Source organism: Pristis pectinata, chromosome 24 (genome assembly GCF_009764475.1).
Source record: "Pristis pectinata isolate sPriPec2 chromosome 24, sPriPec2.1.pri, whole genome shotgun sequence".
NCBI classification, from domain to species: Eukaryota; Metazoa; Chordata; class Chondrichthyes; order Rhinopristiformes; family Pristidae; genus Pristis; species Pristis pectinata.
Window position 1 is genome coordinate 24,465,302 of NC_067428.1, and position 144,179 is coordinate 24,609,480.

The 144,179-nt window shown below is 39.1% G+C and overlaps 1 protein-coding gene across 1 annotated transcript; it reads left to right on the plus strand.

Annotated features, from left to right (window-relative positions):
- Positions 1-9,863: 9,863 nt before the first annotated feature.
- Positions 9,864-110,934, plus strand: hcn2b (hyperpolarization activated cyclic nucleotide-gated potassium channel 2b). Its single transcript, XM_052037811.1, has 8 exons — positions 9,864-10,516; positions 24,733-25,156; positions 49,295-49,456; positions 55,519-55,737; positions 92,059-92,205; positions 94,929-95,169; positions 102,438-102,602; positions 109,470-110,934. Exons 1-8 carry the CDS (start codon positions 9,864-9,866, stop codon positions 110,396-110,398), a joined length of 2,940 nt encoding a protein of 979 aa, XP_051893771.1. The 3' UTR covers positions 110,399-110,934.
- Positions 110,935-144,179: the final 33,245 nt, after the last annotated feature.

Consider the following 144,179-nt stretch of genomic DNA (forward strand, 5'->3'; position numbering starts at 1 on the left):
AAATCCGCAGGTTCCTTCAGGAGTCCAAGAATGAGTTGAAAACAACTTAGTGCTTCACAAAGTTTTATTGGAAAACAGTCACAGAGCACACGGCACTAGCTTTACTACTGGGACATGAGCTGAGACAAAAGGAACTGAAGGTGAGCTAGGGCCAGGGGGGGAAGAGAGCAAGAGAGTGGTTAACAAAAAAATGACACCTTTTATACTTGAGATAAGAGGTACTCCTTAGTTAACAATAGTCCAATCAGGAAACCTATTGGATACCTGTGGCCAAACCAACCAGTGAAAAAACACATATTCACCTGATGGACGAACCAATAAGCTAGGAAACGGCCATTCCTTGTGCAGCCACTTGAGGTGTATTAAACACTATACATGTTAAAAACTAATTAAAACAGTCGAATCCAACACACCTATGATGCAAATCAGATAACCTCAGATTGTACAAGACCTGAGCCAGTAATGCTAACTAAGCAGAGGGGAGAGTGTAAGACGGTTGTTACAGCATCTAAGACACCCCAATGGGCAGAACAGACTTCAGAATGACTTGATGTAGATCTGAGGCTTTTTCTCACAAAAATTGTTTTAAAATATTAATCAGTAACTAATTATAACAAAACATGTAATAGTAACCTCTCTCTGTTTTAAATTTCTATCTATGTAGTGTTAAATCCTGGGTGTAACATGTGCTATAGCGTTACATGTAAAGTAAAATCTCTTCAGAAATCACATACCTAAAGTATCAGAGATCAATGGGGTAAAACTTGTGGTTGACTCAGATCATCGTGCATCTATTAAATTAGAACGACAGAATCATTCCAGTTTAATAGATAGAAAATTGAAACACTGGCACCACCTCATATCTCAGCTGAAATAGATTTATTCAGACTGATCCACCACCCAGCTCTCTGTGGCCTTGTAGATCGTCCAGATGTTTTTAAATTGTGGTGAAGTTTTCTGCCTCCACCAACCTTTCAGGATTTGAGCTCCAGACTCCCCGGGCTCTTTGGACAAAAATAATTCTGTAAACTACTTTAAATCTATTCCTGTATGTTCATCTTTACCATTCTGACTCTCCAGGGATCCAAGCAGTCTTTCCAGGTGAAGCAGTGATTCACTTGCACTTCTTTCAACTTAGTGTATTGTATTTGGTGCTCACAACATGGTTTCCTTTTTGTTGGAGAAATTAAATGCAGATTGGATGATTTCTTTGCAGAATACCTGTGTTCATTCTGCAGAAGTGATCCACAGCTTTGGTTGTCTGCATCTTTAATTGTCCATCCCACTCCCACTTTAACCCAGTGACCTCCTGCACAGTTACACTGAAGTCCAATGCAAGCTAGAGACACAACAGCTCATCTTCTGCCTGGGCACGTTGTAGCCTTTTGGACTCGATCTCAAACTCTTCAACTTCTGGTAACTCATTCTTTCTTCTTGTCTGCCTTCAGAACTGGCCATTTCTGCCTATAATCATTTTGGCTCAGTTTTTCTTTTTCTATTAGAACAGACCAGCCCACTCCCTTGCTAGTAACATCACATTACACATACAAAGAAACATGATGTGCTTCTAACTGTTACATTAACTGCTCTTTAATTCATTTGGTCTCACCCTGACAGAGATATTAACTTTGTTCTTTCTGTCCTTCTCTGCTATGGAAAACTAATTTATTTTCTCTCCTTCCTCATTTTTATGAAGAGTCTGGAATCTGAAACAGTAATTGCTTCTCTTTCCACAGATGCTGCCCAATTTCTGACAGTTTCTGATTTAATTTTAGATTTCTCGCATCTGCAGTTTTTGGATGGTCATTAAATCCCAGCCAACCCCCTGGTTGTTGACCTCTCTGCTCTGGAAAGTGGGTCTTTCCATTCACTATATTTTGATATCTCTTAATTTTACCTAGTTCAATTAGATATTCATTAGAACTCCTCTGTTTCTAAAATAAAACAAAACAAGCAACCTGACCAATCTTCTCACATAACTAAAATTCTCCAGCTGTGGAAACATCCTTTGGACTCTGTCTATGGATGTTACATCCTCCTGCAACATTGTGACCTGGAATGTACACAGTACTCTAGCTACGTCCTGACTAACAGGTGGAGTCACAGTCCTTCTATCAGCAAATAGTGCACATGCATTGGCCCCATCCATTCCTCCTTTCCATATCTTTCCGTATCCTGCTATTTATTGAGGGATTCCTTAGCTCTGTTTGCCCTCCCCAAATGCTCTATCTTGCCTTACTCTGGACTGAATTTTATTTGTCAGTACTCCATCTGAAATATATCTGAGTTATAAATTACAAATGGATCGAAAAGTGGAAAGATAAACCAACAAGAAATGAGTAATCAGTGAGCATAACAAAACCAAAAAATCAAATATGTGATAACAACATTTACCACATTTTGACCAGTTAATTTGCTCAATAGTTTCTTCATACTGCACACTTTTTCTTCCTTCAGGTGAAAATTCAGACAGCTACAAATAACATTTCCAGAACAATAAATATACAGTATTACTGAGCTCACACAATAAATAGAATGCACAATATTTCCCACACTCAGGCCATGGCTGAATGGCCAAAGCTTAGGAATTAATTTGGCAATTTCATTGAGGCCTAGGCTCTGGAGATGTCCAGCCTCTGTAAACAAATTCCTTTTGTGTGTGTGTTGGTGGGTTTGTGTTTATGCTACACTCCTGTCACTCCCTGAGTCCAGATTAGAAGGCAATAAATACATCTCTAGAAAATATGTGCTGCTTTGAACTTATTTTGATGCAGCTTAGTTAAAGTCGATGATTGCAGGAAAGGATGAAGACTACAGTGGCAGGTCACCTGGGCAATTTTAATCTCGCAAGTCTACCTCACTTCAGCCTGACATGCAAAGTTAAAATTCCCTGAGAGAATGTACCAAATAGGAAAATTACTCCAAATAGAAGATGAAGTAAACAGTATGTTGTTATGCCTTTCAACAATGGTCGATTGTGAATGAATTAATGAATTAAGACTAGTTTCCATGGACAAGGCAAGAAATATAGTGATAACTTGGACTTCACCCTCCCAATCTTACCTTCTCCAGAGAGTTTCAATTTGGGAAGACTGTAATTCGACCTTCTGGAAGCAACATTGTGATGAGGGACTGGTAGTTTTCACAAAGAATGGAAGGAAAATCTTAGAATGTCATGTCTAATTCTGTTTTCATATCCTTGATAGGCTTGAGAGAAATCAGCACTGTTCATTAATCAAGATTATGGAATGGCTGTCTTGTCTAGTTATTATAGTACAGCAAGCCTCATAGTTTTATTTTCTTTTCATGCTGATTATGATATATTAAACACCTATTTTATTGATAAATGTAATTGTACCATCAATCTTAAATCTGCAAACTTGGTAACTTCCAGAAAATACATGAGGTGTAAAATTTCTGTTGCTATGTAGCAAAATATAAAATGTTATATTAGTTGAGTTACAGTTTCAAAAATGTAAATGTAATATTACAAATAAGGTAGCTCCAATCTATGGGATGTTGTTGGTATTAAATATTTACTGATTTGCCAACATAGTAATAATAGCTGCACTTTACAAAATAATCCAATGTCTGCTATGATGTGAAGCATTTTGATAATGGGTCTAGCTGCTTCATAGATTCAGCTATCATCTCTGTCAAACACCTCTCTTCCCATTGCCGGTCAGCATTTGATGTCTCACTTCATCAAATGCATCCTGGAAGATGTGCTGTAAAATATATAGCCATAGAGTTGTACAGCATGGAAACAGACCCTTCAGCCCACCTTGTCTGTGTTGGCCATCATATCTAATCCCATTTTCCATCATTTTCTGCCATGGTTGTGAGAGTACCCATCTCCACCACTCTCTCAGGCAGTGCTTTTCAGATTTCAAACACAATCTGAGTGAAAAACAATCTGCTCTAAATCTCCTATCCCTCATTGTATACTTATGCCCTCTGGTTATAGATTAACAAGCTTTCAAATTTTAGATGTACAGTCATTGTATATTGAGTAATTATGTTCAGGGAGAATGCCAAACTAGAATTTTGATTTGGTCAACACTAAATATATGGATTAATTTGATGTTTTTCTATTAGACTGGCAGCTCTGATTTGGAAGAACTTAAGTAGAGTAGACCTGCTTCTCCATAATGCTGGCACATACTTTGAGTTACTGCTGTTACAGAAAATAAAATTAATGTTTTGAAAACAGGTACAGTGAAGCATTCTCAATATTTGTTTTATTTGTTTCAATGCAAAATCTAACAATCAACAGCAATACTCCAGTAAAGACTAGACCTGTGACACATGACTGATTTTGTGTCAAAGGCCCAGACAATTTCACTGGAAATGTTGTTTCTTTTTGGCCCTGCCACTGGGTGGCAGAGTGCATGGTTGTGCAAAGATCTACTCAAGTACATACGGCGAGCACTAGACCATTCTCCCTCTCTGACATATATTGAGAACCTCCAAACTCCACCCACCTTCCATGGCTTCATACCATTTAATTTCCCTGACTTGCAAAAATCTCTCGACCTCAGATTTAAAATTAGAAATTGAGCTAGCATCTACTTTTTTATGTGGCAGAAAACACAATTATCTCAGGAATAAGGAGTAAATTCTAGAGGTGTATGGGCCTATTTTGTTGCTCATCACTGATCAGGGAATGAGAGAAACACAAGGGAGGTAAATTGACTGCTTAAGTCTTGAAATGACCAAGGTGAGTCACAGGCAGAAGGACACTGTAGGGCAATTTGGGGAGATGGTTGTTGTAGTGGTCACACTAAGCAGGCGTGAGCATCCAGGTATAATGGTGTGGTGTAATCATCGCTGTGGTCTCAGCTTTGTGTCAGATAACTGCACAGGTGCTTATTTAGAGGTGCTGCAGTTCTGACACTTGAATCTGCAGATGGCATCGAAGTGCGACAGGTAGATGAGGTCACAGAGATGTAGAGGAGAGAACCATGGAAGAATCTGAAAATCAAGGTGAGATTTTTGAAATCAGGACATTGTCAGTTAGACAGCACAGATATGATAAGCAAATGGGTGAACTTGCATGGTAAACTATATAATTGGTGTCTATAGTTTATGATGCCACTAAAATGGTGCCTTTGAGAGATGTGCTTTGATATGTTAAGGTTTCTGGTATGATTGTGTTTGCAGCAGCAGCAATGAATGTTTGAGGACTGAAGCAGTGTGATTATTCTTGGTCTCTGGGGTTTGATTTGAATGGGAACTGGAAAGCATTGGGTGCCTGTCTACCTGCAGTACACTTGGTTGGAGTGGGAATGAGTTGATCTATGTCTGCAGATTTTTAAAAAAAAATTGAGGTTGATTATATAACTAAAGGGACTTTGTGTGGTTCTGAGATTGATAGACCATGAGTAGAGTTTACACAGCTGCAACAAAATTTAACACAGTGGGTGCTTGGGCTATATTCTCATATAAATGATATTTGTTAGATCGGTCCTGCTTCAGAAATGCAACCCAAATCTACATCTTTGCTATCTTGTATGTAAGATCATAGCAAATAAAAGTTATCATTTGTTATAATTAGTTTGAATATAATGTAATTGGATGATATTAACATTCTCCACAGAAAGGAAATCACCACCAATCACTGTCCAGTCTAGCATACCTGTAACTAGGGACCCAAGCCATTGGTTGATGCTTAATACCTTTTAAGGTGACCTTAAAAACCACTAAGATACCTAAACAATGACTATTCAAGAAGGTGGGGATAATATTTTTCCTGATGACAGTGTTAGGGAAGAAGTGTAGGCTGGTGTACCCCACTTTGTGGGAATAACAGAATAAAAGGCCCTCGTTAAGAAATATAACTAGTCGGAACTGGCTATCAGGTTGGATTATAATATTAATGTTTGTTTAAATACAGCTGTGGAAGAGCACACTGTTTAGGGATTCATTGGAGTTGGGTGTCACCATTAAATTCCAAACAGATTTGAAAAACTTTTGGTGAAGAACTGCAAGGTATTGAGTATAATGTGGTTTGTGTTTGAACTCTGCAGGCAGCCTTATGGATTTCAATGGCCTCTACACTCCTGCTTTCCTATCACAGGGACATTGTTTCTTTGTAAGACATAATTAGTATATTAAGTACTTACAGAAAAGTGATTTGGATTTCCAAAGCACTGTTTGCACTCAGTGAGAATGTTTATTTGTTGCATTAATATTGACCATACATAGTAAAACATTATTCACAAGCTAATTGTTTGTAAGATAAGTAAACTGAGGGACAGAACAGTGAAATAAACATTACATGAAAAAATGATTTAACAGCTGAATTTCATATCAAACACATTGGACCAAGGTGATTAAGTACACTAAAGTACAGTGAACCTAATCAAACAAGCTTTTCTATAAAAAGGACTATCTTAGTCCTTTGTTCCATAAAACCTGTTCCGTGAGACCCACTTCTACACTGTTTGCCATTCAATCAATTAGAGAAGCCTAAATTACTTTTAACTAGAAATGAGTGCGGGAGAAATGAATGGAGGAAAAGATTAATGTTCATTCAAAAGGATTGCTACCCAGCAATGCATAATCGAGTTAAACTTGCTGCTGAGTGGATAACCCATTATAATAGCCTTATCTCCTAGTATTAAAATGCTTTTTGTACATGCATGTCGTCCTTCTAATCTGCTAGCAAGCTGCCTAACTAAACTTCATTGGAAACTTCTAATATGAAAGGGGGAACAGAGCATATATTCAAATATTATCAAAGCTATCTAGGAAATGATGGATAATTCTAAACATTGTGAAGTATAAGGTTCATTAGCACAGTAGAAATGCTATAGGACGAGTAGCTGGGACCATTGATCTGAAGACACATATTCAACTCCCACCAAGGAAGCTGGGGAATTTAAATTCAAGTAATTAAATGAACTTGAAATAAAAAATCCAGTATTAGTAATAGTTCAATCTGGTTGAAATCCTTCAGGGAAATCCTTCAGGGAAGGAAATCTGCCATCCTTATCTAGTCTAGCCTATATGTAATTCCAAGCACACCAATTTGGTTGACTCTTAATTGCCTCCTCTTTTAGGGATGAACAATAAATGAAGGGGTAACCAGCAATATTCACATTCTGTGAATAAATAAATAGTTTATAATGTACATTACAATTTGAATAAATGAGCAATTAAGAACAGTGGACCAGATATTTGCAATTTGATTATAGATTCATTGACATAAAAGGCATTAAGGAGACACTGTGCATTTGAACTTCATGTAACTTATTTGCATTAACTAAATGAGTGACATCATTTTGAACCCTTGACTAAATGATCAGTTATATTCCACAATGGCTTAAAATGAACTTGACTTGAGACAATGCCAAATGCATGGAATATAGGAATATTTTTAGCAGATGGCCATTGCTATTTTTGTTTCACTGATTCAGACATTCTGCCTGATATTTTCAATTTAAGTTATCCTGGCATCTTCCAAACTGTCAGGATTGGTGCTCATTAGTATTTGCTCTAATGCACTTCCATCATTGGAAGAGGACTGCAATGATTTCACCTGTCCCCCAACATTAAAGAAACATAGGGAGTGTGTGTTGGGTGGTGGTGGTGGGGGTGGGGGTGGGGGTGGGTTGTAATTATTTTCTAAAGAAGTCAACTTTTCCCATTTAGAAAAGTATGCCATAATCACCATCTAGTTAACTCACCTGCAGTTGGAAACATGTAGTTTGTCTATTCTTGCTTAAGAATTTTACAGATTGTTATTTTCCTTGCAAATTTACTCGGTATATATTTGGAAGTTAGAAGTAATAAACACAAGAAATTTGGTTACCAAATATATAATAAGCAAATAGAATTCTAACATTTTCTTGGAAGCTAATACTCCATTAAATTTTTAAAAAATGCAGAATTTAAACAATATAAGACAGAAATATTGTCAGGAAAGTGAGGTTACTTCAATAAGATTCAATCAGGTTGAACTAGTATGAGGGAAGTGGGGCTGATGTCCTGGATTTTTGAGGAGAGTCCGAAAGGATGGTATAAGAACAATGCTGTACATCCAAAATGTGAAGCTTGTTAAACAGTATTCCTCTTTCATGTATATTGCAATGGAGGATTTTCTCTGGAAAAACACAGTATGTATGTAAAATATGACTCTATGGCAATGCACGATGCCAGCAGTGACCAAACAACAAATGACAATTGGTGAATTTATCCAAGATACCCAATTCTGGGCATTGTTGTTTATATATAAACAATTTTACTTTAGTGTTATTGGTGTACTTAAACTAAAAAAAATCTTCATGGTATACTATGTTAAAATTGTCACTCATTTTGATTTTATTCAAAATAATATTTGAATTTTACAGAGCATGCTTTATTCTGCAACATATGGATTTATTCCTTTAAAAATAATTTCAACTTGAATTGTAAGGAATATTATTTATATAAGTCGACAGATGACGTAACTGTATTGGTTCTGAATCTAGAGTGGGTTTAACCTTACCTGGATATAGCAATGTACCATTTACATAATTACAAAAATAGTAATCAAACAGGTTACACTTTTAATTTGACGTTTGTGGAAAAGCACTGCAACGCTTCTAATTTCTAAAATCCAGTATGTCATATAATAAACTGCTTAGATATTCTGGTTCAAACTATTCATCTGGCTTCCAAACAAAACATTAAAACGAGGCATATTTGCTTATTGTGAGTCCAATAGACCATATGGCCTTGTAGAATTTATTCAGTAAGCAACCCGAATTGAAGCTAGAAAGTACAGAATAAACACAGTAAAAGTGAGAAAGTAAGACCGACTGTTTTGTTTTGGCAAGTCAACGAATGGGATAAGCGTTGTGTCTCTGATGACTGTGAACCTGTACCAGGTACAACGTAGCCTGCTGTATCGCCACCAAGGAGACCGTGGCCTGGGTGAGTGTGGAGAGTCCATGCAATGCATACGAACAGGACTGGGCTCTATCACCCACAGAAACGTGAAGCAAACACTTTTTTTAGAAATGACTATGTGTTTGGATAATGTTAATCCTTAAAGTAGACTGCTGGACGATTTCAGAAACATTTATTTCTAGACCAGCAGCAACCGAGAGAGGATCCAGTCAGCAGCAATGTTTTTGCTCACTGTCAGCGCTGCTCCCCACTGATTCCTTTGTAACTTTAGACATCGATCAAGTTTTTACTTACGCGTCCTCCGCCCCTCAAGTCCCATGAAGACGCTGTAAAAATCACAACTGTTCCCAGCAGTTGCAGTCAAATGAAAAAAAACTCCGATACCCTGCTTCTGTTTACTGCACATGGATTAGATTTCAAGGCAACCCTAATATTGCTATTCCAGGTGCAGAATCCCGTATAGAGCTTCTGGGCGACGACTTGATACGTCGCGGGCGCACCTTCTCCCGCCGGGGCCCAATCTATGCATTAATTTCGTACATGTATCTAAGCAACACGGGGTAACTGAAACCCATTCCCTTTGTGAAATGCGGCCAGACGCTTGATGGCGCTAAATAAGCACAGTCATTTCTTTATAAAATATTCCCCTCTCACAAGGTAATCCCAAATTCCCCTTCGCAAAGTATTGCAGGCAATTTGCGTACCAAGGAACATCTCCCAAGATTGTCACCGCCCCGGAACAAAATGTCAATGAATTTTCCCGTCTAACTTTAGACGGGCATCTTCAGGTGGACAGGGGCAGGGTCGTGGGAGTCTCCTAAGATGTAGCTTGGTGGGTTGGTTCACCTTCTCGAACAGAAGAGACGAGGACACTATGTCCCTAGCTCCATGCGCCGCTTAAGCAAAAATGTCACGTACAGCCAGCCCATAAGACGTCAAAGCATACCTCTCCAACCGTATCAGCATCCATGGACAAATTGCGTCCTACGATGCGAAGAAGGCTGTACAGCCTACCACAGCATATAGGTCCCAAATCGAGCATCATGGACGAGGAGGATGATAACGAGGAGGATACTCGCAGCAAAAGCATTAAGATGAAGGCAATGTCGTTGCCCCCAGGAGGGGGAGGCGGCCGAGGACATAATAATAATGACAGTAAGCAAGGGGAGCCGAACCAGGGAGAGGTAGAAACAGCCGTGAACATGAAATGCAACACGAACGGGGATTGCAGGATGACCCAAGGAAGTCAGTCTTCCATCAACAGGGGCGAGGAGAAGAAGCCCGAGATGGAAGGAGGGGATTCCTCCCAGAACGAAGATAAGAAAGAAACCAAAGTGGCTTTCTCTGCCACACCGAGCAGGAAATCGTCCCAGCTTCAGCAGCAGGAGAGGAATTCCGTGAGCTTCCTGAAATCGGAAGGCGCCGAGCAGATCCTGGCCGAGGATGGGGAGCAGAGCGGCAGTCAGGCCAGCTTCATGCAGAGGCAGTTCGGGGCCATGCTTCAGCCGGGGGTTAACAAGTTTTCCCTGCGAATGTTTGGCAGCCAGAAGGCTGTGGAAAGGGAACAGGAGAGAGTGAAATCGGCTGGAGCATGGATTATCCATCCTTACAGTGACTTTCGGTGAGTACTGCAGTAGGAGGCTCTACCCTCAGACATTAAACGTCATGCATACACATTGTATTAGCTTGTATACATTTGTACACAAACTACCCCTCAGGCATTAAACGTGATGCATACACATTGTATTAGCTTGTATACATTTGTACACAAACTACCCCTCAGGCATTAAACGTGATGCACACTTTTACCTGCTTGCGTATAATTGTACATAATGACTGCCTGCAACACCATCACCAATTGTGTGCCGGTTGCCACCTGCAATGTTGAAGGTCGATTTACAGTAACCTGTTCAGTTTAGATGCCTGTTAGCAGACATTCCCAAATTAAAATTGCAAGTGAGTTAGCAAACCATCCCTTTTTTAAAAAAAATAAAATGCCGGTCACAAATGCGGGCAGCCCCTTCAATTTGCGTAGCGGATCCCTTTTGCACAGGGTCGGAGAGTGTGTGTGCTTTTAAAGTGAATCAGATTTCAGCTGTGTGAGAGGCGCCGCACAACTGCAGTGGATGAGAAACTGTCCTCTGTTCCGGAGAAGTGCTATTTGTCGCTTCTGCCGAGCTAAACGGCGCAGGTGGTCCCGGCGATAGAAAGACGGCTGACTTAACTTCTCGGGGGCCAATAATTGGCGAAATAGATCACACACGGGCTCGGGGCATTGCTGCATCTGTAACACAGTTTCCTTGAGGCGTATTTATACCGGTTAATAAATGCCTACAGAGGTTAGTCTTGTGCAGACCTAGTGCATTGCTTAATGGAATTAATTATTTCTCTGAAGGGATGTTCCCTTTATTACTTGGGGCAAGGTACTGTAGTACAATGTGTAAAGGTGACCCGAGAATTTATTTTTGGCATTGATGCATTTCCGAGGCTTCTATGTCCTTGGGCCGTGTGGCGGCTGGCGGCAGTGTTACCACATCATCACGCCCCTTGAGTAGACAAGGCACTTTATCATCAGCATCTCCGGGGATGCGAGAGGATGGAGTAACGGAGTGGCATGTGTTTGTCTCTTCGGGGAGGGTGGCGGGGAGTAAGATGCCTTCTGCTGTCACCACTGCAGGCAATTTTGCTTCTTTTTAAAAAAAAAACTTTGAGTGTTTACAGTCCTGGGTACTGCAACCGGCTCCTCCCCAATGGGAAGCACATCTTCTACCAGCTGATGGACCTAGCCTGGAGTTATACTGTAACTCATACCGAAGGCCCTTTATCTCATGTCTTTGAAATTATAACCGTACCTCTTTCATTGCAAAAAAAAACACACATCTGTTAATTTTCACGCATCCAGATTTGTTCTGGTAGATACAACTCCACAAGCTTAAGTAGTATTGCCCATCCCTCACTCAGTGTGATGATACATTTCCCTTCTATCGCCTCAGGGATATAAATGAAGAACATTTGTGCTTATTTGAATAAAGCAACAAATTACTATTCATCTTTCATTGATGCAATTCTTGGCATAGTTCAACTCTCATTCTTGTTGACTTATTTACTTAATAGTTGCCCCAATGAAACAAGGGTTGAAGTCAATAAGGTGGTTGATGATTTCATACAATGTCAGCAAAACTTCCTTCAATTTAACTGTCATTGCTCGGGTATTTAGCTCCACAAGTGCTACCAAAGTGTGGTACAAGCCAAATAGTGGATTTGTAACCAGTGAATTACTAATATCCACAATAATAATACTCAGCTTACAGATAACTCGGCAAATATTTGGATATTTTCTATAAACCATCCTTCTTAGCACCCAGACATACTGTACATAGCAGACAATCGTTGCTGCAATGCTTGTTTACAATTGTGAGAATTATTGAATCATCTTCACACCCCATAGCCATATTGCACACGATATTGCAATTCCACTAAAGTCAGTTTCTTTTTTTCTTATCTTACTTTCACTTTCTATTAATAATTTCTATCATCCAATTTATCAGAAGCAAGGAGCTTTAACTAGTTTCCTATCCATGCAGACTGTATGGAATAAAGGTCTGTGAATTATGCCTTTAACAAAATGTCTATTTCCATATTTTGAAAATGGGCTATTTATTTTGTTTCTCACTTTCAGAAAACTTTATTTGAATTATGCCTTTAGAAATTATTTGGATGTGTTTCATTTGTTATTTGTTTTACAGCTTTGATTTGCACAGTCTGCCATTCTCCCATTTGGATCCACCCAGTAACTAATTTTTTAAGGCTTGAAATAGAGGTTGAAAAAAGTTGGATTTGTGGTCATTTTTGATTGAAAAGATCTTGCAGTAGGGGAATACAAGCATGATTACAGTGGATTGAAGGGGGTGGGACAGCTAATTATAATGGATATTGACATGGATTTTATCTCTTTTAGAAAATTTTATCGATTGAGATATGCATTCCATATGTTTGTGTTTATTCTAATATGAAACAACACCAATTAAATATGAATTGTTTTTTGCCATTCTATCTTGAAAACAATGGGTGCAGGGAATATTCTTGTATACTGTGGGTTATGTAATGTGATTGTGTGTGTGTGTGTGTGAGAGAGAGAGAGAGAGAGAGAGAGAGAGAGGGAGAGAGAGAGGGGGGGGGGGTGGTGGGGGGAGAGATATACTAGTCCCAGCATCTGATGCAGCTAAATGCATGTTTGGACTCGAGTGAGGTCCCAATGGAATTGTTGCCACCATGTTTGACAATGACATATTGCAATTTGCAGCAGTGGGAATATTTTACCAAAGGCTCTGAAAAATAATAACTGCTGAGTGTTTGGTGCAGAAGATGAGTAATAAATAGCAGCATGGGCATCCTATGTAGTAAAGTTTATTGTGATGTTGCTTTTCACATAATTACATTAATTTTGCCTATTAAGCATTTATGAATCAAAACTGAATGTAAATCTATTACATGTTCCAGACCACATGCTGCCTAAAGGAATCCCTGAACAAGAACAAAATTGTTTAATAAATAATCAGTGACATTAATATATCAATCACTGGCTTGTATGTTCATTTGTTCTATAGAAATGTGGTGGAGGCCTTGCATGATTAAATTATGCAAGTGATAATCTGTGTTATACAGATAGCTCAGTTATAAAACAGACATTCATTCAGAAGCAGGGATGAATAAGATAAAGAATTGCTTTCATCTTAATGCCAAGGATCTCTATACTTTGATTTTAAAAAATAATTCTGTAGCAATTCCAAATTCAGAGAGTTTCCCAGGAGTTTCAACAAATGTATTATTAGGTATCTTATTATTAGTAGCAGTTGTTTCCATGATATCAGTAATGAGTATTGGCAATTTTATGCTGGAATATTGGGCTGAAGTAATTAAAGAATGAAGTATAGCTTCCTTCCTTTCTTCTATTCCAGCATAAAGCAAAGTGCATGTTTAGCAATTTAGTATCCTAGCAGTCAACAAATGACAGTTCAGTAATCTATTAATTCTTGCCAGCTCACCCAGCTAGATAATTCCATGTATTTTGTTAGTAATTAAATACTTCATTTTTAAGGGCTGAACAATGAATGTCTTTAACTTGATTTTAAAGAGATATTAATTGTGACTGCAATACACTCAATGAACTAAAATGTTTCACTAGAGTCTAAATTTGCATTCAGTGGCATCAGTATTTTTCTCTCTCTCACACACACTCACATTACATAGCTCTTAATATTTATACAACTAATTTGGTATTAGGAAATTCATCAACAATGTGTAATATTCCCTAATTAAAAGCCCTATGGTGGTCATGCCATATTAGGTATCTAACTCATACAGTTTTCTCTGGTGACTGAGTTCCCAATCTCAGGGATTACAGACATTATGCTATTGCAAAGTGAATTGTTAAATTTAAGCAGACAGCTAATTTGACTGGTGAGTCCAAGCACAGAGCCATCTAGAGCATAAGGTGAGTAAGGCCCAGCAAGTGTGAGATGCTGGAAATCAGTTGATTCTTTCAGTAATGTATTTTTGTTTGCATTGTGTCAAGAACTTTTCCCTTTTACTGTTTAGGAAATGTTTACTGTTCACCTAGAAAACTATTATATAAGGTAGGGGTGGATAAGGGAACATTTTTAAACTAACTTGTCTTTTCACATCTATACAAGCATGTACAGTATTATATGCAGGCCTGCTAATCTATATTTCATGCAGCTGGTAAAATTCTTCAATCACAATTGCTTCTCAACAAAATGACAATGTTATTTTCTATGCAGAGATTAAATCACGTATATAAATTATAATAGCACCGATTTAATGTTTGAATATTGTGGATAATGTGTGGTAAATATTCATACAAGGTCTCTTCTCTCAATATGAGCTATCATGAGCAAATACAAATATTTTAATGGTTGGTTGAGAATTGCTTGCCCTGTGGCTACAGACCAGTACTTTGAAAAAAGGCTAATACAAGCAAAATCATTATGATTTCTTTTAAAATATGCATATTTTACAGAGTTTGCACAAACCAGCAGAACCTGTGAGCAAATTGTGCCATGGGTATGGATATGATTTGGATATTGGTACAGATTTACAACAAATGCTCGAGTCACAATATCTGGAGGTGAAGTTTGGAAATTGGTCCTTCATCTCACCGGCCGGATTCAATCCAGTTCTAACTGACAGAATGAGTGACGCGTCTGTCCAGGCCCCATGTGCAATAACATTTCTAGCTGATCTGTAATCACAACATGAAAGTATTAATTCAACAGTAAATAGCAATGTAGTTCAAGTGGTACAAAAGTTTAAATAAAACTGAAAAGTACCATATTCCACAGAACTAACTTTGTTCACCTTGACAAACGGGAAGTTCACAAAATATGCATTAAATCTCCCCCCCCCCAATTCTCACAATTTCTCCCCTCTCCTGGTAGGAGAAAAAACACTTCTCTCCATTCACACAGATTTTTTGTTTGCTTTATTTACAGTTTCAACAATTACTCTCCCATAGGAACAAGTACTGCATTTCCCACAGTAAGACAAAAAAATTAGAAAAAAACAACAAATAATTTATTTTTCCCCAATATTGTTTCACATTGAAATAATCTTGAGGAATTTTGGCATTGCAAATTCTAGCAAGTTATGAGAGTGAGGCATTGGGAATGAGTTATAGCCTTGCCCTCAGTATTTTGTTGGATTCGTTCACAAGTCTCACGACAGGGATTGTCCAGGGAATAGTCTCATCTGCCTGGGGAGTTTGGAGGCTTCCGAGTCACTCTCCAGGTGGAGTTATTTTCAAGAGCACAATCTGGAGCCTGCTCCTCAGGGGAGTGGTTTGTCCACACGCCAAGAGACATGCTCCCAATCCATCCCACCGCTCACCCCCTCCCACCTGCTTTCCTTCCCACTTCAACGGGATTTTCACTGCACTTTAAATGTCAATACGAATCCCGTCTATTTAGTAATAGGGGCTGCAGCCAACATCCATAAAATTGAACAATTCTATTGACAGGTCAACATTTTTACATGATTTTTTTTCCAGGATTCCCATTACTTGTTGTGCCCTTGACCTTATGCACAGCAGCAGTACCTGAGAATTTAGGCAGTGCATTGACTGCAGAAAGTTGATTACAAGAACTTAACTAAAGACTTTATAAGATAGAATGTCAGTGCGGTTGCACACAGCTCAGTAGCACAACAACCTAGAAGTCTGAAATCTTGTATGTTTGGTTTAGCATAAAGATGAGCACCACACTTTTAGTTTTTCTAACACCCCCCAGCAGGCTCTCCATTGTCCAAAGGGACGTAATTTTAATTCCCCCATTGAAAATTGATGAGTTTTTTTTCCCAGATCTGTTTTTGAGGTAGAATCATAGAGTCAGAGAGTACTACCGCACAGAAACAGGCCCTTCAGCCCATCTAGTCCATGCCGACCTGATCTTCTGCCTAGTCCCATCTACCTGCACCTGGACCATATCCCTCCAAACCCCTCTCATCCATGTCCCTATCCAAACTCCTCTTAAATGTTACAGTTGAACCCGCATCTACCACTTCTGCCGGCAGCTCGTTCCACACTTGCACCACCCTCTGAGTGAAGAAGTTTCCCCTCGGATTCCCCTTAAATATTTCACCTTTCACCCTAAACCTATGACCTCTGGTTCTAGTCTCACCCAACCTGAGGGGAAAAAGCCTGCATGCATTCACACTATCTATACCCCTCATAATTTTGTGGACCTCCATAAGATCTCCTCTCATTCTCCTGCACTCCAGGGAATAAAGTCCTAATCTATTCAACCTTTCCCTATAACTCGGGCCCTCAAGTCACAGCAACATCCTTGTAAGTTTTCTCTGCACTCTTTCAAGATTATTGATATCTTTCCTGTAGGTAGGTGACCAGAACTGCACACAATACTCTAAATTCAGTCTCACCAACATCTTGTACAACTTCAACATAACATCTCAACTCCTGTACTCAATGCCCTGATTTATGAAGGCCAAAGTACCAAAAGCTCTCTTTACGACCCTATCTACCTGTGATGCCACTTTCATGGATCTGTATTCCCAGGTCCCTTTTTTCTACTGCTCACCTCAGAGCCCTACCATTCACTGTGTAAGTCTTACCCTGGTTTGTCCTCCCAAAGTGCATCACCTCACACTTTTCTGCATTAAATTCCATCTGCTATTTTTCAGCTCATTTTCCTAGCTGGTCAAGATCGCACTGCAAGCTTTGATAGCCCTCCTCGCTGTCCACTACACCCCCAACCTTGGTGTCAATCTGCAAATTTTCTTATCCAGTTTACCACATTATCATCTAAATCGTTAATACAGATGATCAACGACAATGGACCCAGCACCAATCCCTGCGGCATACCATTAGTCTCAGGCCTTCAATCAGAGAGACAACCATTTATTACCACTCCCTGGCTTCTCCCACTAAGACAATGTTGAATCCAATTGGGTACTTCATCCTGATTGCCAAGTGACTTAACCTTCTGGACCAGCCTGCTATGTGGGACTTTGTTGAAAGCCTTGTTAAAGGCCATGTAGATAATGTCCACCGCCTTTCCTTCATCACCCTTCTTAGTAACCTCCTTGAAAAACTCTATAAAATTGGTTAGACATGACCTGCTATGCACAAAGCCATGTTGACTATCCCTAATCAGGCCCTGTCTATCCAAATAGTTATATATCCTGTCCCTTACAATACCTTCCAATAATTTACCTATGACTAACATCAGGCTCACCAGCCTATAATTTCCCGGCTTATTCTTAGAGCCTTTCTTGAACAACGGAACAATATTAGCCATCCTCCTGTCATCCGGCATCTCACCTGTGGCTAAAGACAATTTAAATATCTCTGCCAGGGCCCCTGCAATTTTTGCAGGACCCCTCCCATAAGGTCCGAGGGGACACCTCGTCAGGCCCTGGGGATTCATCTGCCCTAATTCACCCCAAGACAGCCAGCACCTCCTCCTTCATAATCTGGATATGGTCCATGACCTCACTACTCTTTTGCCTCAGTTCTATAGTCTCTGTGTCTGTCTCCAGAGTAAATACGGATGCAAAAATTCATTTAAGATCTCCCTCATCTCTTTCGGCTCCGTGCATAGATGACCACACTGATCTTCAAGAGGACCAGTTTTGTCCCTTGCTTAGTAATAGATTAATTCTAAACCTTTCCTATCAATGTACCTGTCTAAATGTCTTTTAATCATTGTAATTGTATCCACCTCTATAGCTTCCTCTGGCAGCTTGTTCCATACACCCACCACCCTCTCTGTGATAAAGTTCCCTTCAGGTCCCTTTTAATTCTTTCCCATCTTACCTTAAATCTATATCCTCTAGTTTTAGACTCCCCAACCTTCTTGTGGAATGGGAAAAAAATTCCTTATTAATCTAATTTTGACTAAAATTCAAAGAAAAACATGATTGTCTGACATCATCAGTCAATGCTTCAACACTTTTGACATGGGGGGAAATCTGCGCATTTGCCTTTTAAACTCCCTTTAAATTTGTCAAATGTAGCCACTCCAATATGTAACATTGGTTGGGAAACTACAAAGGCAGAAAATCTGAAAAATTGTAAACTTATTATCTGGGATGAATGTACAATGACTCACGATGTAGCTGTTGAAGCATTAGATCAAATGTTACAAGATCTTAGGCACAGCAGTCAAATAAAGGGAGTTGTTCCTTTAGTGCTGATTGGAGGCTTTCATCAAGTGCTACCAGTAATTCCATGAGGTACTAAAGCAGATGAATTGAACATTTGTATCAAAGCATCATATATTTGGGAAAATGTTAAACGAATATGCTTGAAAAGTAATATGTGAGTGCATTTGGCATTTTATCTATTTGTGATGAAGTTTGCTTCAAATTTACTCAAATTAGGACATGGGGAAATTAAACAGGAGTGACCTTGATGAAAAGCTTGGGCTGAATTGTTACATCACTTTATGACCTGACACCTGTTTTCCCAAATGTCACTCAACACTGTTTGAATTATCAATGGTTGAGTGAAAGAGCAATTTCAGCACCAAAAGATGATGTACTGGAAGTCACGAATAAAGACCTTCTTTTAATGCTTCCCGGACAACCTGTACAATATAAATCTATTGACAGTGCAGCAGACATTGATGAGGCTGCACATTTTCCTGCTGAATTTTTAAACTCCCTGTCACCACCTGGTGTGCCATCACATTATTTTGAACTAAAAGAAGAGCTCCAATCATGCTACTCAGGAATTTGGATCCACCAATACTATGCAAGATTATCAGTTCAGAAATTACTACCATTTGTAATTGAGATTGCAATAACAATTGGTAATGCTGTTGGGAAAGATGCCTTCATTCCTTGGATACCAATTTTTCCACCTGGTCTACCTTTTTTTAATTCAAGTGACTTAATTTCCCTGTTCAACTTAGTTTTGATAATGAGCATTAACAAGGTGCAAGGATAATCACTAGAAGTTTTTGGCCTTAACTTCAAAACTCAGAACTAATCCCATGATCATCTATATGTTGGGTACTCCAGAGTTGGAGATAAAAAGAATCTACACATTTTTATACCAAATTCAAAAGAAATGTAGTGTATTCTGAAGCACTTCAACATTGAAATCAAGGAAATGTACACATTGTGCATAGGTACATATCTACTTAAAGAGTCCTATATTAAATGTAATTTTGTATACATATTTATTTTAAGTGTGTGCATTTTGATTGGTAATTTTAGTTAAACCATCTAATTTTAACCCCCATTATATTATTCATGGAATGATTATGTATTTAAATTAGACTTTATTTAATTTATAACCCAGTTGCATAGAAGTAAATGCAAACATCATGATCGCCAGCAATAATAATTTGGACAACACTGGGCATAGCAACTGGTATTTGAATAAATTTTAATATTGGACTACACCTCAAAGCATTGATGCCTCGACATTATACGGTTATTGACTGTTGTACACATTTGTTGCATATCTGTATTATGCAGAATATGATCGAATCTATGCAGTCAGACCGATAGTCTTATATTTTCTATGGTTTGTATGCAGTAAAAATGCCCATGGAACAGTAAAGATATTCACTGCTCCTTGCTATGTTTAATCAGTTATTTTAGGATTGATGGTTAGGCAGAGCGAGCGACATTCATCACATGGGATCCAGCTGTTCGAGATGGAAGCCCCCGACTGACACACCAGGCAATTTACGGCTCAGAACGAGAAGCATTACCTTCCTCTGTCTAAGGTGCAGGTATTTTATGCTCTTTAGAAGGAAGCCTGCAGATGTCCTTCTAGTCTGGCCCTTCTAACGTGAGCTTTACCCGCAGTCCATCTCTCCTTGTGGCGACCTTGCGGACAAGGAGACACCGTCACATGATCCACTGAAGCTGGAATACATTGATGACCTTAAATCGATGGTGTCAGCCACAACCTGTTAGAGATTCATTGCCACTTTGACACCAGTGATAACAGGAGTAGTTCTTCTTCGTTACAGCATTATGTCTGCATTTTTCATAATCATTAAGATTATTTTCTTCTATATCTCATTACCACACTTCTGATTGCGAACAGAATAAAAACCCGACTATTGCGTGTACTTTTCCATGAATTAATTGAAGCGCTTCACCAAAGTCACGTCTTTTTCCTTTCCCGCCACGCCCCTTTCATTTACTTTCTTTTGTTCAGTTCCTTTCTATCTAGTATTCAGCTCATTCATAATTTAAAGAATTTTGTGAGCTAAATCAATCAAAATTGAATAAAGAACAAAATAATATAAAAATATCTAAACTTGGGCATACAAAACACGATTTAACTGACAATTTGAATCAATGGACTTGGAGCAATAATATTTTGCATCCTCTTGTCTTTCTATTTGGATTGAACTGACCCTGTCTTGATTTGCCCCTTTTCAATTTGGTTAAATGACCCACTTCTCCATTATTTTAAGATTAAGATACATCCCTTTATTAGTCATATGTACATCGAAACACACAGTGAAATCCACCTTTGTGTAGAGTGTTCTGGGGGCAGCCCGCAAGTGTCGCCACGCTTCCTGAGCCAACATAGCATGCCCACAACTTCCTTACCTGTACATCTTTGGAATGTGGGAGGAAACCGGAGCACCCGGAGGAAACCCACGCAGACAGGGGGAGAACGTACAAACTCCTCACAGACAGCGGCCGGAATTGAACCTGAGTCGCTGGCGCTGTAATAACGTTACACTAACCACTACACTACTGTGCCTGCATTTCTCATTAATCTTTCCCTATTTTTATTGTGTATTATCTGTCTCTTTTATTTTTTGTTTCTCTGCCACATCACCACTTTGATGTTCATGCCAGATATTTTGCATGGTTGTAAATTACAAAGTATTTCAGATTTCACACTGAAGCAATAAGGTCAGCAGAGATTGGCGGTGAAATCACCCAAACTGTATCCAGAAATCATCTTTCGGAGGTAATTTCAAATGATGCTAACTTCCCAGTGGTTGTAGTTTGACTGTCCTTGGTGAAATATGAAGTGTAGACAACTCTCAGATGGTTAATTCTTGAAATTAACTTATATTACATTAATTTCAGTCAAGAGCCTACAGGAGAGTTGACTCTTTGCCACATTTAAGTCTATCACTTGAGCGAGCAGAACCCTGCATATTATACATGGAAGAATATTCAATGCATACATTTCCCTAATGATGTGGAATCACCAGTATAATTTTGGTTATTTCTCTCCTTAGAAAAGTTTGTATCTATAGTATAAGAGTAGTATTTATGCCCTTTCTAATTTATATTAGAGAACTTCTGGGTCAGCTTTGAGAACTTACTGACTACTCTCCATTATTCTGGCTAAACCCTCACACTATAACGTTCTCCAGTATTCTAGCCTTATACTATTCCCCAAATCCTATTTTCTTGTTCCTGTTCTTGTTGTACTTTTTTGTACTTTCAAATGCCATTCTTCTAAGATGCCATGCATTCTTTTTCTTGTATTGTGTTTTAGAGTTCTGGGAGCCCCAACATGTTATTGACATTATTGGGATTCAATATATGCCAACAATATTAATTGATTTTTAGCATGACTTTTAAGGTAGTGTCACTGCTATACAAATCAATGGATCACCATCTTTCCTGTGCAAGTCAGGTGATTCAGTTAAGGGAAGTCAGACGTCATATGTTATCAGGCCCAGACATTACTGAGGTCAAATTATATATACCAATGTTAGTTTAATCATATATTATAAACGTTATTGGCTTGGTATATGTTGCAAAAGAGCCTTGCCATATTAAACCCTTTTATGCTAATACTCTGGGTCTTTTAGGTGTTTTAGATAAGTTCACATTTCTAATAAACTACTTTTATGTGACCTGACTTGTATACTGAGCTGTGCATTTTAACTTTGTTAAAAATTGTTGGGTGCATGAAATTCTAACCAATCACTTGTCTTACATGGCCTTCACATGAATAAAACCTCAAGGTAGACTTCACAATGAGAAACTCAATGGGTGACACACAATCTACTGACAGGCACTGCTGAATCTTTCATTTCATTTTTAAAAAAATAATTTTCAATAAGGAAAAATCAGTAGCACATCAAGTGTATGCAAGTGGGCAGGCACAGTAGTGTAGCGGTTAGCGTAACACTATTACAATACCAGCAACCTGGGTTCAATTCTGGCTGCTGTCTGTAAGGAGTTTTTACGTTCTCCCTGTGTCTGCGTGGGTTTCCTCCGGGTGCTCCAGTTTCCTCCCACATTCCAAAGACGTACTGGTTAGGAAGTTGTGGGTATGCTATGTCGGCGCCAGAAGCGTGGCGACACTTGAGAGCTGCCCCAGAACACTCTACACAAAGATGCATTTCACTGTGTGTTTCTATGTACACGTGACTAATAAAGCTATCTTAAGGTATTTTGTTCATACTAATACTTTCTCACATTTTTTACTTTATTTATTCAAGAATAATCTTACAAGCACTTGAGGGAAACTAGTAAGCTTGACTAGTAGGAGATAAAATATGTCATCTAAATTTTATTTTCTGTTGAAACAATGCAATACATATAAACTGCTTAAGGAAGTATAGACTGTAATGTTTAATTAATGAAAAATACTTGGTGCAACAAGGAGATGAACAATTAGGCCAGAATTTAAGGTATTGATAGTCATTAAAGAAAATTGTTTACATGAGCAGACTTAGCAGTAAAGTGGATAAGAAAGATTTCGACAGATATGGGCCAAAAGCAGGGAAATGGGACTAGCTCACTTAGGCAACTTGGTCACATGAATGAGTTGGGCTGAAGGGCCTGTTTTCTGTGTTGTGTAGCTCTAAGTATCTCACAAAAATGTGTGAATTTAGGTTTTCAATAAACTATTGACAAAATAAACTGAAGAGAATAAATATTATTTCACAGATATAGGCACAGTTTTATCTGTAGGACTGGTGTTAATGTAGTAACACGACCTTGCAGGTAATTGTTCATCTGGATTGACAATTTAATTTATAGTTCACAAGGTCCTTTTTTCTTGGGAAAGGCCACGTATGCCACTCTAACTGGGTATTTGTATTAAAGCAACAAATTAACTTTCTAAAACAGAATCATGTTTTGAAAATGATGTTCTGGATTTATTGCATTCAGTCTATTATAATTATTTTATGCCAGTTTCCCTTATCACGGCAGATGCAATTGCACCACTAACTTATACAGAATAATCTTTTGCACCTAATGATGTACCTCAATTCTCTTTGTGATAGTGGTTTAGAATTGCTGATTATATGTCATCTGGAATGTGCGCACTCCTTGCCACTTCTCATTTCACAGCAAAGAGTTCTGTACAAAATGGTTGCTCCCACAATACCTGTAACCTGTACTTCAAAATGATAATGGAAGGTAATTCAGAGAGACACAGTGAAGGGGACACATTTCTCTTCTTAAGATTTAGGAACATGGTCCAAATGATCTGACATTGCTGATCAATGTTGTTTCTCACCTATATAAATGACTAGAATGCATAAAGGTGTTGTGAGATTTTGTAGTCAAAATGGAGACTTTACAGAAGGAATGAGATTTGATGTATGATTATAAGGGACAAGTAGTAAATGAGATTTAATACCAGCAATGCAAATATCCCATTTGGAACAAAAAGTGAGCATCATAAGTCCAAAAAGGTTATGGTGAAGTTTAATAATGAAATGCACAGACCTCATTTAAAATATGGTGCACAATTCTTTCACTACAGTCTGTAAGGGATGTGTCCTTGAGAAAGGGTAGCGAGGAGTGACGAGATGATTTCAAAATGGAATATTAGAGAAGCTTGACCTTAACAGTTCAGAGAGAAGATGGTTAAAGTGACATCTCATGTGGTTCTTAAAATATTAAATGACAAAAACAAGTTAGATCAAATATTATTCTGTCAGTCAGGCCAATAGAACATGAGAATAGAATTTAAAATAAGAGGAAGGGAAATTAAACAATGACCTCAGGATAAGACACATTTATTTTAAGAGTAATACATTTTGGAACGATCTACCAAGTAAATTAATGGGCTTAAAGTGGTAATCATACTTCATACAACTTAGACTTATGTATTTGAAATACCAAAAAGATGGGCATTGAACTTGATTTTTAATGATATAGTGGATTTATAGATTACCTAAAATATGGTTATTATCATTGAACTTTTTTTTACCTTTAATTAACAAGATTTAATGATTCTCAAAGGAATATTTACAAATTCTCTATTCCTAACATTCAGATTTTAAAAGGATACATGGTTTGATTTTTTAAGACTTTTAATTATGTTATTATCTCTCTTTGCAGGTTTTACTGGGATTTCACAATGTTGTTGTTTATGGTTGGAAATCTCATAATTATCCCAGTAGGAATCACTTTTTTCAAGGAAGAAACCACAACTCCTTGGATTATCTTTAATGTCGTGTCTGACACTTTCTTCCTTATGGATTTAGTCTTAAACTTCAGGACTGGAATTGTTATAGAAGATAACACTGAGATCATACTGGATCCACAGAAAATTAAGAAGACATATTTAAAAAGTTGGTTTATTGTAGACTTTATCTCCTCAATTCCCGTGGATTATATATTTTTGATAGTAGAAAAAGGAATCGATTCAGAAGTTTATAAAACTGCCAGAGCTCTACGGATTGTACGTTTTACAAAAATTCTCAGCCTTTTACGATTACTGAGACTCTCAAGGCTGATTAGGTATATCCACCAATGGGAAGAGGTAAGACTTCTTTCAAGTGAATTCTCTTTGCTCATTTTTTCCAGTTTTGATACATAACTACAGCTGTAGTAACTTAAACTCGATGTGATGGAAATTCAACATTACAGACCTTTCGCTACAGACATTAAATGAATGCAGGTTGCAGCAGTGGGGAAACCTAATCTACATAAGTGCTCAGCCCTTGACTGCATTTTGGTGGGGCATTTTGTTAGACAACACTGATGACTGCCTGAAATGACTGTGACGTGAATATGTTCATACAATTATTTAGAAATATGCATGTTTTTTTGACATGTGTGACCTAATGAATACAATATACATAAAAAAAAAGCAAATACTGAAATGATTTTTTGGCATTTGTGACTTAATGAATACAAAGTTAGTGACATAAAAAGAGCAAATACTAAAATATTCAGCAGGTTAATGTGGAAAGAGAAGCAAAATTAATGTTTCATGTTGATGAACTTTCATCAGAATCAGGAAAAGCTATAGATAACGAAGTTTTAAGATGCAAACAAATGGATGGAAGGGGAGAAGAGAACAAGTGGAAAGGCCTATAATGGAGTGGGAGGCAGGAGGGTTTAAGTTAAAAGGCAAAAGGGAGTGGTAATATATGAACTAAGGAAATAAATGGTTATTGCTTACAAGGCTATTGCTTTCAGTCCACTCTAGAAGTATGAGCACATGATGTAGGCTATCAACTTTGTGGAGCGTTGCATAGTTGGAGATGTCATCTTTTAAATTATAGTGAGAAATTTCTTCCATCTCAAATGGGTAGAAAAGATTCTGTCATAATTCAGAGCAGAGCAGGAGAAGTCTTCTTGTGAACTGGGAAGTACTTACTGTGAAACCACTCTCAATAACTAAAATGATCATGTTGTCTCTTCAGTGCTTTTTGTGAGACTTTTCTGCGCACACTTTTGCTGCTGTTTTCTACATTACAAAAGTGACAATATTTAAAGAAATATATGCAATATTTCTTTTAAAACAATTTGTGATTTTACGATTATGAAAAGTGCTATATAAATGAGTTTCTTTATTTCAATAATTGCTTATATTTGTGCCATGCACACTTTCCTTTTTCACCTCTATATTATATGCTCATAGATATTTCCTAATCAATGCAGTATTTCCGAATCTAGCAGTATCTGGCACTATAGCCAGGCAAGGAGCAATACATGAAGCAAACTAATAAAAACATGAAGTCAACTTTAGAATTTTGTTTAAACAAATATTTGTGCTCATAATGTAGAATTTTTCATTATTATTTATAATTCATTTCAATATTTGTAATTTACTCTGTCAACTAGTAACAAAAGCATTCTAATTTTTACACATAACCCTCATTTCTGTGTGAAAGTAATTTTATTTCCTTAAGTATGTTTTTGCTTAAGATCAACATAGATTTCCTTGAAAAAGGAAAAAGACTCAAATGAGGATCTTCTGAGCAATATCACTATATATTGGTAGTCCTCCATTTGGTTTGTTGTACTCATGGCAATGCATGGATTTTACCAGCTACAAATCTTTTTTTTTTAAGTTACTCGTGAATTTTATGCTTGAGCTCTAGGTTACATATGGAGTTGTTTAGGCAGCTGGTAGAATACTGGCACAATGTGTGAAGTTATGTTTGTTTCATGTTCCCAGTGCCACAAATTCTAGTTCTAAACTAAGCTTAAAGGTGAAGAGGATCATTAAGGGTTAGCAAATTTTAAGTATAGTTGCATGGAAGATCAGGGAATGAGTCACATGGGACTCCAGAGGAAGAAGGCTGGGATTATAGATGTAATGAAACAAACCTGCAAAGCACTTTAAAAACAATAAGGATTAAAATATGTAAAATGCATCCTATATTGCTCAGATAGAACAGGAAAATCAGGACTGAATAGAATATTTAAAATTAAAGCATTGCAGATTCTGGAAATCAATATAAAAATAGAAAATAGCTGTTCAAGCAGCATCTGTGTAGTTGGAAATAGGTGACAATTCAGGCTGATGTGCAAGGCCACTGACTTATAAAGCTGAAAACATTGTGACAGTATTTATAACAACTTCTGGAATTATTTACTTCCAAACAGGATTTACAGAATAATATAACTTTTACAAAGCAATAATTAACCCATCATCTCCTGAAAGAAATAAGCACTTTGTGCACTTTCCCTAATTTATTCTCATATTCTGTGTTGTTTTTATACTTCACACAGTCATATTGTTGCAACATAGAGCTCTTAGTTATTGTTTTAAGTTGCATCCTTTCAATTCCCTTAGCAGATTCCTGTAACCTCTCAGACAATGCCATTAGCCTTTGAATTCCAATACTAAAAGCAGATTTTAAATTTTAACCTATGTTATTACTGTCATAGTGTCCTAGAGTTAACAGGCCAAAGGGCCTGTTTCTGGCATGGAAGCAAGCCCTCTGGCTCAGCTCGTCCGTCCAACCATGTTGTCTACCTGAGCTAGTCCTATTTGCCCGCATTTGGCCCATGTGCCTCTGAACCTTTCCTATCCATGTACCTGTCTAAATGTCTTTTAAACAACGTAATTGTACCTGCCTCTATTACTGTCTCTGTGCTAAAAAGTTGCTCCTCAGGTCACTTTTAAATCTTTCCTCACTCACCTTAAACTTATAACCTCTAGTTTTAGACTCCCCTACCCTGGGAAACAGACTGTGACCATTCACCTATCTGTGCTCCTCATGATTTTATATACGGTCACCTCTCAGCCTCCTACGCTCCAGAGCAAAAATTCCCAGCCCATCCAGCCTCTCCTTATAACTCAAGCTCTGCAGTCCCGGTAACATCTTCGTGAATCTTTTCTGCACCCCTTCCAGCTTAATGACATCCTTCTTATAGTTGGGAAGCCAGAACTGAGCACAACACTCCAAGTGTGATCTCACCAATGACTTGTACATAAAATATAAAATATTATCACATGAGTTCAAATTTCCTGATCATAACTAAAGTCTTACTGAAAATGTAGCCCTTAGTTTGGTGTATTTACTGCTCTTCACTCATTTGACTATTTAGGATATCTAAGATATAAAAGTAGAAATCACTTTCATTGGTATCACTATAGAATTCCATTTGCATCTAATTCCTCTTTGTGCTATAGCAAGGACAGACTGACTTGGCCTGTATTCCTCTATTCCCCTCCTGTTCATGTGTCTGTCTAAATCCCTCTTAAATGTTGCTATCATATCTGCTTCTATCATCTTCCCTGGCAGCATGTTCCAGGCACCTAACATTCTCTGTATATAAAAAAAAATTGCCTCACAAATCTCCTATAAACTTACTGCTTTTACCTTAAACATATGCCTTCTAGTATTTGACATTTCCACCCTGGGAAGAAAGCTCTGACTATCTACCCTATCTATGCCCCTCATAATTTTATATACTTCTATCATGTCAGTCCTCAGCCTCTGACACCCTAGAGAAAACAATCCAAGTTTGTCCAACTTCTACTTATAGCTAATGCTTTCCAATTCAGGCAACATCCTGGTGAACCTCTTCTACACTCTCTGTAAAGCCTCCACCACCTTCCTGTAGTGTGCAATCAGAACTGCACACAGTACTCCGAATGAGACATAACCGAAGTTTTATACAGTTGCATTATGACCACGTGACATTTCTAATGTCCAGCCAATGAAGGCGAGCATGTCATAAGCCTCCTTTACCACCTTATCCACTTGTGTTGCCACTTTCAGGCAGCTATGGATCTGCACCCCAACATCTCTCTGTACATCAGTGCTCCTAAGGGCCCTGTCATTTACTTTCTCCTTTCTTCGTGCATTTGAATCTCACTTGGCTGGATTCAACTTAATCTTCGATTTCTCCAGGCAAATTTCCATCTGATCTATATCCAGCTGTATCCTTGACAATATGCCTCACTATCCACAACACCACCAAACCTTCTGCAAACTTACTATCAAACTACTTACATTTTCATTTAGATCACTTACATATATCACAAACAACTGAGGTTGCAGCACTGATCCTTGTGGAACACCTAGCAGTACACAATGCACACCTGGATGTCACTTCCATGACTTTCATTGCAGGTGTGAAGCCTACAAATATCACGGGGCACTCAGACAGAAGCAGGCTTTCCCAGCACACATGAGGCTGTCAGATTGTCAAACTCTCTTCTACCTTTCATAATTGATAGACAGAGCCTGCTTTCACCTTCTCGATCTAAGCTGGATTCAGAGCCAGATATCAAGGTGAAAAGACATTGTGAAAACTCACTGAAGCTACAGCTGGATCCACTGCCCAGAATTATGTGTACTTACTGGACAAGATGTGGAGGGTCTACCTCACTGGCCCTCTACACTTTTGAATCTTGTGATGTGGCATATATGACAACTGGGTTACAAGTGGCCCCTAAAATGCCCCTAGCAGTCCCAGACAGAAGGCAAAACCAGGATGGACCTTAGCTTTCTGTCAAACCTGACATTGCCTTTAACAATTTTTAAACACCTCTGACATTTAGAGACATTTAAAAATGAGGAACATTGAAGATTTTTTTTAGAAATCATAAGATTATAAAATGTGTATTATAAACATACAAAGTACCTAGAAAAGTAAGTTACTTTCACCTTTAAAAGGCTTCAGTTTTAGAAGAAAATTTGAATTATGTGAACACAATGAATTAGTAAGCTCAGCTGGTTAGCACTTTTGTTTCCGAGTCAGAAGGTTGTTATTTCAAGTCCTACTCCAGAGACGTGAACAGAAGCATCAAGGTTGATTGTACAGGTCTGGACTGAGAACCTGATGCACTGGCAAAAGTAGTTCATTTCAGATGAGCCATTAAGCTGAAGAGATTGGAGAAAAGGAGAGGGGAGCTTCTACCTAGTGTTCTGCCCAATACTTCCCCCTTAAACAATATCAATGTATGTCGCTTGGGCATGATTACATAGTTGTTTGTGGGAGCTTGCTTTGTGCAAATGAGTTGCTGTGCTTCCTCTATTGTATCAGGGACTAAGTTCTTTATTGGCTATGAAGTAATTTGCAATGTCTTGATAAAGATGTGAAAAGCACTATAAAAATGTAAGCATTTTTTCTGAATATATTTGGACCAAATTTTGTTGGCCAACACCAGTGGTTCCAAATGGATCTGCCAGCATTTAGCTGTTTAAATAACATTAATTTTTGGACTTCCAAAAGCATTGCCAAAGTAAGATATTTTGGAATTACTGATTGATGTGGGTTGCCAAACCTGTCACTCCAATGGTACAGCTCAGAATTCCCCAGCATTACACTTGGAAGACTGCCTCTCTGATCCCGTGCCTGTTTGGACCCAATGCAGGATCCAAGACTCCAAGATTTCAATGGGCATTGTAGGCCTTAGGTTAGTAGGCAGAGGGAAAAGAAAGAGACACAAGAGACCGCAGATGCTGGAAATCTGGAGCAACACACAAAGGAGCTGGAGGAACTTAGCGGGTCAGGCAGCATCTATGGAGGGAAACAGATAGTCGACATTTCATGTTGAAACCCTTCATAAGGATTGGTGAAGGGTCTCAACCCAAAACGTCAATTGTCCATTTCCCACCAAAGGGAAAAGAAAGTTATTATTTAAATAATTACTTTGCTATAGTTTAATGTTTTTAATTACTTATATTGCTTTTGGATGTTTTAAAATAATTTCCAGAAATATAATATCTTGTAATTTTTTTCAAATTATTTACTTCAATTTTAATAGCTTTAAATGTCTCTGAATGGCAGAGACATATAAAAATTATTAAGGATCACTCAGAGCTTTTCCAATGCCAAAGTTGGGAATGGGACTTTGCTGCTTCAGATCAGAAAGGTTGTTTTTCAAGAATGGAAAAAGCACCCTCAAAATCTGGCCCGTTGTCTCTTTAATGCCTACAAAAATTTGAAAAGAGTTGAAGAAACATGTCCTGTAGTGGGAAACATCAGTCACAGTACAATTGTTGACAATTATACTTCTTCATCTATAAACACAGAAAATAAAATGAAAGATTGATTATCCATAGCAAGTTAATTTCCTCATATTCTCACTGTGCTTTATTGAGTTGCAATATAGAAGGTCATCAATTGTCTTATTTTTCATTATAGGTTAAAATAGTAGATGGCATTTAGACATTAAAGTGTTCATTTTGTAAAATGCAGAAGATTTAGGTGGGGGGGGGATGGAGAAAATATTGGTAAAACCACCTGGTGATTTTTTTCATAAGAAACCTGTATTAATAACAGTCCTCAAGTGGTTTGATCTAAACATGGCATAACGCACATCATTGTGTGGAAAATGGATATTTAAGTAATTATGACTATTATTTACAGAAATGCTGGAATATTTTGTTTTGCACTTGGTAAATACGTATTGTGAGATCTGTTCACCTGAGACAACTCTAACAGGTGGATGATCCTATCAGGTTGCCTGGGACAATGTGCAGTGGGACTTCAGCAGATGGTGCCAAGTTCCAGGAGGATCATTGAGCATCCTGACACTTCCACATGAGTACAACAGTGTTGGAGAGGGATCACCAGATCTCTTTCTACTCCTTCATCTACCTCCTTTCTGCCCTGGTGTTGGTAGTGGTATTGTGCTACAGTAAGAGTCTAGACCTTCAGTTTTATTCCTTAACTAAACAAAAAATAACAATTAGGAATAGACATCATGGCATTTTAAGTTTGCTCCATCATTAAATAAAATCATAACTGATCCTATGCTTCAAATCCATTTTCTCACCCATTTCCCAGATGCCTTGATTTCCTTATCTTCCACTGAGCACTCATTACCTGCTAGGGCAGAACACTGGAGAAATATTATAGACGTATATGGTTGATCCCTAATATTAGGCAATGAGTGTAGGAATCAAGGAAGCAATCTCTCAGCACCTAGCCTGTTTATCCTAGTCTTATTGGAAAAGTGGCCTATTTCAATGCAGCTGTACCTATTTCTGATTGACATTAGTAACTGATTTCACATCAGATGAAGCTCTCCAGAAATGTACGAGGCAATCAATGTGGATAGGCCTGACCATGGTTTAATTGTTTTCTAATAAGCACAACTCAGAAGCTTGGCTAAGTACTTCACTACTGATAACTTCAATAACCTATAGATACTAGTAAGTTGTCATTCAATTTATTGTCTATGTGGAGCTAGCCAAACTCAGCCAGAGAGCACAGAGGCCTAGAAGTGGCCTCAGTGAGTTTGGGTTTGAGAGTTGTTATGGAAAACATAATGTCAGAGATGGACCACTTGTATAATTGCAAATTTATCAGTGATAATTATTACACTTCAAATTAAATTATATTGACTGGACTTCTGGGAATTGCAAATTGCAGGAATTGCAAAGTCTGTTTTTAATTGTACTTAATATATAATGTCCTTTAATTAGGATTTTGCATCCAATACCTTCACAACTATTTTCAACTGAAGAGCACTATTTATTTTAGTCAAACCTATGAGTTTGATATTTTTCTAAACACTACTTTCCCCAAAAATGTATTTAAAAGGAAACCATAGATTTGGATATCTTAGATAGTAGTACTTTAATGACTACTGATAGAAATCTGGGGATGCAAATAATGACAAAGTTTTACAATTGTTTTCTCTTATGCGAATTGGTAATCACTTTGAGTAGTGTGTGGAGTGAGGAAGTATATTTATTATTCATTACGTCTTCCATTGACTTAAATGATAATGGGTAAATTTTTCCATAGCTCTGAGCCAGAGTGGAAGTCAGTGAGGTGGGTGAAAGTTTTATTGCCAGCATACATTCTACTGCAACAATGAAACCAAATACTGAGCATGGAAAAGGTTGGGCATGTTAATGCATTGCATGAGAAACATCCCTCCAGCATGGATATGTTGTGCAAAGAATTATAAAGAGCTATTCAACCCATCTTGTCAGTATTGAGTCTTTTTCTAAGGAAGAATTTCTTCTGCTTTTCTGTCCTAAATTACTTCTGATATTTGTCTCAAGATTTGGTCAAACTCTTTGATTCTTTTGGAAGATTTTGGAGAATGGAATGAAGGCATTAGTTGAAGAGATTTTACTTCTAGAGGTATTTTATGTTTGATTCTACCAACTTTATTGAGATGGCTTGGGGCCATGGACTAAATTGTTACTCCAAAGAGCAGGGGTAATAGACTCATTTAGTCAATCATTGGGTAGTTAAGGCTACTGATACTCACCAGAAACGTAGCCACAGAATTTATTATTTTACTCATTTAATGAATGTTGGGTTCACAAACAAAGCCAGCATTTATTGCCTTTCCTGCCCTTGAAAAGGTGGTGTTGAGGTGAGTTTTTGAATCATTGCAGCCAATGTATTAAAGGTGTTCCCCTGGTGCTGTTAATTAGGGAGTTGGCTGTTGGACATTTGACTCCTGAAGCTGTGAAGAAATGGTAAATATTTTGAAATCCAGAATCCATCCCAAGTCCTATCCTGGAATGGAGAACCAGAAGTGATTCACTTCCAGTCTTTGGATAAGATGCTAAATCAAAGTTCCATCTGCCCTACCTGGTGGATGTATTAGATCTTATGGTTTTATTGGAAAAATAACGGGGAATTCACCTGTCATTTTGGTAAACCATTTATCCCTCAATCAAAATTGGATTGTTCATCTGATGGTTGTTTGTGGGAGTCTGCTGGATGCAATTTGGTTGTCATGTTTGCCTACAATGCAAGGGACTACATTTCAAGGTAATTCATTTTCTGTAAGATCTTTTGGAATATCCCAAGTTGGGAAAGGCTTCATTTAAGTACAAATTGTTTTTTTTTCCAATTACATTATCATCTATATAAGAAAAAAATAAATTAGTTAGATAATGCAGATAAATGAAAAAAAAGGGTTTTAATAACAAATGCCAGTTATCTAGTTTTACCAAATAGCAATAATATTTATTGACAAACTCTACATTTATTTTTGGACAAGTTTGTTTGCCGGTAAGATGAACCTAATTTTTCTGCTGAATGAAATATCTGGATTATATTCAGTTGTTTGAATCACTCCAATCAGGCCACAATGCAGCAAGCATTGTCGGTTTGCAAGGCAAGCTTTACACTGTACCTCGGTACAAGTGACAATAATAAGTCAATACCAATACCAAATGCTGTCATTAAAGTCATGCTATTCTATGTGTTCGTGTCAAAGGTAGTCCATCCCTCCTTATCCTTTCTTGATTTGTCTGTAGCCTTTGGCATAGTTGACCACACACCATCCTCCTCAAATGCCACTCCATCATCATCCAACTGGATGGACCCTGTCATAACAAGAGAATTATCTGCAATGGCTTCTCTTTCTACATAAAAGATCCCAAGGATCTATTCTTGGTCACCAATTTCACATCCACATGTTGTCACTCAGTAATGTCAACTGAAAGCATTTTAGCTTCTGATGGCATCCAGATCTACTTCACCACTTGGGCTTTCTAAAGTCTCCAAATTGTCAATCTGTTTGTCCATCAACACACACTGGACAAGTAAAAATTTCCTCCAATTATGTATCAGGAAAACCTAAACTATTGGACAGATGGGCCTCAATCTGGTCCAAAACCCATGTGCACCTGGTGATTTACCTGCCGCTGCACCTACCGTTTGCAGCTCTGCAATCTCAATGGACCTCAAGGCAAGGTTGCTGCAGCCATCGCAGGGAGGAGAGTGGAGTGATACACCTCAGGCAATACATCCCAGGACCCCATTCATCACCTTTTTGACAGCTTGCTTTTGTCAAAGGCATTTTAACTTTTTTTTAAATGTCTGGGATAATAACAGCAGTTCATATAGATTTAGGTAATTTTACAATATTTTGATACTTTAAAGGAGTTTTTTTAAAGTAAAGATGTTTAAAATTTTCACCATTGTTTCAAATCCCTCTGTATTTTTGCTCTCATCTCTAGCTATATGATCATCTAAGGTTTCTGCATTCCTTCTAGTCTCCAGGTTACCGCTGAATTTAATTCCTCCACTATTGGCACCTGTCCTATCAGCTCTTAATCCATGAAGCTCTGGAATTCCTTAACCTTATCATCTTTCTACCCCTCTCTCCTCCTTTTGTGCTGTGCTTAAAACCTTTCCACTGGGCCAAACATTTGGTCATTTGCCTTAGTACCAATATATATAGGTTGGTGCCATATTTTATTTATAAGACTCCAGTGAAGCATTTTGCTATGTTTGATACATCAAAGGCAGTGCATAAGTGCAAGCTGTAATTCTGTTGACCAATGCTTTCAGTCACAATCAGGGTTCTGTTCTATATCACATTTTGTTGTGTATTTATCAGTGTATTGTCCTGCTTTTCCAATGTTGGTTGCTGTCAGGATCAGATCTAGGAGTTCACTGCTAACCAGTAATTGTGATCTCATCTAGTTGTCTGAGCAAAATAAATCATTCAAGATTTCTTACTCAAGATAGCAAACCAGGGAAGAAAATATTTAATTTTTTGTTAAATTTTGTGAACATATTATAAAGGCTGTAGAAAGACTAGAACATAAGATGAACTCTGAAATATTATAAATAAATATTAATAAATGTTTAAAAATTATAAAATCCATTATATTTTGAAATATCTATGTACAGAAGTACATATACAAAATATTAATTTCATCAGCCCAGTGAGTGCGCAAAGCAACAAACAGCTTGTAATGCCACCAATAACTCATTTACACCTTGCAATAATATAATATTTTCAGAACAATTTACAGAAAACCAGTTCAGAAATACCTGAAGCTCTCAGCATTGCAACTATTTTTTCTTGATTGCAGTGGTGATGGTTTCAAAACAACTGTACTGCGAATGTACTATGATTGTGGTAGACTGTACCTTTTGATTTCCACTTTGAACAATTCATGCACAGAAATCCCAAAGTTGCTATCTCGTAGTTTCACCATTATAGCAATTGCAAATTGCAGGTCACTTCAGTCACAATGTTTTAGTAATTTTGTGTGCTACTGTCCACCACATACTACTCATGTGCCAACAGAGATTTCTTGGAATGTAAATAAGTATTAGACATATAACTTGGCAACTTGGGTATTCATGAATTCCCCTTTAATTTAACATATTTATCTGTCTTAGGATTTCACGTAGTAAGTCCTTGCTCTAATAATAAATATTTTTACAGAACTATATCTAAGGGATCTAGCTTGGTGAGGACATTACCTTGAATGAAAATAGAGGTGACTAAATGAGTGAAAAAGATTAAGAGAAATCAATAAATTTGTCTTTTATTGTCAATAAACTCAAGGAGAAAGCAGAACTCCCTCCTCAGCGTTGCAGTATACTCATGTTCTAGAGTGGGGCTTGCACTCACTTTTGGCTCTGAAACCAAACCAAGGGTGATACTTCAGTACAAGCCATGCACATTCACAGCTGACATAATTACTAACGTATGTCAGACACTGGGGTGGCAGGAATGAAGAGAGTGTATAGTCTGATTCCTTGCCAGCTCCCTGTGTGCCTAGTTTACTTATGCTGTAGTGTGGAAATAAAAATAATATATTTGCTTTTACAAAGTGAACTTCTCACATCAGTATGAGCAAATCCCATTTTCTGATGATACTTTGATTGTGTCATTTTCAAATAGGGTAATTTTATGATAACAAAATAAATTATTCTTCTAAACACAGGGCCTAATTATGGTTTTCATTTTCCACTGTGTGTAATATTTGTCACTATACAGACTGTGGATGAGAACTATCCAAGTCCAGACAAGCTAGATGGTAAAATAAATAATATAAAGGACCTTGTAGTCACTACTTCTAAAGCAGTTTAGCTAAAGGCATTGTTTGGTGGAGGTACAAAGGAAATATTTAAGGTACCTTGACACTGAGACCAGTCAAGTGCATGAGCTCAATCAGTCTGTCTGCCAAGCCCAGGTCTTACCAATGACTATCTGGAGAGCTGGCAATAGAAACTTCTGCCACAGAAACCATAGACCAAAAGTGCAAATTGAAGGATAGAACAAGATACACTTTCTTAATCAATTCATCAAGTGGATATATCCCTTGTAGGTTCTTGATGCAATGTGTGCAGAGTAATGTGGGAGAGACACAGAACAATCGAGTCTTTCTGATTTATTTGAGGCAGCACATGTGTGCACAGTGAAACATGATTAGATACATCATTCAGTGATGTCACACATTGACAGATGCTACAACGTAGGCCTTTCTTTCGTGTCTTCTTCTTCATGCTGTTGAAGGCAGATATAAATTCCTTTCTTTGAATGTTCCAGTTATTTGTTGCAGAGCGAGTCCTAATTTTATTATCTCGGTGATATTGACTCATTACCTTCTACATGGGTAGCCTACTCTCCATCCATTTCTTCTTTTGTTAAATTCTCTCTGTGGAAGAGCACTCTCTCTCTTATCCAGGCAGCATTACTTCTTTTTCTCTTGATTGTTTGAATCCCTCTTGGTCATCCAATGACACTGCTTCTAGTCCAACTTTTTTCACTCCAAGTGATTATCACAAGCAGCTTATTTTGGTTGTCATTCATTTCCTTTTTTCTGCTCTGGAGTTAAAGCCCTCCTGGTAGTAAGTGTTGGTAAGAAGATCACTATTATCAGGTTCTTGTTGGGGTCAATGGGTATTGGTTGCTGATGCAGTATTGATTTACGCTTGGCTAATTATTTGGTTTGTCTTTGCAGATCCACCTTAATTTTCCTGACCATTCTTCCATCATAGTTAATGGTGGCCCTTGGGTACTTGAATTTCCCTCTTTGTTTTTGTGATATGTTTGTGATCTGTATATACAGTGGACCTCCAATGTAAGGTGAATCATTAAGTAACTGAACAAAAGAGATAAAGAGTAACAGAAGGGGGAAAGATAGCATCTTAAGCAAACCACCAACATAATAATTTATTCAGTGAGACATAAAACAGGAAGAAATGTACTAGGAGAGAAGAACTATATCTGTACCAGGTTCTTCCTGTATCATTTGCATTTGTTAGCTTTTTATTATCTTGTGTCATGTTTAGGCTTCTGCAGTGGCATAGATGCCATCGGACAAGCTGTGTGTAAGAACATGGTTACATACAGTACATAGTTAACATGAATAAGCAGACCTAAGCCAATTATTTTTTTTGGTTAATTTTTGGTTTGATTCTTCTGTGCACTTCCTCCCTCTAGACCTCTCCATTCCTGTACACACATCGGTAACTTCCTTCACTGTACTCACCATGGGTTTGTTTGGCCTTAGGTTTGCCATCCAAAATTCCACTGCTGTGTTCAAACTTGTACTGAGTACGTTGATCTCTGTGGACTCCTGATTAAGTAACGGTTCAGTTTTAAAGCCATCAACCTTGTTTGCAACCCCCTCCATTATCTTGCCATTCCCACTTTCCAGCACTATAACACCCTCACTCCTCAAATTCTGGCTTAGTGACCATTCCCAAAATTAACCTACAGCAGCATTAATAGCCATGCCCAATGTCCTCTCCTCTGGAAGTTCCCTCTATCTGTACCACCACTCTCCTCTATTGACACTTCTTAAAACTTACCTCTTTGACAAAGCACTTTGTTCTTTTGTCCTAATATCTCCTTATGTGGCTCTTCGTCAATGCTTAATAACTCTCCTCTGAAGAGTTTTGGGATGCTTTGCCAAAGTAGCCATGTTATATAAGAGGATATTGTTATTGTAAGGTGAGACATTGGTTCTGTATATTTCCTTCATGGCAATATTGGGTAAACCACTGCAATATTTAAGTTGTACCAGGATCATCAGAAACCATGTGGCCCTATGATCTTGGACTGTCTGTAAATGGGAAATCGGTTAATTACATTTAGTTTTTATTTTTTGAACTGAGAAACTACACTAAAGCAGTTATATTTCTGGTTAATCTCAGGGTTAGCTTCCCAATTATAAAATGCTTGTCCCCCCTGCTGGAAGATTTCCTCTGTACCATGCATGACAAAATTGTAAATTCATTCTTTATGAAAGCAACAGACAGAGGAACCTTGGGTGTCTGTTCTTGTATAGCAACTAATTTTAAATGACGAGCCAAGTACCAAACTGTCACACTGAGTTATGGTTACAATACAGTTCAGAATTTTCATGAAACATATTGGTCTAGAAATTTGTTTGTGTCCTGTAAATATGCATTAAAGAATTGCTGCTGTCATTAGAAAATGTATTTGTGCATGTCACAATTTTCCCCTTATTCCCTTCTCTAAGATATTGGACACGGTTGATAATTTGAACTAAGATAGTAATTTCTCTTCCTTTAAATAAATAAAGCATATTATCTAAATGGTGAGAGATTGCAGAGTTCTGACATACAGTGGAGTCTAGGTTTCTTGGTAAATGATTCACAAAGGCTAGTATGCAGGTACGAAATTTAAAATGAGGAGAATTATTGTGTAGAGCGAGGAGAATGGAATGGAAAATTGGGGAGTCTGGTCTTCATTTAGATAGGACATTAGTGACACAACATCTGGACTACATTCTCCTTATTTGAGGAAAGGTGTAATGCATTGGAAGCAGTTCAAAGAAGGGTTGCCAGACTGATACTTGGAATGGGTCACCATATGAGGAAAGGTTGGATGGTCTTGCGTTATATGTGCTGGAGTTATAAGAGTGGGAGAGCAATTGATTGAATCCAATAAGATCCCAAGGGATCTTGACAGGTTAGATGTGGAAAAAAAAATGTTCCCTTTTCTGAGAAATCCAAAAAACTGGTATTACTGCTTAAAAGTGAGGGATCACCCATTAAAAATGGAGGTGAAGTGAAACTGTTTCTGTCAGAGTGTGGTGGAAGTAGAGTCTTTAAATATTTTTAAGGCAGAATTAGATTGATTCTTGATGAATTGATCGATTGATTGATTGATGAATTGATCCTTGATGATCAAGGGGTGAATGGTTACCAGCTATAGCCGGGAATACAGAGCTGAGTTACAACCAGATCTGGCAGAATTTTATTGAATGGCGGAGCAGGTTTGAAGGGTCAAGTAACTGACTCCTTTCCTTCAAGGAGGCTGCAGCTGGCACATTCCACACTAAAACACTATTGTAACACAGAGAGTAGTTAGACATATTGTACAATCATTAGACAGTGACAGACTTAAACCAACAATTATTGCTCACGGATAGTATTACATCCATTACATGATTGGGTTTGAATAAGTCCTTTCATCTGTGGACCTTTCCAGTAGGAGGAGGCTTGGTGGCGGAGGTAAGGCTCAGGGACTGGGCAATGAATAGAGGGTTTCGTAACAATTACTTGGACGGAGTTGGTGTGTGTGCCCGTTGTTGGGAATCAGTGGGGCATTTGGCAAAAATGACAAGTCAGACATTGCCTTCTCTGGGAGGTGTTGAGGGTCATTGGTTATGAATGGGTGTTGGATTTCTGAGGGTGGCCTGTTCAAGTGCCAGATCCAGGTGGAGGTGAGGGAGGGTGGAAATCTGGTGAGGGTCATAAATTCAGGATGTGGGAGGGATAATGACCCAGGGAACAGGTGGCCTGAGTAAACAAATTATTTAAAGGAAATCTTATCCAGCTGACTTCCCATGGTCAACCTGGCACCTGGTCAGGAAGGTCTCCTTTTTGTGTTGAAAACTTGCATCGACGTGAGTGATCTGCAGACTGTGCAGGCCATGGATTTGCTGCCAAAATTTTAAGTTTGATATGCTTGCATTATGTTGCACTGTGTCCATTTATGGTCTTCTGTGCTCTGATGATAGTATAGTGGTTATGTTCCTAGACTAGCAGCCAGAATTCTGGATTATTGACCCAGAGATATGAGTTGAAATCCCACCATGGCATCTGGGGAATGAAACATTCAAATAATTAAATAACTCTGGAATTTAAAGGAGGGCAAAAGCTAACTTCAGTAGTGTTAGCCATGAAACTACCAGTTTGTGGTAAATTCAATAATGATCTCAGGGAAGAAAATCTGTCATTCTCTGAAAAGGTGCCTGGTCAATGTGTGTCTCCAGGTTGACTCTTAGCCACCTCCTTTCGTCAGGAGTATTTGGGGATGGGCAATAAATTCTGGCATTGCCAGTGATGTTCATGAGAACAAGTAAATAAAGTCGGATGCATGGCTGGAATAAAAATTATGCACAGTGAGCCCCCAGTTTTAATTACCTTTCTAGGGCAGATCTTTCATCCCATCACCAGCACTAATGTCATGACTTACTAGAGTGTCCCTTTGGAAATCACAGTTTCCAGCGCTAGTGTAAACAATGATTAATGGTGGCATCTTGCGGTCACCTACACCTGCTCTGTAGACTTCTCAAGGACTCCAACAGTACAGTGTGATCTTCCGCAGATTCTCCAGCTTTCAAGCTGGGAAATCTCCCCACCAAGACTGTACCAGCTTAAATGTGAAAATAACATTGCAGTCCCCATACAAGTGAAGGACAGACATTGGCTCCTGGAGAAAGGTTAGTAGTTATGTTTTTAGTATTTTTTTAAGTTACTTTAATTGAGGTTAATTGATTTTTAGTTCATGTGTGTGCTTTATTTCCTTTTCAAATATAAAGTATTTTTAAAATATTTAAATTTTGTGACTTTTTTTTACATTACTTTTACTAAATGTGTGTGAAATTCTCTAACGTTCCCAAACATTCTGTAGATCTGAGCATACTTACAGCTTTGACAGCATCTGATACTGTCAAAGTTAGCACATTTTCAACAGTGACAACATGCAATGCCCTTTCAGTAGATTTGGCCTTCAGGTAATACTGAAGTTTGCAATGATTGATCCACAACCAAAGCCATTGTTGGGATATCACTGCCTCAATCAAAATATTGTCCCACTTTGGATGCGCGAGAATTTCTAAGCCTTTGTTTCCTTTTCAACCAGTCTTCTGTAATTACATTAACTTATTTTCTGAGTGACACGTCACCTCCCGTAGGCATTGCCTGACAGCTGACTGACAGCAGCAGTGAGCTGAGCTCCAAACCCACATCCTATCATTCACCAATTCTCCCGAGACTTCAGTCTCTGTAACACCATCTGCATCAGGTTCTTTTCACTCACCAATCCTGCTGAGAGTCTTCCCCACACTCGCATTATCTCTGCATTTAACATCTCCAGTACTGCTCTCAGGGGGTGTGCCGTGAATAAAATGCAATGTTTTTATAAAAATGATGCAAGTAAACAATAGTCATTTTTTAACCATTATAGTGATTCATTGACAAGTTTACACTTGTGTCTAGCAGTGTTATTGTGAGCTCTTGTACCTTAGTTGTTGAGATCAATTTTTTCATATTTATAAGGAAAATGCTTTTGTCTTTGTACTCAAAAGTGGCTGGTATGTTTTGTATTGATCCAGTAAAATTATACCTTTATATTGTTATAATTGATGTAATCAGTGTGATGTGATCTTGATTCTGTGAACCTGGGTGTGATTGTTGTTGCTGGGGAATGGATGACGTGACAGGAAGCATTTTACATTGAACACAGATGGTTGGATACAGAATTTCCATCAAACCCATTGCCAATGTTCCTTGTTGTTAGTAACTATTTACTTGATGGTTGTCATTTATCGTCTCGGATGCTGCAGAAATCGTACACATCCTTTACGTGAACTTTGCACTGATTTAAGAAATCACACGTAAAGTTCATTCTTAGCTACCCTGAAATAACACTGTACAATTTTCATTAATATTTTAACAAAGGGATTAAACTTGTTTAAAATAATTATGTTTAAGCTTCTCATAAAATAGTACACAAATTAATTTCAAAAGGTTCCATTCATCATTTAAATGCTAATATAAGTTGAGTTGTATCGAAAATGTCATGGCCAGTTATGGGATTGGCCAAGCAAGGAGCTATTTTTCTATTTATTTACTTCTCAGGATTTGAGCAGTATGCCAAGGCCAGCATTTATTGTCCTTAGTAATGGAGAGCTGCCTTCTTCAACTGCTGCAGTCCTTCTGGTGAAATTAGTCCCATTGTTCTGTTGGGTAGGAAGTTCTATGGTTAAACTCATTGACAATGAAGGAAAGGTGATATACTTCCAACTCAAGATGGTGTGTGACTTGGAGGTGCTGGTGTTTCCATTTGCCTTCTACCTTTGTCCTTCTCGTTGGTAGAGGTGCAGGTTTGGGAGTAGCTTGGGTGAGTAACTGCATACATTTTGAGGATGACATGCACTGCAGCCACTGTGTGTCAGTAATGGAGGGAATGAATGTTCAGGATGGTTGATGGGTGCCAGTCAAGAAAGCAGTTTTGTCCTAGATGGTGTTGGGCTTCTTGAGTATTGTTGGAGCTGTACTTCCAGGTTGCTTTATCTATTAGCAACACTCAATAACAAGAGGTGACCTTCAGCTTTTTCTTTCTGTAGGTTGGATTTAAAGCAGTGACCTAGAAATTACTACCGCTGCAAACATTTATTTTCAGCTGTATTTGGGTCAGTGAATAAGACCATAAATTTGCAGATTCCATTGGCTTCAGATCAGCTTCACCCCTTAGGTAAATTCCAGATGTTAGCCAGTGATTTACTCATTCACACAAATGTGCAAAACTTTTATTTCTAACCCAAACAGGAAAATAATGAGTTGGTGGATGCAAAAGATCCAAGGCATTATTGAAGAAGAGCACGAGCTGTTCTAGCCAATATTTATCTTTCACAAACTCAACTTAAGTAATGTTTTCACCTCTCATAAAGGGATACTTTACCATTATTCTATTAACTTATTTTTGTCAACATGAAAAGCGGTATTAATCTGAGCCATTGTTGCTGCTGGTTGGATGTTGGGCTGAATCTTGGTGGCTGTACTCAATGGGACCTGCCAGGGTTCAGTCATTTGAATAGAATCAAAAAAACGGATCCAATGGCAGATTCCAATGGCAGAGCTTGGTCCCACTGGGATGGCTCTGCATAATCCTCTCTTTGATCCTATGCCAGATTGGAATGGGTATTGGATGGGAGACCCCCATTCCTTTTCATCTAGATTCTTTGGCCTGGTGAATGAGGAAGGTAACACTTTTAAAATTTATTTTGTTTTAGTTAAATGTTCTTAATAATTTCTAAGCATATTACTGTATTTCAATGATCTTTACTTATTAACATTTTTTGATGTGATATTTAGTTTTTAATTAATTACGCCAATTATACTGGTATTTAAGTGTCTCCAAATATCAGCATTCAGAGACATAAGAACATAGGAGCAGTAGTAGGCCACTTGGCCCCTCAAACCTGCCCTGCCATTCAATATGATCATGGCTCATCTGCCCTAGGCCTCATTTCTTCTTCTGTGCCTTTTCGCCACAGCCCTCAATTCTTTGACCTTCCAAAAATTTATCTATTTCTTTAAATATGCACAATGATCCAGCCTCCATAATCCTCTGCAGAACAGAATTCCAGAGGTTCACTACCCTCTATGAGAAAAAGTTCCTGCCTACATCAGGTTTAAATGACCGCCCTGTAACCTTGTAACTATGTCCCCTTCTTCGACATTCTCCCATTAGTGGAAATATCTTGACATCCACTTTGTTATCCCCCCTAAGGATCTTATATGTTTCAATAAATCACCCTTCATTCTTCTAAACTCCAAAGACTATAGATATAAATTCTTCAGCCACTCTTAATCAGACAACACTCTTATCCCAGGAATTAACTTAATGAATCTCTTAAAAAATATTGAAATGGAAATAAGTGATTAAAAAAATGTTGCTAATAAAAATAAATAGAAAATTAATTAAGACACATAAAAGACTTGGAAATAATAAAAACATTAAGCATTAAACATAAATAAAATATATTTTTCAGAAGTTTACTTACCATACTCTTAGCTTCCTAATCTCCTGACCTACAATCATTAATACTGGTGGCATCTTCAATCATACGCCAGTCTGACCAGGGGCAGGATCTGAGTATGATGCTAGGGAATTCTGTAAAGACTAGGCCCCGCTGTTGAATGCCACATGAAGTACAGATGCAGAGTATAGTAAGACATCTGTCATCATCTGTCACCCAGTAAGTCTGAGCTTTCTGCATTCACCCTTGTTTGTATAATAACATAAGGACCATGAGCAGTCTTAGACCAATCAGCTTGATCAGTCATTTTATAGGATCATGGTTGATCTTTTATCCCAATACTACTTTCCTGACTAACTCCATATCCCTTGATTCCCGTAATATAGAAGAATCTATTGGTCTCTGTCTTGAATATACTGAGTGACTGAGCCTCCACAATCCTCTTGGATAGGGAATTGCCAAGATTCACCACCCACTGCATAAAATTTCTTCTCTTCTCGGTCCAAATGGCTGACCTCTTATTTTGAGACTGTGACCCATAGTTCTAGGAACCTCATCCAAGGGAAATATCATTCCTACATTCACATTGTCAAGCCCAATAAAAAAATTATATATTTCAATAAAATAACCCCTCTTTCTTCTTGGCTTTGGAGAGTACAGGCCTCATCTGGTTATTTGGCAATCCCCCCCCATCCCAGGAATCAATCTGGTGAATCGTTGTCACACTTCTTTTGTCACAACCTGGTCAACCTTCACTGCATTTGCAAGCACATCCTTCCTTGGGCATGGAGAACAGATCTGTACACAGTATTCCAGCTATGGCCCAATCTAATTCCAGTGACCTTGCACTCAAATCCTCTTGCATTAAAGTTCATGCCAACATGCCTCCCTAATTGTTTGCTGTACCTGCACGTTAACTTTCAGTGATTCATGTAGAAGGACACCCAGATCCTTCTGAACACTCATGCTTTTTAATCTTTCATGTTTAATACAGGTTTTCTGTTTTTCTACCAAAATGAATGACTTCAATTTTTCCAAACTATATTCCATCTATCATGACTCGACCATTCATTTAATCTGTGTCTCCTCTGACACCTCCCTGCACCTTCCTCCCATCTCTCTTTGTATCATCATCAAACTTGATCCTTGCATCCAAATCATTGATATAGATTTTTAACACATGTCCCATGTCCAACAACTGCAGCACCCTATTAGTTGTGACCTTCCATCCTGAAAGTTACCAATTTATTGCTTCTCACTGGTCTCTGTCCATTAACCAATTCTCAATCCATGCTGGTATATTACCCTGCAATCCCAAGTACAATTATTTTGTTTAAAAATCTTGTGGAATAGCATGTGATTCCTTGACTAATTGAAGTTTCAGTGGCTGAATGCCAATTGTTTCAATGAGTGCTGTCAATTCCAGCTAGAGATTTGCCTTATCTCTTTACACCCTTTAAGAAAATAATGTTTTCTATCTCTGATATTTGCTGTTATAAAACATTCAATGCTCTAACAGTTCTCACTAAAGAAACAGCAATGTATAACTAACGTTGAAAAATATCAAGTCTGGAAAACAATTTTTTGAAACAATTTTAACTAGACCTGTAAGGCTGTACAAGGAGGTAGGCGACTGAGAATGATTTACTCCACCTTTATCTCCATTCCGGAGGAAGGATATAGTTTCCTTGGAAACACTGTAGTGTAAGTTCTCTAGATCGATTCTTAGGATGAGAGGATTATACTGTGAGAAGAGATTGAGTAAAATTGGCTGTACTTAGTGGATTTTTTAAAAAATGGGAGCAGGTCTAAAAAGGATTGTCAGTGGATGCTGAGAGGCTGTTTTCTCTGGATGAAGGGTAGAGAATTTGGTTTCAATATAATGGTGTTTTATTAAGAACATAGAACATTGAACATAGAACAGGACAGCACCGGAAGAGGCCCTTCAGCCCATGATGCTTGTGTCGACCATGATACAAAATTAAATTAATCCCATTTGCTCCCTGCTGTTCATGTGTCCGTGTCAGTGCCTCTTAAACATTGCAGCTATATTTGCTTCCATCTCTTCCCCTGCCTCTCGCTCCCTCCCTCCCAGGCAGCATGTTCCAGGCACCTCCCACTCTCTGTGTGAAAGAACCTGTCTCATAAATCTCCTTTAAACTTTCCCCCTCTCACCTTAAAGCTACGCACACTAGTATTTCCACTCTGGGGGAAAAACACTCTGACTATCAACCCTATCTCAGAATCAGAATCTATGCCCCTCATAAATTTATAAACTTCTATCAAGTCTCCCCTCAGCCTCCAGAGAAGACAATCCAAGTTTGTCCAACCTCTCCTTGTAGCTAATACTCTTTAATCCAGGCAATAACTGTGATGAAGAGAGATTTCCTTGAGTAGAAGGTTTGGATTGTTATTCTTTAGAAGTTTCCTTCCCAGAGGCCCGTGATGCCTAGCCATTGAGCATAGTCACCACTCTTTCATTTTTCCTCATAGCATAGAAGGAAACCATTTGGCCCATCGATTCTAGACCTGTGTTTAGAAATCAAACCTTCCATCACTAAGGGGATCATATTGCTAAGGAAGGATTAGGTAGCAAAGTGAATGAAATACAGAATCAGCCGTGGTCTTAATAAACGGTGGAGCAGGCTTGAGAGTGTGTGTATGGGCTTCTCCTGTCTTTCCTTCCCATGTTTTCATGCTTGTACTAATCCTTCAGCAGTTCCATTCCACTGGCCACACTATTTCAGTGTGCAAATGAAGGTGAAGTGAACCTGATTACAACTTTCAAGATGCTGGCGGAACTCAGTGGGTCAGGCAGCATCTACAGAGGGAAATGGACATTCAACATTTTGGGTTGAGACCCTTCATCTGGACTGTCCATATAGCAGTCTAGGTGAAGGGTCTTGACCTGAAATGTCAACTGCCCATTTCCCTCCGTGGATGCTGCCTGACCCACTGAGTTCCTCCTGCATCTTTTGCGTCGCTCCAGATTCCACCATCTGCAGTCTCCTGTTTCTCCTGATTACAACTTTGATGGAAAGCTGAGCAGCAAGAGTATGCCAATTTTAGAAGGTGATCCTACAAATGAGTCCTCAAGAGGAAGTTTTTAAAATGATATTTGAGGTGATGAGAAATGGCCATTGCTATGCTGGACTTCCCTCCCATTTTCTTCACCCCTATTCCTACATCACACCGACCTTCCTACCAGCTAACTAAGCCTCCAGTTTGCCTGATGTTGTTCCTACCCAGATCTTTCAATAAGGTGCCTGCTGCCTACTGGTGGCTTGTGTTGAGGTGAGATTATGTTGGTTAGTATGGGAAATGATGTATCTATTAATAATTAAAACCAATAAAAAGGGTCACTGAATTCCATCCAAGATCAAGTAATAAATCCTTGGCTGGTTTGGACTATGTTTTCAAGGTACCAGAAAATATAGATCCTCCCATTTAATTCCTGGACTGGTTATTTTTCCTAATTTGAATATTGTACTCTGAATAACAACTGTCCCTCATGTGGCACTCTCTGTTCCAATGTATGTAGTTGCTGCATGAAATAAGCACATTGATTAATTTTATTTGCAATCTGATGTAACTGTGTGATTTTAAAATTGAAGCAGTCATTTGCATGGCTTTTTTTAAATGATACTGATATATAAAAAATATATCATAGTAAGAGATTTGGTGGAAGTCATTAGAGGAAAAAATGGATACTAATTAAACTGCAGAGCAAACTGATGCAAATAAGCAATTTACATGGATAGCTACATTTAATTAAAATTCAGGTAATACAAGTAATAACCAGGGAAAATGCAATACGTAAGAGTCTACTAGTCTACTAAAGTTAAGCAAGATGTCTGTATGGATCTTCATGTGTTGTTTATCTAGATCTATCGATCTATTGATCGTTCGATCTAGTGATTTGAATTTGAACTAAAGAAGTTTAACCAATTGCATTCTTGTCCATGCTTAAGACATTTGGAGACGGTATTTTATAACAATTTAGAATTATGATTGCAATAAATTTAATAGATTAATGTTGGTTCTGCATCAGTCCTAAATCATAGATTAGAAAGGACTTTCTTAAGTTGCAATTAGAAGCATGCTATAGATTTATTGACTAACGTTACTTCACTCCATTCATGTAACATTATCAAATGATTGTGCACAGCATCTGCAAGGCTTTTTATTTTGTGTAATGTTCAGGAATCTGACTTTGTTGAAATCAGTAAATGCTTATGATTATTTCCATGAATAGAGCGCCTATTAATTTAAGTAGATAAACAATTGCAGGGCTCTGATGATAATTGCCAGTTCTTAATTTTAGTTAGTTTATGGATGTCAGTTGTGCAAATTTTCACATTTGCGTTCTACTTTCCAACTATTTCTCATGACAAAATGGTATGGAAGTTGAAAGCAAAGACCGTAATTATAACTACGCTTTTTTCTCTTGCCAAAAGATCTTCCACATGACTTATGACCTTGCCAGTGCAGTGATGAGAATATTTAATCTTATTGGAATGATGCTTCTCCTGTGCCACTGGGATGGATGCCTGCAGTTTCTTGTGCCATTGCTTCAAGACTTTCCAAATGATTGCTGGGTGTCTTTAAATAATATGGTGGTAAGTACAAAATTAGCATCCTTTAATATAAGGCATCATTTTTGTAATCTTGGATTTATTATTGTCACCAACACTTTTGTTCCTTGTTATTTCTTTCGTGTATTTAGACATTACACAAATATAGCTACATTTTTTTTTGCTTTTCTGTTGTTCCAATTTTGGTGGCCACATGCAAGGACTTGAGAAAGTAAAATCTTCTTGCACCAAAGTTGATTGTTAAGGAATTTTGTATAAAATCATGAGGGGCATAGATAGGGTCAACGCACACAGTCTTTTTCCCAGGGTTGGGGAATCAAGAACTAGAGGGTATACGTTTAAGGTGAGGGAGAGAGATATAATAGGAACCTGAGGGGCAGCTTTTTCAGCCAGAGGGTGGTCAGTATATGGAGTGAGTTGCAAAAGGAAATGTAGAGGCAGGTACATTAACAACATTTAAAAGGTACTTGGACAGGTACATGGATAGGAAGGGTATAGAGTGATATGGGCCAAACATGGGCAAATGGGACTAGCTTAGATGAGAATATTGGTTGGCACGGACCAATTGGGTCAAAGAGCCGGTTTCCATGCTGTATGATTCTATCACTCTATGACTGCAACAGTTATGGTTAGTACATAACGATGTATTAGCCCTAGTCCAAGGGATGTGGTGATGGGGGGGTGGGGGGGGGGAGCACAAATTTATGATTTTGAAGCAAAATACAGGAAATATTTTAGGAAGTATTAGATAGTTTCTTCGGGAAGAAACCAGGAAACTGAATCCATGTGACTCATGGAGAGGAACGTTGACACTGAAACAAGGACCTGTCTTGGGTCTGACATCTTCTATACTTTCTATTGTTAGAAACAGCTGAAATACATTTAAGTTATTTCTAAAAATTGAAATAATTCAAAGGATTTTTTTAAGAAGTTAAAGAAGTAAGTTTATTTAAACCTCATTAAGCATGTAAATTAATTAAAATATTAATATTATTGAAATAAAAGAAAATAACACAATCATTTACCTTCACTTGTCTATTATCTGAAGATCGGTGACCCCATTCAGGTGAATGTGGTCACACAAATTACACCATCCATAGCCAGTGTAAAGCTGAAGGGCCAGATTGTATCTAGCCCCTCAACCCAGTGTGTTATGGAACCATCCCAGCCTCATTGCTGAGTCTAGGTGTGCAGCTGGAGGTTGGATGCACCAGTTTGTACTTAAGAGCTGTACTGCGCAGCTGTGGAAGTACTGAACACACTGACATGTGCTCTGCAGCTAGTAACCAGCAGTACAATCAGTTTCTGGGGTTGAGAGGGAAAAATAAATCTGCCATGATCGAATGGCAGACTTGAAGGGCCGAATGGCCTAATTCTGCTCTGATGTCTTATGGTCTCTCATCACTCTACCTGATTGCAATAACACATTTCACCTCTATCATATGTATGTAACTCTTTTTCTGTCGATCTTAATAGTTGAGAAAATATTTTTGCTCTATTTCTCGTGCAGACTTTTGTCTTTCAACGGTCTTTCATTTAGAATGTGTTCTCTCCACCTAAAAGAAAATATCACCTTAAAAAGCAGATCAGTTTGCTTGTACCTTGTGACTTGAAAAACTGCAGTGATTAGACTGCAATTATATTCAATATTTTCTTTAGAGCTTATTTTACAAAATCTAATAAGAAAAGAACTCCTCCTTACCCATGCTGAGAAGATGAGGATACTTAGCTCATCATAATTAAAGTAATTGAATCTGATCTTATGCCCTATTGGCAGCTCAGACTTTATGTAACGTAGCATTAAAAATAAATTTGTCTCTTCTGGCTTGGGCACAGTGGTCAGAAAGGACTCCTTCTGAGCTCTAAATACCAGGATTCCCAACATCAGTAGTTCTCTCTGCTCTATTTTGCTCTTATTTAAGAACACTATTATTTGCCATAATGAAGATGTTCTCATGGAGATAATTAAAAATGGGAGATAATTGGTCATTTCTAAATTTTGGCTTGCATCTGTCATAGAGTCCTAGAGAGATATCATTGAAACAGGTCCTTGTGCCACTGTGTCTGCACCAACCATCAACCATCCGCTTACACCTACCTACATTGGCCTGACCACAAGAATGAAGCCAAGTACAACAAAATAATGATGAAATCAGAAGGGCTGTGGTTGGAGGTTTCTTTCCAGCAATGCTGAAAATGATGGCAGATGACTTTCAACCTCATTCGCATCATTACTGTAGAGAAATAAAGGACTGCAGATGCTGCAATCTGAATGAAAAACACGGTGATGCTGGAGGAACTCAGCAGGCCAGGCAGCATCCGTGGAGAAAAGCAGCAGGCGGTCAACGTTTCAGGTCAGGACCCTTCTTCGGTACTCAAGAAGAGTCCTGACTCGAAACGTTGACCACCTGCTTTTCTCCACGGATGTAGCCTGGACTGCTGAGTTCCTCCAGCATCATCGTGTTTTACACCCATCATTGCTGTGGCTGTTGAAAATGAAAATTATTCACTCCACAGAAATGTTGCATTATATTGATTTCCAACCTGCCTTTTTAGAATAATGCATGAATTAAATGTGCTGAAAAGATGTTTGTGGCACATATCAACAATCTTCCCAAGATGCTATCAATATGCCGCTCAATCTCATTTCCTGTTTGAAAATTCTTTCAGAGGATATTTTTTTAAAGACTGCAGCTTGAATAATTCTATCCGTGTAACTAACGTGGTCTGCTTTAGCTTACAATGCTCACACAATTTGGTGAAAATGCAGCATGACATAAGTTAATTACAATTGTACCTTTTCCGCTTTCCAGTAATGAATTTAACTGAAATCAGCCCTATTGCATAAAATGCTGTGTAGTTCATACTTTAGAATTTTTAAGTTGCCATTAAAACTGCACATTGAAGAACATAGTTCACAGAGCATCAACTGTGAGGCTAACTAAAATTCTTTTATTCTTTTCACTTATTTTACTCTCTCTGAATACTTCTCACACAAAGTTCTTCTGAAATTTCATCAAAACTATTGGCACCTGATTCAATTAAACCTTGGAGCTGTTTACATCAAGCAGGATTTTAAAAGACATTTTCAACTTGGATCAAAAATTAAATAAAGGCCCATACTTTGCAGTCAATGGTGCTTTCTGCTGACTTTAGAGAAAGCTACTCACAAAGATCTATCAATCTCTGTGCTGTGATCTATGCTTTTCTGATGCTCAATACTGGTTCAAATGGATCTCTGGTATTCAGAGTCAGTGATTCCTTCAGACTGATTAAGCAGCTTGTCACATTGAAGAATTCTCAGAAACTAGGATAAAGAATGCACAATTTTTAAGTAATACTTTAAACATGTTGCAAAAACAAAGATTAGAACATAAGATATAGGAGCAAATTAGGCCATTCAGTCCAACGAGTCTGCTCTGCCATTCAATCATGGCTGATTTTTTTAACCGCATTCTCCTGCCTCCTCCCCATAATTTTTAACCCCTTTACCAATCAAGAACTTATCAATCTCTGTATACCCAATGACTTGGCCTCACAGACCTCCGTGGTAACAAATTCCACGGATTCACCACCCTCTGGCTGAAGAAATTCCTCCTCATCTTAGTTGTAAAGGGATGCCCCTTTATACTGAGGCTGTGCCCTGGGATCCTAGACTCTCTAACTAATGGAAACATCCTTTCCATGTCCACCCTATCCAGGCCTTTCAGTATCCAGTAGGTTTCAATGAGATCTCCCCTCATCCTTCTGAACTCGATCGAGTACATGACCGGAGACATGCAGGTATCCAACAGAATAGGCAGAGACAGAAATATGATAAAACTATAAAATAAGAGCATTTATTCTTCTGAAATCCACTGTATTTTGAAATATTTATCCAAGGAAATTATAATACGCATATGTAAAATTAGTTTATTTGGGAACAAAAACTTTGGTAATCAGTAATTGTCACTCAGTATACCCTTAAAATACTAATTTGGACTCCATACTATAAAGTACAGTATTTTCATGATATGTTACAGGGAGGATAAACTGTGTATACTTGTCATGTTAGATCATTTTCTTCCTTATAGAAGGCAGTTGAAACCATATCCTGTGAAGGAGCAGGGCAACTCTGAGAGCTGCCTTTAGATTTCTACATTTAATTGGTCATGTGTATAATCTAGAAGTTGTTACCCGTTTCACATTGTATCAGCAACACTGAGAACTTTTTCCACTTTTCTCATCATTAAAGTTGTGAAATCCAGGCCATTAAGTCATTGTAAACTCTTTAGGGTTAAAGCTTTAAAGAGCTTAACTTCCAATAAGTTTGAATAATTCATAATATCACATTACCCAAGCATCTTAAAAAAAGCTAAGGTACCCCAGGTCATTGCTAAAAAAGCCTGTGCTCAGATATAATGAAATATGTAGGCACAAGAGATTCTGCAGATGCTGGAATCTGGAGCAACACACACAAAATGCTAGAGGAATGAATGCTGATAATGAAAATGTGATAATGAAATATGTGATGTCCTTTGCGATTTATTCCTGCATTTAATGTACAATGTAATTGTAAGTTGTTGATTAAATGGTTTTAATTTTTCTGAGAAACTACTAGAAGTAAAAATTAATTAACTGCTTCAGATTAAACCTTGAGTGCCTCAAATTACACCTTGAGTGCCTCAAATTATCAAAAGGTCCAGGTAATGTCAGAAGTTTTGGTCTTGATGTCAGGGGATCATGATGCTAAAGTTTGGTATGTTGGAAAGGGTTAATGTCAAATGCCGGTGATGGCTCCAGGAGGAAGCCTAAGACAAGTGGGCAAAAATCCAAGTTTCGTAGTGGGAATGTCAGCAGCAGCAGCTGGATGACCTGAGGCCTAAGGAGGCTGGTGGCAAAATGTTAGAGTTCAAGGATTGAGGGAAGGTTCAGTAAATGTGGACAACCTGACGTTTCATGAATAGGCAGTGAAGGGTGTAGGAAGGCAAGATGGATGGTTGCCCTTGAACCAACAGAGACTACACATGGCAAACTCAAGAATGGGTTGATGTTTGCATCAGGAAGTGGGACAGGTTCTGGCCAAGTCATTGAAGACTTCAAGACAACTGAAAGTATAATTGTAATCATGCACAAAGTATAGCTTAAGGTAATCTTCTCAGTAGGAAAGGATGGAAATTTTGTGCTGTGACTTTTTTGTAACCACTGCCATTAAATGTAAAATGTTTAACCTTTGATGGATGGGAATGTATTGCATTATATGTTTATTCTAAAATGTGAATGCATTAATTTACAAAATAAATGCTCTTTGTTTTCTTATACCTATATATATGATGTCCCTTTTTAATATTTACTTGGTCCTCTCACCCGTCTGAGCTCTCTCTTGCTGTTCACCCTTTCTCAACTGCCCCTTGCCTTGAACATAATTTCCTGTTAGGTGTAATCTCCTCTTTATACACAATCACACCCAGTGAAATTATTTCAATATGTCAGGTCAAATGGCAATGATATTTTCATAATTGGCTGGCTTAGGCATAGACTCATAGTGTTATACAGCACAGAAATAGATCCTTTGGCTCAACTTGTCCATGCCGACTAAATTGCCTACCTGAGCTAGTCCCATTTCCCTGCATTCAGCCCAGATGCCTCTAAACCTTTCCCATCCACGTACCTGTCTAAATGTCTTTTAAACATTGAATTTGTACCCGCCTCTACCTCTTCCCCTGGCAGCTCATTGCACAATCCCACCACCCTCTGTCAAAAAGTTGACCCTCAGGTACCCTTTAAATCTTTCCACTCTCACCTTAAATCCATGCCACCTAGTCTTAGACTCCTCCACCCTGGTAAAAAGACCATCCACTTTATCTATGCCCCTCGTGGTTTTATATACCTCTATAAGATCACCCGTCAGCTTCCTACTCTCCAGGAAAAATGCCCCAGTCTATCTAGTGTCTCCTCATAACTGAAGCCCTCCTGATTTCAAATGTTCTGATATTCAAATGTCAAAAGTTCAAAGGCAGAGGCGTGACAGGAAAAAAAATGTAATTAATGTATATTTTCAAAAACTTTTTTTGATTGTCCATTTTCTTTATTTTTTTCCTCAACAGAATGATTCCTGGAGTGAGCTCTATTCCTTTGCGCTGTTCAAAGCAATGAGCCACATGCTCTGCATAGGGTATGGCCGTCAAGCTCCAGAAAGCATGTCTGACATCTGGCTAACAATGCTCAGCATGATAGTGGGTGCCACCTGCTACGCCATGTTTATTGGTCACGCGACTGCACTGATCCAGTCCTTGGATTCATCGCGTCGTCAGTACCAAGAAAAGGTAGGATAATTATACAAATGAGTTCAACTGGTGGTAATGTCTGTTTAATATTGTACGTGGTACAGCATAACATACAATAAAGGTGGAGACTGAGTTTTGTCCTTGAGGAAGTTTATTTTCTTTAAGCCTGCTGAGTGCACATGCCATAGCACTTAGAGAGATCAACCAAAATGACATCTGCCAAAGATGAAAACAATGACACAAGATAATCCTTCAAAGCACTATGGTCCCTGCTAGCTTGGAGGGGAACAACTATCAACTGTATGCATTCAATATAATATATATTTTTGAAATGAATTATGTGTGTTTTACAGTCTACTAGAAGTTGAGAACAGTATTATTCTTGATGAAAGTGTCAATTATCACACATTTTCATTGGTGTGCAATAAGGTTATGCCACTGTCTTCTATTAAACTCACTTTACCAATGTATCTTGTATAAACAATGTCCTGTACTTTTGAAGGTTATTTGAATGATAACTTAGTATTTGAGTGGTGCAGTGGTGTAGCCGTTAGTGCTGCTGTCTGACTGCTCCAGGGAACTGAGTTTTATCTTGACCTTGGTGGGCTGTATGTAAGGAGTTTGCACATTCACTCCGTGATCACAAAGGCTCCCTCCATCTTCCACTCACATCCCAAGATCGTGGCGACTGTAAATTGCCTGTTAATAAGTTGCTGGGCAACAGAGGGAAAGGGGGAAATTGGACTGATGGGATTGCTCTACTGGGAGCTGGCATAGACTAGATGGGCTGAATGACTTTCCATGTCATAATAAGTAAGTAAGTAAGTAAATAGTGGTGTATATGGTTTGTCAGCAGGAAGATCCTGCCTGACATTGATTCTGTCCAGGAAGTGGCATCCAAAGTAAACCTTCACAATGTAAGGAGCATCTTGGTTTTCATGTAACCTTGCGTGCATTTCTGCATGAAAACCAGTCCCATTGCAAGACTTAACTTGACAATGGATGTGAAATTGATTGAAAATTGGACAGGTGCTACTTGGTGACCATGTTATTATGGAAAAGAGGAAGCACTGAAAGGATTTTCTTTTATACTCGTATCTTGAATTGAGAGGGGAACAATTAAACCTCAAGGGGTGGCTTACAAAATTATCTGGGTAAAATATATAAGTGATAGATAAAATGAAATTCAGGGATGTGTAGATTATTTCCCTAGGGTGAAATGGTAATGTGTCAAAGCATGATTAGTATTGACACTGATATGGTGAATGTGAGGGAAATTAGTATTAGCCCATCTAACAGAGAAAATTGAATATTTAACTATGAGGCAGTGTGAGTGGACTACAAGTCAGGGGAATTTTGGAATTACAAGGTGGGTCACAAGAAGGGTCGTCAGCCAAGTGAAGTCTGACTGATCTACATTAGGGATTAACTAAAGTTGACAGAGTTGCATTCTTGAGCATTCAGTAGGCATTTTATTAACTGGGAAGTCTGCATTCAGAATCTTGCATTTATTTCTGGACACTGAGACCAAATAGAGGCATTCAGGTCATGGAAATAATGGAGAGAAAACCCACTGGACTGACCTTTTGAGGACTCAATTATGATGAATAAGAGAGAAATATAGACAAGTCAGTCTTTCAAACAAAGAGAAAGGTCATCGATATAAAATGGCATATTCATATTACACTGTTAGCAATGTTGCAAACTGGTTTATGTGTCCTTCTGATGCTAAAGATGTTGTGAAAATCTGGAGCCAGAATGTGGACTGAGCGTAGACCAAGTCAGCAGAGCTCCCTCTAGGGTATAATAACCCAGTAATTTCAGTTTGACACCATGGTCATTGAGTACTACAGCACAGAAACAGGACCTTCAGCCCATCTAGTCCATGCTGACCTGATCTGCTGCCTAGTTCCATCTACCTGCACCTGGACCATATCCCTTCAAAATCCTCCCATTCATGTCCCTGTCCAAACCTCTCTTAAATGTCACAATTGAACCAGCATCTACCAGTTCTGCTGGCAGCTCGTTCCACACTCGCACCACCCTCTGAGTGAAAAGGTTTCCCCTCAGATTCCCCTTATATATTTCAGCTTTCATCCTAAACCTATGTCCTCTAGTTCTAGTCTCACCCAACCTGAGGTGAAAAAGCCTGCATGCATTCACCCTATCTATACCCCTTGTAATTTTGTATGCCTCTATAAGATCCCTCATTCTCCTGTGCTCCAGGGAATAAAGTCCTAACCTATTCAACCTTTCCCTATAACTCAAGTCCTCATGTGAACCACTTGAAATGTAAATCTGTTGTGACCTGTAACTAGGTGTGAAATATGAGCAGAGATTCCTTTGGAAGACTTGGGCACTTTTTAAACTAAATAAAGTTAATTTACATCACCACCTATGGGCATTAAGCAGGGCAGCGGGAGGGGTGGAAAGGGGCTGTTACATATATATAATGTAGGCAACTGTCTCTTACGCCTGTCCACTGGGGTTGGTCTGGACCTTTGTGCGGTAAAGCAGGGTTCGTACAGCAACACACACCAGAACTCTTCTAAAATGTATCAAAACTGAGCAAGTTCCTCAAATAAAATAACATAAATACAAACTCAACAAATTTGTGAAGTTTGAGCATTGGCAAAATAAAATGCTTTGATCAGGGTAAAGTTTGAGCTTGTCATCATTCTGAAAGGTTGGTGAGTGGCTTTTACTCCAACGGCAATTCTGATATTTACCATTTTCAGGAACTGCTGAGGAAGAATCAGATGGTGGTATGTGTTCTCAAGCTTTTGTATCTTCTGCCCAATGGAAGGGGGGAGAAGAGAGAATGACTGGGGTGGGAGGGGTCCTTGAGTATGCTGGCTGCTTTCCCAAGGCAGTGGGAAGTATAGACAGAAGCCATGGAGGGGAGGCTGGTTTGTGTGATAGACTGGACTGTGTTCACAACTCTCTGCAGTTTCTTGCGGTCCTGAGTAGAGCAGTTGCCATAGCAAGCTGTGATGCATCCGGGTACGATGCTTTCTATGGTGCATCTGCAAAAATTGGTGAGGGTCATTGGGAACATGCTGAATTTCCTTAGCCTTCTAAGGAATTAGAGGCACTGGTGTGCTTTCTTTGCCATAGTGTCTATCTGGTGTGTGTGTGTGTGTGTGTGTGTGTGTGTGTGTGTGTGTGTGTGTGTGTGTGTGTGTGTGTGTGTGTGTGTGTGTGTTTGTTGATTTCAATATTGTTCTTGACTGTGATTCCTTCTATGACCACATGACATAGGGAGAGTTATGGGGTTCTTTTTTAAAAAAACTTTCACAACACAACAAAAGGTTTCCATTGGCCCAGTTGTAATAAAAGGCAATTAGGCCACTGGACTATTATTGGATGTTGAAAACTTAAAAACTTATCCAGGAATTTCTGTGAAGGATTATCAGGAGAGATGCTAAGATACTGCTTTCTTACACTGGAGCACCCACAACAAGGAGGCATGGTCTCATGATATGAGGTCAGATATTTAGTCTGGAATTGATGAGAAATTGCTTTATTCAGAATCTGGAATTCTCCTCCTCGGAGGACTATGGATGGTTAGTCACTGAGTATATTCAAGACTTTGATTGATAGATTTTCAGTAGGAGGATATGGTGATGGGATGCTAAAATGGATGGTTCAACCATGATCTCATTAAATGGGAGAACAGACTCCATGAATCCTGCTGGTATTTCTTATGTTCTTATTAAATCTGTCATCAGGAGAGGAGAGCCAAAAAATAGAGAAAGAGATAATGTGAAGGGAAGCTTAATTCAATTCTTTTTCAAAGTCAGAGTTTCAAAGTTGCTGAATCACCATCTGAAATGAAAAGATTACCCAGCATATCTTTTCTAACTGAGACTATTTGATTCACCAGGTGTCATTGCATCTGCCCTTCACATGGCTGCAATGAGAACTCCACTCTCTTGTATGGTCCAGAAGTTTAATTGTACTTTGAAGCTGTGTATGTCCGCCAAGAAGCACTGTAAACAGCTGAACTTAACTCACAATCACATTTCAGTTAATTCAATAAAATGCACTAGAACAAATCTCCAAAAATAATTACATTTTGGTTCTATTTTTTTTAAATGGATGTCACCCAGCTGAATTTAATATTGACTTTCTTCTTGGCAGAGAAGAGATGGATGTAATGAATTTCTTTATTTAATATGGCATTTATAGAATGCATAAATAAATTAAATTAGTTTTATGTTTGTACTGTAGTTGGATAATAAGGTAGCTTTCAGTACTGTCACTGATCAAGGAGGTCCTCAAAGAGTTTCTATGGAATCCCCGAGGTTATTAAACCTCTGTTTTTCAGTACTGAATTGCTAAAGTGTCAAGTTTAGCTCAGTGGTGATGCATTTGGATCCTGTTCCGGAGATCTGAGCAAATAGTGTTTCAGTACTGAGGATGCTGCACTGTTCGAATTGCTCTCTTTTGGATGAGGCAGTCATCTGTGGTCTAGACTGCTATGTCAGCTGAATGGAAAAGATCCTACTGTACCAGCTGTAGAATAACTGGGTTGATGCCTTGACCAACCAACATCACTGAAGTGATTTATCTGCTCACTTCCTATTTGTTGAAATTTGATGGATTGCTGCTTTGTTTTATATTTGTAAGAAGATGCTTCCTTGGCTGTGAATTGTCTGGATGATCTCAAGTCCTTTAAAAATCCAGCTTCTTATTTGGTTTGAGTCTTTTTGAAAATAGGATGGTGTCCTCAGAAATATAGCACTGTTTAGAGAGATTTTCCACAAACCAATGTTTCAGGAATTAATGTTACAAACAACTCATAATGGATAAATTTCAGCAGTGAGGAATTCATCTTATTCAGGGACGCTGCAGTTGTTGCACAAAATCACATCCAGGTTTTCTAATTCTTAAGACATGATGCAACTGTAATGTGATTTTCCAGTACTGATTGATTAGATTTGTTCTAGGATTATCTTTTACCATCTAGACTACACAAATTAGTCTGAACAGAATAGCTGCAGAATGACTTTGTTGCATAATCTTGCAATGCCTCTCAGAGCCACTGGATTTGCATAAAAGTGAAGGGGCTGCATCATGCTGGACCAGACCCACTGCCTGGAGTCACTACCCGCTGTCCCTATACAACACACCAAGGTCAGTTGCAGGTGGTCTCTCTTGATGGCCCTTTGCAACCTAAAGTCCAGTGGGAAGGTGTGGGCAGTGAGTGAATAACAGGGTGAGGTTTTGTGGGCAGAGCAGAGGCTCCACCCTTGAAATACCCCCTTCAGAAGGCAAAACCAGGGCTACAGCCTTGCCTCCTGTCAAAGCTGCTACTGACTTTAAATGTTTCTGATTTAGAATTAAAATTGAGACAAATAATTAAATAAAAATAACTGAACTACAAAGTTAAAGTAAGATAAGATATCTTTATTAGTCACATGTACATCGAAACACACAGTGAAATGCATCTTTTGCATGGACTGTGCTGGGGCAGCCTGCAGCTAATTAAAAAACATAAATAATTAAACATTAAAGCAAAGTAATTTATTTAAAAATAATTAACTTAAATTTCTCTATGCCTCCTCATGTGGGCCCAACCAACACCCCCCCTCCCACCCTCCCCCCCCCCCACCCCCCGTCACCCTCCTGAAATCAATTGGATCTGAGATTCCAAGATTGCCTCCTTGGAAAATGTCTCAACTAATAAGAAGCTCCATTTTTATTGTTCCCTAGATCATCCAAAGCACCTTACAGTGAATAAAGTACTTTTTGAAATATAGGGTAAGGTAGCCATCATCTTCCACACAGCAAAATTTGGCAAACAGCAAGTGATTGAGAGGTGATTTGCCCCCTTGTAATGTTGGGGAATACCAGTACGACTCTCACTAGACTTCAGCATCAGAACAAATTTACAGACTTGGCTTTTAGGATTTCTTGTTAAGTCCTGTGCTCACAGACTGTGGAGGTCTATGGCTTACTTCAGTTTGTCTGATAGAACACTAACTGTTCTGTTCTAGAACTGCTGACCACAGTCAACACAATTTGGCCCACGGAATGAGATAACAACAGTGGAGCAGACCAGGAGATCATAGTCTATAAAAATCCTCCTCAAGAGCAAACTAAGTTTTCTAAACTTATACATTATAAATAGAGTCCGACTATAGACACAGGAAGGAATCTCCTTGAAGTACTTGAGGATTATTTTGAACATTGTACTCTAATACTTCATGGAAACCACAGTTTTGTATCTGCCACCTAGTTGTAAATCCTAGGAACGTTGTTCTGGAGAACACAACTTCAGGTTAGGAAGTGGAAAGATGACTGGAATATCTAATCATGCCTGATTGGTATCTGCAGAAACTTATATCTATTAAATGTCAATAGGATGTACTTTATTGGTTAAATAGCAGCTGTGGGTGTAGTTAGCAATTGGTGCTAGAGAATGGAATGGTGGAAATGATTGTGAATTGCTTCAGCACTGGAGGAACATGCATATTAATGAGTTTGATTTTGCTTTGATTGACAAGTAGTGCTGAATGGCCTGATTCTGTCTCATTAAATTTGATGGAAAGTAACACCAACCACTATCCAATATAATCTGCTCTTTCACTTCAGAAGCCAAAGTCTGGTTCAAACATCCATTTAAATTATGGAGTCTGAGTAACTTATATTTCTGATAGTGGTTATAGAGGGAGAAAAGGTGCTATACAAAATTAGCAAGCTGTGCAGTTATGTTGTGGGTACTTTTAATATTAAGATGTACTTCAATGCAATCCCCACAATATAAATATGCTATATCAATACTGATTATTGTTAGCTTCAAAGATTAAACCAATAGTAATCTTTTGTCTTTATTCTGTTAAAACTAACAAAATTAAGGAAATGATTGATTACAATAATGCCAACTAAAGTTAAAATTGTACACTTTCTATTGTGTTGTGTCATATTTTGGATAATATATGGATTCTGCATGAAAATATATGTTGTGCATGTGAAGTGTGCCTCATGCTATTTGCATAGCTATTTATTTCATGGGGGTCCCAGAGATGTGTAGCATAGTGGCTTGGAGGATTCACATGGCATTAGTTTACATAGAGTTATAGAGCAATACAGCATGGATACAGACCCTTCGGCCCATTGAGTCCATGCTGACCACAGTGCCCAAAACCTGACATATGTCTCAGGTTTCTAGTACCAACAGATTTAGTGATCTAATATAGGATTATTGAGGCACCTTGGCCTCCAAATTTGAACATGTAAAAATAAATGAAATATGTAAACACAACAGGACTGAGTTTAAAACAAAAATGAACAGGTTGGGAAATCTATCAGCTGAAACAGCATCTATGGAAAGAGAAACGAGATTAACCGTTCAGGTCGATAACGTTTTATCAGAGATGTTAACTTTGTTTCTCTTTCCACAGATGCTAGGTGATATGTTGAATACTTCCAACATTTTCTATTTTATTTCCAGCAGTATTTTCCTTTGGGGCTGAGTGCCTTCAGTATCAAGGATTAGATAGCATGGCTGGCCACAGGCAGACTTTGAGATAATGCTTAGATGAACCATTGTCTCAGACTACAGTGGACTATCAATTTGCCAGCCTGCAGGTTAACCATGTGATATTTCAAAAGCCCATACTGTCAGTTTCAAAAGCTTATGCTTCCAGGCTTAAAAGCCTGCCTCCAGAGAATGCCGTGAGAGTACAAGAGGAGTATATTAATTACAATAAGAGCACAGTAATGGAGCATTAGCAATAGTAGGAGTACAGCAAGAGTGTATTGAAAAGTGATTAAACTTTTCATGCTTATTGAAGCTTATTTACACAGTAGTTGTATACCTAGGGAGTCATATAAAACCCTTTTAACCAAAATCATCAGTTTTGACCTCTGTGTTTGAGAAGCAAGAGCTCCTCTCCATCGCACTGAAAAAGGAGTTGGCTGTATTAGGGAATATTATCTCTAGACTGCCGGGACATTACTGTATTCCAGTAAACCACAAGGAACCTGGTACAGTGATGATCCTCTTGCTACTTAAGACAGTGGAAATCACAGCCAGTCTCTCCTCAATAATTGCAAAAGGTGACAATTTTGCTTGCATGGCTTTCCAAAATTAAACCAAGCATAAAACATGAAATACAAGAATATGGACCTTCTCTGGTCAAGTATTTTATGAATGGGAGAGGGTCTTTAATTCAAACCAGAGTAAAAAGTTCTGAATATTAAAGTAAAAGAAATTTGACCAATTCAAATAATGTTTGATACCAGTTGCAATCTGATCTTAACAAGGATATGTCAAGCATTTAGTTAGAAAGGGCAAAGTAGCAAATTTAACCAAACTGACAATTTAAGGAATGAAAACAGAAAATTTTAGAAATACTCAGCAGTGAAGAGGAAAGCAGAGTTAGTATATCAGGTCAATGAGCCTTCATCAACTCTCGAGAAGGTTAAAAAGTAAACATTTCGATGTTGAAGGGGTGGGGGTGGAATGAACAAAGGAGGTCCATGAGAGGGTGGAGAACAAGGGAGATTGAATGAAACGAGCGGTGGGATTCTGGCTGAGAGAAGGTGATGAGAACCTAAGAATTCTGCCACCAGCAGATTTTTTATTTGAAAGGGAAAGTGACAAAATGAACCCTGGAGGAACTCAGACTTGATTGAAGTGTAAACTGCCCAGGATTTGAAGAGTCTGTATTTGATGTCTTATCACATTTGGCCAAGTGGGGATAAAATTAAAAGTGGATCCCATCGAATCTAGCACTGAATTACATAACTTGTTTAGCATTTGGCTTGTGAGCTCAAAGACATTTTGTCTACAATGCTCAGAATTGAATTCAGAATGTAAATGTGGTCTTGTTCAGAATTGAACACTGTCAAAATCTTGCTGATCTATTTACTTTCAGCCAATGCATAATTTAGTAACAGTGTTTTGTGTGGATTGAGTACATTGTGAGCATAGTAATGGCTGCCCATGAGGTTTGTTCAGTTATATGGTGTAAACAAAGAATTTTGATAATGACTGACCAGTTAGTTGGGAATGGTTTATGTCATAATCAGAACCCTGAATTGTAGTGTAGTGGTTAGTATAATGCTATTACAGCGCCAATGACCTGGGTTCAATCCCGGCCACTGTCTGTAAGAAGTTTGTATGTTCTCCCCATGTGTCTGCATGGGTTTCCTCCGGGTGCTCCGGTTTCCTCCCACATTCCAAAGACGTATGGGTTAGGAAGTTGTGGGCGTGCTATGTTGGTGCCGGAAGCATGGCAACACTTGCGGGCTGCTCCCAGAACACTCTACGCAAAAGAAGCATTTCACTGTGTGTTTTGATGTACGTGTAACTAATAAAGAAATCTTATCTTCTCTCTGAGAATGGCTTCCTTTGACATAATTTAGAGCCTTATATCCCTTTGAATTAATTGTGGGTTACTTCTGGTTGCACATTTTAGTAGCAATATCACAGCTATTGGTACCCTTCTGTGAAAGTCATTGTTTTCCAATGACAAAGTGCTGGCAAGAGGTACCAACACAAAAAGCTACCGTCAGCAGAAAAAAGGTCTAAAGTACCATGGAAATGACAACAACATCAATAACAGCAGAAAAGAAGGGCAATTCTGATGATCTAATCTAATTTGAACCTTTCCAGATAATAGTCAGAAGCTGTTCTTTCACTGTTGTCACACTTTGTGATGTCGTTTGAGCTCCTTGTTGAGTGCTCCCTCCATGCTAAACTAGAACTCCAGCAATGTATGAGGAATTGCTTCCAACGAATTGACATAGATCCCCAAGAAAGCAAACTTCTTAAGATCTTTTCTGAGATAAAGGACTATGTGAAGCAAAACAGTTAAATGGACAATCCATTAGCATGAAGCTTTGTCAGTTCTAAATTTGTAGGTAATTCCTGCTTTGTTTCACGAATTGCAGCCCAGAATATAATTAGTAACCATGGAAGTTCATTAACTACCGAAGTTGTTGTGAGTTGCGAAGGCTTAGAGTCTATAGTCAAGGGGAACATAGAACAGTACAGCACAGGAACAGGCCCTTTGGCTCACAATGTGTGCCAAACAAATTACATCAGTAATAAAATGCCCAACTAAACTAATCCCTTCTGCCTACACAATGTCCATATCCGACCATTTCCCTCACATTCATGTGCATATCTAAGAGCTCCTTGAAGGCCCTTATCTTATTTGCCTCCACCACCACCCCAGGCAGCACATTCCAGGCACCCACCACTCTCTGTGTAAAAAAAACTTTGCCCCACACATCTCCTTTGAACTTTCCCCCTCTCACCTTAAATGCATGCCCACTAGTATTAGACATTTCAACCCTGGGGAAAAGCCATGTTTCCCCCTCAGCATTTTTGATTGATGTATTCATTGGATTTTTAGCATTCTGCGTGTGAATGTTGGTGTCAGCTTTTAAGTTGTGTGAAAGGTAAAGTGAGGATACAAAGGAGATTCAGCTGGATGTTGCCTGGAATGGAGTATTTCAGAGTCAGGAGAAACTGGATAGGTTGGGTTTTGGTTTCCTTGGAGTGCAGGAGACTGAGGTGGAACCTGATAGAGATGCATAATATTATTGGGGGTATAGATCAGGCAGATGGTAGGAAACTTTTCCACATAGCAAGGATGTCTAAAATTAAAAGGATAGGTTTAGAGTAAGGGGTAAGAGGTTTAGAGGGAATCTGAGGAAAATATTTTTTCACCCACAACGTGGTTGGAATCTGGAACATACTGCATGAGGGGAAGGCAGGTACTCTTACACCATTTAAGAAGTCTCTACAGGAGCACTTGAATTGCCAAGGCATTGAAATTTATAGACCAAGTGCTGGTCAATGGGATTAGTATAGATGGGTGCTTGATAGTCAACATGGGAATGGTGAGCTGTAAGGTCTGTTTCTGTGCTGCATGACTCTAATGACTCTAAAAATGTATCGTATTTGGAATTTTATTTACTTCACTAAGACTAAGTGTTTCCATAGGACTAGAGTTAGGGATGTCCCTGAACATCCCCTTTAGAGACTCAGTGTAACCAGCTGCAATACTGGCAAAATGTTTGTCTCTAAGTCATATGCTTCTCCCACTTCAGAGGTGTAAACACAAAAAACTAGACTGACAATGCAATGTCTAAGGGCGTAGGAAAATAAGAAATGGGAGCAAGAGTAGGCTGCCTGGCTCTTCAAGCCTACTCCATTCACTAAGGTCATGGCTGACCTGCTGCATCAGTGCCATTGTTCACCGCTATCCCCACAATTTTCAATTCCCTTAAAGTCTAGAAATCTATCGATCTGTGTTTCTACGAACACTGCAATTGAGCCTTCCGAGCCCTACAAAGATTCACCACCTGCTACGTGAAAAAATATCTCCTCCTGTCAGTCTTCTACATCCAATTGAAAGAGGAATCAAGAGCCTCGATTTAACATCTCGCTCAAACACCGCACCTCTGGAGAGGGAAGTAGTTCCATCCATTTGATTCTAGTCCTACTCTTAAACTAATTTGGCTTATCCAAGAATACAAGAACACAAGAAAGTAGGAGCAGGAGTAGGCTATCAGACCCCTCAAGCCTGCCCCACCATTTAATATGGTCATGGCTGATCTGTGCTGACCTCAAGTCCTCTTCTGTGCCATTTCTCCATACTCCTCTATTCCTTGATCTATCAGATACTTATCCACCTCCACTTTAATACTTCTAAAGATCCCACTTCCAATATCTACCAGAGCAGAGAATTCCAGAGATTAACCAGCCTCTGCAAGAAGAAATTTCTATGTAACTCTGTTTTAAATGACCAGCCCCTTAATGTGATTAAGCTAAGGTCTATTGCTTCTTCTCTGAGTTCTTTGATTGATAGATAGAATTTCATATTCAGTTTGAGGGTGAGAAACTTGGGTCTGAAGCTACTATCTTAAACTTAAGTAACAGCATTTACAATGGCTAACACAGACTGTGAAAATAGGTTAAAGGATAAAATGGTAGATCAACCATGGCAGACATTCAAGTCTTAGCAAAGGTATATTCCGGTGAGAAAAAAAGGCTCTGTGAAGAATGCACTATCGATTGCTAAAGAAGTTAAAGATTGTAATCCATCAAAAGAATATGAAAGAATATAATATTGTGAAGATTAGTGGTAAACCAGAGGATTGGGAAGTTTTAGAAGACTAAAAAAAATTAAAAAGAGGGAGAAGATAGAATATGAGTAAGCTAGTAAATAATATAAAACCAGATAGTACGAGCTTCTGCAGGTAAGTAAGGAAGAGGCTAGCTGAAGTAAATCTTGGCCATAGAGGATGAGACTGTGGAATTAACAATGGGAAAAAGAAAAATGACACATTCTAACTAATTGTTTTGGATTGGTCTCTAGTGTAGAAAACACGAAAAACATCCCATTAACAATAGAATAATCAAGGGGATATAGAAAGGGATGAAATTAACTTAATCACCACAAAATGGGACCAAGTAATGGAGCCAAAGGTCAACAAATCTCATAGATCTGATAACCTCCAATGTAGGGTGTTAAAGCAGAGAGGCACTGGAATAATTTACCCAAAATTTCCTGGATTCTGGAGAGGACCCAGAGGACAAGAAAACAATAAATATATTGCCACTATTCAAGAAAGGACAGACCCAAAAAGCATGGAACTATTGGAAAAATGCAGGAATCCATTACCAAGAAGGAACCAGCAGAACAGTTAGTAAATCATAAAACAATCAAGCAGAGTCAACATGGTTTTATGAATAGAATGTTGTGTTTGATAAAATTGCTAGAGTTCTTTGAAGATGTATCAAACAAGGTGGAGAAAGCAGAACTAGTATATCTGTATTTTACTTCTGGATGGTTTTGGATTAGGTGCCATAAAAAGGCTACAGCACAAGATAAGAGCATACAGGGTTGGAAGGAATCTATTGGCCTGGATGGGGACGTGGCCAACTAATAGGAAACAACTGGGAAAATGGGTCATTTTTGACAATCAGTAACAACAGGGTGCCACATGGATTACTGCTGGAACTATTTATAACCTACATTGGTAACTTGGATGAAGAAGCCAAGTGTACTTCAGCCAAAATTGTTGATGATACAAAAATAGGTGGGTTAGTAAGTCATGAGAACACAAAGAGCCTGCAAAGGGAAATCAATAGATTAAGGGAATAGTCAAAAACTGGCAGATGGAGTCTAATTTGGGGAAACATGAAGTTATTCATTTTGGAAGGAAGAATAAGAAAATAAATTAATATTTAGATGGAGTGAGATGTTTTGGTACAGAAGGATCTGGGGTCATAGTGCATGAAACTCAAAAATATACCATGCAAGTAACCCGGCAGGCTAATGAAATGTTGGCCTTCATTGCATAAAAGCAGGGAAAGTACGATGCAAATTTACAGGGCTCGGGTGAGGTGAAACCTGGAGGATGGTGCGCAGTTTTATTCTTCATACTTAAAGTAGAATGTATTTACATTGAAGGCAATGTGGTGAATCTTCACTTGTTTGATTCCTGGGGTGAAGGGGTTGACGGATGTAGAACGGTTGAGCAAGTTGGCCCTGTACTCATTGGATAAAAGGAAATAAAGAGATGATTTTATTGAAATATGTAAGATTCTGAGTGGGATTGACAGAGTAGATACTGAGAGGTTGTTTCCTCTGTTGGGCTTATCTAGAACTGGGGAACATTTTTTACAATGAGGGATCACCAATTTAAGATGATGAGGAGGAATTTCTACTCTCAAATGATTATAAATCCCTAGAATTTTCCACCCAGTGAACTGTAGAGGCTAATGCATTGAATATATTTGTAGTGGTGGTTGACAGACATTTACATTACAAGGAGGTACCAAGATATGGGGAGAGAGCAGGAAAATGGTGCTGAGCCCGTTTGGATAATCCATGATGGAGGAGCAGGCTCAAAGGGCTGATTGGTCGACGTCTGCTTCTGTTTCTTATGTTCTTATGAGACTTCCAATCTGCAAATACGTTTTTTCCCTGGAAATCACAATTAAACATGGGAGTCATTTTAAATTGATACTGGCTGGTTTCATGATTGAATGGGACCAGTCCTACTTGGTTCTGCTCCAAGGGAAAAAATATTCCATGTAACGGCCTCACTGGATCAAACCAAAATCAAGGTGGAGGGGAATTTTGAACCCTGTTAACTGGTGGGTCTAGGTTGAATGAGATTTAAAATTGTAAAATCTCGAAACTTACTCCAATTTTCTTATTTCTAGGATTAACAGAGGTAGGATGGAGAAGTGAGCAATTAATATACTCCCACAAGATGAATTGGGCATTTAAATAGTATCAGGAGAGTGTACACTTCTTATTTTCTTTTGATGAAGCCTGACAACCAAGGTGAGGCAAGGATGCTGCATGGAAAAGATAAATATTATTGTAGTACTGCGTATGAACTAGGAGGAATAGAATTGCTTTCCCTACATCCATTCACTTACCACTTTCCCATTGCACCCTCAAAAATCCAGATCCAAATCTACATGTCTTCATTACGCCCAGAGCAGGTTCTTTGCTCTTGAGCTATTGCCTCTTGTGGTGTATTAACCAAGGTGGCTATCGGTTGGTTTTCAGGTATGGAACTTGGCGGGGTATGAAAATGATACATGCTCTGGACTCCATTAAGAATAGAGAAATACTGACTCTTGGTTCCATTCACAACTCCTCACACTACATGGAAAACCTACTCCTGTCAAGACACAGCCCATGTTCTTCCCTTCACTGCTTAGGCAATGTGAAACTGCATGTATTCAGAACTAGCTGTAACTTCCCAGAGAGGCTATAAGGAATCCAATATGTTGCTTCACTCCTCTTCTGTGGAGATTTAGTATTTGGCTTAGGAGAATTCTTATCTCATTTAACATCTGATACATATTTGACCGCTATATTTTCTTTCAGTATTCTTTGCTAGTAAAATTTGTATTAAATAAATTCTTGAAACATTTCTGAGATTATTCTGCTTGTAATGTGAAATTGAGACCTGGTATGATTGATGGATCGCATCCAATTTGTGTTCACTTTCATTGTTGGCTTTTATTAATATGTGGTTTGAATAGAGAAGAACATAAAATAATCCCTGCAATGAGCTTCAGAGAAGCTGTGATTAACTGCTTCGGTCTCATCACTGCCTTACTGCTGCTGTATTTTTCTTCAAAGTTTAGCAGGAGATGAGCGATATGGAAATTTTAGTGACTAACTGTATGAGTCAAATAACCCTTGGGTAAATTGTTGTATGTTTCAGGTAGTGCATTTGGCTATATTTATTTAAGCTGACAAAACTTTATATTTGGGCAGATTGTTTTTTATTGCTAATATAGCTCATTCATGAACTGCTTCTGAAATAGTTTCTGCAGGATGAATACATAAAACACCCAATAGTATCTCAAGGCATAGAGACTAAGTAAGCATACTTGTAAGTGCTTGAAGTATCTATATATTCATGGACATCAATTTGCTTTCGATTGGTCCTCTGCAATGATCGTATCACCTCAGGGTTTTCATTTGAAAGAAAATGCAATTCAAAATGAAGATTCATCCAAGAAAAAACTCATTATTGAAAAAGTCTTAATTTTTTCATGACCTTAACAGGTTTCAACACACACAGACTTACAGTGACATGTATAGGGTTTTGGGTGCTATTTATAAGCAGCCTAGCTGATGATGCACAATATAGTAATTGATTTCTCCAACTACATTCAATTTTACCTCCCTCAGCAGCCTTGCTGCTGGGGATCCTAAATTAACATAATTGATAGAAAATTAAAGTTTATAGAGTTATCGAGTTGCCAGGGAACTGAAACTCCTTTTATAGGGTTTTACTTATCAATTGATGAACTTGTGTGTAGTGAATAAGAAGTGAGTTTGAAGGATGCATGTTGGTCAGGATATCCTTTCTCTTCATTATTCAATTTAACCACTGGGACGGCAAGTTAAGAATTTGTTTAACTATTTGAGAATCCAACTCAATAATGACAAGGTCAGCCTGTGCTTCACTTTACTTTCCATTATCCTGCCAAATTGGAATTTCTTCCCTTATTTGAATGTAGGCAGATCTTCCAATGTAGTGGTTCCTTGGGTCTGTGCTAGAGAGAGAGCCCAGATCTTGCACATAAGTGGAATATGGGTGCCAGTTTGTCAATAGATATGTACCCCTGTGCAAAATTATTTGACAGAGCAAGGTGTGCAGAAATATTATTTATTTCACATAAGTATATAATTATCAATAATGTAGCATTGACAACTGTTCAGCGTTTGAAATTTGAGTGGTTTTAAGAATGAAGAATGTTTTATTTTAATTACCCTTATAGATTGTGGTTCATTAAATTCAATGCTAGTTAGCACCAGTTCAGCTGACATGGGACTACTGATATAAGTCAGTAGCTGCATATGCGGTAATGTTGAACCTAAGTGCCTAGAAGGGAAAGATAGGTTAATATTTTCGGCTGAAGTCCTTTGTCTGGTTTTTATGGAAGGCTTTCTAATCTGTCAGACCTTGAGTGCACATTTTCAATCTTTTCCATTTGATTACTTCCAAATTCAAAAATGTTGGATTTTGCTTTTTGATTTTACAAGTAGACACACCAGCTGGGAACTACTAGCTGGGAAATACTGGCTCAATGGCACTGTGTACCCAAATGAAAGACTTCTACTTATATCAAACCTTGCATAGTCTGAGGTTATCCAAAACCACTTTAGAACCACTGTTTGATGTGCACAGTAATCTCATTTTAAAACAGCAATCAATTTGTCCTTATCAAGTTCCCACAAACAGGGATGTTATAACAACCGGATAATCTGTTTCAGTGATGTTAATTAGAGAATAAATATCAGTGATGCATAACTCTTCCATCCTTTTTCAAAATGCTATCATATAATTTTCTGCACTCCTCTAAGAGATCAGATGCGGCTTCAGTCTAACATCTCATCCAACAGGCAGTACTTCCGGTTTTGGTGCATTCCCTCAGTCAGACAGTGGAATGTTGGCTTAGTCTTTAAGTCTCTGGACTGGGACTATAGCTAAGAACTCAGAGATGAGCCTAATAAAATTGAGAGACTGCAAACACCTAAGGTATTGCTAATGCTTTTGGCATTAGCATTCAGAGTTCAAGAACCATTTTTGGATAATTTTTTTTGGAATTCATGGAGATCATAGGTTTTGGGGACTGGGCAGGAGAATTGAGTTGATGTCAAAAATCAGATCAGCTATTATCTTTTTGAATGGCTGAGGCAGGTACAAGAGTTTCCATCTGGACTCACCAGAGCCACTGTATAACACAATTTCTTTTGATCTGCTGACTGTTTCCAGCACATTCTGTACTTCTGCTCTCAGCTGGACTCAGCACTGAAGATGAATTTTAGAAATGAGGCTATCATGGGAATGCATTGTATTAAAAGCCTTCCCCTCCAAACCTAATATTTAATGCTAACCAAACCATAAAATTGTTCTTCAATTCTGTTAGATCTGGTAGAAAGCATGGTGCTTTCAGCATGTGTGAAATTATGAGCATACTCCATCACTTCTCTTGGAATCACTGTTGAAGCCATGATTTTTGCAAGGTGCTGAGCTTTCTAAATCTACCTCGTCATGGCTCTTGCACCTTATTTGTCTACCTGCACTGCATTTTCTCTGTAACTTTAACACTATATTCTACATTCTGTTATTGTTTTTCCCCAATACTATGTTTGGAATGATCTGTCTGGATGGCATGCAAAATGAAGTTTTTCACTGTATCTCAGTTCATATGACAATAATAAACCAATTATCAATTAATTGGTTTAAATTTTCAATGTGTAACCTAGTCAATTATGCTGTGTGTATTCTCTGCCTCTGAAATGATCACACTCATTAGTTCTGCTCAAGAGACTGCAGAGCCTTTCTTTGGCCATCTGGCTTTGTGACAATAAACAATCTGCTGGAGGAACTAAGCAGGCCGAGCAGCATCTGTGAGAGGAAAGGAATTGTTGATGTTTTGAGTCGAAACCCTGCATCAGGACTGAGAGTGGAGAAGTGAGATGGCCAGTATAAAGAGGAGAGGGGGAATGGTGAGAAAGGAGTCTGAGGTGATTGGTAGACTGAGGAGGGATGGGGGATGATAGGTAGGTAGGGGAGGAGAGTGGGGTGGAGTTGGGATGAAGTGGCAGGTGACTGATAGATGGAGGCAGACAAAAAGCCAGAGGCAGATGGCTTTGTGACATACCAATGCAAATCATTCAGTGTCATTGGACTTTCAGATACAGGCTATATTATCTGCCTTTTTATTAAATATTTTCACCAACTACAGTAATCTGTATAATTCATTAATCTCAATTCTGCTGAACAAATTTAAACATTCAGCAAATCAGTTGTGCCTTCATTGGCAGATTACTCAGTTTATTTGGAGAAATAACCTGCAGCAGAGAACAGTTCCATCCCATCCAGTTCATCTATTTCTGTAGTGTATAAGACACTGACCTTCCTCAGGCATGAGTTGGATTAATTTCCCCCCATTATCAACTAAACAAATTTCTCATTCTCACACCTGTATCCATTAACCCTGGCTAAAAATAAAGGGAATCACACCATTTTACAGCTTCATGAAAAATGAAATAAAAGTAACTACCAAGAAGAGAGCTTCAATTTACAGACAAGGCTGAAATCACCAGTTTCACTAATATTACTGAACTGTGAAGGGTTATTAAATCTTATTATTCTATCTTAAAAGGATTTGATGATTGAAAGACATTTGTCTACTGTATCAAGCAATTGGATGTTGTTTGAAACTAATATTTTAGCTTTTCAACAGTACACAGAGGCAAATAATTTAAATCTAGTGCCAAAAAAATCAAAAAGACTGATGAATTGTTGGTCTAAACCATAAGTGGGTTGAATGAAAAGGGGAGGAAGAGAGCTGTGGTCAGACTTCATCAGGAGTATTGTCAGATTTGGGTACTATACCTCAGTTGGATGTATTAGTCCTCAGTGAAAGGACTTTACAGAATTATCTTGGAGCAAAGTGGGTTAAATTATGAGTTCAGGGTGAATATGCTTGGCTTGTTTCTCCTCTAGTATAGAATACTGAAAGGTGATCTGACCAAGGTTTAAGAATGATTAAAGGATTTGATAAAGTCCATAAGGATTGATTATTAAACATTCTTATGCAGTTACCTCTGTTTCTCTCTCCACAGATGCTGCTTGATCTGCTGAGTGTTTCCAGCACATTCTGTATTTATAAGTGACTTCCTCTAGTGGGTGAATGGAGGACTAAAGGAAGGAAAATTAGAGAGAGCCCATTAGAAGGGAAATCAGGAAACACTCTTACAGTAAATCTAGAACCCCCAGTTAATGTTTGATCATTTGGGACTGAGATAGATATTTTTTGTTGGGTAAAGCTTTTAAAGGATATAAAACCAAGTCAGTAAATAACGGAAATATGTGAATCATTTATGAGATAATTGATTGACAGAGAAATCTCAAGAGGTAGGAACATCTACTCTTGCTCCAAGGCATCAACTGCAACTGAGTTGGTAGCATTCTTACTTCACTTGAGTGGTGAATTTTGAGGATTCAAATCCCAGTATAGAAGTTTTTAAGCACAATAATTTAGGCTGAGGTTCCATTCTCAGAATGTTGTCTTTTAGACTGTGGCTGCAACTTCACCCTTGAATGGATGTAAAAGATCCCAAAATTCTACTTTATCAAACTGGAGACTTTAGATAAGTGAATATTATATTCACTTATCTGATTATTATGTTGCTGACCATGGGAGCTTGCCATGCTTAAACTGACTGCCACGTCTCTCCACAGATGCTGTCTGACCTGCTGAGCACTAAAATTAACTTCTGTTTTTAATTCAGATTTCTAGCAACTGCTGTATTTTGCTTTTGTATTATCTTAATTTACTTTGTCTCATGACAACGCCTAATCTCCAAAAGTATATCACTGATTCAGAATTACTTTGTATGTGGCCTTGTTGATGTGGTCATGTCCTAGAGTGGTATCATTTGAGGTAGGCTAACCAAAGGTTCATGGAAGATTTGCCAGTACAAATCTTACCTTGGAGTATTTTTGCAGCTTCACAGCTGAGTGCAATTGTTTCCCATCACCTTTGATTCCCACAGAATTTTGCACCATGTTGTTCCTCCAGCTCCCCACCCAAATGTCTGTTTGTCATGCATAAGTCTGGGTGACATGCAAGTAGCTTTGATACTTCAGAATATTTTGTAGCCAAGCCACTCCTGCTCCCAGCATTGCCTCCCTACAGAAGCCCTCAGATAATAAACAGGAAGGCTATCAGTTGACCTTGACCTTCTCTACTCTGACAATTTATGGCCATTTTATAAGATAGAAGGACTTGATTGCTTCTTAATTCTCAGGGGATTCCAAAGTGGGCTGCAGGCAACTAAAATTCTTTCTGAAGTGCTGTTGTGATGTAAGGAATGCGGTGGCACATTTGTGCATTGTAAGGTCCCACAAAAAGCAACATGCCAATGAAAAGATAATCATGACTGATGGGTAGTGTTAGGTGAGGCACATGTATTGGACAGTGGGGGAGAACACCCTTGCTCTTCTCCAAAGTAGTGCTGTGAGATCTTTTATCCATGTCAATAATGGTGGATAGAGTCTTTGTTTAACATCTCATCTGAAAAACAGTAGCTCCAAAAATACAGAATTCCCTCAGTATCTTGCTGAAGTCTCAACCTGAATTATGTGTTCAAATCTCAGGGATGGTGTTTAAGATTGCAACCTTTGAGAGCAGTGATCTACCACTGAGCCATGACTGACACATAATTGAAGAATTCTAGCTGTGTTTTATCTTATTGTTTCCACTGTTAAGGCTTCAATCTGTGGCTCACATCCTGTTTATTTTCAGGCTGCTCTCCATGTGCTGACAAGAGATACAATATTTGATTTCTACACAGAATACAGTGCACTACTGAGTAGTGAAGAAGAATAAGTACAAATAGTACACTTGAGCCTTTACCATTATGGATCCCTGTTCTTTCTTGCAATAATGTAATATACTTTTCCTTTTAAAATAATTGTTCTCTTTGTTTTCTTAAAACATGTAACTTGAATGATCTATTTTAAAATTTAAACTCTATTACTAATTATCATGCCTCTTAAAACATCATTCATGACATCACTCAAGTGGAAAGATGTTACCACTATTGAATAGACATGGACATGATCATCCATCTCTGTGAAGAATTCTTGTGTTGGTGATATGAAATCTGTTACCCCAGGTGTTATAGAAGTTACATTTGACATAGCTGGTTTTGTTGTCGATGGTGTTGTTGCCAAAACCTTCTGTTTTATCAGTTCTAGTGTAAGCCTGAGATGGATTCCATTCCATCTTATCCGTTGGCCCATGTTATTCTCACTATTTTAAGACCTTGGAGTAACAGAATTATCAATAATGCTAGCTGAGTTCCATGCTTTCATTACTGGATCCTGTACATGCACTGTTGTCCTCTCAATTACTTAACAATTTTGCAATGGTTTGCTGTAGGTGTTAGCTTTCCTTTAACTTGTGGATGAGTCAGTCATTATCTTATAACTTCTTGATTTTTAGCTTGGCAAAGTTTATTTCTTCTGCCATATTTAGGACCTTGGCTGGTGATTTCAAGTCAGTCTTCAGAGACATAGAAAGGAGATGTAGCAAATAGTGGAAATAATAAGATGCAACACAGCTAGAATTCTGCAATTATGTGTCAGTCATGGCTCAGTGGTAGGTCAAGGGCTAGGTCTTCCATTGTCTCTCTGCATTTGAAAAGGGTTCTCTTGATTGTTTGGACATGTCTCAATGAAACTGTGATCCCTGGATAGCGTGGTGACTAGTTCACAATGGTGACTGTGTTTTGCTCTGCAAACTCTCTAACTTCTCTAGAGGAGAATCCATTATCACACCCGTTTCTCAGGAACCCTTGGTTCTGCAAACATGATTTAAACTGCTGTGGCACTCAAGCCTTTTATCCTTCCGACAAGTGGGAACATGGAACAGTAGTCTAAAACTCTGACATTTTTAGTTTTGTATGAACAAGCCAGTTCCTCTGGATGCCATGAACGAGGGTTACCTCAATAATCATCTCTTTTTGTGTGTATTTCTGGCTTGCACTGCTTTGTAACATCAATGGCTGATCTAGTTGTCAGCTTGCACCTCCCTACATGAGTGACCATCATGTATCTTCCAGAATAATTTTCATCTTGGACCTTCTGGATCCAGGCAGCAATGCACCAATGACATCATCTTCTCTGATTGATCCTTATTTCTGGCTACAGGAAATGCTGGAAATACTCAGCAGGTCAGGCTGCATCTGTGGGAAGAGAAACAGAGTCAACGTTTCAGGTTGGAGATGAAGGGTTTTCGATCTGGAACGGTGACTCTGTTTCTTTCCCCACAGATGTGGCCTGACCTGCCGAGTATTTCCAGCATTTTCTGTTTTTGTTTTAGATTTCCAGCATCTGCAGGTTTTTTTGACTTTCTCTAATTTCTGGCTGTTTGTTTCAGGCCATCGTTGACTCAGATAACATTTGTAACTCCTTATTTTTGTCAGTTTGTTCTCTGATATAACTCCGCTTTGTTAGAATAGTAGTTACGAGGTAATGTATCTTCACATCTGGACCTCTCATCTCCTAAGGCAACAGACAATATAGTACATCTGCCAGAACCATTTCCTTTCCTGGTTTGTATTTCAAAATAAAATCATAACTCTGAAGTCTCTGGAGTAACTTTCATAGTCTTACAGGCAATTGGTTTCTCTTTTAGATTTGTCCAAGGAGTCAGTGATCACTTTCTAGTTTGAAATTCCTTCTGTAGATACAGGTGTAAAACTTTTTACATCCTTTCACAACAGATAGTTTTTTTTCTATGTTGGCACATCTTGTTTCTACCAATGTGAGTGCTTCAGATGCCGTCAGCTTGCAATCTTACAGTAAGGCTCCTTCCAGTTTTTAATACCTGTTGTTTTTCTTTTTATGAGCTCATGAGGTTGTGCACACCTCCTGCACTGCCTTTTTGTAGCCTGGTTTTCATTCTTTTGTTTTTCTTATCCATCTGCATTAACCCTGCTTCCTTTCCCAAGACTGATCTGGGGAATGGCTGTCTGAACAGCCATTGTCTTCATTGGGTCTTCCTGTATACTGACTGACAGTCTGTTCCCAGTCAAAGCTTTCTGGTTGCACATGAGAGTTGTACAACCTGCTGAGTTCCTCTAGTAGATTATTTGTTGCTCCAAAGTTTTTTGATTATCTGAGTATGCTGAATCTCACTAAGCTTTTATCTATTTCCTTAAATTTGCATTTACTGGCTCTTACTTAGACTTGTAAAGAAATAATCAAGAGGCTCACTTGCTTCTGGTCTTAGTCTCTGAATCTGTGGATTTCGTATCTGTGGATTTGCTAATTTTATTTTAGTATGAAGTCTACTAATTTCTTTGAAGATGTTGTCAGGATCATTACACAATTATTTCTCAGCTGTGGAAAAGATCCATCCCTTTCTCTTCCATCAACCAAAAGATGTAACTGGCCTTCTCTTCATCACTCGTGCCTTCCAGGAAACTGCTGAGTATCAGTTTACCTGTTAGCTTGAACTTTGCAAGCTCCTCCAAGATGTCTTTGGCCTCCTAGTTCATCAGAGGCTGGAACTGTGTTGTCATTGCAGCATCTTTCATGTACTCAGCACAAGCTATCACCACAGATTTGTGTTGATTTATTTTCTAGCTTCATATTAAGTTTTCACAGCATCCATATGGTAAGGAAATTTATTCAGTAGACCATTGCTACTAGATTATGTTTTATTGTTGCCAAAGTTTCATTTCCAAATTACAGTGAAGACTCAGATCTGTGTCCTACATGCTATTTATTTTCAGATTACAGGTCCCATTACTGCCTAGGGGTACAATGTGTGATTTCTATAAAGAACATAATGCACCATTGAGTAACATGGTATAATACATACAAATGATATACATCTGCCGATAATGGTATAAATCCCCATTCATTCTTGTAATAATATAACAATTTTGTGTACGGGCAGTCTCCGGGTTACAACAAGGTTCCCTTCCTGAGATCTGTTCGTAACCTGAATTTTTCATAAGTCGGAAATGAGCAAAAACTATGCGTGGGAGAGGATCACAGAAACAGCTGTGACAGGAGAGTGAGCAGGTGTGGGAAGAGTGGCCGCCAGCCGGCCTCACTGACTCAGTGAGTGAGCGAGTGAGTCTCCTCAGTGGACCCAGCTCTGCTCGGCTTGACCCAGCTCCTGATTGTTGTGGCTTGGGGGAAGGTTGGGAGAGAAGGCACGCAGAAATGCCCCATTCCCACCCAGCAAAAACGTCTGCAGCCTTGCAGTAGCTGGCAAAGCCATCCCCTTCCTCCCCGCTGGTCTCCTAAATGCTTGTTCGGATGTACGAGGGTCCATAAGTTGGACGTTAATAACCCGGGGAGGGGCTGTATTGTGATTAGCTAACCCACAAATTTACGTTGTAGTCTGGTACTTTCTGGCCATTGTGTACCAGTGCACATCACTTCATGTCTTTACACAATAAGCCGAAGGTGACTTCATATATGTTTAACTGGTTGCTCTTGTAGGATCTTAGTGGGTCTGAATTGTAAAACACACCATCGACAATTCCAGTCACGTGCACAGAATGCTTCCACATACAATGGTACTCAACTGAAACTGTTTGCAATTTTATTCCAGTGAATTTAACCCTGATTGAAGAGGTGCATAGTCCAATGCATCACACATATTAAAATATTCAATGTTGCTGGGACTAACATTTTGTGTTAAGTGAATTTGGTTTACAACTGAGACACTGAAAATAGCAGCTGTTCCTGCAATAGAAACACATTACTTAAATTATTGCTAAATATGTTAAAATAAAAAAATGATTAGTTGATGCTTTTGTCCTGATTCACCTTGATTTATTATTTACCATGTCCTTGCCCAATAAGATGTGTGTTATAAACTTGTATTATGGATGACTACAGAACAATTCCTTAACTGATGTGGTCAGCTGCATAGAATTTCCAGCATTTTGTGTTTTTATTTTAAATTTTTGTTATCTGCAGTTTATTTTTATATTTTCAATTCCTTAACCTTTACCTGCCTTTTTAGGCCATTGAACAAAGCTTGCATGTCTGTGTTTCTGTTGTTGAAGTAGATCTAATTCTGTATTGAATCAGTTGGATGATGGTGTAGCAGTTAAGTTACTAGACTAGTAATCCAAAGACCTGGACTACCAGTTAAGAGACCTGAGTTCAAATCCCATCACAGTAACTGTGGAATGTAAATTCCATCATTAATATGGAATTTGGCAGAAGGAGCTACTAGTCTTAGTAATGACAACCATAAAAACTATCACACAGTCATAAAAAATCCATTAATGTCCTTCGGGGAGAAAATCTGTCATCTAAACCTGATCTGGCCTACGTGTGACTCCATGCTAACCCATGTGATTGATTCTTAAGATGTTGCCTGGCAAGCCATTCAGTTGTACCAGTGCCACTGTGATTAAATAAAGAAGGAATTAAACTGGATGGACATCTGGCCGCAACCTGGACATCAAATTTGGACGTGGACATTCTCTCCCAGCTCAGTTGACTCTGCAAAGTTCTTCTTGCAAGCTTCCAAAGGCTGGTGTCCAGTTTCACAGATAAGTGAAGCAACAGCCTGACATCCTCAAGTGTCATATCTTGGAGACAATGTACAATTTCTCCATCACAATCCCTGGGTACGTCTTGTCCCACTGGCAGGACAGACCCATCTGAGGTGGCAGTATAGTGGTATACAGCCAGGTGGAAGTAGTCTTTGGGGTCCTCAACAGTAGCTCCAGACTCCATGAAGTCTCATGGCAGCATGTCAAGTGTGGACAAGGAAATCTCCTCCTGATTACCATCTATCGTCCTCCCACAGCTAATTAATCAGTGCAGCTCCATATTGAATGACATTTGGAAGAAAGACCAAATGTAGCAAGGGCACAGAATGCACTCTGTGTGGGGGACTTCAATGTCCATCACCGAGAATGACTTGGTAGCATCATCAGTGATCCAGCTGGCTGAGTCCTAAAGCATGTTAGTATTAAAGGAAGGGCTGAAGCTTTTGCAACAAGGTTCATTTAGAAGGTCTTCATCATCACACAAGTCAGTCTCAAGGCAATTCAATTCATTCCATATGAAATCAAGAAGAGAGAATTGGATATGGAAAAGGCTATGCGACTAGACAACAGACTATAATCCTGAAGACCTGTGCTCCAGAACTAACTGTGCCATGTGCAAAGCTATTCCAATGCAAATACAATACTGGCATCTTGACAATGTGGAAACTCGCCCAGGTATGTTCCATTAACATAAAGCATGATAAATCCAACCTGTCTACTCTCAGTCATAAGTGATGGAAGCTGTTGTTGACATTGCTTTCAAATGGCAATTACTCACCAATAACCTACTCCATAATGCCCAGTTTTGGTTTCCTCTGGACCATTCATTTCCAGACCGCATTCACATCCTTGAGCCAATAAGAGCTGAGTTCCAGAGGTGAGGTGAGAGTGACTGCCCTTGACATTTGACTGGGTGAGGTATCAATGCACCCTGTTATAACTGAAATCAATGACCGTAAAGGGGAAAACACTCCAAAAGCTGGAGTCATATCTCACACAAAGGAAGATGGTTGTGGTTGTTGAAGTCCAAACATCCTAGCCCCAGGACATCACTGCAGGAGTTCCTCAGGTAGTGTTCTAGGCTCAACTATTCTCAGCTGCAGCTTCAATGATCTTCCTTCCATTATAAGGTCAGAAGTAGAGATGTTCACTGATAATTGCACAATTTTCAATTCCATTTGTATCTTCTCAGCAAATGAAGCTGCTCATGCATGCTTGCAGCAAGATCTAGACAATATTCAGGCAAGGGCTGATAAATGGCAAATAACATTCTCAACAAAGGAGTCCCAGGAAATGACCGTCTCCAACAAGAGAAAGTCTAACCACCTACCCTTAACATTCAATGGGATTACCATCCATCATGAATATCCTGAGGTCATTATTGATTAGAAATTCAACTGGAAAAGCTACCTAAGTACCATAGCTACAAGAGCAGGTCAGAGGCTGGGTATCCTGCAGCAAATGAATTAACCTGACACTCCATGGCCTTTCCACCATCTGCAAGGCAGGAACATGATGGAATGCTCTCCATTTGTCTGTCTGAATGCATGGCCAATTCTCAAGAATCTCAACAGCATCCAGGACAAAGCAGCCTATTTGACTGGCGCTCCATCAACCTCCCTGAATATTCATTCCCTTTACCACTGATGCACAGTAGCTGCAGTGTGTACCATCTACAAAACGTACAGCAATTACTCACCCAAGCTACCTTGACGTGACTAAACCATGACCTCTATCAAGAAGGACAAGGGTTCCAGATACGTGCAAATACCACCACCTGTAGATTCTCTCCATGTTACTTGGAAATATATCACCAAGTCTTGGTCTTTGCCGGCTTTCTATCATGGAACACCGTGCCCAATGACACCGAGGGAGTACCAGTACCAGAAAGATTTCAGGAGTTCAGTGATGTCCAGAAATGAAGAAAAAGGAAAAAAAATCTAAATGGTAAATACAACTGTTATAATAGATTTTTTTCTCTGTACTATTTGCATTGCAGAATTTATTTGACACTTGATGGAGAGCAGATTATAAACTCAAATATAATAAATTGTTGTAGATGATGTTGATAGGTGAAGAAGAATATTTATTAGGATTGCTTCCAAAGTGACAGCAGCTTTTTGAACAAGCTAACAAATTTTGATTGATATTCTTAAAACTGGTACAATATCTCTACAAACGTTATACATCCTGAGCCAAATGTTAGTGGTAAGATAGCAGCATGTTAACATGAACATTGCAAATAGCTCTTAAAGTTCAGGGGTTTAAAGAATTCATACTGAGTCAAATCCAGGTGGCTCACTTCATTTTGGAAGTGGCTGATGAGCTGGTGATGAAATGCCACGCATCTGATCTGCCACTCCACTGCTGGACTCACCACTGAGCCCAGAAGAACACTGACAAGCTAAGGAGGGTGAATATGCATAATACCCAGTCCCTCAGCTCAATTATAGGGCTGACTGGTGTTTATATTGCACCCCCCCAATCATTTAATGGGGTCACTGACCCTGTACAGAAAACTAAGTGTTGTACTTTATGTTAATATATTTTTTATTTTGCAAAATTTTATTGTACTTTCTATTTACTCCATTTTTAATTAAATTACATTTTTTGTGGTTATTTAGACCTATTTCAACTGAATAATGTCTCTGTCAAAGACAAATAAAAATAGTTAGAAAGGCTTTGATAGCGATGAGCCATCAAGGTGATTCAATCTGGGGCTTCAGCAATAGGCTGTCTGAGGCTTAGTTGTCATCCAGGAGCTTGCTCTGCCTCCCAAGATGATTCTCAGATACAGAGGGTCAATTTGCTTGGCTCTCCACATACATCTGATATGGAAAGGTGGGGACTGTGGGAGGTGAGTCCCAGCACAAGGCTGGATCAAGCACCATCATTTTATTTACTTAACACTGATTCCCCATCTCTTTGACCTCTTTGCCTCCTCGTTGTTTGTAGACCTAGTGGACTTGAATGATTAACTAACCATTAAACTTGCCTCAAAAAGGTATGGAGTCATAATTAACCATTTGTACCTTAGATGGTAGAGGCATCACTTCAGTCAGAATATTGGAGGTTCAAGTCCCATTTGGAGGGTCTAGAACCTCCAACTTTCTGAATGAAGTGACAGCTTAGAGCCACGAGATGCCCTGTTCCAGAATGAATGTGGTCCATAATTGTATTGTTCTAACAGCCAAATGAAAATTCAAAATATTAAACATCAATTAATCTGAGCACTTGCGAAAATGTGTAATAGGGCTTCCAATTTTGTCTTTATGGACTAACTGTGACTGTGACTTTTAGGTATTTCTCTCATGTATGCTAGCAGACAGTTTATGTGTTTCTGGGCTTGTTTATTGAGCTGGAATGAATGCAATGCAGAAAATAACCATCTATTTACCGTTAAAAGCACAAACTATAAATCAGGAGAAATCTTATTTAAAGCTATTTTTACTTTCAGCTATCTCTGTACCCAAGACAGTAGTGATTTATTTTTGCCTATAAATTGAACAATGTCATTGCTTCCATCTATCAATTTGAGGTGGATGCTCCTCAGGGACCAGATGTTCCATTCCACTCTGGCAGCCTGTATACAGAAGGATGGTCCTCTGCAACCAGGAAAAGTGGCTGTGATTTTCCCCCTCTTTGATTTCCTGCCTAGGATTTTCTATGTTAAACTCCCAAAAATCCTAATCTCTCCAATCTGCTTGTCCTTGTTCACTGAATCAAACCAGTTCTGATCAGACCCTGCATATACCACAGGGAGGATTATAAATCTCCATTGTTTTACTTTGGAGTATAATCTTTTCACCTAACACCATGGAGCAAAATTAATGGAGAGTGTGAATAAAATTAATTCAGCATGATGATAAAAGTTCAATTCTTATTTTTGGTTATTTACCCAACATTCAGATCGTGAATATTATTTAAATTTTCTACAGAATTGCTGGCAGGGGGAGCACAACTCAGCCCATGATAAATATTTGCAATTGCTTAAAACCAGAAACAGAATAAATAAAGAAATGTGCATTTAAATGGTCCCTTATGCGACTTCAAGACAAAAGCAAAATACTGCAGATGCAGGACATCTGAAATAAAAAGAGAAAGTGCTGGAAATATTCAGGAGGGCATGCAGCATCCGTGCAGAGAGTTAATGTTTCAGGTTGAAGATCTTCCATCAGGACTGATCTGTTCCAATGAAAAGTCATTGATCTGAAACATTAACCTTATTTGTCTCTCCACAGATGATGCCAGGTCCGCTGGACATTTCTAGCATTTTCTCTTTTTATTTATGACTTCCAGACATCCAAAAGCATGTTACATTCAGCAAAGTACTTTTAGTCACTATTGTATTGAAAGAAAATGTGGCAGTCAATTGAACACAGCAAAATCTGACAAAGAGTAATTTCTAAGACCAGATAATCTGTTTTAATAATCATTGTTGGAGATAACATTAGTCAGAACACTGTGAATAATTCCTCTGCTGTCAATGATGAACAAGCAATTAAAATATTCATCTCTATGGGCTAAACTAGATTCTTTCTCGTGGGTCCAGGAAGAAAAGGATGATCCCAGGGCTCACTGGGCCCATTTTGTACCATTTACTTTTAAAATACCTTGTAGGCAGAACCGGTATTTATCACAATCTTGTGCGTTGTTAGTTTTACAAGCAGCTACTATACACAAAATTGACCCTGACTTTTAGGCAGCCTTTTGATTCCAACTGTTGTGCGGTATATAGTCTGAATTTGAGGCTTGCTTATTTCAGCAACCTTGCCAGATAGTTTTATAGAAAAGGCTTGCTTCTGAAATATTGCAGCTTCTGACATAGCTGTTATTCCTGTTATTAGCAACTTTGAATTTTTTTTTGTTACTCTCAATGTAATTTTACTTTTGTTGGTGTCTGATTGCATTTCATATCAGTTTTATGCGCACAAAGGATATCTTTGTATAAAGTATTTTTTGACAAAATAATGAAAACAACATCTATTTATTGAACAATAATGCCATCTTGGAAACTAATGTTATCATCCGTAATGAAAAGCCAGAGCTGCTGCCAACACATGGAAAGAGTAAAACAGTGCCAGGCAATGTGACAGAAGTGAAGCTTCAACATATGACTGAATATTGTGCCAAGAACAAGTCAGAGGATCCAACACTCCCCTTGCCAGTAATTACAGTAGATTGCAATACTGGTTCTGAGTAATTCCTAATGTAGAGCAATATATTAGGGAGGGGTGGGCAGGAATATGTTATGACCAGTTTTCTAGTCCAAAACTATGGGCCAGATTGAGCTGCCTGTGGGAACTGCTGGCATTCTGCTGTTTGCAGGTAAGTACATCTTGGCTGATGCATGTCTGCTGTAAGCCTGCGAAAAGCTGAGTGATAAATGCCAGTGCATCTGTCACTCCTTTCTGTTGCTGGTTTCCATGTGGGGTCCGACTGCAAAGCCTGGAGCTGAGATAGGATTGGAATCCTTGTGTATTTGAATTGGATTTCCTGAGCTGGTTGTTAGTCAGGAAACAATAAATTCAGTAATTTATATTTTTATTGATTTTTCATTATGTTACTGTTTTTAATTATTTAATATGTTTTTCATAATTCTTTAAAAATTGGATAATTGTTAAATGTTTAAATATTTGTAACAATTTTAATTGGTGCTAATTGTCTCCCTATATCAGAGCCTTGACAACTTTGAGACAGGTCATGGCCTGTCCCCAACTTTGCCTCCTGCTAAAGGCTTTTGGGGAAAGGAAAAGGTCATGTGATATTGAATTAAAGCCAAACATAGTCGGTAGCTCGAAGTCCAAGGTTTAGAAAGAAAGAGGCTGGAAGCAGGTATAGAGAACAGCAAGATTAATGGGAAATGAGGATATTCTGATGGAGACATCTGTGGCTGGCCCGGCAGAATGTGAAGAAGTTGAGAACATGGAAGACTGACTGTCAGTATAGTTAAAAAGTATTTACAACTCCTCACCTTCAGAGCTTAGGCTGGGAGTTTTAATATTTTCAATCCTGAATGAACTACAGCACAGTGGTGGAGCTGGTAGTACTGATGTCTCACAGCTGCAGTGATCCAGGTTCAATTCTGACCTCAAGTGTTGTCTGTGTGGAGTTTACGCATTCTCTCTGTGAGTTTCCTCCGGGTGCTCTGGCTTCCTCCCATATCCCAAAAATGTATGGGTTAGTAGGTTAATTGGCTATTGTAATTTGTCTGTAGGGTCAAATTGAGTGCAGTGATAGTGGCAGAAAATGGGGGAGTTGATGGGAATGCAGGGAGATTAAAATGGGATTAGTATAGGACTAGTGCAAATGGATTCTTGATGATCAGTGTGGACTTGGTAGGCTGAAGGGCCTGTTTCTGTGCTGTATGAGTCCATGGATACATGACTCTATAACTCTTTCACTCTACCCATAGCTTTCCATTACCTTCTGCAACTTCACCAATTGTTTATTCAACATGCACATTTGCATGAAGCAACAGCTTCCAACATAGAATCGACAGGCTGAATGGCTTCCTTCTGACTGAATGCCCTAAGTTTTTATGATTCCATGATTCCAGCAAACTTTTGGTTACTGATAGGCCTCATCATTTTCCAAATGCAGTTTTCTTAAAATTAGTCAGTATTGAAAGAAAATTATTTTTGATAATGTTCTGTGATGTATTCTTCTGCATCTAGAATTGCAGTAGAAATTAATCCTCAATTCACAGGGCCTCTAAGATAATCCAAAAGAGTGGACTCCCACTTGCTCTCATATTCAGCATCAGACATTCCTACCATGTCTCTGCTCTTTCTCCCCAGCCTCAGTTCCCAAAGAGTTTGGCCTTTGGCATACCTTGGCTAGTCCTATACTCTGTCCCCTGGTGCATTGTGCCCCAGAAATAAGCTGCTATTCTCCTATTCCCTACCAAGATGTTTATTCCTAATCTTTGCTACCTCCCTCCTTGGGGACCAAATTTCTCTGTCGCCATGCAGTTGGGTAACACTGTCTTCAATATGCAGAATAGCCTTGATCGATTAAGGAAAAGCGTGCTTGATTAAGACCTCAGACCCGGCACAAAACTTGTGGTTTACCAGGCAGCAATAATCCCAGTACTCGTATATATCTGGAAATCTGGACATCTCAATTAAGCTGGTTATTTTGTCCTGGATGGTGTTGAGATTCTTGACTGTTGTTGGTGCTGAACTCATCCAGGCATGTGAATGGTATTTTGGAACACTCCTTGTAGAAGATAGAAAAGCCTTGTGGTATCAGGAGCTGAGTCATTTGCTGCAGGGTATCCAGCTTCTGACCTGCTCTTGGTCTCATGGTGTTTATGTGGTCAATCCCATTGAGTTTCTGGTTAGTGGTGACCCCCAGGATGTTGTTGGTGGGTTTGCAGCAGTGGTAATGCCATTGAATATCAAAGGTAGGTGATTAGACTCTCCCTTGTTGCAGATGGTTATGGCACTTTTGTGATGTGCATGTTCTTGCCACTTATCAGCCCATGCCTGAATGCTGGCCAAGTCTTGCTGTGTGCATTAGTCAACAATGTTACAGTTATGACTGTTTTTGAGGAAGTCAAATAATCCCTTGATCTTTGTAACAAATGGAAATATGACTTTATTGTAATATTGCAGCATCCAAGCAAACTGTTTAGTCCACCCTTGATATTTATTGTTGCCTGGAGCAGTGGTTCTGATTCCAAGTGCCTTCTGTTGTCATAACCCATTTATTCCCCTTTCTACAGTATTTATTGTTTACTAACCTACTCTTAATTACTCTTGGGAGTTTGTTATAGTTTTTGGACATTTTTATATGTCTGCGACTATGAAAAGTATTCAGTGCTTTGACACGTTTAACAGCTCTGGCTGAGCTGTGGGCATGGCTTTGCTGGAACTGTAATTACAATTTGTGGGCAGGGCCTGATCTGACCATGCCCACAAAATGGAATTATACTGCCGGTGGTCTGCCCATACACAGCTTCTCAACACAAACCTTAGAGCTGTCTCTGGGCTGCAATTTCGAGATTGGAGAACCATGCAAGGTAAGTATAGACATTGTTCAGCAGAAACTTAAAGCATTATCACCGATTGGAAAAACTCTGGACTCAAAAGGTCTGTGGGACAAATGTTGCCTTTGTGTTATTTAGTGCTGAACCTGGCCTGGTTCTTGGTGTCCTGCCCAAATAGGAACATGTGGTCATGCTAATAAGAAATAGGAACAAGAATAGACCATGCAGCCCCTCGAACCTGCTCTGCCATTCAGCATCATTGCCGATCTAATCTTGGCCTCAGCCCTACTCCATCTCATGCCTTTAGTTTTATCTGCTCTGATGACAACAGGCTGAATTTATCAGGGTCAAATAATGGGCACATTATTATGCAAACACAGAAGACTCTTTAATGTCATGGGGAAATTAACCAGGATTGGTGACCAGATCCTTTGTATTATTTCAAATGCTTTCTGGATTGGCCTCATTATTTTTGTGTGAAGAACATACCTGACAATAGATTTGTTTCAGTGAAGTTTAATTAGCATAAAAATAGCACTGTGATTTACCCATCTCAAAGAGCCACACCAAAGACTTGGTTCTAACAAGATTCCTTCTTATAATATGGTAAATAGATACTGACATTTTGGGAAAGACAGAACAAACAAATGCACACTATTAACACCTCAAATTGAACCAGAACTAATCTTAACATGCAAGCTAATTAATATAAATTGAAAGTAAATTTTAAATTTCCTGCCTGCCATAAGATGGATTTCTTCAGCCAGAGGGTGGTGAATCTGTGGAATTCGTTGCCACAGAGGGTTGTGGAGGCCAAGTCATTGGGTGTATTTAAGGCAGAGATTCATAGGTTCTGGATTGGTAATGGAATTGAAGATTACGGGGAGAAGGCAGGAGAATGAGGTTTAAAAAAAATCAGCCATGATTGAATGGCAGAGCAGGGCTGAATGGTTTAACTCTGCTCTAATATCTTATAGTCTTATGAAATTTTGCTGTTCCTGAAACTTAGATTTTGCAAAGTTTAGAAAATATACCCTTCAGCTGAAACCATGGAAGAATGAAATGTTTGGTAGAGATGACCAATATTGAATTTGTGACACAAGACACTATATTTCTGTAAATAGTCCTTCATTTAACAAGAATTGAGCTTAATGATTAGAATAATCATAGAGTACAGAATAATCATAGAAACTCTAGAATACAGTCCATTTTTCTCATCTTCGTTGACTTGTGGTGTGTACATTGTGATTAGAACCATTATTCCAGCTGACATGGTGGGTTGGAAAACCCTCAGTGGAAGAACTATTAAAATTTTAAATGTCTGGAGCTGGTGGTAGAGCAAGATCTCTCACTGCTGGCATGGACTAGGAATGTTGCATTTTGTGCCGGTGTCAATTATTTTATGAGATTATTAGAATATAGCACTATTATCCTATTGGCAACATCCTGTCACCAATGGAAAACTGTAACAAAGATAAGAAATACCAGTACATAATTAGGACGGTTAAGAGGGGTCACAAAAAAATCACTGGCAGACAGGATTAAGATAAATCCAAAATCATTCTGTAAGTATATTAAGTGAAAAAGTAGGGACCATTTTGGACAACATGGGCTAACTATGCGTGGAGCCAGAAGATGTGGGTGAGCCCCAAATGAATACTTTTCATTGGTATTCACAGAAGAAACAGACTTTGTAGTTGAAGAATTCAGTGAAGGAGTAGGTGAAAGTTTAGTGCAGGTTTCCATAAATAAAGAGGAGGTACTCGTGGGCTTAAAGGTGGATAAATCCCCAGGACTGAGTAGGATTTATCCCAGGCTGCTATGGGATGCAAGGGAAGAGATTTCTGTGGCTCTGGCTGAGTTTTTAAATCTTTGGTGGACACAAGTAAGGCACCAGATGACTGGAGGACAGCAAATGTGGTCCCCCTTTTCAAGAAAGGCAACAGAAAACAGCCTAGTAACTATATACCTGTGAGCCTAACATCAATGGTGGAGAATATACTGGAAAAATTTCTGAGGGAGAAGATTAATGATCACTTGGAAAGGCAAGGACTAATCAGAGATAGCCAACATGGCTTTGTCAAGGGCAGATTCTGTCTGACCAATTTGATCGAATTTTTTAAAGACGTAAAACAACGTATCGATGAGGGCAGGGTAGTAGATGTAAATTATCCGGACTTTACTAAAGCCTTTGACCAGGTCCCACATGAGAGACTGGTTGAAAAAGTTAAGACCCATGGGATCCAGTGCATGTTGGCAAACTGGATCCAAAATTGCCTTGGTAATAGGAGACAGAGGGTGATGGTATTTGGACATCAGTTTGAACATAAAGTTTTAAATATTGTAATTTATAACAGAATCATGTAAAATAAAATCAAGTTTATAGATGCAGAATACACAGAGGTGAATAATGAACTACTAATCTAAATGCTTAATTGTAAATGTGTTCACAATATTCTAATCTTTATATGGTAACTCACAACGTGCATTAGAGTATTATAGTTTGCCATTAATATTGAATGGTGACCTAGATTTAAATTCTCCAAGGTATTATCAAGTAAATTGCTTAGTATATACTTGTTAACTGCAAATCATTTTTGTCATAAGATCATCTTTGTTTCTTGTTTGATACATGCCTTTCCCCAGTAAGAGTATCTTGTGCTCAATAATTTTACACTCCCAGTTAGCACTATTTTCTGCTTGACTGAAACTATGCTGTATCCAATGACAGGCTTTCTTTCTGTACAGTACAAGCAAGTGGAGCAGTACATGTCTTTTCACAAGTTACCTGCTGACTTCCGGCAAAAGATTCATGACTATTATGAACATCGATACCAGGGGAAAATGTTTGATGAAGATAACATACTGGGGGAGCTAAATGAACCACTCAGAGAAGTAAGTTGAAATTTATAAGCACCAGCATGTCATATGTTTTGATTTTTGTTAACCATTTAAATGATTGTTAAGTATTGGGGCGGCACGGTAGCGTAGCGGTTAGCGCGACACTATTACAGCGCCAGCGATCAGGGTTTGATTCCCGTCGCTGTCTGTAAGGAGTTTGTACGTTCTCCCATGTCTGTGTGCATTTCCTCCGGGTGCTCCAGTTTCCTCCCACATTGCAAAGACGTACGGGTAGGTTAATTTGGGTTTAAAATGGGCGGCGCAGACTTGTTGGGCCGGAAGGGCCTGTTACCACGCTGTAAATAAAATTTTTTAAAAATTTAAGAAGTACTTTAGTATGTTAGGTATGTAGTATATTCAACTGAATAACGCATTAAACTCCTGCAAGGTAAATCTGCAAATAAATTTGGAGAGAAATTCATCCATACCAGGTGTTTGTATGAGGCAGTGCTGACGGAAGTGCTCTTGTGACAATTTAGCAAGACCTCACGCTGACTTTCCCTGGGGTGCCCTGCTCTGTGTACACTCCCACAGTGTGGTACTCTTTTCACCCGACCTGGAAGGCTGAAGGGTTGAGTCAGCCCTGTTAGTTTCTGAGTAATATCAACCAATTAAGCTAGCCAACATGCAATTATAACGTGAGGACAAAATAGAATTTTTTCTTTAAAAAAAAAGATAATAAGCACAATAAGTGGTGAAGATTTGTAATTACTGGAAGGCAGAAAATGGTGGAAGTGCACAAAAGAGTGATCAACATTCTAAAGAGGAAGAAATGTTAACGTACCTGGTCAATGTTGTGCATGCATCTGAATGCTTGTTATTTCACTGTCCATTTCCGCCACTGTTTTTAACTGAGATTTCAGTAGTATAACAGGCTGAACATTGAAATTAAGTTGCATTTTGTTGAAAAGGTTTTCAAATGCTTTCATGTGAAATATTTAGAAAATTAACCTCAATAAAATCCCAGGAGCAATAACTTGAGTAAATCCTATTTGGATGTGGTTATTAAGGAGATTAAAATAAAAAGGTGAGGATATACCGTACAGGATTATACATCACTTCTGTTACTTAGAATGCTATTTAAATTAGGAGTGAAAATATACAGGGATGTTCACAGATTAAACTCCAAAACATTGAAATTAGGTAATCAAAGTGTGCCGCTGCTGTGTGGTTCAATGAGTGGTTATGCTGCCAAATCATCAAATAAAGGACTTGACGAGGTTTTGCCCGAGCAATTTCCTTCAGGCAAGTGTCTGATCTCTACTTGATCAATATGGCGGAAATGGAAGGTGGGATTTTAACTGAGTCTGAGCCCCAGAATTTTCTGCCCAGGACTCTCAAGAAAACCCACCTGATTTTTTTTTAATGGAAATCAGCTCCTGGATATCCGTGAGCTTTAATGTACAGATTCTCCCTGGCTAAATACAAAATGGGCAATGTGCTTAAAAAATATTAAGTATTAGGAATTCTGAGCACTTCTAACTGTCAGCACTACCTCATACAAAACCCTGATATAGATGAATTTTTCTCTAAACTTGTTTGCAGATTGATTTCATAGGAGTTTCATGCATTATTCAGTTGAACGACCTGACATATTACAGTAGTTCGGAGACACCTCCCTTCCCCCCTCCCGCCCCACCTTTGGCCACAGGAAGGCAGAAAATGGTGGCCCCCCCATCCTTTTTCTTTCCCCTCCCCCACCCATGAACTGCCCATCTATTCTCCACCTCCTTCCCTTTTTTCCATGGACTACTACCCTCTCCTACCAGATTCCTTCTTCTTCAGCCCTTTGCCTCTTCTATCTATCACCTCTCAGCTTCTTATATCACTCCCTTTCATCCCCCCCTCCCCCACCCACCTACCTTCCTTCCCCCTCTCACCTGAGGTCACCTATCACCTGGACTCACCTATCACCCGCCTGTGTGTGCTCCTCCCCTCCCCCCACCTTCTTATTCTGGCTTCTGCCCTCTTCCTTTCCAGTCCTGATGAAGGGTCTCGGCCCGAAATGTTGACTGTTTTTTTCCCTCCATAGATGCTGCCTGACTTGCTGAGTTCCTCCAGTATTTTGTGCATATTATAGTAGTTGATCTCGCCTCTCCACTCTCAGTCCTGATGCAGGGTTTTGACCCAAAATGTAAACAATTCCTTTCCTCCCACAGATACTGCTCAACCCATTGAGTTCTTAGCTGCCCCCAGAACACTCTACACAAAAGATGCATTTCACTGTGTTTCGATGTACATGTGACTAATAAAGATATCTTACCTTATCTTACCTTATAGTAGTTAACCATCATTTAAATAGTTAACAAAAATTAAAGCAGATAACGTGCTGTTGCTTAAATATTATACTAAGCACATATGATAAAATGCATAAAATTAAAAATTAGAAAAAAATTGATGACTGTAATTGCATTGAACTACCGACCTGATTAAAACAAGATGGATTGTAGCTCTAATCTTTAGACTTCTGTCTAGCAATCTGTTCACTAGCATAGTTCTCTCTAAGACAACTGTGGACTAATCAGGGTGGTTGCCAGATGTGAAGTTGGCACCACCTCAGGGAAAACTTTGCTCATTAACTAGAAAATGAGCTAAAGAATATATTTTGCTGCTGAGGCAAATCTCCACGCCGTTGTCAAGCAGAGGTCTTTTTGTGTAATTGTTCTGAAGCTGAAAGCAGAAAGACTCACTTGCCCTTTTCTTATTTTCAAATGCAGGAAATAGTGAACTTCAACTGCAGGAAACTGGTGGCCTCTATGCCGCTCTTTGCCAACGCAGATCCGATTTTTGTGACAGCAATGCTGACCAAATTGAAGTTTGAAGTGTTCCAGCCCGGAGATTACATAATCCGCGAGGGGACGATTGGAAAAAAGATGTACTTTATCCAACATGGGGTGGTCAGTGTCCACACAAAGGGCAACAAGGAAATGAAATTGTCAGATGGTTCATATTTTGGAGGTCGGTATCTAACTTCAAACCAAGTTCATTCAAGAGCTGTTAAATGTGTCCTTTGCCACTGGAGAGATGACATTGTTCACATTCTGGTGCAGGCAGTTTTCCAGCATTGGTTAGTTATTATATTATTCAACAATTCATCCAGATTTGCATCACTTCCACTGTGTCATCTCACCCACAATTATGCAAATTTGGGTAAATTAAAGCAAGCCTATTATCTGTAGATAAGCAGAAATTATCATTATCTAACAGAAAAGCATGAATTTCCTTTGTCTAGAAAATAGGACAATCAGATCATTCAATTAGCACCTCTTTGAAGTATTATCTCCCCAGAACAAAATATACCATCCAGGAACAATTTAGCAGGTAACAAGCGACTCATGTAATGGTTTCTTTGTCCCTTGTCAATAGCAACAATAGCGATCATTAAAACTTGTTAAACAACAATAGGTTAGATCAGCACTGCTTAGGTAAAAGGAAAGTATGGCCGAGGTTTGCTTTCCACAGTGACAACGAAATTCTACCTTTTAGGTTTTCTTTTATTGATTCTTTTACTAATAGTACAAGGCCAAATAGGGATGTTTTTGGCCTGGTCACCTTTGAACAACTGATCATGCCAAGTCTGGCAAAATGCAATCGACAAATATTAAATGGTGAGACGACATTGGCACATATAGAGATCAGTGACTTGACAATGACAGCAATTAAACATTTTCAATGTAATTAAAGTGAACATTGTTGTTTATAAATGTGGTTGTGAGCTAAATATTTGATTGGATCACTATCATACAGCAAATTGACATAATTGAAAGGGATTTGAATAAGTCGATAAGCTAAATAAGTGCAGATGGAATTCAGTATCAATGAATATGAAGTAGTGGACAAAAAGGAAATGGACAAGAAGACACCTGGACCAAACAATAAACTGCTGGAGGAACTCAATGGGTGGAATTGGTTTATTATTGCTGCATGTAGTGAGGTACAGTGAAAAACTCGTTTTGCATACCATTCATACAGATCAATTCATTACACAGTGCATTGAGGGAGTACAAGGTAAAGCAATAACAGAATGCAGAATGAAGTGTAACAGCTGCAGAGAAAATCGTATAACAGTGGGATAGAAGCTGTCCTTGAGCCTAGTGGTACGTGCTTTCAGGCTTTTTTATCTTCTGCCTGATAGGAGAAGGGAGAAGAGAGAATGTCCGGGGTAGGTGGTGTCTTTGATTATGCTGGCTGCTTTACCGAGGCAGTGAGAAGTATAGCCCAAGGAGGGGAGGCTGGTTTCCGTGATGTGCTGAGCTGTGTCCACAACTCTCTGCAGTTTCTTGCGGTCACGGGCAGGGCAGTTGCCATACCAAGCCGTGATGCATCTAGGTAGGATGCTTTCTATGGTGCATTAATAAAAATTGGTGTGGGTCGATGAAGACATGCCAAATAAGTAGAGGCGCTAGTGAGCTTTCTTGGCTGTGGCATCTATGTGATTGCACCAGGACAGGCTATTGGTGATATTCAATCCTAGGAACTTGAAGGTCTCAACCCTCACGACCTCAGCATTGTTGATGTGCACCAGCCCCCTTCCTGAAGTCAATGACCAGCTCTTTTGTTTTGCTGACATTGAGGGACAGGTTGTTGTCATGACACCATGTCACTAAGCTCTCTATCTCCTTCCTGTACTCACACTCATTGTTATTTGAGATACAGGCCACGATGGTGGTATCATCTGTGAACTTGTAGATGGAGTTAGAGCAGAATCTGATCATGCAGTCATGAGTGTATAGGGAGTAGAGTGGGGGGCTGAGAACGCATCCCTGTGGGTCACCAGTGTCGAGAATAAATGTGGTGGATGTGTTGCTGCCTATCCTTACTGATTGCGGTCTGTTGGTCAGGAAGTCAAGGATCCATTTGCAAAGGGAGGTGTTGAGTCCCAGGTCTTGGCGTTTGGTGATGAGTTTGCTTGGAATTATAGTATTGAAGATGGAGCTGTAGTCAATAAATAATAGTCTAATGTAGGTGTCTTTACTGTCCAGATGCTCCAGAGATGAGTGTAGGGCCAGGGAGATGACATCTTCCATAGACCTGTTTCAGCAGTAGGCAAATTGCAGTGGGTCAAGGTTGTCTGGGAGCTTGGAGTTAATGCGTGCCATGACCAGCCCCTTGAAGCACTTCATGATGGTGGACATCAGAGCCACTGGGCGGTAGTCATTAACGCAAGTTACCTTGTTTTTCTTAGGTACCGGGATGATAGTGGTCTTCTTAAAGCAGGTGGGAACATCAGATTGAATAAGGGAGAGGTTAAAACTATCTGCAAATACCCCGCCAGCTCATCTGCACAGGATCTAAGGACACAGCCAGGGACACCATCCAGACCAGAGGCTTTCTGCAGGTTCACTCTCCGGAAGGCTGATCTTATGTCCCCAATGGTGGCTATGGGTTCAAGTGCATCGGAGGCTGTCGGGCTACCAATCCTCTTCTGTTCAAAGTGTGCATAGAATGCATTAAGCTCATCAGGAAGGGATGAGCTGTTGTCGACGATGCTGCCCAACTTCGTTTTGTAGCCCGTTATAGGATGTAAGCCCTGCCACAACTGACGGCTGGTCTGGGACTCAGATTTGAACTGGTATTTCCTCTTGGCATCTCTGATAGCTTTGTGGAGGTTCTATCTCAATTTCTTGTATAGCTCAGAGTCACCTGATTTGAATGCTGCAAGACTTCAGTAGGGAGTGGATCTCCCGGTTCATCCATGGTTTCCAGTTTGGGAACACCTGGATTGTCCCCTTTGGTACACAGTCCTCCACACACTTGCTGATAAAATCCGTGATGGTGGTGGCATACTCATCTAGGCTGGCAGCTGAGTCTTTGAACATGGACCAGTCTATCAACTCAAAGCAGTCATGTGGAAGCTCATCTATTTCCTCAGACCGGCACTGGGTCAAGCAACATTGGTGGAGGCAAAGGAATAGTTGACATTTTTGGGTCATGACCCTGCCTCAGAGCCAAAACGTCAACCAACCCTTTCCCTTCACAGGTGCTGCTTGACCCGCTGAGTTCCTCCAGCAGTTTGTTTTTGCTCCAGATCCCAGCATCCTCAGTCTCTTGTGTCTCAGAATACATACATCTGTTGCTTTTAGAGGAAAACAATGGGATCATTAGCCTTTTATCTCTGAAAGTTAATGTAAATCGATTGCCAAGCAATTTAATTGAGCGCTACAGTACATCTGGACTACTGAGTATAGTTTGAATAAATTATTAAGCAAGAAGGAGAAGCTTTACTGCTGCAACCTTCACATCATAAATAAAGCTTACACTTTTGGAGGAGGATATTAGTTGGACAGTGTGTAGACCAGATTATACTGATCTTACTGCTCAGCTTAATTCTGGCTGATGCTTAACCATATTTCTATGCCTCCTTGACATTTTATGCCCTCAACTACAAACACATTTTGGTTTGGGGGTGGGGAGTGAAAATATTTTTGGTCCATTCCAGCTGTTCTTCAGAATTGATTTTAATCTTATATAATTTCTGTTTGAGTTTTTTTTTAATACAGCAATGATAAGTCCTATATTAATTTGTTGTTTAAGAATTTTTTGCTTCAATTGAGGACTAGTTCCCTTTTAAGCTTTGACAGAGACAAGAAGGCCCTTGTGACTCCAGACGCTTGAAGCTAATTTTGTCCAAAGTGCTCTCAAAATAACTGTTGATTCAATGTTAACAGCCTGTAAGTGCTGACTCTGATGAAAACATCACCAAAAATAAATTTAATCTGTAAGGGCAAAATAGATCATAAAGCTAATTAACATGACACATTAACAGCTCTGTACACGATCACTGTGGAGTAAAAAAACATTTCTGAAAACACTCACTTCTGGTTAGGACATGCTGGGCCCTAAAATTGACAGCCTGACAAAAATAGGAACAAGATTGTGAAAGGCAATTAAATCACATCCATTGATTGCAAAGGAGTAGCAAGCAAGCTGTATGTTTCTCATTCATTTCAATGATTCTTACATCGAGCCACTACTAACCTCATTGGTTAGCAGGGATCAGAAGAAGACCAATATCATGTGTGGCTATCTCTGGTTCAAGCTAAACCGCATCTTTTATAAGGGAGGTGCATTGTGGCTGGGAATTATGCTGGAAGTAAATCTGACCTGGAGAACAGGCACAACATGGATTTGAGCATGTTCCAGAGTTTTTGAATGCTGCATTGGAAGCCATGATGGTAGACACTGATTGCAGGAATGGTGCTCTGTGTCATTTGGACATTGATTGACATCACAGTCTGACTGTAATCACAGTCTGACTGTTCTGCATAATTCCTCAGGACTTGTATTAACCTGATACCCTGTGCAACTCAGCTCACAACTGTTCGAGCAATCCAGGCTCAATCCTAACCTGGTATCCTTATGGAGTTTGCATGTTCTCCTTGTGACCATGTGGGTTTTCCTGGGTACTCTGGTTTTCCCTTATTCAAAAGGCATTATTTGGTTAGTGTAAGTTACCCCTAGTGTAGGTTGGTGGTAGGAGAATCAGGATAGAGTTGATGACACGTGAGAGAGAATTGGTTACAGGGAAAATAAGAGGGGGAATAGGATTGAATGGGATTGTGCTGGGCATAGACTTAATGGGCTGAATGGCCACATTCTGTAAAGAAGGAAATATAATAGTGGAGCAGTGTAACTAGATGCTACCCACTTTCACTGTACTTTGTGTTCTTGCCTACAATATGGCTTGCAAATAATATATCTCATTTATCCTTGTCTTGTATCTCGTAACAAGCTGTCTGAAGGAAAATCACCACTGCAAATCCAAAGGATGAAATTAGACCATTGCACCTTCAGTTCCAAATACCAATAGTTATTGAAGAGTAAAGAATTGTTGGCTTGCTAGGTTAGACTTGCAGACCAATTATTTGTCTAAAATCTTATAAACTTCCTTCCAAGCCAGATAATGAGAGAGCAGAAGTGTAATGTAATATCACCAGTTAATAAATTTCCTCCATTTAAACAGTATTCATTATTGCTTTTAAGGTAATTTATCTAGCAGTTGAATCAAAAAGCTGATTTTAATGTTATGCAATATAAATTTGATTTTATCCAAAGTAAATCATGTTAGTGTTCATTTCCAGATGAAAAAGCAACAACTCCCAAACTGGACCAGGCACATCTGGTTGTGATTCACATTCAACATTTTCTCTGCTTCAGATGTGCACTTATTGAAGGCAATTGAGGTGCAAAGCATATTTCAACCCCTTGCAAAATATATCAGAGCTCTTAAGTCCAGCAAGCAGCTCTATCATTGACATGGAGTCATTTTGCACAGGAACAGGGCCTTCAACCCACCAAGTCCATGCTGACCTTCAAGCACCCATTTTTACACTAGTCCTACCTAACCCATTTTATTCCCCCCACATTTCCATCAACTCTCCCCAGATTCCACTAGGTGCAATTTACAGTGGCTAATTTACCTACCAGTCTACGCATGTTTGGGATGTGGGAGGCAACTGGAGCACCAGGGGGAAACCTATGCAGTCGTAAGGAGAATGTGCAAACTCTTCTCAGATAGCACCACCAGTCAGGATTGAACCAAGGTCACTGGAGCTATGAGGCAGCAGCACTACTAGCTGTGCCACTGTGGTTTAAAAGTGACTGGAAAACAAGGAGTGTTGTATTCTTCATTTAGGCACCATATAAAGGGTCACCCTGTTGACACCAAACACTTCGGAAAACATATCCATTACTCACTGGAGAATGCTCAGACACACTCCAATGTACTTTGTCTCTGTTCAATCTAACAACAAGTGCTTTTTAGAGAATAAACAGCATTCTCAATAATGTTGTCCTTGGTTCAGATATCATCCCACAAGCAGCACAGAGTGGGGTTAGGTTTGTGGCAGGTGACTGGGAAGATGGCTAACAATGCAGATTAATGCATAGAAATGTGAAGACCTGCAACCTTTCTCTTCCCCCATGGCATTGTGTGTGTCGCTGGTGTCTGCTGGCCATGGGGATCGTGCCTTTAGGGGGCTAATGATTTTCTCTGAATACCAATAGCAAAATGGCAGAAGATTACAGTGATATTTCTCCCACTGAGTCCCACACAGGTCATAATTCAATATATCTTTTATTGCACTCTTTTTTTTAACCAATCTTGTGATTTATGGAGGGGGACCTGATTAGCCATTGAAGTTACACCTAGTGGCTCCAGATTCCAGCATCTGCAGAATCTCTTGTGTCTCCAAGTTACACCCAGTGATGTTTTAGAAGTTGCAGTCCAGCTTCTAGGCAATGATATATTACTTTTTGTTGTTAAGAACTACACTTTTTTCTAGCTAGCGTCATAATTTTGGTACCATTTCCAGGACATGGCTCACAATGACCCAGATCAGTTAGATTTTAATATTGTACATGTTTTTCTTCTCACCATCATAGTTTAATGATTTTTGATTTTTTTTACATCAACATAGTTGTAAAACTACTGTATCAAAGTTTGAGAAATGTGTGAGCTTGCTGGTATATGGAAGTAATTTCTCAAAGGATTAACACTCTGCTCCTTTGAATTTCTTTGAGCATTTGAGAAGAAATAAAATGAAACAACCTCGTATAAAATTTTCTTTTCCATGTCTACTGCTGCTGAGTAAAAGAGCATCAAATGATCACTTCACAAGGTTGAAAGATCTTGCTGAATAGTATATTTTCAGATCACTATTTAGACCATGAGTTTGTTTAAAAAAATATGCTTTGGAACAAACATTAGACCCATTACTTGTGAGAGTTTGTTACTGATGATTTAGGAGGGAACAAAATTATAATTACAGTGCCTAGAAATTGATCCCTGGTTGGTAACTTTAAACAAGCTGTATAATGGAGTTAATGTTCTGCTTTCGATGCTATTACTTAAAGTGTATAGAGCCACTGACCACTAATGATTGCAAAGCTGAATCCACTTTATATCAAGACAGTGTAATGTGGAGAAGATGCCATTTGAAGTTGCTTTCTCTCATTAGATCAAGGTGGGAATAATACAGAGATAAACCATGCTGTATTGAATGGAGCTGCAGACCTGAGAGGTTGAATGGCCTAATCCCCTTCTTCGTTCCCCCCCCCCAAAAAAAATCACATAATCAGCAGTAATCAATGGCTAGTGAAAGGCAACTCTGCAGTTATGAACAAAAATGGTGCTGTAACATTTTCATCACATGGAATAAGGCAGCAACTAGGTTATGGTTGCGTCCCTAAGCTACAACTGTGCTCAATTCTTTTCTAATTTGCAGAAATCTGTTTGTTGACAAGAGGCAGGCGAACTGCCAGTGTACGGGCTGATACCTATTGTCGTTTGTATTCTCTCTCGGTGGATCATTTTAATGAGGTGTTAGAAGAATACCCAATGATGCGACGAGCCTTTGAGACTGTTGCCATCGATAGACTGGATAGAATAGGTATGATATGAAATCCTTGTGTCTGTTCAATGTCTCCTTCCTAATCTTCTAAAAATAATTACCCATGAAGGTATCGACTTTGATTTTACATTGTGGTAAAAAGAAAATCGTCATTTGGTTTTATTGGATATACTGTATATTTCCAACTCTGCCCTTTAACATTCTTTGTATCCTAGCAACAGATAGTCTTGTCATAGAAAAAATTATATTTCTTTACAAAGAAGTAATCTTCTTACATCACATCATCTTTCAATAAATTATTACATAATAAATTAAATTTTCTATACCATTGAGTATTATTCTGTGTGATGGAAGTAGCATGCAATTACTTTACAAATGAATGTTTCCATATTTATTATGATATAAATTACTGATGAAGTGAAACTAATTTTCATTACATATGAGACTGCATAGGACAGTGTTGGAAATTAAATAGTTATATTCAATGTTTAGCCAAAAGGTAGATTTTGGATTTCTAGTCCACTTGATTACTATTTTACTCTCTGGATCTCTCACTTCTAACAGTGAAGAATGAATTGTTAACTAGACAAAATTATTACTTTGCAGTGGAAGGTGATTTTATTTGGCATGTATTTCACATTTATTTAAATGAATCAAATTGCACATAAAATATTTCTACTTTGTACTTAATGGACAAAATGATGGTGCTTTTGTGGATGAAATCATGCTTTCTTATATTTGTCTATCGATGACTTAATAAGATGATGTTGGCTTGGTTCAGATTTAGCATTCCAGACACACTCCAGAACAATTCATGCTAATGAGGACAAGTGAGAGTGCTTTGCCAGAGTTCCAACTTTTGGGATGAGATGTTACCAATAACCCATTAAAAGAAGAGTTGAATTCTTTCCTCAAGAATTCTTCCCTGAATCGACATTCCTCCCTCAAGTGAAAATAGATTAACTGGGCAATTATAATTTGGGGGACCTTGTTGTATACAGGTTGATTCTACATAACAATGACAATTGCACTTCAATATTTATTTTGTAGCTGATGTAATTTGTACATCATGTACATATCAAGCCAGGTCAACCCCAAGTTCTTTTGCTGAAGCAACATCCTTCTCCATGTCGCCCTGTGCTTGGTTATCCTTAATGACCTGAGCCTTGATTAATCTAATATGAGATTGAGTTGCTTTGCATTGTAGGTGACTTGTTAGGCACTGTGACCTGTTGGCACCCCTGCACCCATCAGGTATGGACAGCTTTTAGCTCTTCTTTGACAAATCTTGCTTTTAGTCCTGCTGGGCCTCTTCTTCAACTGGGTGTTTGTATAGATGTTGTCAACCCAGCCATGGAATGACCTGTACTGGTTTATAGCATCAGACAGCAGAAACTGATGAGACATGAAGATAAGGAAGACCCTGTAAATACTGACATTTTAGGCTGTGCACTAATGCATGGCTAGAATAGAAAAGAATTTTATATGTATTTACAAATATAATTGCTGTTATTATATAGCATGATTTCAAACTGACATTTAATCTAATAGTACCTCGTAGAATACTTGCTACTTTATTGGATTGATGATAGTCGGTATAATCCATTCTGCAATTGGCTCCGTTTCCTTTTTAACATGACCAGTTGCATGTTCTTCGACTTTTATAAAGATGTTCCAAGAGATATTTCCAAGGCTTTTTTTATATCTAAACTTCTGTGTATTTATAATAAAAATATTTGTTTTTGTATATTACCTGCACCAGGTACTCTTCATAAAATGGAATGATTCAGCACAAAAAATTATCCAATTTGTTTACTAATTATGGAGTGTTGTTATTTACTTGTTTAACTTGCTAACCCTCTAACCTTTTAGAATGTTTGAATTTGTACACATTGGCATAATTTTCTCTCCCATCAGATATTGTTGTAATTAATGATAATTTGCTGCTTTTCTGTCATGTTGGGAAAAGTATACTTCAATGAAATGAAAAAGGATGTGGGTTTAAATACGTTCATGCCTGTTAGACTGCTGTGAAGGCAAAGCCAGTGCCTAGCAACTGTATTGAGCATGGAACCATTTAATCACTGTGGAGACTATCCACAGGTTCTGATGCCCACAATCATATTGATTTACTTAACCCTGCACTGAGTTCATGCTCCCAAGAGCAACTTGCAAAACAACAAACAAATTAAGATTTGGAGTGTTCCTTACTTATAATCAGCAGCCAGTGTTTTGTTCCTTTACATATTTCTGTATTTCACTATTATTTTCTTTTGCATTTATGAAATCTACTGAAACAATTTGGAAAATGAATTTGTTGATCTATTTATCAAATAGAGGACAACAATTATCTTTTAGTGTAACACAATACTGCAGCAGTTTTAAGGGGCTTGCTCATTATTGCTCACTTTCACATAGTCAATCCCACTCTAAGCACCTTGCAAATTTTTTTAAATTAATGGTTCCTTTTTGAACCAGTTGATTTCTTTCAATTTGAAGTTTCCATTTTTATTACATTTAATTGCCATGTATAGCAATTTATAAAATTTTAAAACATTTTATAAAATTTTAGCATCGACAATGCACTAAATATTGGAGTTTATATTTGAGTTTAAATAATAGCATAATTTAAGGTATGGAATAAATATGTTTGAAATAAAAACTTGTAAGAAATCCCATTTAAGGCAATGAGCAGAGAGGTTACCTTTATTATTGTCATGGCGACCTCCTTCCATCCTTAGGGAAGGGCTGTAAGAACCAATCATTCTCCAGGTCAGTGGGCCATCTAGATGGCATTTCCAGATCAGATAGTCTTGGTCTGTGGCTACATTTTGGGCAAGGAGTAAGATTTATTCCTGAATATCAACAGAATGCTTGATACCTAGGAACATAAGAAATAGAATCAGGAGTAAGCTATTCAGCCCATCAGGCCTGTTCTGTACGATCTTTTACTTCAGTGCCACTTTCCTGCACTAACCACGTATCCCTTGGTTCTCTTAGTAGCTAAACGACTATCATCTCTATCTTGAATATACTCAGTAAATGAGTCTCCACAGGGAAGAGAATTCCAACGTTTCTCTATCTTCTGCATGGAAAAAGATCTTCTTATCTTCCTCTTAAATGGCAGACCCTTACTTTGAGATTGTGACCCCCGGTTCTATGAACCCCAGGCAGAGGAAAAACCAATGTTGCATCTCTCTCGTCAAGCCCTTATGAATTTTGTATATTTCAGTGATACTTAAAATGAAGCAAAAAACATTTACAATTTATACCACTCTGCTTCTATATTTTTCATCAGCAGGAAAGTGAAAATCATTTAAAGGGGTTTTGAATAAATACCTTCAGCTGTAGAGAAACCAATAGCTTATATAATTCTTCTTTAGAATTTTGTACCCTAATGTTATATTTTTCCCAGAAAAATTGTCATAATTTCCTTCAGTTTTCTAATACTGTTGACATGTTATAATGTAAGAGTGGCTTATATTGTGGTCTTGAAGGTTTAATTCAGGGTACCTCTAACTGATTGACAATATCCTCCCAAAATATTGATTAATGGTGAAAGAGGAGAGAACTGTGTCAGGATATATAGAAAATTGGGCAAATGTCAATCATCTCAGAAAAACATTGGGCAGAGATGTCTCTGTGATTCTGAATGGTAGGATAAAGTGCTTCAATTGTCAGCAAGATGAGCTGTCAATCCCTTCATGTTATCCAAATCAGGTGCCAAGCAGTGAGTATTAACACTTCCCTATGTGGAACTGACAGGGGAGAACATAAAATAATTATTAGTATAAGGTTAGGCAGAAAGATAAAACATGACCACATTTACCAATGTACTTAAATACCTTCACACTTTCGCTGTGGTTCTGAATTTATATAAAAATGAACATCATACTTAATGGGGCCAAGAAATTCTATCATGAAGCATAATGTTCATGTGCATTATGTGAAAGGATTTCATTGAAAAACCATGTACATCAACCATCACAAAGTTTGCCTATTTCAACCTGAGTCTCCTGTGCCTACAATCCACTGACATGCAAAGGCTCCTGGACTGTTAATGGGTCCACTGAGCCTTAATGTCCTCAGAAAAAGAACACCAATTAGTCCCAGTTAAGCTGACAACAAAAACAATTGGATTGTCGTAAAAATCCATCTAGTTCACTAATGTCCCTCAAGGAGGAAATCTGCCATCATTATCCCAAGTTGGTTTATATGTGACTCCGGACCCATCCCATGTGGCTGTCTTTTAAATGTCCTACAAAGTGGCCTAGCAAGCCACTAAGGTGTGCCATTACCACTACATTTAAAGAAAGAATAAAACTGGATGGACCTCCTGGCCTTAACTAAAGTTCCACATTTGGACACACCAAAGTTTCTGTCAGCTCAGTCGACCTTACAAAATCCTCCTCACGAATATTTGGGGACTGATGTCTAAAATGGGAACACTGTCTCACAAATTAGTCAAATGACAGCCGAGATAATCATACTCGCAGAATAATACTCTACAGTGGGCCAGATTCCCCCATCATAATCCCTGGGTGTATCTTAATCCACCAGTAGGACAAACCTACCAGGGGTGATGGCACTGTGATATGCAGGTGGGAGGGAGTAGCCCTTGGAGTCTCAAACATTGACTCCAGGCTTCGTGATTGTTTATGGCATCAGTCAAACATGGGTAAGGAAAACACCTCCTGATTATTGCCTTCTGCCCTATCACAGCTGATGAATCAGTGCTGTTCCATATTGAACAACACTTGGAAGAAGCAGAGAAGGCACAGAATATACTCTGTGTAAGGGACTTCAAAGTCCGTCGCTAAGACTGACTTGATAGCACCATCATTGACTGAGATGACTAAGTTCTGAAGGACATTTATATGTCCAGACCTGGTCTGCAGCAGGGATAAACCTAAAAGCATATTTCCAGAGTGATATAAATCAACAGAACAGAACATTGCTAAGCCAGAAATGTTTTGTTCAAACTATTCATCTACCTTCTATGATCTTTATGCAACAACACATAGATTAATAATGACTGTAAAATAAAAATTAGTTATGCCACAGATTTTTCACCTTGAAACTTTGGGTGAAAATTTTAATGCTCATGTTTTTATCAGTCTCACTGGGAGTTGTCAAGGGATGGTGAGTGTAAATAAAGTCAAGGCAGGATCTGATTGAATGGTGGAAGACGTTTGGGAGCTGAATGTCCTATTAAAATATATCACGCTGCTACAACAGAGCTAACCTATGGAAGTTGGGGTGGAATATATTGCCGCAAAACATCATGTTGTAAGCAAATTGGGAGTGTGTGGTGGAGCTTCTCAATCTCTTGGTTTCCCCTAACTTCATAAAGTTCGCATAAAAATAAATTCAATGGGAAAGTTATTTTTAAAAGAACTATATTTGTCAGAAGCCCCAGCAAAGTGAGGGAGACAGTATTTTTTTATGTCAAGTCATGGAAGAAAGAGCATTGGGGTTGATTATAACTTACCATAAACTCCTTTTACCTCAGTTGGAGCAAGGGGAGGGAATGGGAGGGGGTTTGACATTTCAGTAGCCATTTCAAAATGCAAGGCCCAGCTTTTGCAATGTTCAGCTAGGCTGGAAAATGGACAGAGATCTGCTTGAAACAGGAAAAGGGCAATTGGAGACCTATGCCAGTTATAGGACCAAATGCAATCTCCAGATAAGAGTGGCAAAAAGGTATGCTTCCCAGATGATGCACAGTCTAATTCTGACCTACTAACCTTTAAATGGAGACTTCCATGAAAAGATCCCAGAATCTTGCAGTGGCTGGTAAGATTTTGGGGGCCAGCAAGGTTCCGGCTAGCCCCTTGCAATTCATAAACTTCCATGGTGTACCTTTCTAATTTTTATTAATCTACTTTTGTTCAGCTCTCCTATAGAGCTGGGCAACTACTTCTCCAACACAAATCTACCTAACCACAGGGCTGTAAGGAGGTGAATGCGGATAGTATTCCCAAACTATGATGGGCAGTCCATACCTTAAAAAGGTACAGAGGGATACCTGTCACTGGTAGACTCTGAAAAGAAAAATAATGCAGATGCTGGAAATCTGAAATAAAACAAAAAATGCTGGAAATACTCATCAGGTCAGACTGCATCTATAAAAAGAGAAACAAAGTTAACATGTTAGGTCAAAGGCCCTTCATGAGGACTGACAAAGAATCAGATCTCATTGACCTAAAACATCTCTCTATCCATGGATACAGCCCGACCTGCTGACTATTCACAGCATTGTATCAGACACTGGCTGCTGCTGGCATGGTGGTTAATTTCAGTGGATATTGAAAAGCAACCCATCCCTCAGCACCTCCCAAACTCTTCCCCCCAAATGCATTTCCCAGGGCTCTACCTAAATGCTCTGGTATTTACTGCATTGTTTAGTTCAATTTAAATAAAACCAGTGAGAAGTTCTTGAGCTTAGCTGGTGTCAGTTGTGACTCAGCTGGTGGTTCACTCTTTACTTTGAGTCAGAAGGTCATGGGTTCAACTCCCACTCCAGACTCATGTCCATAATTTTCTGGGCTGGCTTCAGTCTATCACTGATGGAATATGCCGTGTTATTGTCCAGATAACATGTCCAATCAAGGCTCTCTCTGCTTTTCCTGGTAGATACGAATAATCCCAAGGGACTACTCTTAAAAGAAGAGCAAGGGAGTTATCTCCTGTACCATAGTCAATGTTCCTCAATCAGATTATCTAATCACTATTTCACTGCTCTTTCAGGCAACTCTCTGGGTGCACTTTGGCTATTACATTACAACTTTGGCAGTAGATGGAGCTCAATGTGTTATTTAGAAGGGGCTATATCACTGCAAGCTGTTTATTCAATACTTAATCTCATCAGACTGTTCTAAAATGTAGTTTCTTATTTCTCCATAGGAAAGAAAAACTCTCTTTTGCTGCACAAAGTCCAGCATGATTTAAACTCTGGTGTCTTCAACAACCGCGAGAATGAGATTATACAGGAGATTGTGAAGTATGATAGAGAGATGGTTCAGCAAGTGGAACTTCAAAGGCCTCTCGCCATGTCTCACACTCCTCCATTTCATGGAGGGCCCATGTTCAATTCTCAAGGTCAACTTACTAACAATTCGGCAATTGCTACTCTCCAGCAGGCTGTAGCTATGAGCTTCTGTCCTCCATCTACAGGGCTTTTCATTGGGTCTGTAGGTGTGCAATCACCCAGGACAGTTAGACGGTTGCAGCCTGTTCAGAGTGCAGCAAGCCCACTTTCAGTGTCCCCTGGTCAACAGCCGCAGACACAGCAACAAGTGGCTTCTATTTCACCATGTCCTTATCCTTCTGCTGTCTCCAGTCCTCCAAACCAAAGTCCATTAACAAATCGAACTTTCCAATATGGATCACAGATACAATCAGGCTCACAGCTATCACTAACACAGCAAACAGCACCCAGCCCAACTCAACGTCCTGCTGCTCATAAGAGTACACAAGCGTTGCACACAGGCAGTTTATCTCAAGAGGCAAGACCGCTGTCAGCTTCGCAACCCTCACTGCCTCATAATATTTCCCAGACAATAACCTCAAGTCCACCGCAATCAACCAGAGAATCAACATCATCAATGGGAGGTCAGATATCTGTGCAACCAACCACAGGAGGTCTCCAAGGATCAGTCCGAGGACCCGTCCCACCAAGAATGGCCCTGACCCACCAAATGTCCACAGGTGCAATATTCCAACCGTCGGGGATGGCCGGTGCACAACAGGACTCCAGTGTTCCCAAGAAAGATTCGGTTGTATGTGTTACAGATACGGACACAGGCAAATCAAGGCTTTCGTCCAACTTGTGATATTTGAGGCACCATGCTTTTTTAGTGGTAAATAAGAGGTTTATAGTTCAAGAAGAATTCAAAGGTAGTTGTGTGATCCAGAAAAGAATTGCTGCTGGTTACTGCACATACTAAACTAATTGCACACTCCACACCTTACTCCTATCATATAGAAACTCCAAGTTTGTGCAAGTATTTCACAGTCAACTATATGACAAATGAATATGTACATAAGCTCAGAGTTCTTTGATATAGTTTCTAGCTTTCATTTCTTTGAACAATTTGTCTGTGTTAGATGTATTAGTGTTTTTTTTTCAGAAAAAAGTCTTATTATGGTATTTGGTGTCACAGTGTTGCTAACTTATGTACTGTTGTAAAATTAGGCATCAGTAGTTACCCCGATACATTTTAATGTCTTAGGTAATTGTTGCTGCACCATAAAGCAGCAAAACAGACAGACTTTTTTTGAGATGTCTATGCTAGAAAACATTTTTTTAATTTTAATATTAAAAAAAGGAGTTATGGCTTTCCTTGTACGATGTAGCAGAAACAGTCAATATTGGCAATCTACTGGTGCACCGCAGGCGATAGGAAATTAAATCAACTATTAAGTTTCTGTTGGTACTTTTGAATATATCTAGTACTTTGAGTTGATGGATTCCTACATAAGTAAAATAAAAGCCTGATGTTACTGTAAATGGAAATGATTAAATATGTATATTATTAGGACCAAAAGCAGTTCAAAGTGAAACTGCATGGAAAATTGCACTGGTGGATTTTGAATAGCAGAATGCACTCAATAAGTAACAGATATTTTCCTTATTGAATTAGTGCATGGTGTAATGACATCACCCAACAGTCCATTCAGGTTCAAGCAGTTGTTTGGTATAAAAGTGGCAGAATGAACAAGTTATAATAATAACTTGATATATTCCTTTTCTTGAACATGCAATAGTAACAACTGAACAAGTTAGTTGAGTCATCCATTTTGTATATATGGTGAAATGGCACACCTCACTGCAATAAGAGTGTTGACTTAGTTCATAAATACTTCCCATGAAGCTTGTTACTAACATAACAACATTCGTACAACATTAGTCGCTGTTCTAAACATTTAAATGCAGAGCACAATTGTAACCATGGAGACCTGATATTTCAAATATCCCAGCAACCATTTAAAGCTGTTGGAAGACATATAGTTGTGTTGGTTTACCTCTTTGAGATGATGTAAGGTCCACAGCTGCTTGTTCAATTATTTCCTTTGCCAAAATAAACATCATGATAGTTAATCCATAAAAGATTACAACTAGGCAAACTTATAATTTTGAGCTGTATTTCGATTCAAAAGATTTGCATTTAGAGATCTAGTTGCGGTCCATTACATTCTTATAATGAGTGCATAACATGGTGGAAATACTTAATAAACTGGAACAATACTTTAATACTTGAAAAACTCATGAAGTTCAAAGTCAAATGACTTTAATAGAAGAGAAACAATTTCTTTCTAATGATAACACCATGAAACTAAAACTTTTTGGGAAGTATTTAGATATTTCTGGTTTCTGATTGAGTTAATATTCTGAGAAATTGTAGCTTATAATCTTACTGTGCTATTTATGGCCTTTACTAAGAATGTAGCTGTATTTTTTATCAAAACAATCATATTAGCTTTTCTCTCACAACTAAGGAGCCTATAATCATTGCAGCCATATCTTTAGTGTAGAAAGAAAATGTAACTGGTAGGTATTTTTATTGAATGTATAAATAAAATTTGGCAAAGGTTGCCCAATGCCTGAAAGTGAAAAATAAGCTTCAATCATCATTCGTTCTTTAGATTAGCGGATTGTTGGTAGCATAAATAGATTTTTAGCAGCCTTTATGCAATAAATGTGAAAGTTTAGATTTATTTTCTGGTGCTTCTCTATAGTACTGGAAAAAGTCACTTTTACAGATTGTCCAGTAAAGTCATTATGGTACTGCCCTCAGTAATCTATAATGTTTTGCCAGCTGTAAGGTTATTAATTATAAACTGTATTATACTTAAAATAGAATGCCATTCATTCATGGCTCTCAACAACATGGTCTGGCTTGAGATGAAACCTTAAGAAATTAATGTTAAATCAATAGGCAGCTAATGTGTGTGACATGAAAGAGTGTATGATGTTTCATTGTGAATAATGAAAGGGATCCCAATGTATAGGTTTAAAGTTGTACATTTTGTTGTAGTTATTCATACTTTGTGTGAAAAATAGTTCAATTAATCAAGGCTTCAACTTGCGGTGAAATTAATGTGAATTCTTGTGATGAAAATTCTGAATGAAATAGCACACCATTATTACTGAATTTACAATTTCTAATATTTGTAAATTAGCCAGTGATATTTGCAGAAGTAATGAGCATTCATTTCAAGATTTTACGCAATATGACTTTGGATTCTATCATTAACAAATTCAAAAATCATAAAATAAAGATAAGAATGATTTCCAAGTTAAAGTAAATTAAATTCTTTTGTATAATGATTCGAATTATATATTCACCAGTTTGATTTGTTTTACTAGAAATAGGTTTTATACACGTGAAAATTAATATATCATTGGCAATCTTATTCAAGCTTATAATGCCAAAACCAAAAATCATTTTATTTATACCCAGAATATTGAATTCTTGACTGCACAAGTGAATGATCGCCACAAAAGAGTAATAATGACAGCACCTGCTTTACTTTAGTCATAGTCCGCATGCTGAAATTTTCTTCGAAACTACAGACCATGAGTATCAACAACTGCTAACTCACTGAACGTTTCTATTTAAATTTTAAAATGCGTTCATTTTTATTTACTGTATGAGTGATTAGATCCTTTGAGGTGCAAATACTCCAAAACTGGTGACTTCATTTTTGATTTTGCTTTAGAGATTCTAATCTTAATTTGATGCAGTTAAATCTGCTTTTATGCAAATATGTCAAAAGCAAATTCCTTACCTGACTAAATAGCAAATGGATGTTAATATTGTGTTAATTGTTTCATGAGGGGCAAGCTTTTTAATCACCTGTTGCAACTACTTAGCCTTACACTGCTCGTCCATATATAGCACCATATATGTACTTCAGGTACATAAGATGATAGAGATTTTATTAAATGTTTAAGTTGGCAATCTATCTTCTGTGACAAATCTTGTTTTTTTTCTGCGGGTTTTATATCTAAAATTGTGCTTTCTCTGTGTGCTCTGTGAGTTACTGATTTGTAGTTGTGCCGCACTCAACATTAAAGCCTGCTCAGGAGTTGCACTGACATTCAATAAACTTAATTCTCTCACTCTCACAGAGAAGGATGCAAGTCTGGACATTGTAAGATTTGCATTTTCGTTATTGAATGCGTGTACTGAATAGAATGTATTTTCTTGCACTCATTATGTTGGCCATACAGGTGTCCAATATTATATATACTATGTCAAGTAGTTAGCTGTCTGTAACATAAATGTAAGGAAGTTTGAAAGCGTTTGCTTATCTGTGTTAAACAATGCCTAAAATCTAACAATGCACCTGTAGTTCTTTAGTGCTCTATGTTTAAATTGTAAGATATTGTATAAACTTACGGTCCTTTGGTTCCAGTAAATTACATCCTTTATTCAGAGTTCTCCAATCTTTGGAAGAAAATAAAAAAAAGAATGATTTATTTTTCTCACATTTTTCTGCACATAAAATGTCAGGCGTTCATCTTTTCAATGTTAAGTTTCTCTTTCATTTCTATGGACGAAGTTAGTGCCTAGCAGAATCAGAATTGGGACAAAAAGTGCATCAGAACCTCATGTGTGAAAGCTTATTTAATGAATCTGTTGTAAACTATTGTTAGTGACATAGATGTATCGAATGTGAATGTAGTTTGCAGAAAAGATGTCTCATCTTTCGAAGACTGTGTTTTATGTTTCCAAGGAGATGTATTGAATCATTTGCAGGTCCTTACTTAACAGAATCTCAAATCGAGGCAGAAGTGCTGGAAGTACTCAGCAAGTTAAGCAGCACAATGTTAAAGTTTCACTCTCCACGGATACTGCCTGACCTGCTGTGTATCTCCAGGTTCTATTTTTAGTTCAGATTTCCTGCCTCTACAGTATTTTGTTAATGAGAAGTCAACCTAGGCTACACTTCTAAGTGGTGACTCTTTTAATTGTTTAGATTTGTTTGTCATTACAGAATTTGATCCAATGTTTGTATGCATGTTTTATTCCTTGAATTGTGATAGATGGAAGCATATTTTCCATAAGTGCACAAAGTTTGGAATGTTGTCCTTTTCAGCCATGTCATTGTCATTAATACGAATCCAAAAGAGCTGTGGTCCTAATACCAAACCTCTGAGTCATAACAGTACATGTTCCTTCCAGTCAGTCTATTCGTCAATAATACATCCATGTTGCCTTTAATCTCAAGTGTTATCCAAAACGATGGACCAAACAGGCTTCTCCCATTCCTGACAATATTATTATGCCATTGTTGTGGTGCCAGCAAGATCTTGGAATCTGGAATGACCTAGCACACAGAGCTATTCCTTACGTTCTACAGCACAGTAACAGCTGAGTTGACATGTTGCTTGTAGACTATGGAATCAAAGCTGCTGATACACAAGGACCTGTAGCTTAAAGCAACAACTTCCATTCCGAAACTGCCTTAGTAATGATTCTAGTTTAAAAAGACATCTCAGGAGTCTTAGGAGCAGAATAGTGAATTTTCAGCCTTCTAATGTTGTAAGTCTTACATACGTAGCACAATTGTTTATAGGATAACTTTGTTTCTTTTTGACTGCATAGAGCATGGCATTGCAGCAGAGATCATTAACAGAAAACTGATAGGGCCAGTCCATATTTTATAAATCAACACTAATGCCTGCTGATTGTGCAAAGGCATTGACAGTAAATTGCAGTAATACATTCAATCCATATTGTCCTCCCAGCTGAAGGGGTAAAAACAATGTGAAAATCTTTATACAAGGGAAAAATACAATTATTAAACAAGATGCTTTAAAATAATGTTGCTTCAGCCCGTAGTTCATTATATGGCTATAGTTCTGGAGATATATAACACCTTCATACCCAGCATTTAACTGATTTGATTCTAATGTATCTTATTGTTCAGATAAAAAATGTTAATTTCCATATTTTTAATTGGAGTATAATATGTACACAAACATGTGAAGCAATCTTCAGCATATAAAGTAATAGGTGGATGTGTTGGAATTCTGATCTAATGCAATAAAGGCTTGCATCTAATTACCATTCTACATGACCTCAGGACAGCCATTAGCATTGTGCAGTCCATTAAGTACTTTTGAAGTGTATTCACTGTTGTAATATACGAAATATGGTAACCAATTTGGACACAGCTCCCACAAATAGCAATATGATAACATATAAATAATCTTTTAGAACCTAAACTACAAAAGCTTTCCTGGAAATAAGTATGATAGTAAAGCAAACTGTTATGAAATATGCATACAACTCTGGGTCAAAGTTTAGCTCCTGAATTGTTTTATCATCATACATGATAACGCAGTTTTTCTAAAGAACTTACCAATTGTTTATTGTACCTGTATCACAAACACTTGCATTCATAAAGATGTGGATATTTCCCTTAAGGTCTTTGTGTTTACATATGTTATGTATGTTGTTTGAGTGAAATAACTATATCATCTCTCTCCATAAATGCTTGGCTCTATACGTTGGCACAGATTCCTGCTGCTGATTGGTTTGTGCCTGAAGTATGTCAATGGTGTTACAATTATAATAGTACTGGATTAAACCACTCATTAAAAGCCCGTTGAGAATTCCAAAGAAAAATAAAGTGTAACAATGTGCACTGGTTTATTAGTATTCAATTTTTCCAGCTCATTTTTAACATGCAATTCCTTTTCTTCACTAGGTGTCTTCTGCCATGAATTTATGTGATGGCAGACACCACGATATTAGCACGCAAACAGCTTGAAGTAAATGAATGCGGTAATCCCAGATATGGTGATTATATCTAGCTAGAGAGTATGTGAGCATGTGTGAATGCACTTATCACCCATAAAAGGTTTAACCCAACAGTATGATTAGCAAAATGGAGACACAAGACTGTAGATCCTGGAATCTGGAGCAACAAACAATCCGCTGGAGGAACTCAGCGGGTCGAGCAGCATCTGTGGAGGGAAAAGAAATGTCGACGCAGGGTTTTGACCTGAAATTTCGACAATTACTTTCCCCCCACAGATGCTGCTCGACCCACTGATTTCCTCCAGCAGATTGTTTGTTGCAGTATGAGTACCAATTTGATTTTATCAAAGAAAACTTCCCTACCAAGAATTCAAGTATTTTTCATCCCTATCCAATATAAAGATATCAGCTTCGATATTTGTCATTGGTGCAGATGTGCAGCATCTCATCCCTGCATGAAGTGCCAGTGACAATTTGGACTGGTACTAGAAAATGTAGTTGTGCCCAGGTCCCAAGGCATCAGCTGCCACTTCATGGGCCCTACACACTTGCACCAGTGCATTGTGACATTGCAGAGAATGTGAAGGAAAATGCTGGGAAAGTTTGGAAGTGAGGACAAATCCAGGGAGTCATGTGGGAGGGGAATGGATCATCAGAGGATCAGAGCCAGGGAGGGGAGTGGGGGTGTGTGGGAGTGAGAGGGGATTGGGCCCTGGAAGGGGAGAATAGGGGACTGGTGGATTTGGAAGCTGGAAGGGAATTGGGGTCGAGTGAGAGGACTGGAAGGGGGGAATTGTGGCCTAGAAGGAGAGTGGCTAGTGCATGAGGATTGAGGCCAGAAAAGAGAGGTTCAGAACACAGGAGGGGTTGCCTGAGCTTTGTGGTTTGGGGTGTGGGTAAAGCAGGGTGGTGGATGGTGGAAAGCTCAAGGAGAGAATGTAAGCAAATCAATGGGGTCTACCTGAGTGAGATATATCATGTGGACAAATGTCCTGCCCATGCTTAAAAGGAGCATTGCACAGGGAATGACACTATTAGGTGTGTCTGGTTTGGAAAGTGCATCATCTGCACAGGTATAATTTGTAACCAGAGTCATCAGCTGAATGTTTGGAGTGGTGTGATTCAGCCTAGAAATCATTGTGATTGTATTTCTTTCCAGAAAAGCAATGATTCCAGGTATGTATCAGTGAAAAGCTCCAAGACCGGTCATCCAGTTTTATAGTCATAGGCCCTGTTGGCCCATCGTCTCCACGTCAACCATCAAGAATTCATCCATATTAATCCCATTTATCGGCTCTTGGTCCATAGGATTCTATGGTTTTGTAATCCAAATTTCTAGGCCATTGTTCCCTCCCCACATATCCAACCTCTAACTCACACACTTATCCTATTTTCCTGAAGGTGGTGGTTCATATTCGGACAGAGCTTTGGGGGAGGAAATGACTTGTCAGCTTTTCATTTTATGAGTCAGCTTTTGGTGGTCCACTCATTCATGGTCTGCATCGCTTGGGTCAGAGCCCAATCACCTGCATTGGCACTTTCTAAATAGTACTTAGAACTCTCATTGATTCATAGCCCAGCTCCTGTTCCCACCAACAACATGAGAACTTTCACAAGAGTAAATTGGAAGGAGCTCCTTCTACTTTTCTGGATAGTTGGTAACAAAGGAACTCAGATTAGGGTTCTGATGAAAGGTTATCAGTCCGAGACTTTTAACTCCCTATAGATGCTGCCTGAATATCTCCACATTTTACTGGTTTTATTTCAAGTGTAACATAAGTGACAGAAATTGAGAGGGTCAACTTGCACAGAGTACAGGACAGGTATTTTCCAGTAAGAAGGAAGGACAAGGATGGCAAGGTAAGAGAACCTTGGATGTTGAGAGAGGTGGTGAATTTAGTCAAGAAGAAAAAGGAAAAGTATGTGAAGTTTAGGAAGCTAGGGTCAAACAGAGCACTTAAGGATTATAAAGAAGCCAGAGAGGAACTCAAGAAGGGAACTAGAAAAGCCAGGAGGGGTCATGAAAAGTCCTCGGCAAGTAGGATTAAAGAGAATCCCAAGGCATTCCATACATACATCAAGAGCAAGAGGATAACTAGGGAGAGGATAGGACCACTCAAGGATAAAGGAGGGAACATGTGCTTGGAAGCAGAGCATGTGGTTGAGGTCCTTAATGAGTACTTTGCATCAGTATTTACCAAGGAGAAGGATGTGGAGGATAGGGAGATCAGTGTGGAGCGTGCTAATATGCCGGGGCATTTTGAGATAAAGGAGGAGGTAGTGTTGGGTCTCTTAAAGAGCATTAAGGTGGATAAGTCCCCTGGGCCTGATGGGATATACCCCAAGTTATTGAGAGAGGAAAGAGATGAGATTGCTGGGGCCTTGACCAATATCTTTGTGTCCTCTCTAGCCACAGGCAAGGTCCCAGAGGACTGGTGAGTAGCTAATATTGTTCCCTTATTCAAGAAGGGAAACAGGGATAATCCTGGTAACTATAGACCTATGAATCTCATGTCAGTGGTAGGGAAGTTACTGGAGAGGATTCTTAGAGATAGGATTTATGAGCATTTGGAAAACCATAGCCTAACTAGGGACAGTCAGCGTGGCTTTGTGCAGGGCAAGTCGTGCCTCACTAACTTGATTGTGTTTTTTAACGAGGTGACAAGGGTGATTGATGAAGGTAGAGCTGTGGATGTTGTCTACATGGATTTTAGTAAGGCGTTTAACAAGGTCCCTCATGGGAAGCTCATTCAAAAGATTAAGATGCATGGGATACATGGTGAATTGGCTGTTTGGATTCAGAACTAGCTTGTCCGTCAAAGACAGAGGGTAGTGATCGATGGACTTGTTCTAGCTGGAGGTCTGTGACTAGTGGTGTTCCTCAGGGATCTGTAATGGGACCTCTGCTGTTTGTGATGTATATAAATGACCTGGGTGAAAATGTACATGGATGTGTTAGTAAGTTTGCAGATGATATGGAGATTGGTGGCATTGTGGATAGTGTAGAAGACTGGCAAAGATACAGTGGGATATAGATCAGTTGCAGATACTGTATAGGCAGAGAAATGGCAGATGGAGTTCAACCTGCCAAATGTGAAGTGTTGTACTTTGGGAGATCAAATGTAAAGAGACATTACACTGTTAATGACAAGACCCTCAACAGTGTTGATGAGCAGAGGGATCTTGGGGTCCAAGTTCATATCTCCCTGAAAGTGGCTACACAGGTTGATAGGGCGGTAAAGAAGGCATATGGCATGCTTGCTTTCATTAGTCAAGGCATTGAGTTCAAGAGTCAGGAAGTTATGCTGCAACTTTATAAAACTTTAGTTAGGCCGCTTCTGGAGTATTGCATTCAGTTCTGGTCGCCCCATTATAGGAAGGGTGTCGAGGCTTTAGGGAGGGTTCAGAAGAGGTTTGCCAAGATGCTGCCTGGATTCAAGGGCATGTGCTAAGAGGATAGGTTGGCCAAACTTGGGTTGATCTTTCTGGAGCAGTGTAGGGTGAGGGGAGAACTGATAGAGGTTTTTAAGATTATGAGAGGCATAGATAGAGTAGACAGCCAGTATCTTTTCCCCAGGTTTGAAATGTCTAACATCAGGGGGCATGCCTTTAAGGTGAAAGGAGGAAAGTTCAAAGGAGATGTGCAGGGCAAGTTTTTTTTTACACAGAGTGGTGGGTGCCTGGAATACACTGCCTGGGGTGGTGGTGGAGGCAAATATGATAGGGGCCTTCAAGAAGCTCTTAGATAGGCACATGAATGTGAGGGAAATGGTAGGATGTGGACATTGTGTAGGCAGAAGGGATTAGTATAGTTGGGCATTCTATTACTAATGTAATTGTGCTGGTACAACATTGTGGGCTGAAGGGCCTGTTCCTGTGCTGTACTGTTCTATGTTCTATGTCTATTAGAGGAGAAATAAGGAGAATTCTTTTTAAGAGGCACATTGATATAACTTTGTATTGTATGATTTCGAATGCTTTGCCTGAAAGCAGGAATGGAAGAAGATTCAATTTGATTTTTCGTAAAATTAAATTTTCAATTTCAACAAAAATATTATAGAATATTTGTACTATTAGTTTTTGTGGCAACAGGCAATAATTAGCACTTTTTACAGTCAATGCAGTCTGATTCTTACAGAATATATTCCCTTTGCTTTAAAACCATGCCACCTAAGCAATGTCCTTTCATACATTGTGTAGTCTGGAGGTTAATTGCTCAGGAAGCATCATAAAGTAGCATCCCCCATAGGTTAGAGGTATGTAAGATTATGAGAGGCATTGATAGGGTAGATCTGTTTTTTCCATGGTAGATTTATCAAAACCGAAATGGCAGAGGTTTAAGATGAGAGGAAGGAACTTTAAAAGGGATCTGAGGGGTACACAGAGAATGGTTGATAACTGGAAGGTGCTGCTGGAGGAGCTGGTGGAGTCATGTACATGTACAGGAGGCATTAGGAGAGACACTTAAATAGGCATGGCATAGAAGGATACAGTCCTAATGCAGGGACATGGGATTAATGTAAATAGGCCAAAAGGTTAGCATGGATGTGATGGGCTGAAGGGCCAACTCCTGGGCTGTATGACACAATGACTCAATGAGATTTGTAGTGTGGGTCACCTCTCCCTTGAGGTACTCCTGACCTTGGAGCACACTAAACAGCAATGCTTGGTAATGCATGGTTCCTTCAGCTGGATGACCAGGGGGTTTTGAGTGGACCATGAGTCCTCTTTCACTGAGCAGACGCTCTTTTAGCAGCAACACCCTGTTGCTCAAAGGGTCCTATGTTATTGAGCTGTTGAGGATGAACTGGAGCATGTATCAGTGCACCTCTGCAGATCTTCTGATCAAAAGCATAATCCAGGAGGTGGCAAAGGTCTCTTCCGCATCAGGGCCTCCGGGACAACTTACGGAGGAGCTGGATCGTGAGTGTGTTGGGATGTATAACGAGGCCTTCCAGGTTACATCAAAGAGATATTTTATCAAAGTGGTATTGATCCTCCGGTCTGGCAGTTGCCCATTCTCTCCACAGATCTCCAAGCATGTTTCAGGCTGACCATTGTATGAGGGCTTTGTATCGAAAGGATTCCTCTTCAGGGATTCCTCTTCAGGGAAAGGTGAAGGGGGTGTGATCTGCATGGCTGATATTTTACACTGAAAGCCATAGATACTTGTTGGATAAAAATATCAAGAAATATAGATCAAAGTCAGGTGAATGAAGTTGAAGCTCAGATCAGCCATCTAAAAAAGTTGGAATAGGCTTGATGGACTGAATGGCCTCATGTTGCTCCTATGATTGACCAAGAATCTGCTTTTCGACATTGTCTCAATTCAGCCCATCACCATGTTGCAGAGTACAGTGAACAGCATGTGCAATGTTTTTTTCAACAATGCATTATGTTCCTATATGGTCTATTACAGAATTTTTCTGGTTTCACCTCACTTAAAATATAAGAGTATCAAAAATACCATCTTTCCATCCATTCTGCATTTCCTGCCTATTGAAAGGTGCACTTCATTAACATCCTTCAGTGGCTCAATCAAACAATAGCACTGAAAAACAAAACTTCATTCACTGACTCTAATCAGAGACACAAGAGATTCTGCAGATGCTGGAATCTGGAGCAACACACACAAAGTGCTGGAGGAACTCAGCAGGTCAGGCAGCATCTATGGAGGGAAATAAACAGTCGACGTTTCGGGTCAAGCCCCTTGGAATTCCAAAGGCAAGAATGTTAAAGGATTGAAGATGCACAGCTTAAATGAACTGACACAATTCATTACTTTCTGGAGCAAAAAGCAAATACTGGAATGCAAAAATTGGTCGCTAATTTTCGGCAAGTGTATACCAAAAAATCAGCACACCTCAACTAAAACGCAGGAATGTCAAAACTATCACCTTCCAAATCATTTTGCAAGCCCCACAGTAAAATCTGTACCTCTCTGATTATGTCTCAATTCTTAGGAACTCCTTCATTTGTTTGCAGGCACCTCGAAATAAGATCCAATTACACCTGTAATTTATGTGTGAATTGTTATTTGCCCCAATTTAGATTGCCCCACTGATTACTTCCAGGTAGAAATAGTGCCCATCAGGAAATTGGACCAAGCACTTGCTGGCACAGTTCACTTTTATACATTCAAACTAGTCAAGAACTCAATCACTGTTTAGATCTGTGAAGATGAGTTGATCCAAGGACAGTATGTTTTGTGCAAAGGTTGCAGTGCTTTAAGCAAAGTGACATTCATCAGGAAATACAGGTCATTTTTCTCAAGCCTGTTCAGTTACAGGTCCAGGGAACAATTAATTGGAGTGTTACATACAGCGCAAGTGGTCCCCAAAGTTAGCTCTCTGTGCTTTCTCAGCAGGTGTGTGTGTGTGTGCGTGCGTGCGTGCGTGCGTGTGTGTGAGTGATATGGGGGTGAGGGCCAGTACTGAAGGGCATGTCTCTGCTCCTGAAGAAGAAAGACAAATCTATGTGTGCTATATCTCTGCTGCTGGAAGAGTGTAGAGGGGTGCAACCTGCCCACGTGTGGAGTCTCTCTGCTCATGCAGGAGAGCAATCTGCTGACGCATACCATCTCTCTTCTCATGGAGATCAGCCAGCTGCTGCTTGTGGTCCATTGAGACCAGAGATCCACTATGAATAGCATCTCATCACTCAGTCAGAATGGTGATATGCTGACTTGTGACATTGCTCTTTTCAATGAACACATCACCCTGCTCCCTGGTGTCCTGTTGCCATACTGCCAGAGCATCAATCTGCTCCTGTGTGACAGAGACCAGGCTTCTGGCTAAATCAGGATCAGGCTACACAGGGGCGGAAAGACTTTGCATGGCATCCATTTGCACTCCCTGTGAAGAATGAAAGGATTGTTAACAGTTCCTTGTAGAGAAGGGTATATGGCCTCCACGATCTCCTGGCTCTGCAGAGCTTCCAGTGAGGCCTCTGTGTTCCTTGACATCTACTAACTCATTGCTATGTGTCCACATCAACCTTGTCATGAAAGCATCCTAATCGTGGTCCTGATCTGAACCCTTTTGAGTAAAATGGATGGACGGACACATCCATCCTTCCCATCCTCTGTGAGGCTTCATACCATATTTTCTGGTGGGATTGGTTCCAGCCTGCAGCCCACTAGGATCCCTGGTGTCCCTCCCTGTAACATGTGTCTCTCTGATCTAATCTGCTCATACCTTGCTGTGCCAACCTTTTGGGTGGTGCTGTAGTCTTTTGGAGCAATGACTCAATGCACTATTCATCATGGGACTAGTTCTCAGGTAGACATCTTGGTTGGCATGGATGAGTTGGGCTGAAGGGCCTGTTTCTGTGCTGTATAACACTATGACTTCATCATGTTTATCTTCTTCCCTCCAGTATTCCTTTCACCTCCTGCTACTCCTTTCCGTCCATTTTCTCCTGCTGTGTCTCCTGTTGTTCCTGAACACACATCTCCCTCCACCCCTACCCACCTTCTTTTCTGGTTAGGACTGACAATGTTCTGCTAAGGAGGAAATGGTTAGTTTCTCCTCATACCCTGCAAAGGCAGAGCAGGATATAGTTGCTTTTGTAAAATTGTGGCAAACAGATCATTACGGTGATGCAGAGACACTGATGGTAACAATGCTGCCTACTGTTGATCAGTTCACTACGGCTGTAGGAATCACAATGAAGCAGTGTCAGTGAACAGAACTGGAAGGCTGTAGGTAACACCTGCTGTGGAGTTGGTTGGCTCTCAGTGGTCTCTCAATCCACTGGTTGCAGGATAATCTCCTCCAGCTTGGTGAGGTGTTCCACTTGAAGAGGCCACTTACTTGTGTCTGAGAAACTGAAAGGGCAATATTTACATTGGTGTTGAGTTCACCTTAGCACATCTTGGCAAACTGTGATTTTTTTTCAGCTTTGCCACATTGTGCAAGGATTTTCCCTACTGTTCTGCACCTCTACAGACACCTCCTCCCTGGATCACCTTATGGCTCTGGCAGGTCTCTTAATCCCCCATGACATCTTTTTTCATTAAGCAGGACTGCTATGTCCTTCTGAATGAATTCTCTCTCGCTGTCTCTCTCTCTCTCTCCTTTACTGACCAACTGCATGAAACTTTGCAGGGACACCAAATGGTGCCAGTGAAATGGGACTTCTTGGCTCAGCACACCAACAAAAAGTCAAATACAACTCCCAGGTAATGATGGGGAAAACAGTTAGCAGCAATTTTTCTTTGAATAAGTCATTTTTAATTAGGAGATGCTGGCAGGACAAATGCACATACTTTTTAACGAAAAATGAAATACAAAATCTTCCAAGGTGACACACTTTTCAATGAATGCCCAATGGCAGTTGTCTTTACTGAATCTCTCTAACAGTTATTCTTTACTACTAAAATCACTGAGGCACATAAAACCCAAGTAGGCATTATCTTTGTTTTTTTATAACAAAACTATTCATCAAGACTTTGGAATTGTTCCCAGAGTATTAGTCTTCCATATCAGGCCTGCTGAGGTGCCTGGGTTATCTGGAGGAATTTTACCTTTGTCCTTGAAAAGAAGAAACAACCTTTAGAATTACAGTTCAATTGGGTTTCCACAACCTTTTTTTCTAAAGAATCAAAGATGGAAAAGCTGCAATTGAAGTGCTTTTTTGTGCCCTCAGCATCTCCACATGTGCCTCATCAGAGAATTAGTTCCACGGTGGTTTGTAAGTCAAAACAGCAATGGAAGGAATAACCAACCAATGTGATGGACTTTCAGTGTGTTTTACACCCTTCTACTGAAATATAGTAATCCCAGCCAGTGCTCTGTGCCAACAAGGATGTCTAAAGTGGGGCTTGAACTCACAGGCATCTGATCAATACGCTGAGATTGTTACAAATAAGGACATTTGGCGTTCAAATTTCACCAAAGGCATGTAGAAATTTATCCAGAAAGAAAAACACTAACGCAATGAAGGTCTAACATTCGTTTTGTAATGTTCATAATCACTTCTCTCATATTTCTTTATGGTCAGAGGAGACCATTCAGTCCATCAAGTTCATGCTGCTCTAGGGTCTAGGGCTCCTCTTTATCTCCCTAGCACCCTACACCATTTGCCCTCCCTTCCACGGCAGCTGAGTGTTGAAACAATGAGAGACAAGCAAGTCCCAGAATCATTGTGGGAAATGACAATGGTCTTCTAAAAGTGAGATTCCGTTACCTGCATCAGGTTCTGGATGCCCTGCAGTGTATGGCAGCCAGGTGTGGGACCTCAGCGTAGTGTGCTGCATGCTGTAGAGCCTCGCCAACCACACACAGCAGCTAGTGTGGAAGGAAGGGAACATAGATTCAGAGCCTTTGGACCAAGTGGCAAAGCCTGAGAGCAGCAGGACTTACAGGACGGCAGGGCTAGCTGGGGAATTTCTCTGCTTGACATCCACATCCTCATCTCCCAGCTGAGCAGAGGGGGTAAACATTGCCCATGCAGGATAGAAGCGACTCCCTGAAAGAGAGACACTCTAATAAAGACTCTGCAAAGTCAAAGATTCCAGATTTAACCAAGTGACCCTCTCCGCAATGTAAATGTTACCAATAATCAGGCAGGGATCCAGATGACATTTAAAAATCCCTCACAGTCCATGGTATAGGTCCCTGAAGTGGTAAAACACAATAAATGAATCCCTGATCCAGTTACTGATGGTGGGCTTGTTACAACAATTTTACATAGTCTGTAGTTCACACCTAGAGAAGACAACTGGAGGCACCTCCTTCTATACTCATGTATGGTGACCTTGGCCAGTCTCCTGCCTTGCACCCGTCCACCAACCTCCCCTCAGCACCTGCGACCTCCCTCCTGGCATTTATCTCACTGATGAGAATGTCCAGATCCCTTTCACTAAATGTAATGACTCCCTCCGTCTCCCTGTGGCTTCTTCCAGGTTAGCCGTGGTGTATGTTGCTGCTATTTTGTTACCATGGTGCGTTTGCCTCCAAGTGTTGACCACGTCAGAATGATCCACAACACATTGTTGAAATTTGCATTCCCATTTTGAACCGCAGATCCCATTTTACCATAGGTTTCTGAGTGTAAACCATCCTAAATCTGGACAGTGAATTAATCATTTTCATTTCTTTAGAATGTGCTTGAATGGCCCTCTACTGATGAAACAAGATTAAACACCAGGAAATTTGCATAATAGGTTGGTGATCTACTCTGCCGGGTTTGCATCGAGTTGTCAGAAGTTTATATTGAATTCTCACCAATTCCAATAACTGATTTCAGTAATTGGTGATAGCGATTCTACGATTGCTGTCATATTTGGATAGTACACATTACCTAATATGAAAAAAAGATAAAATAGAATTGTCTATAATCCAGCTCTGGTCTTCAATATCTTCAACATCTTCAACATACAGTTCAGTGAATGACATCACTCTCAATGGGAATTTGTTCCTTCTTTACAGTCAGGCACAGTTCAAACCATTACAAGTCCAAAAATTATGAGTCAGGGCAATGTTTTGCAACCCTCACGAAACAATTGTTTCTAATCACAGTCCATTTTAGTTCAGCCATTCATCAGATTGACACAACAAGATGAGCCTGAGACTAAAGCCCTAGGGCAGGTCACATACTGTATATCGCAAGCAATGTGCATGCAATAATATTTAATGGTAAGGTCCTGAATCTATTAAGATTTTTTTGGAAGGCAAACATCAAACCATTCCAAAGTGTCCGGGCTCAGTGTAACACAGAAGAAGCCATGCGGTCTATTGAATCTTTGCTGACTCTTTCAAAATATGATCCAATCGGTGCCATTTTCGCCACTCTTTCCCCATTTCTTCTATAGGTATTTAATTTTTTTTTGCTCCTTTTGAAATGTACTATTGAATCTATATCCATCATTCCCCTAGCTGGTGGATTCCAAATCTTAACCACTCATTGCAGAGAAAGATTTTGCTCTTCTTGGCTCAGGTTATTCATTGCCATGTGTCTGACCTTTCCACCAGTGGATCCATGTCCTCCTGAAGTTTATTGCTTTCTTCCTCATTGTCTATCACTTAACCAAGTTTTATGTCATCTACAAAATGTGTCCAAAGACATGTCAATAATGTACATCAAAAGCAATTACAGTCTAAGTACTCAAAATCCATTGTATACATCCATATTCAAAAAGTAACAATTTGTTACACCTCTCCATTTTCTATGTCTTAGCCCATTTCCTGTGGCGTTGGTTCTGTTCTGAAAATAGTTCAGTACCATGACTGTGGGCTCCCAGCAAGCAAAATTCAGATTGGTGTTGGTATTAGTATTGGTTTATTATTGTCACTTGTACCGAGGTACAGTGAAAAACCTGTCTTGCACACTGATCATACAGGTCAATTCATTACACAGTGCAGTTACATTGGGTTAGTACAGAGTGCATTGATGTAGTACAGGTAAAAACAATAACAGTACAGAGTAAAGTGTCACAACTGCAGGGAAAGTGCAGTGCAATAAGGTGCAAGTTCACAACAGGGTAGATAGTGAGGTCAGAGCCCATCTCATCGTATAAGGGAACCGTTCAATAGTCTTAACACAGTGGGGTAGAAGCTGTCCTTAAGTCTGGTGGTACGTGCCCTCAGGCTCCTGTATTTTCTACCTGATGGAAGAGGAGAGAAGAGAGAATGACTCGGGTGTGTGGGGTCTTTGATTATGCTGGCTGCTTCACCAAGACAGTGAGAGGTAAAGACAGAGTCCAAGGAGGGGAGACTGGTGTCCATGATGCACGGGGCTGTGTCCACAACTCTCTGCAGTTTCTTGTGGTCCTGGGCAGAGCAGTTGCCATACCAAGCCGTGATGCATCCAGATAGGATGCCTTCTATGGTGCATCGATAAAAGTTGGTGAGTGTCAAAGGGTACAAACCAGATTTCTTTAGCCTCGTGAGGAAGTAGAGGTGCTGGTGAGCTTTCTTGACCATGGCATCTACATGATTTGACCAGGACAGGCTGTTGGTGATGTTCACTCCCAGGAACTTGAAGCTGTCAACCCTCTCGACCTCAGTACCATTGATGTAGACAGGTGCATGTACACAACCCCCTTTCCTGAAGTCAATGACCAGCTCTTTTGTTTTCTGAAATATGTCATCAAACATTTACAGTCATCAATGTCATAAACTTCTTTCTGCTTTGCAATAAAACCAAGTGATTGTACAATCTGAAATGTACTCCTGGCCACATATAAAGAAAAGGCAAATTGCAGTTATATAGAGTTTCATCCCATTTATAGGATGCTTTACAACCAATGGATTGACATCCTCCCAACTCTCACATTTCTTGAATTAAAAAATCTGAATATTTTAATAACTTGAAATAAGCAAAGGAAGTAAAACAATGTGGAAATCTTGTCTTAAAAATGAATTAACAGTTATTGAAGTTGTAATTCAGTTTATTAAGTTCAATTTATACTTATAAAGTTCCAGTATTTATAATGCAGGTGAATGCAAATTTTGTGCAGAAGGACTGAAACAACACAGTCCAACGTGCAAATAAACGTCCACGCATTCATTTGAAATGACTGTTTCAAATGGTGGCCAATTTAACATGTGTAACACATTAATTAATAAAATCACACAGCATAATTTCAATCCAGTTATGTTCTTTTTGTCATTTACTAAAATCACAGACACACAAACCTGAACTTCAACAATTAATAAAAGATGGAGATTAATACATCGACTGCTGATTAAAGTTCTGCATGTTTCATTGCTTTAATCATATTGGCGTTCTTTAGGTGGCTCTTGAAATAGCTGAACTCTGTGCTATCACTGGCTCATAATTCACATTTGTAATGATCTCTATGATCCAGAAACCTATAACAATGTTGTCTCATAATTAAGAAAGACAGATTAGCATTTCATTAAATCTTAACTATTAAGCAGACCCAAAAAAACCCAAGCTATCCTCTGTTTATCTTTAAACAGCATAGTTCATTTAAGTTTTTGCCGCAAAGGTCCAAATAATTGCTCAAAAGCAGATTTTTATACATATGGTCTTCTAACCACATGTTGTTGGAAGAATCATTCCTTGGTTTTATTCTGATTAAATGAGTAGTCTGTACAGATGGACAATCAAATTACCTTTCCTAAGTTATATTCTTGTGTGTAAATTTGATTCATTAAACAACTTCTACAGGTGTACTGTTGAAAGTATCCTGACTGGTTGCATCATGGTCTGATATGGCAATTCAAATGCTCAGGAACATAAGAAGCCGCAGAGAGTAGTGGACTCTGCCCAACACATCACGGGCACATCCCTCCCCACCATTGGTAGTATCTACAGGAGGCACTGCCTCAAGAAGACAACATCTATCATCAAAGATCCCCACCATCCAGATCCTGGCATCTTTTTGCAGCTACCATCAGGCAGGAGGTACAGAAGCCTGAAGCCCCACACCACCAGGTTCAAGAACAGCTACTTCATTTCAACCATTCGGTTCTTGAACCAATCGGCAAAACACTAATCACTAAGTTCACTTTGCACTAAAATGGACTTTGTTTTTTTTAGTTCTAATTGTGTTCTTTCTTGTAAAAGTTGTGTATAATTTATGTTTTGCCTGTGATGCTGCTGCAAGTACATTTCTCATTGCACCTTTGCAAACATGTATTTGTGTTTACGACAATAAACTCGACTTCGACTTAGACTGCCCAAATCCAGACAGCTAAAACCCATAACTTCAGATGAAACAATTGCAGATCATTTGCCTCAAATTGTCAGCTTCATTCGCACTATCACACCCTTGTCTCTGAGCCAGAAGTTCCTGGGTTCAAGCCACACAATCCAACTGACCTTGACCCCATAATTAAGGAGTAATACCTTGCCAGACATGCTATCCTACAGGTGACCAATTGGCTGAATTGTGCGGAAACTGGCTCACCGCCCACAGTTGCTGGCCTGCAAACTTACACAGGCCACGTGCAGAGAACTGATGTCACTGACCCCTACAGCCAATGGTGAGATCCTAGTAGTGACCAGGCCTTAGGTGGTGTATTATTGAAGCCCTGCTCCCAGCTCACCCCTGAATGTGTTTAAAAAAACACCAAAGTTAGAAGCAAGGTTTGTTTTTTATAACACTCAGAGACATTAAAGAAAATAAACTTGGACTACATGATTCAAGATAATTACAGATTAAAAAAAGGAAAAGAAAGTTAATTAAAAGCAAAAAAAAATTACTTCATAATAATTGAAAGCATTAAACAACAGCATGATGATGAAAAAAAACTTACTTTCTCCTTTATTTCCTAATCCACATGTCCAGCATTCCTGTTGAAATCAATGGGCTCTTCGATCCAATAACAAAACTGACCTGTTGCTGGTTCCGAATAACAATCCTCCCAGTATAATGCCATGGAATCCCTGCAAGGCTGACTCAGCTGTTAGATTCCACATGGAATCCAGATGTGGAGCATGATGACCCATGGTTTCTCCCTCCACAGATCCTGCCTGACTGTTGAGTATCTCCACCATTTTCTTGTGCAACACACACAAAGTGCTGGAGGAACTCAGCAGGTCAGGTAGCATTTATGGAGGGAAATGAATAGTCGATATTTTGGGTTGAGACCCTTCATCAGGACTGGAAAGGAAGAGGGCAGAAGCCGGAATAAGAAGGTCGGGGGAGGGAGAGGAGTACATGCAGCCCAGGTGAGAGGGGGAAGGTAGAAGGGTGGGGGTGGGGGAGGGGGGAGGTAAGAAGCTGAGAGGTGATAGGTAGAAGAGGAAAAGGGCTGAAGAAGAAGGAATCTGGTTGGAGGGGGCAGCGGACCATGGAATAAAGGGGAGATGAGGAATAGACAGGCAGGTCATGAGGGTGGGGGAAGGGGAAAGAGAAGGGGGAAGGTGGCCACAGGAATGAGGGAAGACAAAGGAGAGAAAAAAAACGAAGAGAAGGAGGGAGAAGAGGGTAGGGGTTACCGGAAGTTAGAGAAATCGATGTTGAGGCAGTCCGGTTGGAAACTACCAAGGCGAAATATGAGGTGTTGTTCCTCCAACCTACGTCTGGCCTCAATGTGGCAGTAGAGGAGGCCTTTTCTATTTGCCTTTCAGATTTCCAACATCTGACCTTTTTGTGTTGCTTTTTTTGACCGATTTCTATCATTTAGTAAGTCCAGGATGTCCACATTCGAGGAAGTTCATTTTGAAATAGCTGAACACCAGTGGCTCTAATCAGAACTGCAACTACATCCAGCACCATTAAAAAGACCCCATTCACCAACTCGAGTTGATGTGAAACCTCTATCAATGTGAATAGAATATTCAGGTATTTGGTTATTTCTGTTTGTGGCACCCTGCTCAAATTAAATGTTTCATTTGACTGCCATACAGTGTTTACATTTCAAAAACAAAATATTGGGTTTAAAGTAGTTGCACTGACTGCCATGGTGAAAGAGAGAACAGCCATAATTTCAAAGCAACAATTGCTCTGGGTCACACTGAAGCTACAGTAACTGAGCTTAATCCTCCAAGGATGGTTACCTTACTTGTGACCTTCAGAAAGCTTCAGAGCTACACACTGGAACATTGCATTAGTTCTGTTGTGGCTTTCCCTTGGAAATTTCTCTTTTTATGCCATTGACTACCCTCTGCAGAACTGACAAGTGTGAGTACCTCTGAGGTGCTGAAGAGCTGGCAGCCAGTCTATCTTTGCAAATAACTCCTTATATGGATTCTGAGACAGGTCTGCTTCTGATGTGAAGGCAGGCAGAGGTTTTCTTTTTTCAACACTTTGCCTAAGACCTGGGAATTTCTCAATAACTCTGAGACATTTGATTGTTTTCGTGATTTCTGTCTTTTTTAGACATTTTTTCTGATTGTCAATTTGAAATTACTAGTAACAAAATACATGCTATAATATGGCTTGACAGGAAACAATTTGCCCTTTGCAGCAATTAAGATTCAGCATCCTGGTTCCATCTGTAGAATCTAAATGCACTGTATGAATTACAGACAAATACTCTTATATGAGAGTAAGGTGCTCCAACTCCCTGGTCTATTAACACCAGGAATCAGGGTAAACTAATTTTTCTGTTCTCTGTTAACACAATACATCAGCCTGCAGATACAAAGTGTTTCTCTAAACACGCACGTAAACTTTGAGAGAGATTCAACCGCCTCTTGATATCCAGCGGAACAGCCGTAATGGCAGAGACTGAACTCATTCCCATGGGAACCATGGCCTCAACCTATCACAGGTATTCTCTTTGTCCTATCCATCCGTCCTATCGCCTTCTCTGCTACTGAAAACTGCTGCTTCAATTTTTACCTTTCTTTCCCAGTTCTGTCAAAGGGCCTTTGACCTGAACTTTTAACTCTGTTTCTCCCCTGAGTATTTTCAACATTTTTTGTTTTTATTTCTGACTTCCAGCATCTGCACTTTTTGTGACTTTCTGAAATTATCCACCTTCATGGTCAATGAAAAGCACAGGGAAACCAAATGAAAAGAGCATCAGAAGAGATAATAAAGATTGAACGTGAAAATCACAAGAAAGCATTGATTGAGGCATATAAGACAAAAGTGAAAAATGGGCAAGACAGTAATTTAAATGACCTAAGCAGATTACAGATGAAGCTGAAATTTATTTGTACTTCTTTCAATTTAGTAGACTGTGACCTAGAAATAGGATTGGAAGAAAATATTTGCACCTGCTTTGTATGTTTAAACCACATAGAAGCAGTTTAGCATTGTTTTGAAGTGTTTTCCATCAATCTCTCTTTGAAGTTTCACCCATTGAGAAATTGGACCAGGAGCCTTCTGTCACGATCCACCCCAGCACAATTTTCACATTGCCATTTGTGTATTTGATGTTATCGTCAATGTGCACAGTGAGGATTTCTGGACTGATGACAGAAACTGGATAAAGTTATCACATCCAAATGACCTTCATTGTTTAGTCATGTTAACCAAGGAGCAAATCACACAACAAGGTGGGAATCATGCTGAAAAGATTCCCTGCTTGGATCACTTTTATCATCACTATCTCCCACAGTGATATGTCATTTTGCACTCAGGCAAAGCAGAAAAGATCACAACATCTGTATGTTGTGCACCTCAGTGGAAAACCCCACGATATGTAGTTCTGATGCTCACAGCATCAATGGTATAATTGCAGCACAGTGCACAATCATAGCATGGGGATCTTACCCCAGCCAGATATGCTATTTCCACCATCCCTCTCTGATTTCTCCTTCCTGCTCTCTTTCTTCCCCCAATCCATCATCCTCCATTTTCCCTCTGCTCCCCGGCAGCCTATATGTTCAAGAAGTACATAGAACAGTACAGCACAGGAACAGGCCCTTCGAACCAACTGGTACAACCCTAATCACTACAGTTTAGCAACACTATAACCACTTTGATCACTTTGCACTAAAGTGAACTTCGTTTTGTTCTAATTGTGTTCTTTTCCGTAAAAATTGTGTATAATTTATATTTTTCTTGTGAATGCTGCCTATATGATACTATGTGCCTGTGATGCTGCTGCAAGTAAGTTTTTCATTTCACCTGTGCGTTAATGTACTTGTGCATCTGACAACAAACTTTGACTTTGACGATGTCTGTGTCAGGCATGATGCCAATTTAAACTAAATCTCTTCTACCTGCATGTGCTCCATATCCCTCCATTCCCTGTGTATTCATGTGCCTGTCTAAAAGCCTCTTGAATACCACTATCATATCTATTTCCACTACCACTCCTGGCAGTGCATTCCAGGCACCTACCATTGTCTGTGTAAAAACTTGCCCTGCATTTTCTCCCTCTCATCTTAAAGCTATGCCCTCTAGTATTTGACATTTCTACCCTGGGAAAAAGATCTTGGCTGTCTGTTTTTCTTTGGTGATCCTTGATTTGTGGTGACACAGTGGCTTAGTTAGTAGAACTGCTGCCTCACAGCTCCAGCTACCCTGACCTCAGGGGCTAACTGTGTGGAGTTTGCAAGTTTTCCCCATGACCACATAGATTTTCTCCAGGGGCTCCGGCTGACTCCCACGTCCCAAAGATGTGAATAATGATAGATTAATTGGATAATGGAAACTATAGTGTGTAGGTAAGTGGTAAAATCTGGGGGTAGTTGATGGGAATGGGGGGGAGAACAGACTAGGATTAGTGTAAATGGGTGCTTGATGATCAGTGCAGACTCAGTGGACCAAAGATCTGTTTCCATAAATAGAGTTGTACAGCACAGAAATAGACCCTTCAGCTCAACTTGTCTATGCTGACCATGATGCCTATCTATGCTAATCCTATTTGCCTACATTAGTCCCATATCCTTCTGCATCTTTCCTATCCAAGTGCCTTTTCAATGCTGTAATTGATTCTTCTCTCTCTCTCTCTCTCTCTCTCCATGATTCAGCACCATGCGAAAACAGCACCCACTCAGGGCACAAAATTGGGTGAAATCCAGTTTCTAGACTTACATTTGTAGCTTACATCACGATGTCCTCTACACTGGGAAGACCAAATGCAGAGTGGGAGACTGCTTTACGGAGCTTTTCCATTCAGTCTGCAAGTCTGCCTTTGAGCTTCCAGTCACCTGTTATTTTACTTCTCTACCTCACTCCCACTTGGTATTGGTATTGGTATTGGTTTATTATTGTCACTTGTACCGAGGTACAGTGAAAAACTTGTCTTACAAACTGATTGTACAGGCCAATTCACCACACAGTGCAGTTACATTGAGTTAGTACAGAGTGCATTGATGTAGTACAGGTAAAAACAATAACAGTACAGAGTAACGTGTCACAACTACAGAGAAAGTGCAGTGCAATAAGGTGCAAGGTCACAACAAGGTAGATCGTGAGGTCAGAGTCCATCTCATTGTATAAGGGAACTGTTCAATAGTCTTATCATTGACCACTCTGCCTTCAGTTTCTTACACTGTTTCAATCAACCTCAACCAAAGCACAAAGAACAGCACTGCATCTTTCATCCAGGCATACTGGAGCCTCAACATTGAGTTTAACAATTTTAGATAATGATTCTGCATCAATAGCAGTTGACAATAAGCCTGGGTGTATGAATAAGCCATATTGCCCCTTGAATCCAATTTGCCATTCAGTTGATCTGTGAGCTATCTCTTTGTACTTGTTCTTGTGCTTTCCACTACAAGGATAGTAGAATCTCACATATTGAATAATAGATCCAAGATATTCAATCACATAAATGCCCCTAGATGCAGGTTTACCTTTTATCCTTTTATAATCGAACAAATTATGGCTCAGCATTGAGCAAAACAAAAAGCTCCTGAGCAGAAAATCTGATCCTTTCAATTTCTTCCCAGCAGCAATTCAGAACATGAATAATAGGGATTAATACAAACAGATCATGGAAATTACACTTACTGAAATAGTTCTTGCATTAATCCCTAATGATTTGTTGGATTCTTAATTCAAACAACTTCAAAGGACAATTAAGGTTTGAATATTTATACCTTATTGCGATGCAATTAATTTCTTTTTTTCAAGGGAATATGGATGACTCTGGTTCTATGGGTTCTGGGGTGACGGATAAGACTACAGTGGGACCTGCAAGCTCTATTTGTAACCATGTCATGGCCCTTGAACTTTACATTGTCTACTTGCACTGCACTTTCTCTGTAGCTGCAACACAATATTCTGCATTGTGTTTTCTTTTTACTATCTTTATGAACTTATGTATGACATGATCTGCCTGGAGGGCATGCAAACAAAAGCTTTTCATTGTATCTCAGTAAATGTGACAATAGTATACCAATACCAATACCAACTTTATTAATACATGCACATTTTGACCATGTTGTAACCTAAAACACACTCAAAAGTGATTTGGAATACAGTAGCCTCAGAAATGGATTGTAACTTGTTCCCTACTATTCAGTGGTTGTCAAAAAAGGAAATTAAAATCCAAAATTCACGTGAATGAAAGGATAGGGAAAATACCAAGAGGTGACGCTTTCAATCTAGCCTTATTTTGAAGAAATACAATACTGTGAAATCAGAGAGGATTCACATTTGAACCAATTTCACCCAATTCCTCAGGAGGATGAATAGACTTAATTGTAGATTAATCAGGAACACTTCAGAAATTATTTCCACTTTATTGATTGCAAATAGATTTCTATCAACTAGATTTTGAATAAGGTGAAGGAGGACAAGGTGACCTTTCATAGCTAAGTACATGAAAAGTAAAGTTTTGAAGTTCCAAATACTGACCAATTAGAGTCCACTCAACTTCCAGACACTTAATAGAACAACACTCCAACTGTAGTTAGGGTTGGGCTGAATATTTTCAAAAACTATCCAATTCTCCAGTACCTTATGGAAAGTTCCCTTGACTACAGAAAATAATCATCAACTGTTCTATACTATGAATCCTTGTATTTTTTTTTAAATTCCACTATCTTACTCAGAGCTGTACTTAATCAATTTTCCGGCTTTAAAATAACTTTCAACAGATATGTTTCCCTACTGGGAACAGAGGAAAATAAAATCTGAGCACAACTTTTCCCTTTCTATTTCCCAGAGCTCAAATAATATGGACAAGAATTCCTCTGAACAGACATTGGGATAATTATAGGTAAATATTCAAAAATACCACTTAGAAAATTAAAACCATATTAACTTCATCAGTCATCTGAACTTAGACAATGCAGAAACAGTGTTACACAATAAGCTTGTATGCTAAACTGAGTGTTGCCAAAACCTTGTGCTTGACACTCAAGACACCAAAGCCCCACTGGGTAATTTTCCTTATATGGTCAACTGTTATGTTGATACTGTCAATAGCTCAATCTTTATTATCTTTATTTTACTATAGTAATTCACTGCAGCATTGTTTTTGTTTCTTCCTGATGCCTGCTACATTTCATATTCTTTACTCTGACAACTGCAATTTCCTCAAAAATTAAACCAGGTTTTCAAATTTGTTTTCCCCATCAAATATCAGTTTCATCAATAACAGTAAAAATCAACTTATTGTCTCCTCTTTTCTGATTTGAGCATAAAACACCTAATTATTGATGGTGAAGCTATTGTCCATTGCCTGACTGAGATTTTTCAATACTTTTATTGCACTTTTCCAGTGCAAGTTCCCAAATCTAATCCTCTGCAATAACACTTCAATTTTGTTCCCAACCCATTGGCAACACTAGAAGAGACAATTACAACAGAAAAATGAACTTTCCCCATAATATAGGCTCCAACTGTGATGCTTCCAAATGGCTTTACTAGATTTTCAAGGCACTTTCCATCTCAATGGTCTTGCTACTATAATCTATGAGCTCTTTTGATGTCTAAAGGATCAGGATAGCTACAGTATTTCCACGCCATCCATTAACTAACTATTAGCCAACTGATTTGCCAACAACAAAAGCAATAAGTAAGAAAAGCACTGATCGCCATCAGACATCATGAAATCATAACATCTGTTCAGAGGCTTTCATGAGGATGCCTCTGCTCGATTTAATAGTCTAAAATTATACTGGCCTCAATCATAAGATTGGGGGTAAATTACCTTTTAGCTACATTTGTATTAACTTAAGCCATGTGAGGGAATGGGACTGATGGAAATACTCTGAAAACTGGAACAGACTTGTTAGATCGAATGGCTTCTTTCTATGTTGTAAGAAAATATAAAATAAGAATATAATTCAGGGCAACATGGCCTTTTACTTGCCCTTAATTGCTATACCTGGACTAAAAGCCCCCTTTCTGATATTTATGCCTTGCAAAATTCAAGACCAGATATCAGGTAGAAATCATATAATGCACAATATTCCTCTTGTAAAAGTTATGTAGCAGTAGGACAGATCAACATACAGCAAACTAAGTTGGAGACAGAGCTTTGGATATTCTGTATTTATTTAGCTTAGCACTGCACAAACCAGCATGTTTAATAAATGCGCTAACTAAGGAAACTAAGTTATAAAACAAACTAGAATCAAACTTGGTATTTTCTAGTTTTAGTTTGTCATTACTACAGCCAATACATTTACTTGCTGCGTAATTGAGTGTAACCTAGTATCAGTTATGCCCCTCTGTCTCTAACTGGAATCCACACTGTGCTGCCAGTTCCCAACATGTCTGTAACCGAGGATAGGCAGGAAAAATACAACAACCAATCCAGCAGTCCACGCCATTGTGCAATGTTTGGGACTTCAGAAATGAGTATCAGGATTGAAGATACTAGAAACACTGAGGCTAGGAAGAGGAGCTGGTCATTTGTGCCCTCGAGACTGTTCATCATTCAGCAAGATCTCAACTGTTCTGCTACCCATGAGTTGCCTGAATGCTATATCTCTTTTGGTTAACAAAATCTATCAACCATGAACATAAACTAAACAATTGACTTAGTACCATGTTGTTTGTAGAAGATCTCCACATTACTATCATCCTCCACATGTGGAATTATTTCTTAGTTTCATTCCTCAAAGAGAAACAGAATATATTGGAAATATTCAGCAGGACACATAGCATTTGTGAAGAGACAAACAGGGTCAATCACATCTCTTAGAATTCTACTTCCAACTTTCAACTGCTTTCACAAGGCCAGCCCCTAATCATTAGATATGTCCCTTGTAGGTTGTAGGTTCCAAGCCACAGAAAAATTTTCTCTCTGCCTACCTCATTAGTCCAAAACACTATGATGCTGGAGGAACTCAGCAGGCCAGGCAGCATCCATGGAGAAACGACTGCCTGCTTTTCTCCACGGATGCTGCCTGGCCTGCTGAGTTCCTCCAGCATCACAGTGTTTTTCATCTAGATTCCAGCATCATTTGTCCCCTTAATAGCTTGAAAATCAAAACAAAACGGTTAGTGTTGCAAATAAAAACAGAAATGGCCAGGAGTAGCAGGTCAGGCATCATCTGTGGAAAAGAAAACACAGTTATTATTACAGGTCAAGTATCCTTCATCAGAACTGGAAAAGAGAGAAAAGAGAGAGTTTTAAGTTGCAGAGAGGGTGGAAGAGTGATAGGTAGGACAAAGCAAATCTCTCTGATAGGATGAAGTCAGGTATGCCCAGTTTGTCGAGCCATCTTGTTAATATGTTAACAAGGGAAGTTAAAGAGAGAGAAGGCAGGTAAAGAGACATATAAAGCTGTGAAAAGCAGGGCAGAGCTCTTGCTGAAACCTGAAACCCGCTGGAAATACCAGATCAGGCAGTGTATGGGAAAAGGCAAAAACTGAGCTAATATTACAAATGAATAACCTTGCAGCAGAACCAGGCAGTACAAACACAAACAGGAAAAGTGAGTTATCTGAAATTATTGAACCTGATATTGAACCCCAAAGGCTGCAATGTGCCTAAGTGGAAGGTGAGGTGCTTTTCCTCAAGCTTACATTGGGCCTCACTGGAACAGTGTAAGAAGCCACAGACAAAGGTCAGGGAGAGTGGGATGGAGAATTAAAGTGACAGATAACTAGAAGCTCAGGATTATCCTCGCAAACTGAACAGAGATGTCCTGCAAAGTAATCACTCAAGATGCATTTGGCTTTTATCCTTAATATTTAGCACCGTCTTTGCTTTTCATTGATCTTTGGACAATGCTATGAAAATAGGGTGAGGTAGGTAGAACAGCTCCTATTGTCAACCTTGACAAGGGAATCTGAAGGGGATCTTTTTCACCCAGAGAGTGGTGAGTACCTGGAACACACTGCTCTGCTGCTAGACAGACGTCCAGCCAAGCTGCTACAGTTACAATACTGGGATCCACCCACTATGTGGAAAATTGTCTAGATAAGTCCTGTTATCAAAATACAGGACAATCCAATTCAATTAATTACCACCCAATTAAACTACTCTCAATCATTGGAAAAGTAATGGAAGGTGTCAATGACAATGCTATTAAGCGACACTTACTCACTAATAACCTACTTACTGATGACTAGTTTCAGTCTTGACAGGATGACTCTACTCCAGACCTCAACACAGCCTTGGTCCATACCAGAGGTGTGGTGAGAATGGCTGTTCTTGATATTAAGATAACATCAAGGATCTGTGGTAAAACTGAAGTCAGTGAGCATTAAGCAAAAAAACTCTCCAATGATTAGAGTCTAATAAAGGAAGATGGTTGGGTTTGGAGATCAATCATCCGAGATACAAGGTGTCACTGTGGGAATTTTTTAGGCTCATGTCCTAGATTCAACCAATCATCTTCAGCTGCATTATCAATGGTCTTCCTCTGACTATAAGGTCAGAAGTGGCGATGTTTGCTGATGATTGCACTATTTTCAATTCCATTTGCAACTCCTTAGCAAATGAAGCAGTCTATACCTGTATACAGGAAGATCCAGGCACCATTTGGACATGGGCAACATTTGGGACACAGAAGTAGCAGATAATGGCCATCTCCAACTAAACAAGAATTTAACTACCTACCACTGACGTTCAATAACATTACTGTTGTCAGATCCTCTGCCATCAACTTCCTAGAGGAGCAACTTTGATCAGAAACTCAAAGGATCCAATAACATAAAGACAATGGCAACAAGAGCAAGGTAAAGGCCAGGCACCCTGTGGTGCGTGAGTCACCTCTTGATACTGCAAAGCCTTTCCACCATTTTCAAGCTATAAGTAAGGAAAATGATTAAATACTCTGCACCTTCCTGGATGAGTTCTGCTCCAACATTACTTAAGAAACTCCAGGAAAATAAGTCTGCTTAATTGGCACCTGAATTTTCATTCCCTCCACCACCATCACACAGTAGCTATCGTGTGTACCAACTCAAAATATCCTGAGGTTACTCCTTAATTTGTTCCAACAGCACCTCCTAAATCTGCAACTTCTACCACCAAAAAGGACAAGGGCAGCATCTACACGGGAATACCAGTCCCTGCAGGTCCCCTCCACATCACACACCACCTTGTCTTGGACATATATCAACCTTTCTGCATTGTTGCTGGCTCTAAACCCTGGAAGTCCCTCTCTTACAACATAATGAGAGTACATTCACCAGAAGAACTGCAGCATCCAAGAAGGTGACTCACCACCATTTTCTCTAGGACGATTAGAAATGCGCAAAAAAATGCTGGCCTTGCCAATGATGTTCAGATCCTGAAAAATGAATGAGAGAACAAACTTGACCGCTTGATGTGTTGTAACCTACAGAAATACACACCAAGTGTTAGGATGGGAGGTTAAACTGAACAGTTTTCTTTGCTCATAGAGACAATGAGCAAAATTGGCCTCTTTCTATTCTGTAAGCTTCTGTGATTCTAGAAGCTCTTTCCTAGAGAAGAACAATCCATATAACGACCCAGGCTCTATCATGTAAATTTTTCTATTAACATACAATTTAGATTTTAAAAAGTATTTTAAATAAGTTTTTCTTTTAAATGACTCATTTGCAGCTCATGGAGGATCCTTTGCAGGTTTAACATGTAGTGAGGCAAGGAGAGCATATATCAGGGATAATGCCTTGAACCAGTATTTTTTCCATTCTGAAAGTAAACAATGGCTTTTACTAAAATTCAACTTGTCAAAGACCCTGCCATATTTAGGTGACTGATGATTCATCTTTATATTTCTTATACACAAAGATGAAATTTGAAAAGCACACTGTAAATAGAAATTACTCAGAGAGGCAATTGCCTTATTTTCCTTTGCATTCTGCATAGTCGGTGAAGGTAATGTGTTACACTGACACCTTTGCGTGCGACCAAGACCGAAACAGTCCATATTGTATTGTACCTATCAAGCATCACATCTCTTTCATGCACACAACAATTTCAGTCCAACTGCTATGTGTACCAAAATAATTATATTTTATGTAAACACATTATTATATTTTAATGATTAGAAGTACTGAATATGTGTAAAGGGCTGTTTAAGTAGGGAGGTTGAAGGCGAAAGGTCATGTGATGAAATGTCATGCTGCAGATGAGTGGCTGCCTGACAATTCAATAGGGTCGTTACACAAAAACACATAAGAAACACTTCCAAACTGTTAATGGGAGGAACAGGAGTGTAATTGGTAATTGGTTTATTATTGTCAATGTACCGAGATACAGTGAAAAACTTTGTTTTGCAACATATCCATACAGATCATTTCAGAACATAAGTACATTGAGGAAGCAATAACAGAATGTAGAATATAGTGTTACAGTTAAAGTTACAGAGAAAGTTCAGTGCAGGTAGGCAGTAGAGTGCAAGGGCCATGAAGAGGTAGATGTTGAGGTCAAGAGGGCCATGCAAGAGTCTTATAACAGCAGGATGGAAGCTGTCCTTGAGACCGGTGGTGAGTGTTTTCAAGCTTTTGTATCTTCCACCTGATGGAAGGGGGGAGAAGAGAGAATGGCCGGGATGGGAGGGGTCTTTGATTATGTTGGCTGCTTTCCTGAGGCAGCAGGAAGTGTAGACAGAGTCAATGGAGGGGAGGCAGATTTCTGTGATGGACTGAACTGTGTCCACAACTCTTTGCAATTTCTTGCGGCCTTGAGCAGACCAGTTGGTGTACCAAGCTGTGATGCATCTGGATAGGATGCTTTCTATGGTGCATCTATAAAGATGTTAAAATGGCAGAAGTGGTATTAACATCAGACATTAGGAAACATAATAAAAGAGATCAAAGCAGTAAAAGCCAAATATAAAACACAGAGAATGTGTGATTAACTCAGGTCCTGCAGGATTTATAAATAAAATGTGAAAGTGAAGGATTGAAACATTTGCCAAATGAGACAGGGGTATAGCACATGTAGCTTATGTTACATTAGGTAAGTTTACCTTTAAAAATTGTAGTATGTAGACAACTGCTCTCAACATATTGCAATAATGTTTAAGGGGAAACTACCAGAAATATTCCTCTCTGTAGGATTCTGCCTGTTATTTTTATGTCTGTGCAGCAGATATCCAGCTGAGAAAGGATATGTGGCTCTCTGTAATTTCTTTTAATAAAGAACTTTGTTAGCTTACCAGCTATCCTCCAGTATCTAAGAGTGAAACTGATATAAGAATATGTGGAGTAAAGAAAAGTTGCCGAACACAAAAGGCATGGATTAGACCCCTTGCCAGAAGGATGTTGTGAAAGCCAGAGGTTACCAATCTCAAGCAACAGCTTTCACTTTCCCCATCTCCAGAAATAACAGCACTTTCATCTCTGTTTCTATCCTTTCTCACCAGAAAGAGAATGGGAGTTAGGGCTTGAGGTATTATGTCTTGCGACTCTGAGGTGTTTTAATTTATGTTTCTCATGACATAGAAGGAATCCATTCATCCCTTTGAATACATGTCATCCCACAGATCAATTCCATCTATCCCATTCCCTATCGCGGGAAGTGTTAATATCACTTCTCAGGCTTACTTCCCTGTAACCCATTCTCTTAGGTAATTTACTATAATCAATTAACCTGCCAACTAGCTCATCATTGGGATGTGGGAGGGCACCATGTGGTAAACCCACATGGTTACAGGGAGAATGTGCAAAACTTTACACAGAAAGCACTGAAGTCAGATTTGAGCCTGGAACACTGGAGTTGTGAGGCATCGGCACTACCTGCTGCACCTCGCTGCCACCCTGTTAGGAACCTTTGTGTTCTGTAGGACATATTCCTAAGCTCAGGCATATATTTCAGCTGGTCTGCTGACTCTGTACAACATTTTCTGGGTTTTTTTTGCTTCAGATTTCCCACATCTGCAGCGTTTTGCTTTTTGTTCCATTTAGAAATCCAGGAGTTCAGATCTGAAATCCAATCCAGTTTGAAATTTAATCAGAAGGTGACTGAACAGTGTAATAGGAATGATCAGCTGCAAAAAAGAGAAAGAATGAGTCAGTGGGATTGGCACGTTTCTCACCTACCAATCCCCACCCAGACATTATTTCTTTGTTTAATGCATGTTGTTTATTTGAGAATTCATCATACCACATTAT

What these genes read in the sequence shown, in the direction of transcription:
- hcn2b (XM_052037811.1), top strand. Translation starts at nt 9,864, where the DNA reads ATGGACAAATTGCGTCCTACGATGCGAAGAAGGCTGTACAGCCTACCA. An exon ending in GTCGTCAGTACCAAGAAAAG is followed by an intron (nt 55,738 to 92,058) that starts GTAGGATAATTA and finishes CTTTCTGTACAG; the next exon opens with TACAAGCAAGTGGAGCAGTA. An exon ending in AGATGGTTCATATTTTGGAG is followed by an intron (nt 95,170 to 102,437) that starts GTCGGTATCTAA and finishes TCTAATTTGCAG; the next exon opens with AAATCTGTTTGTTGACAAGA.